The sequence below is a fragment of the Nesoenas mayeri genome, assembly GCF_963082525.1.
Source record: "Nesoenas mayeri genome assembly, chromosome: 6".
Lineage (NCBI taxonomy): Eukaryota > Metazoa > Chordata > Aves > Columbiformes > Columbidae > Nesoenas > Nesoenas mayeri.
Genome location: NC_137545.1, coordinates 37,360,376 through 37,504,554, shown reverse-complemented (window position 1 = coordinate 37,504,554; position 144,179 = coordinate 37,360,376). Strand labels below are relative to the sequence as shown.

At 39.1% G+C, this 144,179-nt stretch overlaps 5 protein-coding genes and 1 long non-coding RNA gene across 13 annotated transcripts in view; 4 read left to right on the top strand and 2 right to left on the bottom strand.

The window, feature by feature from the left end:
* DARS1 (aspartyl-tRNA synthetase 1) overlaps window positions 1-35,168 on the top strand; it is a 40,200-nt gene extending 5,032 nt beyond the window's left edge. Inside the window, exons 3-16 of the mRNA XM_080346670.1 lie at window positions 1,867-1,959; window positions 6,947-7,049; window positions 15,419-15,521; window positions 16,752-16,832; window positions 17,280-17,339; window positions 24,899-25,010; window positions 26,939-27,073; window positions 28,219-28,366; window positions 29,314-29,460; window positions 30,462-30,504; window positions 31,103-31,183; window positions 31,790-31,901; window positions 32,844-32,915; window positions 34,605-35,168. Coding sequence (XP_080202796.1) covers window positions 1,867-1,959; window positions 6,947-7,049; window positions 15,419-15,521; window positions 16,752-16,832; window positions 17,280-17,339; window positions 24,899-25,010; window positions 26,939-27,073; window positions 28,219-28,366; window positions 29,314-29,460; window positions 30,462-30,504; window positions 31,103-31,183; window positions 31,790-31,901; window positions 32,844-32,915; window positions 34,605-34,696 — 1,382 coding nt within the window. The 3' untranslated portion in view covers window positions 34,697-35,168. The remainder of the gene's footprint in view (window positions 1-1,866; window positions 1,960-6,946; window positions 7,050-15,418; window positions 15,522-16,751; window positions 16,833-17,279; window positions 17,340-24,898; window positions 25,011-26,938; window positions 27,074-28,218; window positions 28,367-29,313; window positions 29,461-30,461; window positions 30,505-31,102; window positions 31,184-31,789; window positions 31,902-32,843; window positions 32,916-34,604) is intronic.
* A 3,760-nt stretch (window positions 35,169-38,928) lies between these two features.
* Window positions 38,929-52,384, top strand: MCM6 (minichromosome maintenance complex component 6; the record flags this gene model as incomplete). Its single annotated transcript, XM_080347213.1, has 17 exons — window positions 38,929-39,038; window positions 39,851-39,997; window positions 40,591-40,701; window positions 41,184-41,433; window positions 42,627-42,792; window positions 42,871-43,016; window positions 43,898-44,048; window positions 44,537-44,678; window positions 45,634-45,775; window positions 45,921-46,028; window positions 46,584-46,739; window positions 47,792-47,920; window positions 48,949-49,110; window positions 50,211-50,346; window positions 50,617-50,784; window positions 50,987-51,126; window positions 51,749-52,384. The coding sequence occupies 17 exons, from the start codon at window positions 38,929-38,931 to the stop codon at window positions 51,860-51,862; spliced, it is 2,478 nt and encodes an 825-aa protein (XP_080203339.1). The 3' UTR covers window positions 51,863-52,384.
* Window positions 52,385-54,318: 1,934 nt separating this feature from the next.
* On the top strand, window positions 54,319-72,409 carry LCT (lactase; the record flags this gene model as incomplete). Its single annotated transcript, XM_080347151.1, has 17 exons — window positions 54,319-54,982; window positions 56,049-56,128; window positions 57,384-57,467; window positions 58,426-58,528; window positions 58,885-58,963; window positions 59,725-60,412; window positions 60,793-61,438; window positions 62,408-63,967; window positions 64,271-64,539; window positions 64,984-65,274; window positions 65,599-65,797; window positions 66,463-66,665; window positions 67,057-67,166; window positions 69,049-69,183; window positions 70,112-70,335; window positions 71,234-71,470; window positions 72,201-72,409. 17 exons carry the CDS (start codon window positions 54,319-54,321, stop codon window positions 72,407-72,409), a joined length of 5,781 nt encoding a protein of 1,926 aa, XP_080203277.1.
* A 1,265-nt stretch (window positions 72,410-73,674) lies between these two features.
* Window positions 73,675-88,952, bottom strand: UBXN4 (UBX domain protein 4). The gene is made up of 13 exons (XM_080347027.1): window positions 88,821-88,952; window positions 82,629-82,731; window positions 81,740-81,768; window positions 80,784-80,902; window positions 80,021-80,189; window positions 79,456-79,558; window positions 77,850-77,904; window positions 77,530-77,694; window positions 76,640-76,767; window positions 75,524-75,626; window positions 75,043-75,174; window positions 74,529-74,737; window positions 73,675-73,832 (listed from the first exon to the last, which is right to left on the bottom strand). The coding sequence occupies exons 1-13, from the start codon at window positions 88,900-88,902 to the stop codon at window positions 73,694-73,696; spliced, it is 1,536 nt and encodes a 511-aa protein (XP_080203153.1). The 5' UTR covers window positions 88,903-88,952; the 3' UTR covers window positions 73,675-73,693.
* Window positions 88,953-89,100: 148 nt separating this feature from the next.
* Window positions 89,101-122,709, top strand: LOC308042163. Of its 3 annotated transcripts, XR_013922317.1 has the most exons (4): window positions 89,101-89,315; window positions 101,640-101,821; window positions 112,197-112,391; window positions 122,483-122,709. It is a non-coding gene; the product is annotated as an uncharacterized lncRNA (long non-coding RNA). The 3 variants fall into 3 exon arrangements; XR_013922318.1 differs by lacking the exons at window positions 112,197-112,391; window positions 122,483-122,709 and adding an exon at window positions 102,301-102,435; XR_013922319.1 differs by lacking the exons at window positions 112,197-112,391; window positions 122,483-122,709 and adding an exon at window positions 102,072-102,238.
* R3HDM1 (R3H domain containing 1) lies at window positions 96,482-143,839 on the bottom strand. 6 transcript variants are annotated; one of them, XM_080347322.1, is made up of 26 exons: window positions 143,719-143,839; window positions 142,624-142,834; window positions 135,375-135,416; window positions 134,838-134,927; window positions 129,373-129,487; window positions 128,633-128,711; window positions 126,589-126,648; window positions 126,366-126,506; window positions 123,730-123,838; window positions 123,538-123,633; window positions 122,176-122,213; window positions 122,043-122,093; window positions 121,691-121,917; window positions 118,748-119,002; window positions 115,222-115,376; window positions 111,276-111,533; window positions 110,678-110,798; window positions 106,075-106,229; window positions 105,378-105,526; window positions 103,359-103,462; window positions 102,591-102,758; window positions 100,890-101,059; window positions 100,518-100,668; window positions 99,156-99,238; window positions 98,288-98,372; window positions 96,482-97,344 (listed from the first exon to the last, which is right to left on the bottom strand). In XM_080347322.1, the coding sequence occupies exons 2-26, from the start codon at window positions 142,792-142,794 to the stop codon at window positions 96,977-96,979; spliced, it is 3,441 nt and encodes a 1,146-aa protein (XP_080203448.1). In that variant the 5' UTR covers window positions 142,795-142,834; window positions 143,719-143,839; the 3' UTR covers window positions 96,482-96,976. The 6 variants fall into 6 exon arrangements, with proteins under 6 accessions (XP_080203448.1, XP_080203443.1, XP_080203444.1 ...); XM_080347317.1 differs by lacking the exon at window positions 118,748-119,002; XM_080347318.1 differs by lacking the exon at window positions 118,748-119,002 and having other exon boundaries at window positions 100,890-101,056.
* Window positions 143,840-144,179: the final 340 nt, after the last annotated feature.

Genomic DNA, 144,179 nt, shown 5'->3' with positions numbered 1-144,179 from the left:
TTAGTCTTGATGAAACATGAACCATTATGTATCCAAAAGATTTTTTAAAGTATTTATCTAAGGCAGATGGTTCTTGTAACACTAAGGATTCATAAAAAGAGTAACACCTCATTGTATCTTTATGCTTGTGCCTGGAAAATATTTTAAGTTTCTAACAACACAATTTTAAGTTGACTGAGGTAATTTTAACTATGTGAATATCAAACTCTTAGAAATACTAGTGCTTATGGGTTGTTCTGGTTGCATGATCCTTATAGTACTATACTGGTAAAGTTTGAATGTCAGAAGTTCCTGGCAAATAATAACATTCTCTATTCCCCTTTCTCTCTTTCCCAGTCCACGTGTGCACACACACGCACATTATTAATATATTTGAGCCTATTTCCTATCATATTTCTCTGTGCATTTTCATTCTGTTCTGGTTTTGATGGGTATCTGTGAGGAAAAAACTTCATTGCCCTGAGCATAAGCTAATAAACATTTTCAACCCCCCTGGAATTCCCAGTGCAGAATAATAGGCTTGCAGGGCAAGCTGTGACTGGTATTCAGAGACAGAGGGAAGGAGGCCAGAACAGCAGATGGTAACCTGGGGTAGGCAAAACTTTGGAAAAGTTCTGGCGGGAAAAGTCTAGAGTGGAAGTGTTTTAGAAAATTAATGTTAGTTTGAAACCATATCTGTGATGAAAGGCAGGGAGAGAGAACTAGCTTGTGTAATAGATTTTATAGGATAACTCGAGTTGGAAGAGACCCATAAGGATAAATATTTCCCTTGAAGATTTTTTTTTTGGCCTAATAAGCAGTCTTTTTAACCACATACAAACTGTAAATAAGTAAGTGTAGCTGTTAGAATTGTTTGGGTTCTATGCAGTGCTATGTATATCCTCTAACTGATTTGTAGATACTATACGACATAAGTGTTGGAGACCATGCAACAATACATTTGGCCAACAATCTATGGCAAAATACAGTGAAGCAAGTACGTTTCAAGCAATAGTGGCATGCAGCCAGCATCTTGGCAGCTTATGATTGTATCAAATTGTTAAAGTCCTGTTTTATTTAAAAATATTTCCCTGGATAATTTTCATTTTTCCTTTGCTATCCAAAATCTGCCTTTTCCAAACTATGCATTCCTATTGTTATTCAGCTTTCTTGAGTACATGGAATTTGAAGGGTTCTTTCTGATGAATCCTGGCTCTTACAATGATAGCAATGCTTCATCAGGTTGTCAAAGAGATTGTCTCTTAGAATAAATTTTACTGGTTTTACACAATAATACTGTTGTTCCAAAATGCTGTTGTGTTTATTGAAATCTTCTTTTAATTTTCAGTGCACATTTATTTGTGGTTTCCTTTTAGTCTTCATTTTAAATAACAATTATTTTACAGTTTTATTTGCCTTACATAGATACCGAGAACACTCATGTCACCTCTGAGCCTTTGTTTTGCTGTGTTCAACATGCCAACTGCCATGTTGCAGAGTTGCAGGGCAGACATCCCTTAGCTAGCAGAAATCCAGACTAATAAGTGCAACACGGGGAAGTCCTATCAAAAATAGTGTAGTCATGCTGGGTTCTGCCATCTGTGGACTCCAGTAAGTCTTGCTTTTGTTTTAGTGCAGTTTCACCCTCCTATATAAGTCAAACAATAAGCATGAACCAATTTAAAACTACATGATCAAGTAAAATTCACTGAGAAAGGAAATGGGATCTTGTGTTTCCAATACACCTATCATGCTGTAAATACAAAAAATAATGATTTAGATTTATTGTAAATTATAGCGAATATGTATTTGGAGTTTAAAGTGAAAAATGTTTTGCTTCAAAAAAAACAAAACCATTTTAAAACGTGTTGTTTTTCTGTAATTCAGATAGAGTTTTGGTTCGAATAAAAGACTTGACAGTGGAGAAGGCTGATGAAGTGGTTTGGGTTCGTGGCAGAATTCATACAAGCAGAGCTAAAGGTGAGATGTCTCCAGGGTTTTTATTTTTCTTTCCTCATATTGTTGGTATAACCTGAATGTTATATTTTGGGTTCATCACCTGCTAGTTATGTCTTGCATACAAGAAAACTTTGCCACCTGATTAGTCAGTGTTCACTTGGTGTTCAGTTTAACTGGTTATTTTAACTTTTTTCCACCTCTCTTTTCCCAACAGGGTAAAAGGAAATTTTACTTTCAGCTGAGTGGAAATTGGGTATTACTTTTCCATTGTAGTAAAAGTGAATTTTGGTTTTTAACATATTCCTAAGTAATGTACAGACAATTATAAATAATAGGAACTTAAAAATATTATAGCAATTTTCCTTTGGGTGTTACAAGCTTCCACTGTAAAGCATGATTTATTATAATTGTATCAGTTGTCAAACAGGCCATATGTATTCTGCTGCTTATGAATATTTTCACTATACCTTTTCTTCAACAAGAAATAAAAATTTGTGTTGAAATTGCAGAATTTTTACTTTCGGTTACCAGTGTCTGATGATGTCAATTTGAACTTAAAATGAGAAACATCATCTTTCATTAACAAGACAAAGGGAAAATCCTTTCATAGGTTCTCAGTAGTGTGGGCTGTCCTGCTTGGCTGTCTGGCAGCCAAATTTCTTCCTTGGAACCCAAAATTCTCTCTGGAGATCCGTTTGCCATATGCAAACTTAAATAGGCTTTGGCCTTTTCAGTTGACATTAGATGCTGACAACTGTTATACTGGTTTCAGTTGTGTTTGGCAGCTCTGTGGTGAGATATAAATACCTTGTCTTCCCAAGAGTTGAAAGAAAGGAGTGTAAAAAAATTATATTCACGAATGAAATTTAACAGTAGTTTTAGGATTGGGAATAATACAAATTAGGGGCAAGAATACAATACAGAATATTGTCACAGATACCAGATTAATTTCTCTTTTTGAGTCTTCATTTTCCTAAAAAATGTCCCTTTTAATGAGCATCTGTACTGCAGTCAGTTAAAATAAGTAACTGCATGTAAATATATACAAATAATGCTCATTTTATTTTTTATTAGACTCTTTCAGTTTAGAGAGTCCTCTGTGACTTCCTAAATCCTAAAGTTCTGTGGTATGGTCTTACACAGAAGTCTCTCTTTGCTATGTATAGAAAATGTGAACCCTCCCTGAAGCTGTGAAAACCTTGGTCACTACAACTTGAAGTAGTTCAAGCAGTAGACACTATCCTATTTAAATGTTGCTATCAGTATACAAATAAGAGTATCTTTGTGGCTTTTTCTTTTGCCAATTGTAGGAAGAGTTCAGACTATTAACAGAATTTTATATATTAAAGTGTCTCTGCAGACCTTTAAAACGACATAAGGTTCAATGGTTGTTTATTACTGTCTCTGTATTGCATTTATATACAGTATTTTGCATGATGTATGCATTTACTTTAATCAGAGTAACATTTATGTAACATGGCAATATTAACTCACGAGAAGCTGTTTGTCATCCTTTGCCTTTGACCTCAGGAAAGACTTGTTTTTCATTAATTAAAAGTGCTTCTTTTCAAAGCTCTTTAACACAACCTGAAGAATTAAAGCAAAATGAGTTGATTATGGGCATGAAATGTTCTTAATTTATTGATTGTGCTTCTTGTTCCCTCTTGGTCTGACAACACAGAGCAATTCGGACATTCAGGGAGTACCACATGTTTGTTTACTTAAGCTTTAGGGGAAAGAATCTTACCAGAAAAGCAAATGTTAAAGAGTAAAAAGTAATGTTAGACTTTCCCACACACATCGTGCCGCTATTCCTACCATTATGGAAAGTCTTGCAGGAAACAGGAAAGTCTTACAGAAAAATAGCTTTAGTTTTTCTCAGAAGCTCAAATTTGACTCCTAAATAACCAGCGTATCCTTTATTTAACCCTGTCTTGTTCTGACCAATAAACAAAAAAAAAGAATGTGAACAACTGCAGAATCCAGCTGTCTCATATAGCAAGCCACTCATGAAGCCTGATGGAAATTAAATGAAGGGTGTGTGAGGAATGGGGTGTTGGGAATTTCTGTGGTTTATACTAAAATTGAAATGGTTGGGGCCCTGTGGTTTTTGTCATAGATTGACTAAATGTTATTTCTGGCCTTATTTTCAAGCCAGCGTAAGCTACTGATCACGTTTATCATTGAAAAGCAGTTGGGAAATCTGTCTGAGCTCTGCCAGGCAGCTGGGACTTGTGCAGTATGTTAGACCTGAACTTGGTTTTGGTTTATGAGTGCAAAGGTTTATAAAATATCAAAATAGTATGTTTGAAAATAAGAATATCACCAAGAGCATTTTAAATACTGGACCCAATTTACAATAAACCACATGAAGTTTTCTCTTTGCTGGCAGATTTCTGTAATTAGGAATGTATTAATTTGTATGACCAAACTTTTTTTATTCTTTATGCAAATTCCTTCCTCACACCCTTTTCTCTCACAAGGTCTGTTGTCATTTGGTACTTCAATCCAAGAAAGGAAATGGATTAATGTTTGGTTTTATGTGCTTACTTTTGATGGGATTCTCTGTGGTGTCCTCTCTTATTTGTTCAGTGACTAGAAGTTCATTGCATTAGACTGTGTCAGACCTTTTTAACCAAATTTCTTTTAAAGATTTCATGTTTATAGACATTTCTGTGGGACAATGTATTGTTTTGTTTTATAGAAACTTAGAGTAGCTTACTGTTGAATCTGATCAAGTTGGTCTTATACTTTTCAATTGAATACCATGTAAATGTTTTGAAACATATGGAGAACAACCCATAATCCAGATTTTTTTCTCACTCTGATGTTTCCTTTTTTTCATCTCTTGATTTGGAAAGGCATCTAATCATTAAGTAGATTTGATTAGAGCTTGTCTTTTTGATACTTTATTTTGTATGCATTAGGCTCTTTTGGGAAAAGTTCTGTTTCCTCTTATAATCTGTGTAACTGTGATGTTTTAACTATTCCTATCAGTGAGGTTTTTTTGATCACTTATCTTCTGTGTGATTAGAAGTGGTTATATTCCACAAGACTTCCTCTTTCCTCATGAAAACAACTACTGTTACTCATGACAGAAAGATCTGAGTCCTTTTGAAAATGCAGATATTCATCAGACTTCTAGTGTTTGGGATTAAGTACAACTGCCAAACTTTTGCTTCTGATCAGTATGATAGCAGCTCCCTCCATATATTTACTAGCTGAATGACATTGTAGCTGTCTTCAGTTGTGTTTTTTGTTTGAACACCTGATATAGCATTGTTGAAACCTGGATCATATTTTGCTAAATTATTTGTCACTGTAATCATGGAGACAAACACTGTTTTCTAGGAAATACTGCATCAAACCACATTGTAAGTAAGAAGTATTGAGATGTCAAAGGCGTGAGATACACCTAGCTTATCTAAACAAACTTAGCATATTGTGACCTATGGAAAAATTGTACTTCATTTGTTGACTTGCTGGATCTAAAACCAAGGCATGTGTACTGCTGAAGGCTCTATTTAATTTCTGAAGACTGTACTTCTCTAATTTAAATCTGTGGCTTAATATTTGCCTGCAAGAAATACATACATCTGTACCATATTAGCTTCTTTCCTTAGTTATGGCAGCCTCAGGAATACAGAAATAGTTGTACTCTGTTTTCTGAAATTACAGAATTAATTTTGTTGCGTTTCTGAAATCACAATCATAGGACAACGTTAGGTATTTCCAGAATTATAATTTTAATTTTTAATAATGTTTTGTACTAGTTTTATATGTTTGCTTGGATTTCCATCACATTGTATGTCAAATGTTCTGCGTTTATCTTCTGATACTATTTAGATTTTCTGCAGCTATGTGTCAGGAATGGTAATCTACATAATTGCAAATGAAAACTGCAAAAGGCTTTTTGGTGTCAGTGTTCAAGTTAGATGTATGTTGATTTTAATGTTTTATAGTCTAGGTCAACAATAACTGGGAAACAGCTATCTTTAACAAATCTTCTGGCTTCATCCTATTCTCACCATTTTAGTGGCAATGTTATAATGTTATGAGTCAGAACTCAGAACTAAAATTATATTGATGCATTTTATCAAATGCTGGTACAACAATGAAGTGTTTGCTGTTAATTTCTCTCTCTGAGGAAGAAGCATATAAAATCACCATATTTCCTTGAGTCTAAGTTAAGGAGTAAATGTTTATTAGAGGTGTGAGGAGAAATATGAAATTATTGTAACTGTCAGCTAAACAGATTAGAAAGAATTTGTTGACTTGAGAAATATCCATTTTAAAAGTCAACAAAGTGCACTGTGTTCTTTGTAAATTATTATTAATGCCTATTAATTTCTTTTTCCCTAAGCTGTTAATGAATAAATTGCTCCTCCAGGAATTTTTACTGGGCTCTTTTAGGTTCTTGTCATTCACCAGAATCAATACTCCTTTTGTTCCCCTTCATCCTGAATGTGTGGGGTATCATAGAATGAACATTGTTGGTTTAGTCCCTGTGGTGCAAAATCAAGCCTATTTGTCTCAGAGCAGCTTTGTGAAATGAACTTTACAGCTTTAATTTGAGAAGATGAGAAAAAACTTGTTTTAAAAGAATGTAGAGCTGGAAGTAGTTGTGAGCAAAGCAACAAGGAAAAGTATGATTTACTTCTTGCAGTTGAAGAACAATAGGTATTTTAAAAGTTATGAGTTCTAATTTTTGTTTTGTCTAGATGTTATTTGTCTTGGAAGGCTTATTATTATTACTTTTAGAAAATGCCCATTCATGTGTTTGTAGATGTAAGGCAGAATTATTTGATTTATCTCAATGCCTGGTGTCTGTACATGCAGACTAGTTTGATGTTGCTATTTGGGGTGGGACGGGTGGCAAGGGAGAGAGACTCACACTCCTCTCTTAAAAGCTCAGTTGAGTTTTAAAGTAGTAAAGCATTTTTCTCATTCACAAAGCCCTCAAGTAACTTGTCCTTAATACACCTGTGTTGTTTTCCTTTGTATTCAGGCAAGCAGTGTTTCTTAGTCCTGCGTCAGCAGCAGTTTAATATCCAGGCTCTGGTGGCTGTGGGACAGCATGCGAGCAAGCAGATGGTAAAGTTTGCTGCCAAGTAAGTAAGCAATTATATCCTGTTGTCAGAGTAAACAATGGTGGGAACCAGGGCTCCCAGGGGCTGGGACCATTTTCACACATTAACATCAATGCTTCGTTTGTTTTAAAATGTAGTTATTTAAATTGTCAGTTCACTTTTGCGTTGAATACATTACACTGACAAAAGATAAAATAGAGAACAGGCTTGAAATTCATTCTGAACTGCTGAAGCAGCATTCTCTCGCCACAGACAACCTACATTTACTTTCAAGCTGCCTAACAAAAAGTCTGGCAAGCTGAGCTTAGCGGGACACTTCATTTTGTGTGCTATTTGTGTGTGTCTGCACATGTGCAGGGTTTTTCTTCTACAAGATGTGCAGTGTAGTGATACGTTTTATAGCTAGAACTGATGTGAAGAAGCTCCATGTTGCAAGTGGTTTACTGAGTTGAAGAAATTAAGAGTGGCTTCTGTGCACTGAGTTAATCTTATTTACAATTTATTTTTGGCACTAGAATTTTTAATGAGGGATTTAAGTTACTTTTAAAAATATTTTAGGGGTTAATGGCAAGACTTGCCAATTAAACAGATGTTTGTTGCAGCAATTTAAATTCAGTTGTTTGGTTTGTTTCATTCTTAAAGATAAAAAAATGGCACTTTGGGTTGTCCAGTATACTTGCATGACAAAGGTGTTTTTATAGTAGAGCTTTTAGTCGTGTATATCTACTTGTTCGCAAATAAAAATGTGGATCAATTCAGTGCAATAATATGTTGAACATGTGGCACTTGAGTTGCTTCTGTTTGGTTCTTGGCACTACTCTCATGCCTGGGAAAGGAGCCCCTACTAATTAGCTCCAAAAGTGCCCCAGCCTTCAACCTTCAATATGCCAGGGAGAGGAGGGATTCATTATAGCACAGATTTCCAGAAGCCAAGTTAAGAAGGTTGGGATAATGCTTGTGCTGAGAAGGTTTGAGGTTCAAGGCAACAAGAAAACAGAACCAGCAGTGTTTGCTATTTGGCAGTGCTGAGTGTTGGCAGTGCCAGGGTGAAACATGCTGTTTACAGGTGTTTATGAGCCAAAGTGGAGTGTTCTGTTTCTTCATGAAATAGTTTGCTCTCTCCAGCGCTTAGGAGCTTTGAAAAGAATTAAGAATATAATGTACTTGTTCCCCAGTTCATCTTCCTCTAACCTACCAACAGTCTGTACTTGCACTAAAGAACCTGCACTAGGGAACAGTGAAATAACTCTTGTGATGCTCAATTTCCTATTCTTCAGTTCTCTCCATCTTTCTTTTTCAGTTTTCTTCGTGGTTCTTTCCTTCGCAACTGAATTTCTTACATTTCATAGGTGGCCAGAGCTCAGTGGTTAGGAGCTTATGAGAGGGAAGTTGATCATTACTCTTTTCTTTCATTTGCTGACTCTGCTATTTGTAAGCCTTCCATGACTCTCTTTTTTTAATTCACTGATCTTTTTTTACTGAGTTAGTTTTCTGTCAGTTTAGTGATTTAAACCAGGTCATGGAGGTCCAGAGCTAAAAAGGAGTGGTAAGTGGTGGAAAAGGGTATTTGGAAAGAGTAGAAAGCGAAGCTCCTTTCTCTTCTGGCAGCAGTGAGCTGTTCAGTCAGATGGAACCTCATCCTTAGGTTCTTTCCAGTTCCCAGTCATGTCCCTGCTTTTACTGATGTGACAGACCTGAGCAGCCCAACTCATATTTGTACTGTGTTTTAACTTTTCATCCTGCTCCTTTTTGTGATAGCTTTTTCCAGCTTAAACCCCGATGCTTCAGCCTCTCCAATTTATAGCATGTGTATGTTACTCATTATTTGTGGTTCTGAAATGTTTCCTTGCTTATTGTCATGTGCTTTGAATAGCAGAACTTTCTCTGCTGCAGCATTCTGTGTTTTCTTTTAGGGCTTTGCTTCTGTTTTTTTAACACCGTTAGTGCAATCATCTTCTCATTCCTTCTCACCAACAAACCTATTTTATGAATATCCTGACAGGCTCTCTCACTTTTTCTAGTGTTTTATCTCCTACAATTTTACCTGATACCACCATTGCAGCTGCCACTTGTCCTCAGAACCTGCGGTTGTTCCCTGACTTCTGGGTGCACTTGTGGTCAGTATGACCTGAAGCGCAGCAGCAGCACCTGCCTTGTTTTCAGGCGCTCTCCTCCTAGTTCTCACCTGCTGGGGAATGATGCCATTATTACCAGCAGATCAGGCTGGTCTTAGGTGTCTAAAAATAACTATACTGTTTCTCTACCTTTCTCAGTGTCTTTTTTTGTCGCCTCCTCTTGTTTCCTACACATTAAATGAAAAAAATACACATTTATTGAAGAAAACATTTAGCTTCAATACCTCACATTTCAACTAAATTTTTAAACTGAACTGTTCCACTGGTAGTACATAAACTTTATTTTTCATGTGCTGCTTTCTTATATTTTGATACTGGGTCCAAAACTTCCTTTAGAATAGTCTGTGAAATTGTGGATCTTGAATTTTTAATGAGAACTGATTAAATCATGAGCAATTTTTTACAAATTTTCATAAATAACAAACGAGTTCCTCTTTTAGATATTGGCACATGGAAACCAAGAACTTTCATAACCTTCTGTGGTCTAGCAACATGCATATACTAGTTATCTCTTATCACAAGAATTTGAGTTCTTTTTGGTGAAAGGTACTTAATACTGGTTTAACTCAGTTTTACAAAGAAATATCTGTGAATTTAGCTACGAAAGGTTTCTAGTTGAACTTTCAAAAAATACATAGCCAACAATATAGAGCCAGTCAAGATAGTGGCTTGACAGCTGTGACGTTCTTCCATCAGAAAGAATAATTCAGCCTAGTCCTGCAAGGGATGCTGCATAAGAGAAAGAATTGTGTCTTTCAGCCAGCAGAGCTGCCAGGTGGTGCCATTAGTAATTTATCAACCTGCTTTTTTTTCCATAAAGTATTGGATGTGGCCAATTTTGGTTTTGTTTCTATTTGTTTTGTTGATATCAGCATTGAGCCTTCCACCCCACCACCACCATAGCCATGTGATATGATAGAGCAGTGAGAGAGGTGGTTAACACATTCTAGTTTAGCTGCCCAAACAATGTGCTCAGGAAATACCTTGATGCATCTTTATAGTCAGCTGGAGAATGAAAATCCATGAAAAGAGGTTAAAAATGGAGGGAAAAAAAAGGTTAAACCTGCATGAAAATACTTCACAATGTAGAAAATTATACATAAGTTTATCAGCTAGCTGAACTGGTAGTACTGTGAAAACTGCTGGTTATTGCAGAAATATTTTCTTTATCCATTTCTGTTTAATTTTTGTATTGGTGATCTGGAACAAAATGTCAAATCACTGTTGTTAAGTTTGTTGATGACAGATACTGGCATGGTAAACTAGGGGCTAAGAATACATAGTAATGAGGGCTCATTTAGAATAACCACTTCGATGCGCTTCAGTGTGAATTTGTACCTTTCTGGTCATTAGTTTGGATTTTGTTCAGGATTGGTATGTAGGAAAGTCAGTGATGAGAAATGTGAGATCATGATAAATAACAGACTTCACAGGAGTCCATGCAGTTCTCTTACCCGCTATGCTAGGAGATCTCTTGAGTTTTGAAAAAGAGCAATAAAATGCCATTAATTTAATATATGCCAGTCATTAGACCCTTTCTGGAATATTTTGTCCACTTTTATTGTCTTTGTGTCTGAATATAAGCCAAATTGGAAACAGTTGATGGTGAAGCTGCAAGATGGAATGATATATGGTCAGGCAAATCTGCCTTCCTGTGAGACTAAAGAAAACTCTCTGTTCTATCCAAGAGAAATTAGTAATTTAAATCCCGCTCTGATGGTACCTATGCAAGATTTACTGCCAATGGAGCGTTCTTTACTTTACAGATACAAAGGTATGACAAGATGCAATGAACAGATAGTGAAGCTAGGTAGATTTCGAAGGGAAATCAAGTGATTTTTTTTTTTTTTCCTGTGAAAATGATTTAAAACATGTAGTGGATTTTGTTACTTAAAAACTTTAGAAGAATAAGTTGTTTTGGTTTTTATTTCCAAGAAGATATCCAGGTTCATCCAGGTGTTAGAATGTTGGTGCAAGAAACAGGTTGCTACATTTGTAGAATGAAGAGAATGACAATAAATGTTAACCTGGCCTTCATATATACAATGTCAGTTAACTCCTCTTGCAGAGGGCTTAGTGGATACTTACTGTGTTTGTGCAGACAGTATTACAGTTGCTCTTATTGAGTTGAGTATCAACTATTTATGCTTTCAACTATTTACAAACAGAACTCATTTTTTTTTAGCATAAGCTCTATTGCCTTCATCTTTCGCTGACATTCAGATAAAATATTATTTCTTAATTACAATTATTTAGTATTTTTAGATTTAATAATATTTTATTTTTAGATTTAATAATATTTTGTGTAGTCTGATTACACAAAAGTGTCAAAGAAAAAAAAAAGTCTGAACAAGTATAGATGTTTCCATCAAGTAAAACATTTTCTATTGAAATTCTAGAAATAATGAAGTTTCTTCCAGTTCTTCAGACTTTTGATCAAGAAAATGCTGATTGCGATTCACTTAGGGAGGCCTGCATGGGGTTCAGCTTGCAACATGAAGCTGTTGATGAAAGATGTTGTCACACAGACGGCAATAATGCAATCCTGTGGTTAAAAGAGAAAGTCTTGGCTAATAGACATGCAGATAATTAAGAGGGACATAAGGCATCTAGTGGACACTTTAGTAATTATAGTCTTGATTTTTTTTGGAAGGAACATTAGGTTTAAAGAAGCGGTTTGCTCTGCAGAGGAACTTTTTAGCGTTGAACTTCATGAATCTATAACTAAAATGGCTTCTTTAATAATTAAACAATATCAAGATGTCCTCTGTTTTAATGCATCTTAATTTAGTTTCTAGTCCTTTGTAATATTAGTTACAGATAGAAATATGATTGTCTTTAATGGAAATGGTGATGGCTTTGGCATGCTTTTCTGCTACTTGTTCACTTTTTTTGTTTGTTTGGGATTTTTTTTGTCACCCAGTGGAACTTTATCAAAAAATCACCTAGATGACTTAGTGCTGCTGCTGTGGAGAACACTGCTGTAGTTGCTGGCATTTCATTAAAGCAGATTGTTTCTTGTAACTTGAACCGGTTGCCATTTCAGTAACAGTCTTGGAATTACCTGTTGGAATTGAAGCTGCACCTTCTAGGTTTCTGTTGTTTCCATTTGATGCACCATGTTTGGGACTTCAGCTTTTTCCAGCACTGGGTCTTGCCGAGCACAGTTCAAACAGAACTCAAAACATGAGCTTTTACTTCCATACCAGGTTAGATACATAGTCTGAAGGAGCAAAAGCGTATTTTCCAATATCAAATGAAAGTTTAGAGTAGATGATGAACGTTTGTAAATACAAGGACAGTCATATGCAGTAGAAAACTTGGTAATGCTTTTGTGTGCCCAGGCAGTTATACACATGTATGGATACAGGGGTCAGGTAGGATCTGAGTTTAAATACATCTTAAAATTGTAACAAATTTAATGACCAAGGGATGTTACAGTTTTAAAGTGCGTTCCAAATGAAAAAAAGATTAATTGCAACTCCAATTTAGAGAGGAAAAAACCACATTTTATCACAAGTGCAAGGTTTTAAAGTTCTGTTGTTGTGCAAGTTCACAAAGCAATATTGCAGTTACAATTATGTAAAAACCAGTTCTTCCTGTATTTTAAAACTGATACCATTGTGCATATCTTGAATCCTGTGCATGGTCTGATCAAAGCTTTATAACGACTTCACTAACAGCAGTTCTCAGCCATGGGATCAGTAATCTGACAATGAATCCCTCATACAACACATTAACATTTAAATATTCTTTTCTTTTGCATAGTGCAGAGAATTTGCTTCAGTGAGTTTAAAACATTGTTTTTCTTTGCAATTATTAGTGAGAGGGCTTTTATTCAGCAGATTAGAAAGGTATGTTTTCAGTGAAGACACTGCTATTTGTGTCATTAGTAGCATTTTCTGGGCATTCGCCAAAATGTTGACATGAAAAAGGAAGCATGAAAAACAGAGGAGAGCTGTTTAGGGGGAAAAATAAGTTAGGACAAGAGTAAAACTTTTGTTCTTTTAGACATTCACTTATTTGAAAAGCAAAGAGAATATATAGTGACACCTAATACTATTTTAGCATGATATATTCTCTGTGCATTTCTTATCATCCCATTCTATTTAATCCAAAGCATTGTCATTTCTGCCTCAGTCTTTTTAAGGAGTTTTAAAGAGACTAACTTGTAAGAGGGTGTACTTGTGAGTACTTAGTGTCATTTCTCCTTATCTGTCTTGTATTTCATGCCTTTGCTTAAATAATGGAGATGAAGCTCACCCTTAACTAAATGAAATTCTGATTTAAGGCCTGCTATCTACCTCTGCTTTGTACAAGTTCAGTCATTTGTTCGTGATTTGAGCAACTGTAGCTCTTTTAAGTGTAAATGTAGCAGAAAAACCTACTATTCACAAATTTTATCTAGTACGTGGAATTATCTAATGGTTAAGCAAGTCAAGCATATGGAGCACTATGGTCTCCATAACTTTCAGAGCAGCTGCAAATGAGTTCTATCACCTGAACTTATTACCATCAAAGAAGTAGTGTAATCAACTAAAATGCTCGAATTTGGCTTTTTTTAGTTATGTGTAATTTACTTACAGTGATGCTGTTACATTTGGAGAATTTTGATGCTTGAATTTTCCACTGTTACTTTAATATCATCAGATTTTTTTCAAAACCAACAAGTTTTATTAAAAAATTTGGTTGGATAACTTAAATGTGAACTGAACTTTATAACATTAAAAAGTTTGTCCCAGGTTAGATGGAAGATTCACATAGGTTTTCTTGGGGCTGATATGGATGCTCCAGGAACAGCAGAAAGCAGAGCAAGCAAGCAGTCGCAGTTGGCAACACTTGGTGATTTGTATCTCAGCTGTTTCTGGGTCATACCACTCAGGCTTTGAAAGCTAAATTCCCTTCATCAGCTAAAAAGAGAAACTGAACTGTTTAGCTGGGTAAATCCTACTTTAAAATTGTGAGAGAATGACTAACTCCAAACATAAGTATTTCTAAAGAGAAACTTCTCAATTCTAAAAAGTTTCTTATGTGGTTTTACTGTAGAGCTAAAATACCTCGGCTTTGTTCACAGCCTTAGACTGACATACTGCGGGTGGTACTAGAAAAAACAAAGCAGATGCCAATGATCAGGACTGTGGTTGCCATCAGTAGTAGCTTGTACCTGCTTCTACTCTGTCCTCACCCCCTTTAACTGGGGGTTACTGCACCTCGGCAACACCTTTTGTGCACAGAAGTATTTATCTCACCACCCCCCAGCTTAGCTCTATGAGGTTTGTGTGTTGGGTTTTTTGGGGCATGGGGTCTTAATAAAAAAGAATTCAACCTTGTAAACTTGATTATTAATTGCTCTTTGCTTTATTGAGTTCAGTAGTGGGCAGCTTGTCTGGTGACAACCTCGCTCATCTCTTATGATTTGCAGTTAAATTGTGGGCCTGCTGCTTCCCTGCTTTTTCATAAAAAGGAAAGAAATATTTTCTGATATTTGGCCTTTTGTAAGCAGGCTAGCAAAGAGACAGAGTGAAAACATATTTCCAGTGGGGGTGATATTCTCTGCAGAATACTACTGGTTTAAAGTCCAGTACCTTAAATACCTAAATAAAAACAGGCCGTACAAATGATTTTCTCACCTATGACTCCTGAGGATTTTGTTATTGTTTGTTTGTAGCACGCATACTTTATACCGCATTTTTGGAAGACTTTCAAGATGTTGCATGGTGTTTTAACGTACTGTTAGTGGAGAGCAATTAAGATGTCTCCTGTCGTAGAGAAATGACTTAAAAGCATCTTGCATCTTTCAGTAACAAGTCATGTAGTTTAAACAAGCTCAATCAGTTTTGATTTTCCCCTCCGCATCAGAACTTCCTTTCGGTTCGTTGTTCTGCTGGTTAAGACACGTCTTTCAGATAATTGCATCAGCTGGCACATACAAGAGTGTATGTGGCCCAGAACAAGAAAGATGCAACTTGTCACTTTATGTATACACACAAAGAACGAGTGAGCACTAAGCTTAATTACAATTCTTTCCCTCCCAAGTCTTCCATCCCAGTTTGAATTTCTTGTGGCTGGGAATATTTAGCCAAGTCCTTCATTACTCAGTTATTATATATATATGTAATTAACTTTACCTAAATCCTTAACTCTGTTTTGTTGTTCCAGCAATCCATACAGTACATGGAAGTCCTAGTGCTCAGTAGAGTCTGGTGCTGTAAGTGATGAAATTTAGTAACCCTCCTATCCTATCTTTATTGACAGCATCAACAAAGAGAGCATTGTGGATGTAGAAGGCGTTGTGAGGAAAGCATATCAGAAAATTGGAGGTTGTACTCAGCAAGATGTTGAGCTTCATGTTCAAAGGGTAATTTTTTGAGCAAATCTAGCATTGGTTAATTGTTTGAGAGATTACCTATCTCAGCTGTCTGTCTGTCTACGTGTATGAACTTTGTCAATACGCAGTCACCAGAGAAATAAACTGCTTTGAACTACAAATTTCAGTATATCATATGTAAACATGAAACATTTCTGGTTTAAGAGATTTGATTTTTTTGAATTCCTTCTTTTTATCTGCCATTTGAATTACAGTACCAAGTAAAATAAAGTATCTCATGAGAACAATTTGGCTGGGAATGCTTGTAATTCTAGTTTTTGATTCCTAACCGCAGCAGATACTGTAATAAAATACTGCTTTTTTCAGAAGTTTCTTCTTTATCAGAAAGTTACAATCTTCCCCTTAGTACAATGGAATGGAATATGTAACTCTCAGCAAAAGCAAAGCACTGGCTTAACAGTATAGCAGCTCTTGAAGTCTAAAATTCCTGTAGCTTGTGCTATAGGGCTGGAGGAAGTGCAACTTTATAGTTTCTTTAAATAGAAAGCATATTTAAACCTTTGTGTAATATCCTTTCCTTCTAAAGGTTTTCAACCAAACTGCATGCCTACAATAGGGCTGAAATGCAGTCACCTCAGGAGTACAGTACAATGGCTATTATAGCAGTAAGAAAAATCTTAGCTAACAGCATTGGGAAAAATCTGCAGATTTGGAAAATGTTTTAATAAATGTGCAGATTATGATATGCTTGATTTTTGTGAAAGAATATAAAATTTACTGCACCTATGACTAGACTGAGGCAAGACAAGGTGTTTTTCATTCTCTGATTATATTTTAGGTACCTCATCTGAAATGGCTTTTCAGGTATAATCAGATGATAAGTAAAATAATACGTTAACCACAAGAAGAACAGGATGATTTTGCTAGAATCAGAACCTAAAACTCTGAAATCTAGTAGTTTCAGACCTGACATTCACACCAATAGTTTCATCCCTTAGACAGTTTGTACTTGGTCAGCTCAATGCTTCCCAGAAGCAAAAAGGATATTTTTAATCTTTCAAAAGGAAAATAGAAGCATGCACTTCCAGTATTGTCATGAGAACGCACCCATGTGTCTCAAGTATTTGAATAAAATCACAGTCTTCCAGCTAGCAGCGTATGCAAACTCTGTTTCAAGTCTATGTCAGAAATACCCTTTGGTAAATCACACCTCCTTTTGAGCTGAGTCTCATGCTATTTCTGTTCCTGTCTCAATTTCAGATCTATGTGATCAGTTTAGCTGAACCCCGGCTGCCCTTACAGCTGGATGATGCTGTTCGACCAGAAGTGGAAGGAGAGGAGGTGAAAGCTTTGCATCCTCAGATACTTCGTATTGTCTTTTTAATGGAACAAAAGCATGAAAGCGATGCAACTTCCTTAATGCAGTGATTTGGGGATTCATTAGGCTTGCATTTTGCTTCTTGTATGTTATCCAGAATGGTGTTAGACATCTCTATAGCTTTGATCTCTGCTGAACTGCAGTAGAAGGTCAAAACCAGAGGATTTGCCATCATTTGTGTGCGTCTTCTGGATCCTCATAGGTGGGTTCTGCATGGGAACTCTGGGAGAAGTTACACCTTAAGCTTTGCTATGCTGTCAATTTGCTGTATGTTCTTTCTAGAATAATCTAAAAATTGTACTGAACTTAGAAGTAGGTCTTGGCTTTTAGCCAAAGATATTTTTTTTGTCTCTTTTTTTTTTTTTTTTTAGGTGTATGTATTCATTATGTATTTTTGCATAACTGTTTAGGATGGAAGAGCTACTGTAAACCAAGATACAAGACTGGACAACAGAGTCATTGATCTGAGGGTAAGGAACATGCTGCATTGCATGATTGCCTGCAAGTGTTTATTGTTTACATTTCTTATCCATGAAGCAATAAAAGTTGTGGATTTGGTGCAAGTGTATTGTTGGCCAAAGGAAAAATAAACAACATATTTTTCTATTGGTGAGTGACACTATGAAAACACAGGGTTTTTTTATCCTAAATGTTCACCTTTCCTGACATTATTGAAAGAACCGTTTTAGTAGTTTAAAGGTGACTGTTTAGGATTTGGCATGTGGCCATGTAAATCTGACACGTTGACACGTGTCAAAGGTGACTAAATAGAGACAATTTAGAGACAGCGTTTCTTCTCAAATGTAATCTTTGATACTCTAAAACTGTAGTAAGAGCTCAGTTTTGAAGTATAAGGTGGAAGTTTTGAATTTAATGTCTAATTGAGATGCTATAATGCATGTCTCGCAAGTGAAATTGTACTAGGCCACAATACCAATCTCATTCTCTTTGGTTTTTCCACAGCATTCATATCGTTTTTCTTCTTTCTTTTTTTTTACTGAAACACCTTTTTTCATCCAGGTTATAGAGATAAAGCCTTCTGTGAATTCATATACCTCAAAAATATTTTCTCTTTCTGATCAGCAGCAAAAAACTATCTAGTAAATCATTCATATCACTTTTTCTTAACGAAACAGCACTAACACTAAGCGTGTAAGTCACTAACCATTCATATTGACATGAGGCTTTCTGGTCTTTTCCCATATTTGGCTCTCCAGGATAAAATTGTAATTAACTTTTCACTGAAGGAAGAGTGGCTTAGCTCATTTTTATGGTGTATCTAGTACTGCCTTCGAAGTTCTGATAATAGCAATTTCTCAGTAAATCAGTCTATGGACCTGGGAAATAAAACATAAAAGTTAGTTATTTACTGGAAGATTTGGAAAAGTTCTGGCACTGAGATGCTCAAAGCACTTGAACATCTGATCCCCTTATTTCAGCACATAAAACTACTTGTGAAAATTGTTTTACTTGGACCAAAATTAATTGCTTTTCTCTTGACCTTATGTATAATACTGAGCAACTTCAATTTGTGATTACTTTTCAGGATTCTTAGTATCTCATCATATTGGTCTCTTCATCTGTGTCTTAAATTAAGCCTTTGATGAAAAGAATTCTATACTAATGGTTGAAAGTGAAAATAATTTAAAGGATCATCGGCTTATGGTAGTGGTCAGGCAGTGGCAATTTCTCCCCTAAACTGAGGGGAGAAATCTGGGATGCTTGAAGTGCAAGCTTTACTTTAACTTCTGGTAATGAAGAAAAATACTCAACAGCACTCCAGAGAAACTTAAGAAAATCCATTACATTAATGAAATACCTGTATAATAAACTGGAAAGAACCGTGAACCCCAAAGAGAACAGAGAAATAATACAGAGGGAAATAACGGTTAAAAATACTAGCCAGAAATAATGGCATAAAAGTATCCTTGGCTGTAATTCAGATGGGGGCATCTGCAGAGTAAAACCTAAGAAGATATATAGTAATGGAAGAAGAAAGACAGTAATGCCAGAGTAAACACAGGAGATGGAAAGGAAAGGGGTGGGCTAAGTGGATGTTGCTATAACCTTGTCTAACTTATGTGTCCCAGCCATTGTGGTACACCATTTATTCAGCAATGTTTGGCACCTTGTTTTGAGGTCTGAACTTTACCGCTGACTTCTGCAGAAGCTGTTTTTCTCCTTTGCTCCAACAGCTGCTGCAGTGTGGTTCTGAACAGCTTCTTCATGCTGAACAGGAATTTGGTGTAACTTTTTACAAAATTGATGGAAGGATGAAATGTCAAATCTCAGTACTTCAGTGCCTTAAGTCTTGTTCTCTGCATGCGCCTGTGGCTGGATGTAAGCTGGCCATGGTTTTCCTTTGATTAGGCTGAAGTATCTATCTTGCCTTCCTCCTATGGACAGGAAGAGCTTCTGTCTTTGACTGTGTCACATTTCTGTGTGTTTTTTCTGTTGCACATTTCATTATTTGTTTCCAAACAAAAGCAAATTATTTTGGAACACTAGGCTCATGCCTATTCATAAGTTTGCTTTGTTTGTTCTACAGGAGCTTTGCTTATGTGAAAGAAGATTCTAAATAATCACGTGTTACTTTGACCTGTTGTTTTAAAGGGAAAGCTGAATAAACAGAAAAGGTATTTAATGGAGAAAGGGAAAATCCCAGTGAGAATACAGGTACTTATATACAGTAGAAGACATGATGAGGTAAAAACTTGGAGGGATATCTGAAACCATAGTTGGCCATTGCTCTCCCATACCTCTTCCTCCAGGAAAACCAAATCATGGGCAGCAGAGAAGAACTGTTAACAAGAATATTTCTAACAGAGATGCTGTGATGATCTGTTCCTACAAGTGTGAGAGGAAGTCCAACCACAGATACAGGTGCATGTAGTTCTGGTTTCCTTCGTGCCCCAGTTTTTTAAGGAACAAGGAGGTCATCAAACATCAAAAATAGAGATACTATTTTTTGGAGAAATATTTAAGAAACTAAATGCATAGATCTTGGCTAGACTCAGACTATTAAAAAGTCCTTAGTATGGAACTAAAATTGGTTTTTTTTTCATTTCAGTACAGTCTTTTAAGTAGTGATTAACCAATGAGGTCATTGGATAGGGCCAAATTGTGATAAAGTGGAGCTGTGAAACTCAGTTATTGCATGAATGAAAGTGACTGGATTTCCCAAACTAGCATTATTCCATGCAGCTCTGATGTGTGCCAAGGAGAGTTTGATTATGATGCAGTAGAAGGAATGCAAAGAGTAATAAGGAAATTACATTAGTGGAGATGTAATATGCTAAGTATCCTATAAAGATTGCAAGACATCCATTCTTGTGTCCATGTGAAAACAGACTGAATAGTGTACTGCATTTTTAACAGTCTTGCATTTTGGTTGCTGACAAAGATCTTCTAGAGGGGTCTGGTAGGTTTTTTGATGTTAGGGATGGGAAGTACTTAAATGTCAAGATTCCAGGGTATTGCTGTAGTTGCTATTCTGATGTATGGAGGGAAGATGGTGATTATTAATATTTAGGCTGCAGGTGTTTTAAAAATCCTCTCCAAGGAATGATGACTGAGGAAGAATGAATCTGTTCCTGATGGTTTCACTCATAAAATACAGATCACGTGCTGGGGGAGTGGAAAGATTGTGAGTGCAGAGACAAGAGCTTGATAAGACCTTGTATAGACCAGATATTCTTTCACATAACCACAGGTGACCATGAGGAAACCACTGTTAACCTGTTTTTCATGATAGCTTAATGAAAGTCGAAACAGTTGATTCTAGAGATGTTTGATTTACCATTCCTTTATCAGAACAATTAAAAAAGGCAAATTGGAGCACTGATTGGGTTTTTAAATCTTCGCTTTTCTGAAGTTTAACTGAAGTATTGTGATGAATAGACTTCCCATGTCTGCAAAAACACCTACAGAAACCATATTTCATGAAGATCTGTGGTAGATGAAAAACAATGAAGACCACAAGTGAAATACTGAGTTTTGGGTTTTGCTTCCTAGTATGTCTTCCTCTGAAGAAAAAAATCCATTCGGGTTCATCAAGTTTTAACAATGGACCTGACTGATGTCCTTGCTCTGGCTTATATTTGATGTCCAGCAGGGTTTTTATCTTAAAATTTAACTTGTCCAAATTTAACTTGAATTATATGCAGTTTGCAGTCCTGATGCTATAATTGTGTCTGCTAATGCACAGCTTGTGGAGGCCAAAGCATAGACTGTTCAGGATCAATATTACCCTGTTCAAACTGCTCAGGGTAGAGCATAGAAGTTAAACTGTATCTTTAGTAGTTTATGGATGTCAGACCATGTTATGTGATAGTTCAACTGTGCACTGATCTCAGTGCAGTTTTTTTCATAATACTTGATTACTTCAAGCTTGATTTCATTGTGTTGAGTTCAGTTTGCTCATTGCAAAAGCTGTATTTTTCCTAACTGAATTCAAGCTGTAATGAACAAGCAGATGTACAGTTTGTTTTATTGTGGGTAGTGATTTTGTAGTGAAGACATAACACAGTGCCAGTCATTTAGACAATGAACTTCATGTTCATATCTTCTACTTGTACCGTCAGTAATATTGAAATTTGAACACAAGTTGACTTCTGTCACGTTGGTGTTAAAAGTTATTGAACATAAACCCTATTTTCTAGTAAAACCTTCATTTCTCATGTATATAGCAGAGGCACTGCAAAATCATTCAGTTTCTTTAAAATAATGTATATTACTTGAAATACTATAGACTATATTATTTTCCCTTTAGCCTCCTTTATGTATTTAGTGGTTGTTTATGGTGGAAGATAGGTGTTTACAGCAGGCGAACAGAAAAGCAAAACTGAGGTGAGAGTGGAACAAATTCTACAGCTGACGTGAGTAAAAAGAAGAGTTCTTAACTTTGCACATCTGTGCTGCAGTCGCACCTCTGAGATATGATCACATAAGGTGATAACTGCCCTCAGTTCTGTTGAAACACACTTGTTGGCCTCTGGCATCTTAAGTGGCTGTGATTATTTTAACACTGCAGCTTGTGCTGAATAAAACGTCATAATTGTTTTTTATGATATTGCTTATAGTGTTAAAATACACTCTGTTCTATTATTATTAATATTTTCCTTTGTGGCACTTAAATAATAAACACGTGGGTGAAATGAGAGTGAGGTTGTGACTGAAACTGGTATTTCAGATTGTTAGCTAAACATTTTTTCTGCTGCCACTATCAAAGGTGATTATTAATGAGTTTTCCTGTGAAATCAACTCCACAGACCAAGTTAAAACATTAACACTGTTGACTGCAACAGCATTTATGTGGCATAAGTTTGTTTCTGCTTAACTCTTGAAGGAATATTTACTGTCTTTGCCATAGTCTCAGTTAATACGTGAATATATATGTGGAAGGGTTTGTATTAGAGTAAGCACTAAAGGAAAAGAATGCTGTGGCAGAATCTTTCATGAGGCAAAGGTAAAAATCAATTCATTTTGACAGCTGTCTCTGCCTTTAGTTTGCTGTGTTGTACCTAAGTGTGGTAGCTCAAAAGGTGTTAACTACCATTGTACCAAACACGGTAATATACATACCAGGGTCTGATTTAAAGACAGGATAACAGCTTGCTTGAATGATTTTCTTCAGAAAAATTCACTCTGTTTTTGTCTTAAACATCATACCAGTGCAAAAGATGTAATTAAATGTGAAAAATTTTGCTCCACATGTAGAGACAGAATCATATTTAAAATATTTTGAAAGATCTAGTGGCACATAGAGCTTTTGAGGTCATCCCTTTGACTCGACTGCACGTTGGCAGTTGCAGTTCTTTAGGCTTATCTCAAGTATCTTGTTGGTCTGTTAAATTCTTACGAGGTGACTGCAGTGTCACAAATTCTGAACAGTTATCCTTGTTGGCAGTCTCTGAATGAATGGGCACTGAAACTCAGTGACCTTTGCTAGAAAGAAGAGTGGTCTTGTCAGATGTAATTTGAGGTATGGGGAATTGCTGCTTGTTCTTTCCTTGGTCTGTAGTTAAATAAAAGCTTCAGTGTCCAGGTCTATGAATTTGGCTGCTTTCATAACTATTTTTTAAACATAATTTATCATTGTAGATGGGATTAGGAGGACAGAGTCATTGCATCTTCACTGAAGCCAGGACAAGTTACTACCTGACGCGCTGTTGTTAGTGGAGCAGTGTGTTAGTTATTGACTGCCTGTGTTTCTCTGCACACTTTCAGGTCAGACCAAGTAATTGCTTTCAGATTGGGCTTAGCAACCATTTCTCTCTTTACTCGGACTGTACGACTTAGGGCTGCATTCTTACCTGCTCTGGCATGAAACGGATGTTGGTTCATCTGAAGGGTAGAGGAGGAAACGTCACTATCCCTCTTTAAAGAGATGTTACACATTTTTGTCTCTCTACATCTTTAGAAAATTTGTCTACCTTATCAAATACTGTATTGGTAAACCCAGATGTGACTGTTTCAGTTGTGACCTCCTGGAAAATATCTTTTACCTCTTAAATAGGAGATGATTAAGAAAAAAAAAGAATGTCTTTGAATCACCCCGGTGCTTTGATATAACACTGCCAAATTATAGGCAGAACTCAGCCAAAGTCTTAACAAGTGTCTGATTCGGAGAGACCCATGTGAAAAAGGTGAAAAAGTTTGAGGGTACTTTTGTAACTGTTGCTCAAAACCTCATTTCCTTCATTTTGAAAGTAGTGGGAGTAGTGGCTGTGGTTAATGCTATCAGACAGCGAGAGCTGCTAGCCATTATTTCATAGTCTCGACCACTTATACTCCTGAGATATTTTATCGGTCAGCTAAAACTACATATCACTCCAAATTACTACAGATCTGCAGTATTATTGCAGATTTCTCTTTTATCTTGCAGAGGTGGTAGCTGTAGCTTTATTTCATCATACCTACTGGCTGACTGTCTAAATTTAGGTGCTTGTATCATTTGTTTTGGTTGGGGGTTTTTTGTTTTGTGGTTTGGTAGGAGTCATGTGAAAAAGCCCACAAGGCTGCTCTTACCCTAACTGAAAAGCCGGGTACCTTTCAGAAAGCAGAAGTAAACAGCGCTGTGACGCAGATTGTCGCGAAGAACCGGTCTCTTAGTTGTTTGCAAGGATTCGTTGGGTTTTATATGCGCTTCTGAGTTGCTCACTGGCAGGTCTTGAACTCTGCAAGCACAAAATCAGATATGGGTTCGGTGCTGACGTACTGCAGTGTTTTCACCCTTCACTAAGGGTGGGTTTTTTTCTTCACCCTGAAGCCCAAGAGTGTTGCAGGAACATTTAGCGTAGGTATTTGCTAACCAGATAAGTAGCTTAACTGTGTCACGTACGTAAACAAAAAGATGATGATGATCCTTCTGGCTAAATCTACTTCTGTTTTCAGCTGGATGTACTTCTCGAGTACATTTTGAAAAGACAGAAGAACTGCAGATTGTGTCATCACGTGTTACATGGACAGGTTTAAATGCTGGGAGTTTAAACCTTGTTTTCAGGATGTTTTTGTGGCAGTGTTATATATAGTTAACATGTGGCTGTGGTTTTACATGAAAAACATTGCATTTGGTAGCCTCTAACAGACACAAACATTTCTACCTTATGTAAGTTATTGAGGGCTTTGCTTTTATCATGCACTGTGTAATACTGCAGCCGTTTAGTTCAGTGTGCTGAAAGCTTTTTAATAGGTTTAGTGGTTTTATTCCATTTCTTACTATAAAACCTTTATTTGCAGAAGCACATCTCATAGATCGGTAATTCTTTAAATGTAGAGTTGATTTAAATGTAGAATTGCCTCCTTTATAACTGAATATGCCATAAATTGAAATTAGGAGTTTCTCTTGTTTCCTTTCCTGTTTCTTTTTGTGTAATAAACAATTACTGATTTGCACTTTTCTCTGTTTAGGCAAATACAACAATCAGGTGTTCCTAAGAGAAGAGATTCATCCTTCCAGCTGTCCAGAAAAAGTAATAGAGTCAGGAAAAACTAATTTAGGATTCATTATTTTATCTTCTTCTTATAGACCTCCACTAGTCAGGCAATCTTCTGCCTTCAGTCTGGTATTTGTCAGCTTTTCCGAGAAACTCTTATTCGCAAGGGATTTGTGGAAATTCAGACTCCCAAAATCATTTCAGGTACTGTATATGTGATCCAGCAGCTACAGGTCTGCTTCTTTTACTGTTGCTCAGCATACCATTCTGCCAAAAATTTACTAAGTTTTGATTTTAAAAAGATAAAGTTCTATTTCTGATTTAGATGCAACATAGCAGAATTCTAACAGGTATGAAAGTTGTTCTTTACTTTTCTCTGACTTTGGATGTTAAAAGAATGACAAGGCAAATATTATATATATCTCATCTATATGCAGTGCATTTAAAATTTTTATTTGGTTAAATACAAATGTCTGATCATATGTATTGTTCTTCAGATGAGTGTTTTCAATGGTAAGCACTGCCAGTTCCATTCCCAGTATCAAAAAAACCCCACACTAATTTAGATTAAAAGCCGTTTCCATCATAAAGAAGTTACAACAAACATCTCATGGTATGAAAGATGATGCTGTTATATACAATACGTCACTTCTTTAGCAATGAGCATATGGCTGCATAGAAGGTGGCTAAATCATTTTTCTGAAAGTGTGACATAGCAGCTTCAGCCCGACTAAAAGTCTAGAACTGTAGATTTTCCTTCTAGTTCTGTTGTTGATCTGTTGTGTTGTTTTCCAAAGTGAAATTAATTGATTTACTGATGGATGTTTTTATTGGTGTTCTTTGAGGTTTTGTTGATGCTGCTAAGACATGGCATGGAAAATGCAGGGCAGAATATTTGTTGTATTCTCATTGTATGTGCATTCATTACATACATGCATTTTGCCTACTCAGTGTTATATTTCTGTATTTATATTTTTGAAGGCAGCTCCTGATTGAGATAAAAAGGGCTTTTAAACAAAATACATGTAAACAACTGTTCTTTCACATTGAAAATATCCTTGATATATAAGATGAGATAAATTTTTTCCTGTAGGGACAGTTGAAACAGCATGAACTACTAAAGACTCCCAAGCAGTTTACTTCTGCAGGACCATTGAGGAAGTGTGTTATTCTTACTGTGCAGCGTACCATGGAAATCAAGCAAGCAAGCATCCTATTGTTTAAATGAGATAATATTTTGTAAAAATAACTAAGTCGATGCAATCCGTACTGAACTTCAAATTTAAATATCGTAGCTGTTCTAAGATTTGAGATTTTAAAAGTTACCCGTATTCAAAATAACAGTAAATATCCACTGAAACTATTTCAGTGGGTAATGAAATGCAGTGGTAATGAAAGAAAAGATCAATCTCAGTGGAATCGTTAGTAATAATAATAGTTAGTACTTTATACCTAAGGTTATCTTAACATTTGAACTTTCAAAGGTCATTAACTAATCTTTTACTCTGGCATGCTTTTGTTAGCAAGTTAGGCAACCGAACTCTCATCACACACTGGGAAATGGGAAGGTGAAGTGTCTCAGCTGGTGGTTCTGGTAGGCAGTTTGCACTGAGGGATTCAAATGCATCTTGGTTCCTGTTCTCTCAAGGGAACCTTCTATGAAAACTGCCTCAAACTGAGAAGCAGCTTTATACCTTTGGCAGGTGTCCTCTGGTAAATGTAATTTTGGCTCTGGGAGATATTTATGCCTTCAGTTAGAGAGGATGGTCCTGGCCAAACAGGGTCTTGCATCTCGGCCTCTGCAGTTAACCCCTGGAAACCTGTGTCACTGATGGAGATTGGTTTCCACAGAAATGCTGGGCTGCAGGTAGGCATGGTGGTACAAGCATTGGTTCTCTGCTCTTCTCGCCCTAAGGCAAAGGTCGGCTGGGAATAGTAACAATTTAAACTACCTCAACTAAATTTGCAGATTTGAAAGCCAGTGTTTGACAGAGCCGCTTCCCTTCGCATTAGTGGATGCAAATATATCTTTTTCCTCTAATATGCTTCGAAGAACAATCTTCTGCTCTCTAAATGTCAGGCCAATAGTCCATCATTCTACTTCTGATTTATTTTTCACATTTGTTTTTCAGCTGCCAGTGAAGGAGGAGCCAATGTGTTTACTGTATCATACTTCAAAAGCAGTGCCTACCTGGCTCAGTCCCCACAGCTGTACAAGCAGATGTGTATATGTGCTGACTTTGAAAAGGTTTTTTGCGTTGGGCCAGGTAAGGAAAGTTTCGTTTTCCGAAGTGTGAAGTGATTGCTTTTAGCAGCTGTGGTATAAATCAGATAATACGCACACTGAAAGCTCAGAGTGGTTTCACTTAATATAGTTTCACTTAGCAAATATTAATACAAATTTCAGTTGGGGCAACTGATGAGAGTTAAGTTGACAGAGAAGTTGCTAGAACAAAACTAAAATGCTGAAATCAGGGTGGAGTCCTCTTCCCCAGGGCCTGCTGCTCTGTGGGGAGGAAAGGTTGCCTTGGAAATTGGTAATATGATGAAGTTAGTAAAACATGGAACGACACTGTGGTTACTGAAGCCATAGTTTCCTCTTAACCATGCCCAGTAGGTGCCTAATTGCCTTTAGTTGCCCAGTAGTAAGCAGTTAAAATAGGCAAGCTGGGTTTTATGTACTTCAGATTGCACATTAACATGTACTTATCCCTTGCTTTTGTTTGTGTACCAAACAAATTCTGTTAGACAACTCATACTTTTAACTGGACTGTCACTAAATAATAAAATATAATTTCCAGTCTCATGTACTCTCCTTCTCAAAAGCTGGTAGGACGTGGTCTCTTTAGGTGTTAATACAGCATCTTTTTCTAAGACCTCAAAGACAGGTATAAAGATACATAAGCTGGAAATGCTGGAAAGCTAATCAATAGCAGCTTATAAAATTTAAAAAAAAAAGAAGGGGAAATAGTTTAAAAGATTTTAAATTTCTTGTTAATTATTAACAAATGAGTCATGGCTTATAGGAGGTTGTGTTTATATTAGAATCGTATATCTGAAAAAAACCCCACAGAACACACACACGTGCACACATCTATTTCCTCTGAAAAGGCACTTTACAAACCTGAAAGCTGCATGTGCCTGAAAGCTTGTCTGTTTTTTACACTTCTGTCTGTTGGTCTAACAAGTACGAATTCTGTCTGCTTTGTGTCCTTTGAGCACCACAGCTACAATAACGCTGTCACTGGTGGTATAAATGATGCTCTGAGGCAGCAGTTCTCGTTCTGTTTTTCAGTGAGAATTGTCATATGTGCCTGATCCAACTGCTGATGTGATTGATTGTCAGTGTTATTTTTCAAAATGGAATGATAATCTCAGGTCAGTTAGAATTTCTGTTGTTTAATTTTTACAGTATTTAGAGCTGAGGACTCCAATACACACAGACACCTGACTGAGTTTGTTGGTCTGGATATTGAAATGGCTTTTAACTATCACTATCATGAAGTGGTAGATGAGATTGCAGATACCTTGGTGCAGATATTCAAGGGACTTCAGGAAAGGTAATGAGAGCTTTTTCCATTTCATGAGCAACTTCATTTGAGATCACTTGCATCTCTTGTATGAAATGGGTGAATGTTTTATCCTCAGCTTTTCCAATAATCATTAGTAATCTGATTTACAGCAGAACTTAAACAGGTTTGCTTTGCTCTTAACTATTTCTTTGTGCCTGACTTTTAAGTTCACTCAAGCCATAGGCCAGTAAACTGTCTATTTTTAGCCTGAGTTGCATCTCCTGGAGTACACTAGCTTGCATTAAGGAAACTTGATTATTGTTGAATGGACTTCCTAACAGAAGTGACCCATCATTAATTTAAAACATCCTTCTCTTTGTGCCCCCCTACAGGTAGAATGGTTGTCCTATTTTGAAATTAATCTTAATATTTAGTTTTTAAGTAACAGCCTGCATCTCTGCCATGAAAGCAGCAAAGATTATTTTCCATTGTTCACACTCTAACTCATTAAAAAGCTAGGCCAGACGTTTAGGAAGTGGTTTTCATTTGCTTTCAGATTAGACTATCTTGCCAGTAGAAATGCAAATCTTTTCATCTGTCTAGAAGGAAATTTCTCTTTTGTATTTGAAATAGGATATTACTCAAATCAAAGAAGCAGCCAAGTAAATAGTACAAATCAAAGGGACGATTTCTCGATGTTTTTACTGCAAAAATTTGACCTAGTCAATTATTTCTTACAAAAAGAATAAAACAGAAGTAATAGTAAAATATTAACAAGTGTATCATTGAAGTAGATGCATTAACTTACATGAAATATTTCATTAGGATTATATAGAATTTCTCCAGAAGTGACTTCAAAATAGTCTTTTGATGTTACAATAGGGACCTCTTGTGGCAAAATTGTATTGCTGTTGCAAAATCATTGTTAGGTACAATAAGAGGACGTTTCTTGATTGTTTTGTATTTTGCTTCTGTTCTTGTTTTCTCCTCTATAGATTCCAAACTGAAATTCAGACAGTGAGCAAACAGTTCCCTTGTGAGCCGTTCAAGTTTTTGGAGCCAACTCTGAGGCTGGAATACCGTGAAGCTGTGGCCATGCTCAGAGAAGCTGGTATTGAGATGGGCGATGAAGAAGATCTGAGGTACCTTGGCAGCACACAAATGTGTCAGAGTCCTGTGAAAGGGACAGTGAAGTGTCAGTTTTATACTGTGCAACTGACAGTTCTCAGAAGGGAACCACAAGCCTTTAGAGGAATAAAAAGTACTCATGTCCACATCTCTTGACCAATAACTTAATATGAAAATAGTCCTTTTACCATAGACTATACATACAGACTGAAATCCAAAAGAAAACACCCTACAATGTAAAGTGAGAGTAACTTGAACCTTCTAAGGATAAGCATTTGTTTTTACTAACAATTGCAGTTCTTCCTGTGAATTGTCACATCTTAGAATAGGATTTTTTAAAAAGATTCTTCAGTCTTAAGGTCTTTCTTTTCATTAACACCTTCCCATTTCTTCTTTATGCTTCTGAGGAAAATGATTAAGCAATCTTGATTGCATTCCCATTGATTTACTAAAAGAAGGGTTTAATTAACTGATTATATGTAAACTTTTCTTAAGACAATAAATGAAAACGTTTCTGTTTTTTTCCCATTATATATCCAATACCATTTGGATAATGTGTGATTTTACAGTTAAATGATCTGTGCGTTAAAGAAGATTCAATTTTAAGAGTTTCATAGAGCAAAATAGTTTCCTCAGCAACTGCTTGTGGTGTTTCTCAGTTATGGTGCTGAAGAAGAAATGGCTGCACAAGGTATATGACAATAGAAGACATGCAGTTCTTCAGTAATCAGAATATGGTGACTAGGAAGTAGTTATATCAAGAGCAAGAATATCTTTGGGTATCAGTTAATTTAAGGGATTTCTAGGACCAATACAAAATATTGAGGAACAGGAATAAGTGTACTTTATTTTTGAAATTTCTGTCTGCACAATCTAAAACATCCAGAAACAAGTAGCAGATTTTCTAAAGTGTGTGGTGCGACAGATCTGTAGCTTGTAATCATTTTAGCTTTATGAAGTATATAATCAGTACAAGTTTAAATCTTTTAATTTTAATAGTGATGATATTTTTCAGCACACCTAATGAAAAGCTCCTGGGACGCCTGGTAAAGGAAAAGGTAACAATTATTTTAGAGTAAATAAGTTTGTCATTGATTCTGAAATGTGATGTCATGGAGTTGTTGGGTTGGTATAAATGCCTGCTTCATGTAAAACAACTTTTTACACTCTGATTGGGATTCCAGTGTCTTAGAACATGCAGAAGTTCTAAGGAATTTGTGATTAGCATAAGCATTTTTAATTGTCTCATTGCATTCCCATTTTGCTGCTGCTTATTTGATCTACTGACAGTATTGTCTTTATCATTATTAAGCTGTGTCATACTATTTTTAATCTTTTATATTTATTTCTACCACCTGTTCTATTGAGTACACCAAACAGGGTGGTATGTTCCAAAACAAAACCACCACGATTCTTACTAAAGCTAAACATACTTAAGTTTACAGTAGAAGTGGTATTGGAAAGCTGAAAGATAATACATGACTTTTATTGAATAAAACTATTTTTTTCTAAGATAATACCATCACATTTGTGGAAGGTGGTTGGGAGATCGTTTTTTATTTTATTTCAAAGATTCATTGGTTGTGTCTTCCTCTTGTATTTTGTTTTTTACATCGTTTTTTCTCTTGTACTAACTATTAAATTATCTTCTTTCAGTATGACACAGACTTCTATATTCTTGACAAATATCCCCTTGCTGTGAGGCCTTTTTATACAATGCCAGATCCAGTAAACCCTGTAAGTAAAATTCTTGTTGTCCATGTGGGGGTTTTTTGTAGTTGAAGTTAATCTGTGTAGGGATAACTTGACGAAATAGATAAAAATGTGTATAATAGCTGTTATAATTAAAATTCTGATAACAGGAGTAGGTCAATGTTACATGACTTGTAAAATGTTTACATTTACTCTTCACTGTTGAAAACACACAAGAAAGAAACAATCTAGCTAAACCTGGGAGAGCTTTGTACAGAGATCTCCATGGTCAGCACTGCTGCCATCCCTGGAAAGAGGCAAAAACATTCTTCCAAGGCAACAGACCCTTTAACGCTTTTTTACATTGTTAGAAATTCCCTGGTTTATTTCTAAATCCAGGGTAAACGTCTTTAGAGCTTCCTTTGCTGGGACAACTACATTCAAGTATAATAATAGTTTTTCAAAGGGTGTGTGGATGAACTTCAGTTTTTTAAACCAACTCCAGTGTAAATAGGAGCCAAGGGGCTGTAAATCCCAGGCAGACTCCAAATACATTGCACTTGCTGTACAACTTTGGATATTGTAAGTGAAGTTATTGAGAGGCGCATGTTTGCCACCTAAGGATAAATAAATTCATCTTTATCTTTCCAGAAAAACTCTAACTCTTATGATATGTTCATGAGAGGGGAGGAGATTTTGTCTGGAGCTCAGAGAATTCACGATCCTCAGCTGCTGACAGAGAGAGCCCAGCATCACGGCATCGGTAACAAGTCAAATAACATGAAGCTGAATTTAAAATAATATAAATCATGACTGGGTTTGTTTCCTTTAGAGGAGGAATTTGGGGCAGAATTCGTTATATGGCAGTAGTGCTAAAGTCACAGTACTTTGTGACTTTATGTGAGTCATGCTTAGTATTAATCCATCTAATTCTGTTTAACCATTTTAATCTAGAATGGTGGTATTAAGAAACCAGTTAGTTTCCCAGCAACATCTTGATGAAAAGGAATTGTTTCTGAGCACTTTAAAGAGAATGTAATGCAGGAAATACCTTTGACAGAAGGAGGGTGGGCAAACAAGTCTCCTTCAGTCCTGCCTCTCTGTACTCTCGCAAACTTCTTATCGAGTACTCCAGCAGAGTCTTGTGGGCTTCGCGGCCCTTTTAAATCTTGAACTGAGAGCAAATAAGTAAGAAGTGTCTATTGGTTAAGTTTTTTTTTTTTAAAAAAGGACTCAACAGGGACAAGGCTGGCTAATAATAGAAGGGTAAAAGAGTACATTAGGTGGGGAGTTATTAATGTTATGCTTTCATTGAATGGCAAAGGGAAGTGGCAGGTAGGCAGTGGCAAAAAGAAGTGTAGCTCCTGCTGTAGCAAGATGGAAAAGTAGTTGCTACATCTCTGCTTTGTCACTGCAGTTTATTCAAGTTGCCATTTTCCATAAGTTGCAATGAATGGTTGGGCCTAGCTTTTACCGAGTTCTAGAGTTCCGTCCCTGATTAAGTTTTTAACAAAATTATACAACAAAACTGTTATAGTTGCAATTTCTAGATAGTTCTGGATAATTTATATGTTTAATGAGTAAAACTCCGCTGTTTGTGAGATAAATTGGTAATCTTTTTGTTGCACTTGCAGTCATCTAGTCACTTCAATGTTTGACTTGGGGATCATTAACCAGGTGGGAAACGTATCTTTTTCCTTTCTAGATCTGGAGAAAATAAAGGCTTATATCGATTCCTTTCGTTTTGGTGCACCTCCACACGCAGGGGGTGGAATAGGCAAGTATCTGTATTGTATTTTGTTCTGTCTTAGCCGGAGCTTAATTTAAACTGCTCAGTCTCAACCAGGGTTCAATATAAAATTCAGAATAGTAGCCTTCTTAGGTAAATCTATGACACTGTTTATCCTGGAGAATTTAAGGATAGAAGCTAAAATGTAAGTATCATAATAAAATAAATAGGTAAAATATTAACAGCACAGTCTGGCAAGTTTAAAAAGTAGGTGATCACAAGAAAAAATGCCAATTTATTAGCCAGGTACATCACTTTCAAACTTGACCAGTGAAGAAAACATAAGGAAACAAGAAAATACTGTATTAGGTATGGATTTATCATAGCCTACTGATACCAGAAGCCACCAGTCTCTTGGTGCATTTGATGAAGCTGTGTTGCAGTGAGAAGAAGTACAGGATTGCTTCTGTCTTATTCAGTGATTTGATTTTCACTGATCATTTTGGCTCTTGCTAATTGTTTCAGCAAATGTACTGAGACTTCCCGTCTTGGGTGTGAGTATTTACATATTAAAATGAAAACAGGTAGGTTATAGTGATCTTAATGATAACAATTTACAGTTAAGTACATTAATTTCATTAGCAGGATGAAATCTGTTCATGCATATGGAAATAGGACACTTTGTAGTTCCCGATCAATAAACACAATGATTTCTTTGGTTCAGTCTTTCTGCGTTTGCCTTACTTTTGTAAAGTATATTTAGTACATTTTTGGCATGTTCTCAGAATAGCTTTCTAAATATGCCTTCAGAAACTGCATTAGATCTGCAATAAGCTATTGAGACAACTGTTTAGGAATACCTGTGAGGTGTAAGCGTCCATGATCACGCAGTACTTGTGAGCAGAGGAGATGCCACATTTGCAGATGATCCACTTAGGCCAGTCAGAACTGACATCAAGGACACTGAAACTAAATCAGTAAATGCTCCTCATGGCACATCCCAGAGGTCAGGCCAATTATCTGGCAAACAGGAGATTCTGTGAGGGTGAGCACTGTTTTCTGGCTGTTTCAGATGGAAACCTTAGCACAGGAGAGCAGTGGGGGAAAACTAGGAGGCATCGGTGTTTCATCTCAGCATTGCGGGGGTGCACGTGTAGCCCCATGGATTAGGAAGTCTTTCTATGTTCCACAGTACACACATAACCTCTAATATTTCAGGAAGAAAGAACACAATGACCAGTGAAATATTGATTATCATAAAGATATCAGCAGATAGTTACATGGGTACATATTGATGAATCTACATTTTTGTACTGCAGAGGGTTTGGGATAAACTTTCCCAGCTATAGGTTTTTACTGTAGTTGCCAGTGGCCTTTAATGTCTCTTGCTCTGAAGCTGTTAAGACTGGTTGGACTGTACTTTGTGTGTTCAAGATACAGCTTTCCCAAGTACCCATTTCAGTTTTCTACACCATCTTTCTTGGAAGTCCAAAGTGATTCAGAGGAGGATTGAGTAGTACCATTGCATATTGATACCTGTTTCAAATGAAGCCTGGATGGTGGCAGAAGGCACTGTGTGTAAAATCCATAGGTTTTGGAATTTTTGGTTCTAGCTCCTTTCTGTAGTGAGACGTGCTGATGCAAACATTTCAGTCTTTGGTTACACTGCTGTGTGTTATTAAGAGTTTTCAAACAAAAGACTGACTATCCTGCTCTTTGATTTTTCATTTGTTATAGGGCTGGAAAGGGTAACCATGCTGTACCTAGGGCTGCACAACGTTCGTCAGACCTCCATGTTCCCACGAGACCCCAAACGACTGACACCTTGACAGGAGCAGCTTTGCAAAGTTTGAGATGATTTGCCTGGCAAATGAGATACGATTGCAAGTACATCCCCTGCTACTGATGAACCTGCATTGATTTGAGCATTATAATACGCAAACAAACAAACAAACCATCTTGTTTACTGAAGTGCCATAATATTTTTTTTTTATCCTTAGTTGTTTATTTAAAAGAAAATATTTTGACAGATCAAGACTCTTTGTATTGGCAACTGTGCACATTTTAAATGAAAATATGGTACTTGAAGTTAGTGTTCTAGTGCCACATTAAAATGTACCATCTTTCTAAACATTTTAATAAATTATGCAATAAAAAAATCTGGATTTTTAACTTATGTCAGAAAGATTGAATATTCTGAAGTACAGAATTGGCTAAAAGCTAAAGTAACTGGATGCTTGCTATTTAAAAATTAGGAGGAAACCAGCCAATTGTTAATTAACATGAGTGTCAGGTAGAGAAGCAGGTGAGAAGAAGAACATTCTTAACAAAAGGTCTTCATACAAAATTGTGGAAGTAGATTGCAATAAATGTCTCAAAGTAAATTAGATACAATATCTGTAGTTCTGGTTTTTGCTTTATATCTTCACAAGATAATCATGACTCAATAAGGATTGGGTTCTTTTTTGGTTTTTTTGGGAAGTTGCCCATTCTCTATTTGTTACTATTTGAGAATGAATAGAACGTTACATACATACATACTCATGGAATACACAAGGGATATATAATATTCTCAGAAAATAAATGGACAGTGAGTTTGATAGCAGGTGATGTGGTTTCCTGCCTAACCCAGCCTCTAGGATAACAAACAAAACGAATGACCAAGGATTTCATTTATCTGTATGCCAACCTATTTCAGGGTTTATTTTCACTTATAAATGCTGTGAGCAGCCCAACTGTTGGACATTTAGAGGAACAGGGTGTTTCTCTAAGTCGGAGTACTTATCAAATTCTTTCTAGACATCCCTTTTCTCAAATGAGTCACCTACTTGAACCTCCTCAATTTGCAGTGATGTGCAAAGATACTTCTCTTCCTCCTCTGCCCAGCCCAAGGTATGTCCCCTGCGTTTGGCCAGGAACCGATAGATTTGAAACTTCCTTTTGTGGACTGCATCTGATAGTTGTTTTTCAAATTTAGTTTCTTTTTTTTAAGCGCGGATGCCAAAGAGCAAAGGATTAAATTCCTTACTTGAGCACTGTAATAGAGTTACTCTAATATTCATACAAATTTGTAATTCCTGACTTAATTTTTGCTTAACATTTTACTTGATAAAGAGCTTTCAGTAGGATGTACGGTTTAGACATTCTGTGCTATTGTTGCTACCTTGATTTTTAAATGTCAGAGAAATCACATATTGCTTACGCTACAAAAAGGTCAGTGAGGCTGTGTGTAAATTGTGTAGAATCTCACAAAAGGGCATATCATCTTCTGCAGCTGCCATTGAACAAGACTTAATGTTTTGTGACGAGAGCTCTCCATTAGAAAACAATCATACTAAAGGTCAGTTAGGCAAAGTACTGGAAATGTAAAAACTGAAGTTTGTTTAGAAGTCACACAATTCAAGGAGTAACATAACTTTGCAGCTTTGCTTATGAGTCTGTTGTAATAAATTTACCATGCAATCTTCCCCAAATTATTAACTTTAAAATCTCTCAGTGTACCCAGTTCTACTGTACAAGGTGAAGGGGATTAGAAAAACAGCTTATGGTCACAGACTTGTTACTGATGAATCCAAGTTTCAAAACAGTTTATTCAGCTGAGCCAACTGGAATGAATTTAATTTAATTCTTTTTGTTCATGTGGAGCCAGTAATATATTCCACATTGGAAGTGCTTCCTTCTAATAAGACTGACTTATATTTCATGCCAACAAAACATATTCTGAGAACTAAGCTTCTTGCTCTAGATCTGGCAGCAAGTTCTGTGCGTACACTCCTGTTAAACCGTGCTTATCCCAATTGTGTTAAGAGTCATTTGAGCTCATGTTGGAGTTTGATTTATTCACAGTAGCTGCACAAGGAGGAGAATTTGGATGGAGATGCCGATTCCTTTGTGTGCAGAATCCTTTCATGCAGTTTTTCTTAGCTAACTGAAAATAATTATGATCATAAATCAAAATGCAAAATGCATTTGTCCTGGATGTCATCTTAATAGGATACTTTAGCAGGAGCTGCACATTGTTAGAACTTAGCTTGAAACCCTGGAAACAGTAATTTCAGAGCTTTATGTTGTTTTGATAGGTAGTGACTCTGGTTTGATAGTTCTGGAAAACTAAAACCTGTACAGTCCTTTACTTCCAGTAACTTGCAGGAGTTTAGGGTTTTACATGGAGTCCACATTGCTGCTGCTTTTCCACCAGTTAAAATGTGGGTTGGTTTTGGTTTTTGTTTCTGTTTGCCTCACTCAACTTGTGCTTGTGCACATTTTTGCTTGTAGGTTCTCACAAAATATGGAATTTATTCACTGCAAGGTTTTAAAAAGCTATCAAGTTAATTCTCCATTTGCTTCTTTTCTTTGTATTTAGAACAACATGTAAGTACATGATAACTGTAAACAGTTGGACAGGTTTTCTTCTAGTTAGCAACCTCTTTAACCCTTAGCCATATTCAACGAGAAAAACAACAACAACAAACCTTCACAAGGCTATAATTATGTACCAAAGCACAACGATCTGCATTAAAATCATAGCAACTTTCAAAAAAGACTTAACCCATCTAGAACCTCTGCTCTGACCTCTGCAGTGAAAAGCGAGTGAACCGTGCAAAGTTGAATCTTATTACATCTGAAAAAAAAAAGAGCCAGACAACTATTTTGCAATGAATCCAGGTCTCTGTTCATGATATGGCATAACATGCAATAGCAGTGGTGCAGGCAGCTTGTGCTGCTAGTGCTTTTTGAAGGGTTTCAGAACTGAAAAAAAGTGAGCCCTTAGTTGCCTTAATTACAACAAATCCCCACCTTAGACAGAGATTAATGACTTTGCAGGTGGCAGGCTGACTCTAAGCAATTTTTCATAGATGTTGAAATGGTTCCTGCTGGCAGGTGGCATGTGCCACCAGCTGCCATCCAGTACTGCCTGTCAGCTGTGGCACCACTTGGCAAACCTTACCTTATACCATCCCACAGTAAGTGCAATGTCACAAACATGGAGCCAAGTGTCCAAGCTGAGGCCTAACTGTCCCCTGATTTAATATGCACCCTTTTCACCCAAGGCCAGTCCTTCAGAAGCAGGAAGCGCAGCCTACCTAGTTGGTCATAGAATGTCCTGAGTTGGAAGGAACCCACAAGGATCATCAAGTCCAACGCCTGTCCCTGCACAGGACAACCCCACAGCTCACACCGTGTGTCTGAGGACATTGTCCAGTCTCTTCTTGAACACTGTCAGGCCTGAGGTTGTGACACCTCCCTGGGGAGCCTGTTCCAGTGTCCAGCACCCTCTGGGTGAAGAACCTTTTCCTCATGTCCAACCTGACCCTCTCCAGCAGATCTTCCTGACATTCCCTCGGGTTCTGTCATTGGTCATTGAAGAGAAGTGCCAACCCTTCCTCCTCCCCTTGTGAGGAAGTTGTAACCACAATGAGGGTTGGTCACAGAATCACAGAATGTCAGGGACTGGAAGGGACCTCAAAAGCTCATCCAGTCCAATCCCCCATGGAGCAGGAACACCCAGATGAGGTTACACAGGAAGGTGTCCAGGTGGGTTTTGAATGCCTCCAGAGTAGGAGACTCCACACCCACCCCGGGCAGCCTGTTCCAGGCTCTGTCACCCTCACTCTGAAGAAGTTTCTTCTCATATTTAAGTGGAACCTTCTGTTTTCCAGTTTTTACCCTTGTCCTATCATTGGTTGTCACCGAGAAGACCCTGGCTCCGTCTTCCTGACACTCACTCTTTACATATTCATGACCATTAATGAGGTCGCCCTGCCCCCCTCAGAGCCGCTCCGCTCGGAGTCCCGCCGCGGCCGGGAAGTGCCACTCCACACTTTCCCCTCCCCGGAGCGGGAACCCGCCTCCTCCGCCTCCCGTCCCAGCCCCGGGAGCGCCCCTCACGTTTGGCGCGAAAATGTCGGTGCGGGAAGGGGGCGGAGCGGCGGCGGGGCGGGGCTCTGCGGACCGCGGCCGCCGATTGGCCGGCGCGGCGGTGCGTCGGCGCACGTGGGGTACGCTGTGGCGCGAACCGCCGCGGGGCCGGGCCGGGAGAGCAGCAGCAGCGGCGGACGGGATGGATCTGGCGGTGGCGGCGGGGGCCGCGGGGGGCACGCAGCAGCACCAGCAGCTCCGCGATGAGGTGGCCGAGAAGTGCCAGAAGTTGTTCCAGGACTTCTTAGAGGAGTGAGTGAGAGGGGCCGGGCCCGGCGGCGGGCGGGCAGGCCCGCCAGAGGCGGTGGGCCGCGGGAGGGCGCCTCACGGAGGGGCCGCCATTTGGCGAGGCCCAGATCCTGTCAGGGGCTGTCTCTCTGATCTCCCGTTTCTGTCAGGAAAGCTCTCGTCGTCTGGGCCCGCCGCTGGGGCACTGCTCTGCCCTGAGGGAGCGCCGTGCAAAATCCTCCCCAGAGAGCTTCGGACGGGACTTTTTTAGCTGCATTTTGTCCCTTTTAACAAAGTTTTGTGACGACCGCGTTAAGAATCCGTTTTGCGCCTTGGTTGTTAGACCTTAATGCTTCTGACTCCCTACGTTTTGTCTCCCGAGGGACCTTTCTGTGGCAAGAGGGAAACAACATGGCCCTGAGGAGCGCAAAACAAAACCCGTTTTGCTGGTGCAGTTATTGTTAAACCATAAGTAAAACCCTGTGTGAAATGCAGATCCAGTGAGCCAGGGCTGGGCTGTTTATAGAACGCGTGTAACATGGGGATGGAGGGAGAGCTGTTGTTGGAAAAGACGTTTGCAAGGGACTGTGGGTCACTGTCATTCTCTTGCACACTCCTTAACATGTGCCATCCTTTGTTTCTCCTCTACTGAGTTCCAAACTGTTCAGTTGCTGCCTGATATAGAATCATTTCAGTTGAGAGAGACCCTCAGGATCATCGAGTCCAACCATAACCTAACTCTGGCACTAAACCATGTCCCTAAGAACCTTGTCTAAATGCCTTTTAAACGCCTCCAGTGATGGTGACTGTGAAACGTTTCCCTGAATCACTTTCAGGTTCCAGAACAGCGACGGGGAGGTCAAATATTTGCGTGATGCTGAAGAACTGATTCGGCCGGAGCGGAACACGTTGATTGTCAGCTTTGCGGATTTGGAGCAGTTCAATCAGCAGCTCTCTACCACTATTCAGGAGGAATTTTACAGGTAAAACGTAGAGATTACCTGAGAGCCGTGCAACGCTGCGGTCTCAGGCCCTCAGTCTCCTTGACCAGAGAGAAGTTTATGTGCTTTCTGTGTCCCCAAACCACTTACATTTAAGAAGTTGGTTTGGTTTGGTTTGGTTTGGTTGGTTTTTTTCCTAGATCAAAACATATCTCTCTAAACTATTCATAATTACTCGTTTTGCCTGTCTGGAAATCATGAGTTAACTAAGCAATTGTATTTGTTCCAGTAAAGAAGGAGATGGTTGGTACAGTAATACAGAATAAACTCTAGAACTTCTTGCTCTGAAAATATTTTATTGAGCCAGTAGCTTATTTTTAGTGTCCACTTCTTAATATAAGGATAAAATTGTCATATGAGACTTTAAAAAGTATGTTGAAAAAATCCAGACAATAAAGCAAATGGTATTATTATGCAGTAATCTCATATTTAGATTAAGTTTTGTGTGTTCTTATCTAATTTGCCAGCATAAAACACAACCTGGAAATGTATGATACAAGCCTTTGACGTAGTCTAAAGCAAAGAAGGCATTTTGATAGCTTCTATAACATTTGAACTTGTTTTCTGTATTTCAGGGTTTACCCTTACCTCTGCCGGGCAGTAAAGACATTTGCTAGAGACCATGGAAATGTTCCTTCAAACAAGGACTTTTATGTTGCGTTCCAAGATCTGCCTACCAGACACAAGTAAGATGATTATTAATTCCAGAAACTTGCGCATTTTTACTACTGGAAAAAAGCATCAAAGCATACTGAAAATGTCTCAGTTATACAGCATGAAATGTACAGTTTAACCTATCAATTGTAAAGAAGTTGCCCAATCTTGTGCTGGGTGTTTTCTGAAATAGTTTTTCATTTGTGAATCATGCTCAGATACTTACTTTTGTTTGTGGAATATGATGAAGGTAACTTCTCTAATTTAAAAAAATATTGAGAGCTTTTGAAGTATCAGTGAAGTAACTTTTGCACCTTTGATATTAATCAAAAAGTTTATGGAAAATCAAATGTGAAAATATTCTAGTAACATTGTTTCTTTGTCTGTTACAACTGTTCTTTAGTCACAGACTGAATGAAACTATGTTGCATCGTAGTACTTGGGCAGCACCCTGGGCCTAAAAGTATCAACTCAATTTCAGAATTTAATCCATATGAATTTCTGTTTTAAACAGGATTCGAGAGCTGACATCAGCAAAAATTGGGTCATTGATGCGTATCAGTGGGCAGGTGGTACGTACCCACCCTGTCCATCCCGAGCTTGTGAGTGGAACCTTCCTGTGCCTCGACTGCCAAACCGTGATTAAAGATGTGGAACAGCAATTTAAATACACACAGCCGAACATCTGCAGGAACCCAGTCTGTGCTAATAGAAGGAGATTCCTGCTGGACACAAACAAATCAAGATTTGTTGATTTCCAAAAGGTACAGTGGGGAGGTTGGGGGATGGTGACAAACCATGATGGTCCTATTGTAGTTGAAGGGTGTTGTTTGTACTGATACACGTTGAAGACGCTTAATTTTGGTTCTGCCAACATCAAGAAAAGGTGCTGGAATTTCTGCAAATATTTTATTTCAATGGATGTCTTTTGTTTAAGCATGGAAAATTATTAATAGTATCAAAGCAGTTTTGTTGCATGAGATTTATTGTCTAAAAAGCCACTGAAAACCCACATATTTGGGCCATCGTTAGTCTTGTGTTGCAGGTACATCATGCATAGTTGTTCTATATGAGTATGAAAAGAGGTGTCTTTAGTATCTACAGCATTTTGCTCTTCCAGATTGATTTACTCTGCCAAATCCCCAGCACTTCACATCCTGCAATAATATTTTGTGTCAGTCACATTAACTGGACTTTTCAAGTTGCTTTTCCTAGCCCTCAGAATTGTCATTGCGACCCCTGTGAATCCTCTTAAGTTTCTCCTAGACTCCTCTGAGATACTGATTAGTAAAGGGATTTTTGGTTATATGCCTTATTGTAAGAGGAATTTCATGACTGACACAGATGGCAGCAACCAAATGCTACTTCCTATATTTATTAGGAGCTTACGTTAAGCTCTGCTCTGCACTGGTGCAGCCTCACCTGGAGCACTGTGTGCAGTTCTGGGCGCCATGGGATAACAAAGATACTAAGCTGCTAGAGAGTGTCCAGAAGAGGGCTATGAAGTTGGTGAAAGGTTTGGAGGGGAAGCCATATGAGGAGCGGCTGAAGTCACTTGGTTTGTTCAGCCTGGAGGAGGCTGAGGGGGAGAGCTCATGGTGGTTACAGCTTCCTCACAGGAGGAGGAGCAGGTGCCAAATTCTTCTCTTTAGAGACTGATGACAGGTCACAGGATGGTCAGTTGGACATTAGGAAAAGGTTCTTTACCCAGAGGGTACTGGAGCACTGGAACAGGCTCCCCAGGGAGGTGTCACAACCCCAACCTGACAGTGTTCAAGAAGAGACTGGACAACACCCTCAGACACACTTGGTGACCTGTGGGGTTGTCACATGCAGGGACAGTAGTTGGACTCGATGATCCTTGTGGGTCCCTTCCAATTGAAAACCCTCTGTGATTCTATGAAGCAATTTCAAATTTGGTGACATCCGCTAAGCGCTAAACATTCTCTCCCCCCAGGTCCGCATTCAGGAGACGCAGGCTGAGCTGCCGCGCGGCAGCATCCCTCGCAGCGTGGAAGTCGTCTTGCGCGCAGAAGCGGTGGAGTCTGCGCAGGCAGGCGACAAATGCGACTTCACGGGGTCGCTGATTGTCGTGCCCGACGTGTCCCAGCTCTCAACACCAGGTTTGTTGCTGTGACCCAAACGATGCGTCCCTCCTGCTTGCCGTGGGACCTGCTGTTCTGACTGTGGGTCTGATGCAGGGGTGCGCGCAGAAACCGGCTCGCGGGTGAGCGGCACAGAGGGCTACGAAACCGAAGGCATCCGAGGACTTCGTGCCCTGGGAGTCAGAGAGCTGTCATATAAGCTGGTCTTTCTAGCATGTTACGTCGCGCCAACAAATCCACGGGTGAGTTTGGAGAGAAGGTAGATTTGAAGGTGTTGATGATTTCTGCTCTGTGTGGTTTTACCTCAAATTAGGGAGCAAGAATGGGTAAAGGTTTAAATCTGTATATGTACCACCTCCCTGTGCATTTGACTCTCTGTATATTCTGATTGCATTTATACAGCAAGTTTTTTCCTTGTCTTTATTGTTCATAGCACTTTTTGCAGATGTGGTTATTTAACAATGTTATAAATTTATTCTAAAGAGCTAAACGGTCCATTTATTTCCATTCAGCTTTCATCTATTTCTCCAGCATTTCTTTTTCCTCCAGGAAATCCTGTTGCTTCATTTTGTCACGGGGAAAACAGTGATCCTTCTTGTTCCCTCTGGTTTATCACATAACATTTGGGATTTCACTACAACATAAGAAGTCATACTGAATATGGTGGGGTTTTAGCATAGTACAATATTTTAATCCATAATTCTGCTATCAGCTTCACTGTCACGTAGGATAAAAATAGTGTCTGTTATTTTCTGTGTGTAGAAATTTCCTGCCTCATTCCAGAGCAATAAAATACCTTGTGAATTCCAGTTAATGAAGAATTCTTACAAGTTTTAGCCAAATTAAGCCATACTCTTTTTTATCTCTGGACAAGCATCTCTCCTGGGTTTTTCTCACTAACTGAAGTTAGATTCCATTGATTTGTTTTTATTTTTTTCCCCTCTAGGAATTTGTCTATTGGTTTTTAAAGGATAATGTGCTGAGCTCCCATAGCCTACAGTCAGCTTTTCTGAATGTGTTCCTCCCACTCAGCTTGCAGAGCAAGTTTGTGCAACCTCCTGTCTGCAGTACTCACATTCACCAGTGGCCACATTCTTACTTTTGTTTAATTTCCTTTGTTTAGTTTGGTGGAAAAGAGCTCCGAGATGAAGAACAAACTGCGGAAAGCATTAAAAACCAAATGTCTGTGAAAGAGTGGGAAAAGGTGTTTGAAATGAGCCAAGATAAGAACCTTTACCATAATCTGTGTACCAGCCTCTTCCCCACTATCCATGGTAAGAGTCCAGTTGTTGCCTCAGAGAAGGAAGATTTATCTTGTTTGCTATTGGGTGATCTGCTGCTAAACCCTACATTTGATGGTTGGATATAAGCTTTATTTTTTATGGGTGTCCTTCAAAAGATTTAAGGGTTCCAACCATTTGTATGCTGTTGTGTATGTGTGTGTCTATATGTTGCAGTTGTTTCTGGCTCAGAGGTGGTTTCAGGACTTACGTTGGTTATGTCTGAAAAGTTTTATGAGGTGAATTTGCTCCATATTCTGAGCCAATAGAGAGCATAAAGGAATTTGGCCACTTTCTGAGTCATTGTTCCCTGAAACTGTATTGAGCACATAAAAGCAATTTTAGTGGATGTTTAGCAAATAGGTAAATTCTGAACGGACGTGCCCAAATGCTCCAAAATTCTAGTGGGCTGAAGTTTTTTTAAAAAAGGAAAAATGTGGTGTTTTCTTTGGATTTTTAGTCGAGTGTCTTTTCTGGGGCAGGTAATGACGAAGTGAAACGTGGGGTCCTGCTGATGCTTTTTGGAGGAGTCCCTAAGACCACTTCAGAAGGCACTTCCTTGCGTGGAGACATCAACGTTTGTGTTGTTGGTGATCCAAGTACAGCCAAGAGTCAATTTCTAAAGTAAGCATCTCTTTAAAATTCAATATTTAAATATTGTCCAGTGTGACTAGAGTTAGAAATGTGTACTCTGCCTTTTCTACATTAAACAGAGGAGAGGAGAGTAACATTTTTGAGCACATTTTCCAGGAATTGTTTGGATGTGGTTGAATTATTTGAATAGGGCCAAAGTAAACTCAACAGGCCCCCGTGGTTATAACAAAGAATGAATTAAGTCTTTTTTTGTTGGTTAGGTAGTTATGAAAGTGTGCGTTTCCAAATATTTTCAAAAGACATTGATTATTAAAAATACAAGAGTTACTGCACAGAGATATATTAAATATTTCTTTTTCTATTTTTAGCTTAGTCTGAATTGGTAGGTCGCAACATTTTGAAGAAATATTCACTCTGGAAAATAATTATTAAGTAATTATGGTTTATGCTACATCCTAATGCTTTTCTATTTGAAATTCTGTTGAATGTGGTTTTATTTTATTATGCTGCATTGTTCATTATGAAGCTGAGGTCCTTGCAGCATACACCACAACTCAGCAATGCAAAGGGACCCTAAAAGCTACCTGAGGCTGCTGGTCGCCAGTCCCGCTGCTCCCTGCTATGAAGCCATTTGTTCCCTCGTGCTGACATTTACCTGACCCACGAGAAGCTGTGTCAGCTCGTTGGGTCAGCAGAAAACTCATGGGAGGAAATCTGGGCTGTTTTTTCTGCTGGTGTAGCCATGAGTGAATAACACCCCTGTGACAGACAGCAGTTAGACAAGGATTCATTTCCAAGTCTTGCTCAAACGTCAATAGAGGTGGCAGGGCCTGCCTAAATGTTAATTACTTCCCCAAGGAAGGGACAATTCCTGGCCTGAGAGGCGGAAAGCAGCACTGCGTTACAGTTACCTGCTTTCTGCGGGTTTTAATCTGACTTTTTAAGTTTGTGCGACACAATTCCTCATGGTTATTTCTCTCCGTAGGCACGTGGATGAGTTCAGTCCTCGTGCTGTGTACACCAGCGGCAAAGCCTCCAGCGCTGCTGGCCTGACAGCTGCTGTGGTAAAAGATGAAGAGTCCCATGAATTTGTCATTGAAGCTGGAGCACTGATGCTGGCGGACAATGTGAGTCCAGGAACTAGAGATTCCTGCATCCCCGAAATGATTTTGATTAATGACCAAGACCCCCAAATTGCTTTAATGATGCTTTTTTTTTTTCCAAAAGCGATTGAATTTGGGTAACTTATTACCTTTTATTGTTCCACTGCAGGGGGTTTGTTGCATTGATGAGTTTGACAAGATGGATGTGCGGGATCAAGTAGCCATTCATGAAGCGATGGAGCAGCAGACTATATCCATTACGAAGGCAGGAGTAAAGGTAGCTCACGCGTTCCTCTGGCTCTGTAGTCTCTGTTGTCACCTGTTTGTTGCATGTACTGATCCAGCATCAGCTGAAGAATTTTCCTGTCTGTGGCAGGAGAGAGAACAGTTCTTGTGCCACATACCCAGAAAGGATTAGAAATTATACTGAAGTGAAAAAAGACATACTAGTGGGTAGGAAACAGAAAACGGGAAAACCCTAACCTTTAAGTAACCCCCAAAAGAGGATACAGATTTATGTGTATTTGTAGAAGTAAACTGTGTATATGCCCTGTTAAAAACAGGGTGTTATGAAAAGCTGTTTCAAGGGCTTGTTTCAGAATTGTTGGCAAGAGTGTGGCAACGTTAAAATTATTGATTCATCAAACTGGTTTTTGGGGACAGATACCTGGTTGGAAAGGACTGGTTAGAAGCATTTGTGCCCTCTTGAGGAGTGATTGTTTTAATACCTCAATTGAAACTCCATCTAAAAGATGTTATACTGACCCGTTTGAATTGCATGAGTTGGTGTAGCAAGTGGTCAGTGATATAACTTTTATTTTTTTGATTTTAGGCTACTCTGAATGCCAGGACCTCCATTTTGGCTGCAGCAAACCCAGTTGGTGGGCGCTATGACAGATCCAAGTCCCTGAAACAGAATATAAACCTGTCAGCTCCCATCATGTCTCGCTTTGATCTCTTCTTCATACTTGTGGATGAATGTAATGAGGTAATTTTAAGGAATTATAGAATAATTTATGTCAAAAAAGACCTCTGGAAGTCTCTCGTCTAACCTCACTCAAAGCATATGATTGAGAACAGGTCGTGAAGACCTTGACCTGGTGAGTTTTGAATATTTCCAAGGGTGAAGATTCTGCAGCAGCCGCTCTAGGCCGCTACCGCAATGTTTGTCAACTCTTATGTGTTTAGAAAAAATATTAACTTTCATATCTAATCAGAATTTCTCATGATTCAGTTTGCGTACATCACCTCTTTTCTTGTCAGTCTGTACTTCTAAGAACAATCTGGCTCCATCACACCTGTACTCACCAGTGAGGCAGTTGCTTTCTTTTCATGCCGAACAGACCCAGCTCTTTCAGCCTCTGCTTTTGCCCTCTGACCATCTTGGTGACCCTCTGAAAATTTAGGTGAAGCTAATCTCATAAGAGTGTGTTGCTTCTGCTTTTCTTCTCTGTCTGCGAAGTTAAAAGCTGGCAGTACAAATTCGAACGCGCTCTGCTGAATACAAGGACACCTTTTCATCTTGTAGTGATTTGACCTGCGGACTTAACACCATTAGTCATTTTTACAAATGGCCGGTCACTAAGGCTGAGACTGCTACCACCTGTCTGTGTGCCGTTTGCCTTGGGAACACACGAGATACAGAGATTAATCTTGGTTCGGGGATGTTCTCTCCGCTGTTTTGCTCAGAGTGATTATCTGTTTGAGAAGGGACTGATGACAGAGACAGAGTAGGCTGAAAAGGAGGAAAGCAGTTCCCACACTGTCAAGTGCTGTTCTCTGCCTGTTCTGTTGCTAACTTGTAACCTCGGAGAGTTGCGAGGGGTTATAAATCCTAAAACTGCCTTTTATCCCTTTTCTGCTATGTTCCCTTGTGTTAAAAACCTCCTGGGCGCTCTCCTGGATCTTCTGGCAGAGTGTTTGGCTTCTGGAAAGACTTTTTCTGCCACGAAGAATAAAAGGGATGGGAAGGAAGAACGTAGCTGTTGTTTTAATATTTGGCTGGTGTGAAAGGGGTCTGACAGAGCAATTATATCCCAGGTTACAGATTATGCCATTGCCAGACGCATTGTGGATCTGCATTCCAGAATAGAAGAATCTGTTGACCGTGTCTATTCATTAGATGATATCAGAAGGTATCTGCTGTTTGCAAGACAGTTTAAACCAAAGGTAATTCTACTTTATTGTCCAAGTTGTTCTGCATGAGGAGGTTTTTTCTGGCAAATGCAAAGACACTTAATGTAGTGTTGTCTCAAGAAAGGAGCTGTAAATTCAATTATTATCTAGAAATATAGCATATTTTGGAGCCATGTACTCTTTTTTTGAACTCCAGAACCCCAACCAGCCCAGCTGAGACTATATTATAATCCATAGTCTTAACTGCTTTGATGACACTTCGTAACCTCTGTCTAGGGCAAACGAGGGGTCGTTTCATAGCTTTCTCATACCTCAAGGGCATGGGTTGTCCAGCAGGACTGCTGCAGAGATTTCTGTATTTTATTGACTTACTGCTTAATCAAATTGTTTGTTTGTCTTTATTTTAAAAGTGTATTGTTCCTCAATATATTTTTGCTTGGTTTTGCTCTAAGTACAAATTCTTGTTGTCTATGCAGTTTGGATGGACTGTGTATAAGATTTTTGAGAAGGTCTTCTAACATAGTTCTTCTCAAATGGAAGGAGAGAACACCCTCCTTCACAAACTTTTGGAAACTCCCATTTCCATGTGGTGGGGAGATTGCTCTCCTGGTTGTATCTGTATATGTGCAGATAGACTCAGGTTAAAAAGCACATACACAGAGGTGTACTTGGTGTTACTATGTCGAGTGTACGCTTGTGTGTGTTTGCATGCAGATTGAAAGGTAAATAAGCGTAGAATGATCTAGTAGAGACAGACATGAATTATGCCCAGAAGCAAGTCAGTGGAACAGAAAAACAGAAATTATCAAAAATCTGCTGTAAAATAATAGATGCATCAGCGTACTTATTGTAATATCATTCTTACTGTAATCATTATTACAGTATCATTTTAGCATAAAATGATTGTCATTGTATTGATGCGTAGTATGTTTAGAGCATAGAATATTTCAGACAAAAGCAGTAGCCAGTGCAGAAGAGTTTGGGAACTGCCAATCTAATGCAAGAAACTAAAACTTTTATACTTTAACATGGCAAACTGTTGTACTGTCTGTGTCACAAAGATATCTAAAGAGTCTGAGGACTTCATAGTGGAGCAGTATAAACGACTACGGCAGCGTGATGGCTCTGGAGTGACAAAGTCGTCCTGGAGAATCACGGTGCGACAGTTGGAAAGCATGATCCGGCTGTCAGAAGCCATGGCCCGGATGCACTGCTGTGATGAGGTATCAGGTTTTTGATAAAAGTTTGTATAGATGTTAATATAAATGTTGTGGGAGTTCTGGCTTTGCTATTTGACTATGGTATTGTACATATTTAAACCCTGGGGGTGAGGAGGAGAGTGTGGATCACATTTTCACCTCTGATGTGGTCGTACGCAGTTTGAATTTGTATGCCAGAAATACTGTTTTTAAGGCATGTCTTGTAAACTGAGACAGCTGGTCCAAACTGAGAACATGCATGTTTTTGCATTACAATTGCGTCAGCACTCTGAGCTTGTTACCTGTTAAATTGTGACAAACAGGAAGAACAATCATCTATTGGTATCAGCCATGCTCTCCTCGTCTGGCGTAGTTTGTAATTTCTCACAGCTCTCTTCATCTGCAGTCTAAAAAGCCAAAGTTCATCAAAGTATCTGAACCTCTCTAATAGTACTTGTATTTGCGATCTGAACTCCTCCTCACATCAACCAGTGTTGAAATCTATATTGAATACGAACTACAGTATGACTATTAGCCGTCTAGTCCCTGCTTTAAAACTCAGCAGGCTTCTTGATGTGTTGTCTAGGGATTATGTGACACATGCAGTGATAGAAAGTTGCTCAGTGGCTGAGTAAGAAGGGCACCCATTGGGTTTTTTTTAATTAAACTCAGCTTGTAAAGAAACAAATAGCTTTTAGCTTATGGCTCAGGTAGAGGTGATTTTTCCAGTTTTTGCTTTTCAGTTCTGGAGGAGACTCTTCATTAATTAACTAATTTTTTTTTCATATTGTTTCTGTTCAGACCCAGTTCTTTCATGTTTCTTGCTCCTCCACTGATCTGTCTTCAAAATGTTCTTGGCTTAAGTCAAAATTATATCAACTTCACATGATCACTAAAGCCTGAAAGATTCATCAGGCTGCTAATTCCCCCTGTAACCTGGTGTGAAGTCAAAGTACTTGTAGCGGGATATAATTTGATCATTTTAGGATTAATCAGGTGGGATTGGTAGAAAGACCCTTTGTCAGAGTCGGGGGTGAGTTTCTGGCGCTTTAGGGAGAAAAGCTTTTAACACTAGAAGAGCCACCGTGCATATTTAATACGTGTATTTCCCAAATCTTCCCCAGGTTCACCCAAAACATGTGAAGGAAGCTTTCAGGCTTTTAAATAAATCTATCATTAGAGTCGAGACTCTCGACATTAATTTAGACCAAGAGGATGAACAGCAAATGGAGGATCAAGAGGACCAAGATGGAGCCAATGGTGAATTAATTGTAGAGAATTTTTTCAAATGGGAAAGTACTTCCCTCCTTTAGAGCTTACCTTGTTGGGCATATGCTTCTCCTCAGTTTCTCCATTATTTCTCATCTAATGAGGTCTAGGAGTCTTGACTCCTGTTCTTAACTCTCTTACTTCTTCAGCCTCCTTGTGGGTTCACTCACCTGGTTGGCCAATACAAAACTTTTCAGTCACTCAAAGTACGAAACAGTTAAAAGATGTTGCAGATTTAAACCTGGGCGTGTGTCTGAACAGGTGAGGCAGCAGCTCCAGCTGGGGTCAATGGTCTTGTGAATGGGATCAACGGCCATCCCGAGGACATGAACAAGGATGCTGCCCCCAAAGCGTCTCTTAGACTGGGCTTCTCTGAGTACCGACGGATTTCTAATCTCCTGGTGCTGCACCTCAGGAAAGCAGAAGAAGGTGAGAATTTGTTTATTAAAAGGATGGGAGACCCTGTGTTGTGTTGCCAGAAAACATGCTGATTTAAGAAACGGAAGAAAGTCTGATGGGATCTTGCACATTTCTCTCTTCAGCATAATAAATGTTAACATGGAAATCCCTTTCTCTTACAGTTTGAATGGTATTTTACTGCTGCTGTTCATACAAATAATTTTCTTTGCAGAAGAGGATGATTCAGCATTAAAGAAGAGCGAACTTATTAATTGGTATCTGAAGGAAATTGAATCTGAAATAGAATCTGAAGAAGAACTAATAAATAAAAAGAAGATCATAGAGAGAGTCATTCACCGACTTACACATTATGTATGTATAGACGTGTGGATAGTGAAAAAGTATTTTAACTTATGTAGTGCAATGGTTCATTTTTAATAGAATGCACTGCTAATTTGAGAAATGTGTTTTGTGCTTCCATGTTACTGGCTGGTGCAGTATAAATCCCTTCTCTGTTTAATATCTGTTAAAAATAATTATAGAGAAAACAGTGAAATAAATTAGAGATGTGTATAAGTAAAACATCAAAGTGCCATATTATGTCCCTATGGAAGTGTAAGTGGTATTTTTCCGTAGTTCTGTAGTGTTATGTTACATATTAGGATATAGAAATGCAAACAACACCTTAGTGCCCCTGTGACTTAAAGCTATCTATGTAGAACAGTTTGGAGGAAAAAATACAGAAATTTGAAAAACTTCTCATTGTTAAAGGTACAAAACCACTAGACTGAAGTGTTCCCTGAAAGCGTACACTGTGTAAGAGATTTCCACTGAATGCAGCTGTTAAGATTAGGGACCTGTTAGAGTTCACAGTGAAAGAGGTTGAATAATTCATCAGTAAGAGGTGCTACCAGTTTAAACAGGAGATGCCTTTCAAAAAGTACAAACAAACCTCTCTTATTCTTGTTTGAATAGCAATTTTTGTCTGTTGCAGGACCACATCCTGATAGAACTGTCCCAGTCAGGACTGAGAGGATCCAGAGAAGAGGAGACTTTTGATGAAGATCCATACCTGGTTGTCAACCCAAACTATCTGCTGGAAGACTAAGGGCCGAGAGAGAACTGGGTTGTAGAACTGTCTGGTTACATGTTGGAAAATTCTTTTCTGCGTTGTTGCAATGGTTGCTGTATAGCTAACATCTTCAATTCATGTGAATGCTTTACTGTGGAATGCGCCAATGCGCAGTTAGGAGTATACGATTGCTCGCTTACACTGAGCATACCTGGCAAGTTTTTAAAGAAATGACATGCCTATATATCAGTTTTGTTATTCTGGGTTTCATTGCTGTCGTCCAGATGCAGAGAGTCACTCAATAGGTCTTTTCAGCATCAAGATGTGTAGATGCTTCTGTTTCAAATGAGAGGAATTTCGTGTTGGTTTATTATATTCAGTAGACTTTTTATGCTACTTACTGTTTTCTTATTAACGTAAATAAAAGTTTATTAACTGTCTGGAGATGTCTGGGGGTGGATTTGTTGTCACTCATATGTGGGATTGCTATTTTCTATGCCTGTGCTTTGAGGCTGAAAATATAGTGATCTAAATGCTTAATGTCTTAAGAAAGATTAAATCTCCTGGAAGACAGATGCTGTTTTTTAATAAGTGTTGGTTTTCTTTAACTTCCAGTATTGGATAATGAGAAACTCTGATTGCTTCTCTTTCTTTTTAGATGGACTAAAGATGTGTATGCTCCTGTTGCATATGTAAGATAGAAAATTGAAAATAGGCAAACCCAAAGCAAGGCTTAAAGTCAGGAGGTCAGAAACCCCCATGTTGATGAGTGTCTCGACTTGTAAGTGAATTGAAAACTGCCGTCATTTGTGAGGGATTTTTAAGAGTATATTTGTGAACTTGTTTGTAGATTTTTCTATAAGAAAATGTTACTTAAATTTCTCTTGCTTTCAACTATTTGCTGTACGCTATGGGATTATTAAATAATCGATGAAGAATTAAAAATACATGAATATTTGTTCTGTCAACCTGACACCCAGCACCTACGAAACATTTGTAATACTGCCCTATTGCTGGGCACTAACTTTAGCTGCAGTAACTTCTCTCCACTAATTTCTTTGATAAACTGCAACTGGCAAATGCTACATTTAGTTAAAAATTGCCACTCACCTGTAACAACAGTTTCATTTTATTCTATATTGTTCATAATTTCTATATAATATTCTATATTGTTCATAATTTACTTTCAAAATTTACTTTCAGGAAGGTGTTTGTACTTCCTTCTGTGTTTCCCTCACCCTCCCCTCCAGTTTTTTCTGCTGCTCTTTCACCCAGTTTTAAATGCTTCATATGGTAGGAGGGGTATTTGCTTTCTGAGATAACAGTGCTCTACTGAAAAGTAAGCAGCAGGTGGTGCTGTAAAGTTCCTGTTAGGTAGTTCAGGGAGAAAAGTAAACAGAGAAAAGAAAAGGAAAAAGAAAAGAGGGTACTTAGTTGTTCAGAACAGCAAGCACAATGTTCCAGCAAGCTTTTCAAGGATTAACCAAAAAAAAATACCCACCTGGGAATCAAACAGGGTCAAAGTGCACAAATGACAGTCCCTGTATACACTGTAAGATTGGCTGTGTGAGCAACAGCAAATATTGAGAGACATTTTCTACTGTAACTTAACATTTAATGTTGCTTGACAGAGCAGTAAGGTGCCCAGATAATTCCAGGTGCGCTTTACACAAAAAGCTGGTTATTAAAGGCATAGAGTGGAAGATGGGACTTTTCAATATAGCTATATAGAATTTTGTATTTAGTTGATTTGAACATGTTGGGTATTTGGGCAGCAAACGTTCTCAGCTCTTCAGTTTTGGTTTATTTGAATGCAGAAAAGTTGTGTTCTCTCTTCCCTGAAGCGGTTCAGGTAGCGGATCGGCACGTGTCCACCCTGCTGAGAGAGCATGTGTTCTCAAGGCTGACAGGAAGAGTACTTTGGAAAGCAATAAAATTATGTTCAAATTCCTTGATATTATCAGGCATGAGGACTTTACCAAGTGAGTGAGACGGCACATCTCATTTGCTTTATGCACTAAAGAATTATAGCACAAACATGCCTCTAGCTTGCCTGCCCACCCTGAGCTGTGGGAGCACCCAGCCCCAGTAACTCTGCTTTTGTGTTCTACAGCCAGAGCTGTGCTGGAATTCCTCTTAAGCCAAGAAAAATAAACCAAAACACCAAGAGGAGATAAAAAGTGTTGTCTACTTATTTTCTCTTTCTCTAGAATGGAGGCAGTATCAGCAAATGTCAATTGATATTCAAGCATAAAGGGGAAGCTGAACATCTCAGAAAATGTTTCCACGTGGCCTTTCTGTAACGGTTTGACAGTTTTTTTTTGTTTTCGTCTATTTGTTTGTTCATCTATTGATTGAAAGTCCTGATCTGTAATCATTCTAGCGTCAGCTAGTTTTAGGAACGTTTATCTGTATAATAGATAATTTCAGTTAAATATTACTTCTACTGTAATATAAGTAGTGTGGAATAACTTTCTGAAGCAGGTCCAGAAATGGAGTTGATTTGTGAGACAATTGTCTTCTTTCTGTTAGCCTCTCCCAGCCTTGGGACAGGTGAGGAATTTGCTCAGAATTTTATCACCATTGCTGGACCACTACCCAGCGAGTTAGTCAATAGATTGTATCTGCAAAACCAAGTCCTACCCAAGGAAGATGATGGCCCTGCCGTGGCTGAAGCTGATGGTTACCTGTGCCAAAAAGATCTTGTGGCTCCTGCCCTGCCCCAGTACTTCTCCCAGCTCCATGAGCTCGGGGTGACACATTACAAACTCTTTCTGCCGTGGGCACGCATTCTGCCGACCGGGGATGCCAAGAAGCCGAATGAAGCTCAAGTGCAGTGCTACCGGGAGCTGCTCCAGACCCTGGTTGCCGCAGACCTCAGGCCGGTGGTGGTTCTGCATCACCAGCGTGTCCCTGGTGCTGTGGCTGCGCAGGTTGTGGGCGGGAAAGTCAACGCTTTTGCTGACCTTTTTGTGGAATATGCAGAGTTCAGCTTCCGTGTTTTTGGGGACCTGGTTGACGTGTGGCTCACCTTCAGCGACCTGCCGGGGGTCCTGCAAAGCCTGCCCCATGAGGACCCCCGGGGCCGAGCACAGGCGCTCGCCGCCGCTCATGGGAGAGCTTACACCAGCTACCACGAGAAATACTCGCCAGCAGGTAAGGAAAATGGGGAGAGGCATTTTTTGTATATGACTTTTTCACAAATATTTTGTGATGGAATCAAATGGCCACTGCTACATGCAGTTCCCTTCTGAATATGCTACCAGTGCTCTCAGAATTACATAGAAATCCCTGAGTAACAGGTTCCTTCAAATCCCTTATTTTGATAGTTTTATGATTTCGTTCTGATAGCATTTTACTTGAAATGACAGCCAAAATATTTGGGGGTAATACATATGTGTATGTGTGCATATTTATATTTTACCTTTTAAGCATCAGGGAAGTATTAAATAGCCTCTGGTTAATTTGAGCAGCAGAAACTAGTACTTCAAACATTATACTACTTCTGTCTGCTTTTTCCCTATGGCCTCTTGTCTCTGTGCTCTTGGTTTAAAGACCAGCAGATGCCCCTCATGAACTGTGGTCTCATACTGGCCAAATGCTTTCCACTGATGCCCAGCAACAAGTTATGGGGCAACGGGCACAAACAGAAACACGAGAAGTTCCATGTGAATTGGTTGTAGAAATACTTTGAGGGTTCCAGAGCCCTGGAAGTGGCACAGGAAGGACATGGACCTGTTGGAGAGGGCCCAGAGGAGCCACAGAAATGATCAGAGGGCTGGAACAGCTCTGCTAGGAGGACAGACTGAGAGAGCTGGGGTGTTCAGCTGGAGAAGAGAAGCTCTGGGGAGACCTTATTGCGGTCTTTCTGTACTTAAAAGAACGATGGGGACAGACTTTTTAGCAGGGCCTGTTGCAATAGGACAAGGGGTGATGGTTTTAAACTAAAAGATGAGAGATTCAGGCTAGACACAAGGAAGAAATTGTTCACAATGAGGGTGGTGAGAGCCTGGCCCAGGTTGGCCAGAGAGGTGGTGGATGAACCATCCCTGGAGACATCCCAGGCCAGGCTGGATGGGGCTCTGAGCAACCTGAGCTGGTGAAGATGTCCCTGCTCATGGCAGGGGAGGCACTGGGGCAGCTTGGAGGGGCCCTTCAACCCAAACTGTTCTATGGTTCTATGATTTGTGCTTACCAATAGACTCCCTCTTCTTGTTTCAAGGTGGAAAGGTGTCCATTGCTTTAGGACTGGGTCATATCTTGGATAGTGCTTCATCAGAATTTCTTTCAGTTTCTCTTCAGGTAACACCTTAATAGAAATTATTTCCAAAATTACATACATTTTATTTGATTTAACTTGATTTTTTTTGTACAGAATCGAATGACCTATTGCAAGTTATATTGAATTTTATCAAATCTACTGATTGACCGATTTGGTGAATTTTACTTCTGTGATTAGTTTTCTCCTGTCAAGGTCACCGATTTTAAAAATGACTTCAGCATCCTTTCTTGTCTAGCAAACATCGATTAAGCTATACAGAGAAATATTTGCTCTCATAATGGCAATTTTAGCAATATACATGCTTATATGAGAAGGCATCTGCAAAAATGTACTCGTTATTTTCTTTGGAAGTCTACTTAATGTACCGCCAAATATAAAAAGATACTTAATTTTAAATGATGACTATAAAAAAATTGCTTATTATATTAAAACACAGATGGAACTGTGCTAAAAGTGATGTGGCTGCATGGGGGTGACACAACACAAGGAGAACATCATCTCTAGAAAGATGTTGACCTCCCTTCTGGAAAGATCAAACCCTTTGTCAGTAGTTGTCTTCACCTGGGGGATGTTGATGTAGGATGTGGGGAACAAATAACAATGAAGGGTTTAGGCTTGTATTCACAAACCTTCAAAATCGAGTAATGGGGTAAGGAATGTTGTAGGCACGATATTTCCAGGATATAAGCAAGTTGTGGTGTGCAGGGAGAGGAAAGATCTTGTATTAGATGACCTGAATAAGCCAGAAGAAAACTTTGGGTGGAAAATAAACTGAAAGCTTACCAATTTTTTTCCAGCTTCACCAGCTGGTTTAATAAAAGAATGTTATCTATTCCTTTGAACTTTTGACGTCTAGTGGGATAACGCTTACGGTTTGGAATGCTTAAAGATTTCAGAAGTGGACTTTCCCCAAAGGATTGTTGATAAGGAACAACATAGTTGCAAAGGTTTCTCTATCTGATTAATCATGGATTTCTTCAATCTGACTAATAAAAAATCATCTGTAAATCGTAAATAGTAACTCATATTCATAAAACACTCCCAGAATTTAATTTAGCTGTTTAGATTTTACTTTGTTGAGAAGGAGAGACACAAAATCCCATGAATTATCCAGTTTGTGTTCATTATATTGTCAAGGGGTCCCATATAGCTGTATGACTTACTCCAGCGAATTATCTGTATAAAAGTTTTCAGAATTTTATATATATTTTAATGAAATACTTGCAAAAAATACATTTAAATCTAGGGTTATTCTTTTCCTTTCTGTGTTTCCAGGATTCAGTAGACTTTCTGTCTCTCAGCCTTCAGTACTATTGTGGAAATGAAACAGATTTCTACAAGAAGTTGAGTGAATTCCAGGTAACATTACTCACAGTGTTCAAATTATAGCAGCAGACAACAGACCATAAATAGAAGGGGAATTTCATGCTTCTTGATGCATGTCTAAACAGTTCTGATTTGCTGTGACAGCTCAGACAACAGCGACACTAGGGAACAGCTGCATACCGCTCACTTCTCTGTTGTTATTCTGACTTAAAAACAGGTATTCGAAAGTGCTGGAAAGGATCGTCTTGGTCAGTGCTCATTATTATGTATTAGTGCCTGGAATGGCACAGTTCTTTTGTCTGGGATTGAAAAACCTTCTTTCTCACACCTTAAGTGTTTGATAAGCTGTTGTCTGTACACTGAAAGACACTATTTTACTCTAGCGTGGGTTCTGCAGCTGTACTACCCAACTTCACAGCTCCTCACCAGCAGAGGCCGTGCTAGAAATGTCAGTAAATTTAGGATAGGATCACACAGCAGCAACAAGGCCAGTGATGTTATAGGCTGATACCTGGTATTAAACCCCTGGCAGTGAATTGCATTCTTAAAATCCCTGAGACGAGTCACCCAGCAATGGAGCAGCACAATAAGGAGCTACCCCAGTGACTGATTCTCCTCAGGATGCCACCATGCTGCAGTTGCTCAAGAAATCTGGAGTGGGCCGTTTATGGCAAAGGATCCTTACCAAGTAACCTTTCAAAAAAAGACTTAGTCCCCTGTGCCTTTCAAATGACGGGTGGAACACTGAAGGTTTCTGGGGTTTATGGTTTTATTTGCTTTGGGCTTTTTTTTTGGATCAGAGAAAAATAGTGGGTGGTATTAAATGCTTACTCTGTTGGCTTAATAATTGAACTTTGAAGAACTTTATCACCAGTTCTCAGTCTTCTGAGTATTTCCCATTCTATGTTAAAAGCACCAAATGCCAAGAGCATGGTTTTAGTAGCTGGCTGATGCTTCTTCTCACACAAATCTCTGTTTTCTGGTTTTGCAGAATGTTTGGAAGGATGTAGAGATCTTGCTTTTCAGTCTAAAGTTCCTTGGTTGTGGTTCCGTGGAGGAGAATCACTTCATACCAGTATCGGCCATTGTCATAGGTGAGTGACATATTTCAGGAGGGAGTAGAGTTTTTGGCAAATTATAGAGCAAATTTAAATTTTCCAGTCCAGATCACTGCTATTAGATGAAATAATTTTACAGTTTCTTTCGTAACCTTCTTGGAAAATGAGTGTTGAGGGAGTGGAAGGAGGAATTTTCCTCCAAATTTCTGATCATTTTTTAACATTAAATTGTAAATATCTAATAAAACCCCAACATATTGGATGTGAGAAAAATAGCTATTGGTTATGGAAAACACTTTGCTTCAAAAGGTGTAATTGTATGTACAGTAGTGTCATGCAGCCCACAGCATCTAAGTTATGACTAAGTCCATCACTTGTTTGTTTGTTTTCAGCTATTAATAAAGAAAAGACACGTACAATTGGATATGATGTTAATGAGTTCCTGGAGTTCTCATCATCTCATGTTTTAAGGTACAGTTTTTCTCCCTTAAATAAGGTACTATAATAAAACGTTGTCCTTTAGAAGCCTATGCGGAGGCAGACAGAAGGCAGTTTTAGTGGTAAAATTTGCTGTTAGTTCCTGGAAGGACTGGAGAATAATGCCTTTGTGCTGAGCCCCATCTCTTGCTATTACAGGCGATGGAATCTTCTCCCATCCTCTCATCCTTGGTTGCCCAGGTTGCACCTTCAAGCCAGTAGTAACAAGTACATATTCCAATGCTTCTGTTCTTCTCAAGAGCAAAACAGTTAAAAATAAATACATAAAATAAAATAGAGACTTTCCTAGGAGAAAAGCTAATTGTGCCTACAGAAATGTGAATGTCATTGTGCAGGGCGATGCTGAGGATTAGAGGAGCAGGACTGGTTAGTTTTAGCTTCTCCCATGAAAACTCATTGGAACAGTTGTAGCATGTGAAAATGCTACACACTGCACAGATTTGGTTTGCACCTCTGACCCAGCTGTAGTGATTTATGAGAATCTACCTGCAAAGAAATGCATTAGACATGTAGACACGTTGAACTGCTCTGCAGTTATCTCACTGCACTCCGCCTCCACCTGTGAGTTGGGTGGCAGTAGGTTGGACTGATCAGATGACGAAGGAATGGGACCCTACGTGCCTGATGTCAGCTGAATGGGAAGCAAATGTTTCATCTGTCCTCCATGTTCACAAGTTTTGTGGCACTGGCATCCACCTTGGAGTTTGTAACTTCTTTTTTTATTCTATTTGCAGCAAAACAAACACTCTGCAGGAGAACCCAGTTGCTGATTTTGCCCCTCATTCCTCCTATCAAACAGTCTGGGAAATGTTTGCCAAGCAGTCTGAATTGGAGAGGGATTCTTTTCTGCAAGGTGTTTTCCCAAGTGGTTTCCTCTGGGGCACATCCACAGGTGCCTTTAACGTTGAAGGAGCTTGGGCAGAGGATGGGAAAGGAGAGAGCATCTGGGACCATTTTGGGCATGCAGGTCATGTCTACATGAACCAAACAGCAGATGTGGCATGTGATAGCTACTATAAAACCAGCTATGACGTTTACCTACTTAGGGGTCTTAATCCCCAACTGTACAAATTTTCTGTATCCTGGCCTAGAATTTTCCCTGCTGGCACCAACGATACCATCAACTCCAAGGGTGTTGATTATTACAACCAATTAATTAACCGATTGCTGGACTCTAACATTGAGCCCATGGTGACTCTGTTCCACTGGGACCTCCCACAAGCTCTTCAGGTTCTTGGTGGCTGGCAGAATGACAGTATCATAGATGCTTTTGTAAATTACGCAGACTTCTGCTTTGCCACTTTTGGGGATCGAGTCAAGTTCTGGATTACTTTCCATGAGCCTTGGATGATTAGCTACGCTGGCTACGGCACCGGAGAGCATCCTCCAGGAATCGCTGACCCAGGGGTAGCATCTTATAAGGTAGGGATGCAGGAATAATGGGGATCCTGCAGCTGCCATGGTTGTATAATTTTCCTCTGATGGTTCTGTACTTCAGCTATGTTTAAGCCTAATGTGGCCTCTGAGACAACTACTTGCTTGTTGAATTTGTGATACTTGCAAAAAACTGGAGTAGTTAACGAATGTCTTTGTTTTATTTTTCTATTCTGAAAGCTGGTGCTGGTGAAAAGCCAGATTCTTCTGCTTAATCCAAAACCTGCTGCGGTCTGGCTATGATTATTTGTTTTGTCAAGGTTTCTTCTTCTAGGTGGAGATGACATTCTCACATGACAATAAGCTCGGTGCTTGACGGTTCTTGTGCAAAGCAGCGTGACACGCATTCTTCTGCTCTCTGCCCACAGGTGGCCCACATGATTCTCAAGGCTCACGCCAAGGTCTGGCACCTGTACAATGACAGATACCGCTCCCAGCAACTGGGAAAGGTGGGGCTGGTGCTGAACTCGGACTGGGCTGAACCCAAGAATCCAACCAGCTCTGAGGACCTGAGGGCATCAGAGAGGTACCTGCAGTTCATGCTTGGCTGGTTTGCTCACCCGATATTTGTTAATGGTGATTACCCAGATGTCCTGAAGGCTCAGATCCAGGAGGTAAACCAGCAGTGCTCCACAACAGTTGCACAGCTGCCGCTGTTTACAGAAGAGGAGAAGTCCTGGCTGAAAGGGACTGCAGACTTTTTTGGCCTTTCCCATTACACTTCCCGCTTGGTCAGTGCTGTGGCTAACGGGACCTGCACACCAGGCTACGAGAGCATCGGGAACTTCTCCGTGCATGTAGACCCTTCTTGGCCACAGGCTGCCTCTTCTTGGATCCACGTTGTCCCTTGGGGATTAAGGCGGCTGCTGAAGTTTGTGTCCCAGGAATATACAGGGGCAAAGATCCCAATTTTCATCGCAGGAAATGGTATGCCAACAGAGGACGTGGGGGATCTTATTAATGACACTCTACGAGTGGATTATTTCCGCCGGTACATCAATGAGGCTCTAAAAGGTATGGAGATGATTTTTTTTCTTAATAACAGCAACAAGTTATTGTATCACTTCTGCGGTGATTAGCTTTAAAACATCACCACTTGCGCAGTGATATGAGGTCAGCTGCCTGGTGTGTATGTAGGGTGAGCTCATGTACTTAAGCCTATCTGGTGTCCAGACATAGAACTCTCTGTTCTGTTTAGATGGGGGAATAGGTTTTCTGTATATACGGATGAATGTAGCCTGGATCCTAACGTTAGACCCTCTGTGAGAACAGTGTTTATATACATCAGCCCCCATGAACATGATTTGCTGGAGGCAGACTCTTACCTATAGAGATCTCACAGATCAGGACCGAATGATGGCTTTACTGATTAAGCAAATCTAACTAACAGTGTCCTGTGACATTTCAGGTTAGAATTTTTAGGGAGATGTTTATATTTTAGTCATTTTCTGCAAGGTTCAAGGTATGCTCTTATCTTTGTAAACTGCTTATCAATTGTTTTAAAAATAATATTAGTGCCTGAAGTTCTAGACAGGTATAGAGGTTTGAGAATTCAAATAGAGATTTGACTGTTCTGCTAAAAGAAACTCTCTTACGTTCGGGGAAGATAGGCAAGCACTAAATCCAGGTAATGTTTCAGTTCATCTATAGTGTCAAATCTAAAAAGATGCCATGTACGTAAATTGATGAATTCTGCTTGAAAATAAGAACACAGGGAAAGGGATACCAGTGACACAAATGCCCTGTACTCAAATATCTCTTGACTAATATTTGTTTTCTTATACATTTTAGCCACTAAGCATTTGACCAGTGCTGACTGCTTTTCTTGCCGGATACTCTAATTGTCTGGGGGGACGTGGTTTGCCTAAAAGACCATTTGTAGATGTTTGGCTTATCACACTGTTACCTCAGTTGTGGTGCTTATGTTGTGCTGTGCTGCATTCAGAAAATGAATAACAGTGTCTTCTACTGTTTCTGCAACAGCGGTAAAACTAGATGCAGTTGATGTTCGGTCATACATTGCTCGATCCCTCATTGATGGCTTTGAAGGCCCCCCGGGGTACAGCCTAAAATTCGGGCTACATCATGTGAATTTTGAAGATAGCAACAGACCAAGGACTCCCAAGGCATCTGCTTATTTCTATTCTGGTGTCATCGAAAATAATGGTTTCCCACCCGAAGTCTTGGAGAGGTTTTCTACACCGGTGGTATCTGACCTCCCCACGCCATCAAAGTTGCCAAATTTACCAGCATCAGAAGTTCCCTCCAAGGCAAAAGTTGTCTGGCAGAAGTTTTCATCTCAAACAGACTTTGAAAGGGACACGTACTTTTACGGGACGTTCCCCGAGGACTTTACATGGGGTGTGTCTTCTTCTGCCTACCAGGTAGAGGGAGGCTGGGATGCTGATGGCAAAGGACCCAGCATTTGGGATAACTTCACCCATGTCCCAGGGAATATAAAGAACGATGGCACTGGAGATATAGCTTGTGACAGCTACAACAAAGTGGAGGAAGATATTTACCTGCTGAGAGCCTTAGGGGTAAAGAACTATCATTTCTCTCTGTCCTGGTCTCGAATTTTCCCCAGTGGAAGGAATGATTCAATAAACAGCTATGGAGTTGACTACTATAACCGTCTCATTAATGGACTGGTTGCAAACAACATCACTCCAACCGTCACTCTGTACCACTGGGACCTGCCACAAGCTCTCCAGGACATTGGTGGCTGGGAGAACAGTGCACTCATCGACCTGTTTGATAGTTTTGCTGACTTCTGTTTCCAGACCTTTGGGGACAGGGTGAAGTTCTGGATCACGATCAATGAACCCCAAGTTGTCGCTTGGGTTGGCTATGGCACTGGGGCATTCCCACCCAACGTCAATGACCCTGGCACTGCTCCCTACAGGGTTGCCCACATCTTACTGAAAGCTCACGCCAGGGTCTACCACACGTACAATGACAAATACAGAGCGAGTCAGGGAGGTGTCATCGCTCTGCGTCCCAACATTGACTGGGTTGAGCCGGAGACACCAAGTGACCCCAGGGACATCGAAGCTGCAGACAGGTACCTGCAGTTTTTGGTGGGGTGGTTTACACACCCGATTTTCAAAAATGGGGACTACCCTGAGGTCATGAAGTGGAAAGTTGGGAACAGGAGTGAGCTACAGAACCTGCCATCATCGCGCCTTCCAGTTTTCACGGCAGAGGAGCGTGAATACATCAGGGGTACAGCAGATGTTTTCTGCTTCAACACCTACACTTCCAAAATTGTAACCCATGCAACGACCCGGTTGAGGCCCTTCTCTTATGAGTATGACCAGGAAGTTTCAACAAAGGTTGACAGCTCCTGGCCTTCCTCAGCTATTGCTGACCATCGTGCTGCGGCCTGGGGGCTGAGGAGGGTACTGAACTGGATCAAAGAAGAATACGGAAATCCCCCAATATACATCATGGAGAATGGGGTGGGGATAAAGACCACATCAGATGTTGATGACAATGCCAGGATATTTTACTACAAAACATACATTGATGAAGCTCTCAAAGGTACCAGTGTTTGTTCTGTTGGTGTTGTGTGTCTCCTCTCTAGATTTCTGGTTACTTTGAAGTAACCTTGTCTTTAAATAATCTGAACACAATATAAACATAGTGTTTCTTTCTATGATCTCCTTTGCATGGCCATTTGTGCTTTGTATCCTCCAACTATGAAGAGTCTCTTAATGATCTTAGTTGACCAGCGCCAGCTTTATGAAGTTAGAAATGTGTGTGTTCTTACATGTGAATTGCTTGTGGTTCATTTAATGTGTGATTACACAATTGATGCTGTTCCATTTCATTACGTTTTTTCAGCTTACAAGTTGGATGGTGTTAATCTGCGAGGATACAATGCTTGGTCTTTTATGGATAACTTTGAATGGCTGCATGGTTATGAGCCAAGATTTGGATTGCACCAGGTTGATTTTGACAATCCCAACAGGCCAAGAACTCCAAAACGCTCTGCTGTGTACTATGCAGAAATCATCCGCAATAATGGCATCCCGCTGCCAAAAGAAGATGAATTTTTATATGGAGAGTTTCCAAAAAACTTTTCGTGGAGTGTAGCAACTGCAGCATATCAGGTTAGAAAACTGAGACCAATTCGTTAAGTAACTGCAGACACTTAATTCATTTTGAATGAGATATCTACAGCTTTTGTAACATCAGGTTTTACTATTACTGAGAGATGGTGTAACAACCACAGTAAAAGGGAGGAACATGGAGATGTTTAAGGATATGATTACACCACAGGAACTGAGACAGCAGCATGGGCTTCACAAGAGCCAGCCAACATGGAGCAGCCAGAACAATGCCCGTTCTGTGACGTTGTACTTTGCTAATATGTCTTGAGGCCTAAGAAGTCTTAGTAGTTTGGTACAGCATAAACATTGCTATTTCTGGTCTTAAGCTGGTAAGTCAAAATATTGTGTGTGGTGCCGCAAAGACTAACAGGCTGAATTCTTTGCTAAGCCAAGACCTAAAATTGTTTACCAATTATTTCCCCTCTACCACATCTTCAATTACAGATTGAGGGAGGATGGAGAGCTGATGGAAAAGGACTCAGCATTTGGGACCAATTTGCTCACACTCCCTTGAAAATCAGCAATGACGACACTGGAGACGTAACTTGTGACAGCTACCACAAGATTGAGGAGGATGTGGAAATACTGAAAAACCTCAAGGTGTCTCACTATCGCTTTTCAATCTCCTGGTCCCGCATTCTCCCAGATGGGACCACCAGATACATCAATGAAATGGGACTGAACTACTATGAAAGGCTTATCGATGCTCTTCTGGCAGCTAACATTATGCCTCAGGTAACTAAACCCAGTAACTTTCAGGTAACTGGTGATGGTTTTTGGTAAAAGCTTCATTCTTTTGTTAAAAGCTTCATCTTCACCATCGGGCAGAGCTTAGAAGCAGGGTGATTCCCTCGTGTTCTAAAGACACAGAAACACTGGAAAAAAAGGTATTTTATTTGCGTGCATGAGTGATCACTACAAACGCACAGTTAGGAGCAAGTAGCTGCAGATCAAAGCACACTTTCTTTATGTTCATAAATAAGGCTGAGTTACTGTCCTTATTTCTGAAAGTGGAAAAGTGACTGATTGAGTCCCTTTTCTTGCTGTCTTTCCCCACAGGTAACTCTCTATCACTGGGACCTCCCACAGGCACTGCAGAACATTGGCGGGTGGGAGAATGATACTATAGTTCAGAGATTTAAGGAATATGCTGAGCTCCTCTTCCAGAGGCTGGGAGATAAAGTGAAATTTTGGATAACCCTCAATGAACCCTACAACACTGCATATTGTGGCTATGGCGTTGGCATAGCTGCTCCAGGTAAGACTCCTGGGAATAACCTCAGTGCCTTCACGCATGGTGGGCACAACTCCGGTTTGTGCTGCAGCAGAGGAGGTGCAAAGGTAGAGCAAGGAAGATGGTGTGGTGGGGATAAATGGGGTTTGGACTGATGTGGGGTGGTGAACAGGTCCTTCTTGATTTTACCTGACCCCTTCAAGACATCCTCCTTCTTCCCTCCTCTGCAACCTCTGGATTACGCTTGCTGCCTAGAGCAGACTGCATTTCCAGACCAGCTGCAGGGACTAGAGGGCTGAGCTCTGCTGTAGGGTAGGGGCAGAGGAAGGGAAGGGGAGGGATGTGAGCTGGCCTGAGCACACAGCTTTCTGCTCTCCATGCCGCCAGCAGCAGCCTGTTGCCAAGGCTGGCAGCCCTGCACAGGCAGAGAGAGCTGAGCCAGCCCCTGTCCCACCGCAGGGAGAGGAGGGGACGATGTGGGGTCCTGCCCACTGCAGCTGCACCTTCAGCTGTCTCTGCTGAAACAGTGATTGCAGCCCAGGCTGGGCCTGAAGGCACCAGCTGCTGCTGGTTTATTCATTTACCAGCGGGTAGTTCTGCATGTCCTGGGTGTTGTGTTAACCTGGGAAGAAGCCACTGAGAAACTGGGAACTGCTGCTCCACTGCCTGTGCTGTCCCTGTCTCTGCAGGCGTCTCTGTCCGGCCCGGCCGAGCCCCTTACGTGGTGGGACACAACTTAATAAAGGCCCATGCGGAAGCCTGGCACCTCTACAATGAGACCTACCGTGCAAGACAAGGAGGACTGATCTCCCTCACCATCAACTCTGAATGGGCAGAACCAAGGAACCCACACAACCAGGAGGATGTCGATTCTGCCAGACGATATTTGCAGGTACAGAGACACCTGGTCACAGCTCTCCCTGCTGCTCCAGGGTTTGTTCATGGTGACAGCCCCATCCTGGGTGCTGGAGATGCCCAAAACCTAGGTCAGCATCTTGCCACACCAGCATGAAAGGAAAGGGTGAGCCAGAAGCACCAGTGCAAGGAAATGTGTCACCCCCATCTGGTGGCTGATAAAGTATGCAATAGAAATCAGGCAAAGTACGATAGCAGTGCCAAAAGCTGGTTAAATTTGCTGCCGTTAAATGAGCATCCCTGCATATCTCCGTGTGCCTGTTCATTACAATTTCATGTGCTAGCTATAAAGCAGCGCATGAAAGAGAAATGGTTACATCCCTTGTTTTGATACATAATTTAGCTTTCTGTCTTATTTCCTGGCTTAGTTTTTGCTAGGTTGGTTTGCTCATCCCATTTTCAAAAATGGCGATTACAACGAAGAGATGAAAACGAGGATCCGGGAGCGCAGTCTGGCTCAGGGTCTGAGCCAGTCCCGGTAAGAGCCCAGGCGCATTTCTGCTTTGTTGTGCTTGCTGTGTTGAATCCTGCTCTTCTCAAAGTGCTTTCAATGATTCTGTTGCGATGTTTACTGTAAAAATCTTGTAGTATCCTCACACAAAAAGTCTAGTGTACGTTTTACCTGTTCCCTGTCTCTACCTCCCTTGCAAACTAAACTTAATACCCCAAAGATATGTTATATTACTAAGTTGGTGGCCTAGAATGACATAGTAAAAGATCTGCATTAGACACAGTGCTTTACCTGACTGTGGTATATTAAATGTGTTTTAACCGTTCTTGAAACAACATCCTGAACTCAGGCACTGAGAACTCATTGGTCCCTCTGAACTATGTTTCTTGTTTTCCATTCCCATTAATTATTCTTAACCCTGTTGTGCTAGCAGTGCTCCATCAGGAGTGTTCTCCCTTTTCTCACCCTTATTAGTTGCATATAAGGAAGGAACTTTTTTTCCCCTCTTCACTCAGCCATTTAATGGGACATAGTAAATCTGGGGCTATTCCTGATCATTCCGCACTGAAGATGTGAAAGACCGCTTGTTGGGAAGAGTCAGTGCGTGCTCTGCAGCAAAGGCAGGTCTCTTCAAAATTTAAGCTATGCTTTTATGTGTGCCTAAAGCCCTTGCATTCTTGAGAACTTCTTTCTGACACTGTTTTTTCTCTGGCAGTTGCAAATTTACTGTGTTGCTTTATGAGCTAACATGTCCAAGCATCTCCTGTCCTCGCTCCGAGACTGCAAACTCTCAAGCATCACCAAATCGCCTGCGTTTTCAGCAGGGGTTGCCTGTGGACCTAATTCCCAGAACAATTTTCTCCCACTTCTAGCTAAAAGTGACCCAAAACCTCACTGCTTACTTCACAGCACCCTGTGGATGTCCCCGAGTCCGTTTCTTACTCTGTGCAGGGCCGCACATCCCGAAGGGGGATGTTCTTCTCTAAGGAGACCTCCCTTTCGAAGGGGACCGCGCACTTTGGGATTCAATGGTGGAGTCCACAGACAGAGCCTAGTTCTCAGTTTCTCCTGGGTTTTCCCATGTTCCTCCAGAAGGCTCATGGTACCTCCCCAAGTGCTTGTGGTGCTGGTACCAGGGATACCAGTGTTACACTGAGTGTGTTCACAATGTCGATCTCAGGGAAAAAGCTCAGAAGTTTTATTGTGTCCTGTGTAGAAAATGGAGTTTGAGACACCCCTGTAGGTACTTCTGCTGTGACCTACCAAGTACTACTGCTGCCACAAAGAGAAGCGTTCCTCTTCCTTCTGTTTTCAAGGGCATGTAGTGATAGGACAAGGAGTAATGGCTTTAAACCAAAATAGCAGAGATTTAGATGAGATATAAGGAAGAAATTATTCCCCATGAGGATGGTGAAGCCCTGGCACAGGCTGCCCAGAGCAGCTGTGGACGCCCCATCCATGGAAGTGTCTAAGGCCGGTTGGATGGGGCTTTGAGTGACCTGGTCTGGCAGGGGGTGGAACTAGATGATGTTTCAGGTCCCTTCCAACCCAAACCATTGTATGACTCTCTTTGCAGCAGACACCTGCTCCCCTGCAGCTGTGAGCACACCTGGCACGGGTGGCTGCTGCACCTTCGGTTTCTGCAAGCAGGGGTACAGTGTTTTGAGGGGGCTCGTGACAGCTCCCACAGGAGCCCTGGATGTCCCTGGCACCATTTCATGCTTCCCTCTGCCATTGCTGGTCATGTTCTTGCAGGATGGTGGCCTGAGACAGGTCACTTGTCATTCTAGGAAGAGATTGCTTTAGTTTATACAACAGGACTGGGGAGGAGTTAGAAGCAAAAGAAGGGAAAATCCTGAGAAAATGTACATGTTGAGGGGTTTATGCTTTTCTCTGTTTTCTGTTGCAGGCTTCCAGAATTTACTGAAAGTGAAAAGCAAAGAATTAAAGGCACGTATGACTACTTTGGTCTAAACCATTATACTACAGTTTTAACGTACAACTTAAAGTTTCCTGCTGGCGTTCTGTCCTATGACTCTGACAGGTAAGAGATGAACGTAAATGATTGGTCAAGTAAAATATGCACACCTGGAACCTGGGCCAACTTTCTGGTGCTGTTACTTTCACAGAAGTCCAGCATCACCCCTTTTTTTACAGACCTGATGATAAATACAAATGTTTAAAAGAGAACAAAGAAAATTAGAGGATCTACTAAGGGAAGGAATCTGCACTTTCGGGTCTCCCAATGGTTTGGGACCAGCTGTAAACAGTATTTATTGTATTTCCTACACCTAATCTGCAGTTTGAACTGCTAGATTATCATGGTTTATGGATACTTCTCCATTTGCTGTTAAACAGTTGTTAGTTCCCTCACCACGGTGGGTAAATATATGTTCAAAGCCTAAATAACCAAATCACTTCATGGTTAAGTATACACAAGTCAAGATTTTTATTTAGACACCAATGTCTTCCACAGCTTCAGAATGTAAACAACAGGAGCTTACCAGTTTTTCTGATAAGAATCAAGGTAATGGTGGGACTGCACACAGGGGTGAACATTGGCTGTTTTCCAGAACAATTCCACAGAGAGTATCTGGAATGACTGTAACTTCCCTTTGCTGCTGCTCCCTGGCCGCTGTGGTTTTAGCCTGTAGGACACTTGGCTCAGTCTTGCATTCCTGGACATAGATATGAATGGCAATTTTGTGTCGCTCAGGCACTGCATTAAAAGGCAAACAGTAGAATTGATGGACAAGGATTAGGAGCTAACATTGGGTACTCACCCATAGTTGATTTAATATGATTGTGAAGTAAGAATCTGATTGTAGAGTATGAGAAGTGTTTTCTAGAGGCCTGTGAGCACCAGCACCACCTCTGCCCACTGTTCTTCCACCAGTTTGGCACAACATGACTGCTGTGGGCACTTGGGACTGGGCCCTTGAGCAATGTGTCCTCCTGTTCCTCCTCCGCAGGGGTGTAGCTTCAGTAGCCGACCGCAGCTGGCTGGACTCTGGTTCCGTCTGGCTGAAGGTGACACCCTTCGGTTTCCGAAAGATCCTGAGATGGATCAAGGAGGAGTACAACAACCCTCCGATCTACGTGACCGAAAATGGCATCTCGGAAAGGGGAGCCTTCAACTTCAATGACACTTGGCGAACGCATTACCATCGGAGCTACATTAATGAAGCACTGAAAGGTAGGAGTGATTTAAATCTAATCATCCGCATCGCTAGAGAGCAGCAGCGTCTCACCATAAAACTAACACGTAGAAAGCAAGTTGTGAAGAGCTAGAAGCGTGCAAGTCACACGTGCATGTGGGTTTACTCAGTGTCCAGTGCTGAGAACTTTGGGGTTTAGCAGAAACTGGCCTCAGACAGGCAGGACTTTGCAGGGAAAGGTGATCTAAAGGAAGAACAGGCCCTGGGTTTAGTGAGGTAACTGCAGTGTCCTTGTAGAGCTGCGTCTGGTAGGAGAAGGTTCTGCTGCTTGATGGGTTAACGGTTATGAACAGCTATTTTGACTTTAGTTTGACTATGGCTGTGTCTAAAGACTGCATCTTTAAAAAAGAGAAAAAAAACCCAAAAAAAACAAAGCACCCAAAACCAGAAACCCCCAACTCAAACTGGTTTCAATTACAGCAGTGGTCAAGCAGCATCAGTGAAGAGCACTTCCAGTTCGCTTCATTTTGGCTCAGTGCTCTTTTACTGCCTCTTAGCAGTGGAGCCCCACAAGCCTTTGTTGAAGCAATGGATGCATGTTGATGGTGTTTCTTCTCTGTTCCTAAACCTTTGTTTATTGGACAAAAGCTTTGATTTTTGGAGCAGAGACAAGGCCTTTCCAGCACTGGCAGGTTGACTGGTTGCTTGTTAGCTGTAGCTTGGCAGCTGAACTACCTCACAGCAGCTGAGCTGAAGCAACACGTGAGAGAACTGGGAATGGGGAGGTGGTGACACCAGTGAGGCCAAAGCAGCAATAACCACCCTGTGCTTAGACCCCGGTGCTGTGTAGTTCCCCAACATCTTTGTGCCACGGCTGGCATCATGGTGACACCTCTTGTTGCACAACTAACCCGTTCTCTCTGCTTCTGGTGACAGCTGTGGTGCTCGACGGGGTCGATTTAAGAGGCTACACTGCGTGGACGCTGATGGACAACTTAGAGTGGGCAGTGGGCTTTGACGAAAGGTTTGGGTTCTACCATGTGAACTTCACAGACCCCGAGCTGCCGCGGCGCCCTAAGGCCTCTGCCAGCTTTTACTCACAGATCATAAACTGCAATGGATTTCCAGACCCAGCGACGGGCCCACACCCCTGCCTGCAGCTGGAGCCTGAAGGTAAGCGGTGCAGCAGAAATCGCGCTTGTGGCTTTGTCTGATTCTAACCCCAAAAGATTTCCATAATCTGTGCTCTTTAAAGATACCACCATTTTCTGCAATATTCTTTTTGGGGTTTCCAGTAGTGCACTGACTAATTATCAATTTTTGTTATGACTGAAGACCTACCCATGGAATTATGTCAGTTCTGCATGCAAAAGCAGAACAACTTAAAATGTGTGTAATAGCACCCCAATACACGCCTGTCCCCAAAATACAGCAGAAGTTATTCTGCTTTTCTCTGATTAACAGAACTACACCCATTCCATTCCCACGATATTTTTTTTTTAATAATTCTGAATACTTTATACATCTCGGTGTTTTGAGTAAGCCTTTGGAAATATTCTTTTTGTCATTAACATTCTCTGAATGAACGAGAGGAGTAAAGTGAACAGCAACCATTGTTAGTGTGGGGGTTTTAAATAATCATTTTAATCAGCTTTTTGGGGTGACCATGGGTGGCAGAGAACACTCGCCTCTCCCCTAGGCTCAGGTGTTTTACTATTCCCTTCCTTTTTGAAGTCTTCTCCCCTCAGTTGTGCCTGTACCCTGAGCTAGAATTGTGTCAGTCACTGATCCTACAGAATTACAGCTGCTGCCAGAGTGTGGCGGCAGGACCCAGCACACGTGTGCACGACAATGTTCACCCAGGCTCTGCACTAACACTGCCTTATTGTTTGCCCACTGACAGTGACACCAACGGACAGGACCCCAGGACTGGCTGCCAGCACACAATTTTTTGGACTAGATTTAACATCACAAAGTGCAGAAATAGCACTCTATGTGCTTTTTGCCCTTTCTGCAGTTGGAGCACTGGGCTTGGCTCTTCTTGGCTATAAGTATGGAAAATTATCCAAAAGATCCCGTAAACGATCACACACAGAACTTAGTAGAATGTAGAGTTTCCACTTGGAATAGAACCCTACTGCTTGTGCTACTGCCACTTTGTGTCTTGCCTTCATTTCAATGCTTGCTTACCAACTTTAAAATACAAAGTAATTTTTTTTTCTAAGGGTCTCTTTTAAATCAATAATCACTGGGGACAAAAGTAAAATTGTTTGTTTCTATCCACGTAAAGATTCTGAACTTGAACTTTCATCTGTTCTTGTGTCATCCTCTCCCCCTGGATGATGTGGGTCTCTTCAAGGGATCTGAGCAGCCCCCAGCAGCTCTACTGGGTCTTAATGTTTTTAGGACAAGTCAATGTCTGTACTGCTGAGAACAGGTCTAGGAGAATGTACTGTTCTATTGTAGCTACTGTACAGATTGGGATCTTCCCTTTCCTTTATTTCATATATAGTCTTCTTTAGAATTATGTACCATAAACTATTAAAAATAAATAAAACAGAACGTATGCCTTCACATTTGAACAGAGTGCGATACTTAATTACATCTCCTTGAGCTTGGAAGCAGCACCGAACACCTGTAATATTTAGGTCTCTGAGATGCTCAATTACTTGGTGGGGCGAGGGAAGATCCTGCCTCCAAAATAAAATGGTGTAGCAGCCCCCTGCTAACAACATTTCCATTTTAGTGATAAAGACCCACCTTTTTTTCTTCCTATTTAAGATGTGGTTTACAGATTTTAGTACGAACTTCTCCTGCATTTAAACTAGAACAAAAAGGTTGTATGCTATATTTTAAATGTCAGTGGATGATGTTAACTGCTTGCTTCCTTGTGACACAAATACTTCAGAAGAACTTCACAAGAGAAGATAGGGGTTTTTTTCTGGAAAATAGTTTATTGAGTGCTTGGGGAATTAAAAACTACAAGGTTTTGCTTGCAGTTGCAGAAGCCAGAAAAAAGTTAAATTAGTTACCTGATTCGCTATGTATATAGTGCTTCTGAAACCCTCATTTTAATCAGTCATTGCCTACCATGACCTTTAAATTAATATCTGGCCCTTAAATTTATATATTTATAGATTAAAAAGTGCCTTTCTGTGGCAGTAGGTAATGATTATGAAAGCAGATGGAGATTTTCAATCTGTCTAGGCCTCAGCTACACCCACTTGATTTTTCTGTCCTAGGTGCCTTTATTCCGTACTCCGTGCAGGAGTAAGAATTAAGCAATTCAGTCAGTGTAAAATAAGCCCCACTTGTCCAGAAGCTTTAGTTGACTTAGATCAAATAAGAAAGAACAACAAAAAAAAGCCAGACAGTGATTATTGCAGTTAATCAAAACTACATTTGTTGTGTAGAATTTCCATTCCAAGTATTGTTTTCATCTTCTCCATCATCTTGAGTCCTCAGTCTATATATTTTGCCTTCTTTTTTGAAGTCTTCTCCCCGCTTCTCCACCACTCGTTTCCTGACCACTTGCCTAGGATACAAATGACAGTGAGCTTCGACAGTTTCCTTGGTAATAATTACACGAGAGAAGCAAATGCAATAAATGCAAATCATGCATCCTTCCTTCTTTTATCCCCAGTAAGAGTTTTCTTCAGCCCTTTGTTTCCTAGGAGGGAACACCCATCTTACCATTTGTCATTTAGCAGTCAGACAAACTGACTGAATGCCGTTCCCCCTGGGAAGCACCTGTCATTGCACCAACACGCGGCTGCTTCACGTGAAACAGCCTCACAGCTCCTGGTACAGCACATCTCTCATTCTCTGGGGAACACAAAACCTTAACTGCCAAGATCAGACCTCAGCTCCTCAAGTTTCTTGCACAACCATACCATAACATTTCAAAAGGTTTACCTTCCAAAGAGTAGCAGCCCAAGAGAAGCCCACGTTTGTAGCTACAGCTGAATTCCCTATTCATACATGTCTGCAAGACAATGCTTTTTCTACTTTGTAATTGGAAATTGAAGCAAATAAGAAGGATCTTGCTTAATCACACATGTAAAAAACCAAGAAATCCTAGTGAGAGCTGTCATGCAGTTTACCAGCCACCAGGTTATCCCTTTGAACCAGATGGAAGGGTGGTGGCCAGAAACTCCAAGGAGAAGGCAGCAGCTCCTTGCTACAAGACCAAAACAACCCAGCAAGCAGTGTGAGGAGTAGTTCTGATTACCTGCTTTGCTCAACGCCGCTGGATGCTGAAGGATTTGGATGGTCTTGCTGATGAGCTGGTCTCACATTAGACTGTGAAGGGGGTGGACTCGTGAAGAGGAAGTTGCTAATAAATCTCCAGACTGCTAAGAGGGGATACAGTATTGTGCCCAAGAACTTCCACAGGTCACCGCCTGAAGACTGAACAACAGAAGTAGCAGGTCTTCCCGCCTGGGCACCAACACACAAAGAAAACATGTCAGATATTAAAGTCAGGCTCTTGCAGACAGAGTATTTCATACATAAGTTAGAGGCAGCTCAGCAGACACAAGAGAACACCTTTGGTTACACATTAGACAAGTATCTATGCCACCCTTTATCAGTGCTGACAAAGTAATTTTGCAATCTGTCTTAGACACAGAAAAGACAAGAATTCAAGCCCAATATTATCAAGGCCAACCCACAGCAGATATACCACTACGGCACTGCTGTTTGCAAGGAAACAAAAGCAAAACAAACCAAAACCCAACACCTACCGGCAGCAACACAACTGAAGCACTGGGTGCTAACTCTAGCTCCAGTAATTTCTTCCCATAATCTTCTTTGGTAAACTCCCTTCGGGGAAACATTGTCGCCAAGGAAAAATTGCCATAAGCATTACCAACCGTCTGCAAAAATTTAAAGAAAACATTTTATTTATAACTGTCAGCTTTCAAACAACTGCAGATTGGCCAGTTGAGAATACCTCGCCATACTGACCCAAGAGTTCTATAACTAATTGTCCATCATCTTCATATAGAGAAATGAAGGATTTTTCACATCCTACTATCTCTAACTAATGTAGTATGTTAGTAGTACAAAGGCAGTTGGTGGCACTGGAGAAGGCTGCTAGCAAAACCCACATCAAATCGACAAAAAGAAAAGCAGTTGATGACAATTCCACCACAATTAACAACTAGTTGATGCTGCAGCAAGTCATAATCAGCACGTAGGTAAGAAAAGGAAACACCAGGTTACCTGTGCAGCAAACTGCCTTGCTTCTTCCAGCCGTGCGTCAGATGGGAACTGGTTAGTAAAGGAGGATCCATCCGGGAGGCGGAACTGAATCCTGGCTATTGCACTGCAGGACACGTACGGGGTCAGTCAGCACATGAACACTTACAGACAAACGCTCTCGGGGCTTTGGGTTGGCAGTACTGAAGAGAAGGACACTCATCCTACTTATGGCACTGCAGATGGGTTATAAGTTTGGATCCAGAGTTCATAACCATCTGCTTATATATCATAATCCATCTCCTCTGCTTTTTATCAAAGACTCATCACCATTCAAATAAGATACTTAAATTAAACATGTAAAAAATGAATACATGAAGGAAATATAAACCATATTTACTTTGTGTGTTCTGTATTACTTTTGTTCTTTTTTCAAGAGGTTGTACTATGAGGACACAGACATTTAAGCTAGTTTGACAAGTAATTCTATGTTCAGCTAACTATGGCCTAGCATTACTGTTTGAGTTTCAGCACCAGCACAGGCGGCTCCCCTGTACTCACCCTCCGCGAGGGGCAGAACCAGATGCACAGTGGCTCCACAACTCCACCCAAGGTCTCTAAAGGTTAGAGTATTTCTGAAAACAGCGGTGTTGGGCCCAGCAGGAGGCAGCTCTGACAGGATCGGCTGATGAGCCCCATCGCGCCTTGCTGAACCCAACAAATGGCACACACGGCCGAAAGGGTGGGCACCGTGCTCTCCCCAGCACAGTTCTGACATCAGCTAGTCATTATTTATCACATTTTCACCTTATCTATTTATCACATTCCCCACCTAGCCCCATTATACCTTGTATTTAAATCCAAGATGAGACAGAAAAAGCTCTTATCTAATTAAAATAACACACAAAAAAGGTGGTTAGCGTTTCATAATCAGGAATGTCAAAAGGATGAAAGTTAGAGAACACAGCGTTCATGTAAATAGCTACAAATAAAAGAGAAAGCCAGCTTTTTATGTCACTATTTAAACAGTTCAACATGGCATCAATTATTAGATGTATATTAAATCTCTTTAAAAGTGCACATAAAGTTTCTTTACTTCTCTCCCCCAAACTATTCACTTCTTCTTCGAGACCAACTCACCTTCGCTCCTTCTGAGCTGCTTCTTTTCTGGCCTCTATTTCAGCCTGTTTAGCCTGAAGAGCTGCAGCTTTCGCAGCTTCTGCTTCTTCCTTTGATTTTGCAAAGCGAGCTGCTCTCTCAGCACGATCCTGTGAAAGGACCAAACAGAAACCTTCATCTTTACCATAAATTATACTTAATATTTATTACAACAGCGAGCTATGCTCTGTGCTCAGCACCCAACTACACAGATATAAGCGGCCCAGATGGAGAAGAGACAGGAACACTGCAAAGAATTATTCACTGTCAAGCTGCACCATCTTGTGTCATTAGCCAAGATGACACACTTCTCAATGAGTCACTTCACGCAAATAATTGTTAATAGATATTCTTCACATGCAAGTTTAACACTCCAGTGAAGGCAAAGGGAAAAATCTTCTGACAAGTGAAACAATTACAGTTCTAATTGTTCCAGGCCAAAACGTAATGATAAGGAGGGATTTCAGTTGTTATGAACTGTTTACATCCATACATGTACGCACATATATACAACCGTGGAAAATAATCCTCACTACCATTTTGAGATCGGTGTTCTGCATGTTCCAAAATTAAATATTCCCTATGTTTCTGGTACAGAACTATGCTTAAATTGCAATTAATATTTATGTTTAAATGACAACTCTCCTCTGGACTCAAGCAACATGACAGAAAAGTCGGTGTGTTCACTCAGATAGAAAAGATCATCATGAATATGAAAGCAGAAGCTTAATTTTATACACAGGAAATGCTACATGAGCCCCAAACATGTAAATTGTTACAATAGAAAGCCACAGGACTACAAGGAGGAAAAGGGACAACCGGTGGCCCTTGGGAGAGAAGCAGCAAGCTGTCTTCCAAACCCAAAACCTTACCATTGCGATCTGTTGTCTTATCCGCTCTCGAGCGGCTCTCTCTTCTGCCTTTTCTCTGTTCCTTTCCTCTAACATACGTTTTGTCAATTCTTCTTCCTGTCGTCTTTTGTACTCCAACATTTCTTTACCAGTTTTTCTCCGTTCAATTTCTTTCTTAATTTCTCTCTGAATGAACAACAGAGATATAAAAGTTGGACCACAAAATTGCCTTGGGCAAGAGTAAGACAAGATTTTAGTACATTTTGTTTAAAAAGGAATTAAGCATTTACTCAAGAAAGATTATTAAAAATAACCTGCAAGCAGTTTTACATTTGTATTACCTGTTCTTCTTCTTTCCTTTTCTCTTCTCGTCTTTCTTCAAGCTTTTTTGTTACTCTGAATTTAAGAATGAAGTGAAAAGTCTTAAAAATGCAGTTATTATTAACATTTTAAAATTTTAATGAAGCATTTGCAAAATACAGGAGAATGGAACACATGAAAATGAACATGAACTGTAGCACCACACTAACACCTCGAGTAACACATGGGTGTATCATCCATAAAAAGATGAGGTGATGATTCACCACCATGTTTCCAACTTTTACTGGAGTTCTAACATATTCTTTCTGTCCTTTTCCACTCAGTAAATGAAAAATCTTCCATCTTCCTGTTGAGCCACCTTGTAAGACATACAATAAGCAATACTATTTATCATCTGCAGTAACAGAACACTGAATCTCAATCTCTTCTTAGCTAGTTAAGCCATCTGGTTTCTTCTGCGCATCACTTCCTAAAACGGAGAGCAAATAATACATAGCGCTGACATAGATGCACATGTGTCTGTCTCATTTATCCAGAAAGGCGCCTTAGAATAAGGACTGACTTAAAAAACCAGTCATTTACAACATATTTTAAGTCTGGGGAGAAGGCAGACATGAGCCAACAACACGAGAAGTTGTATAATCAGAAAAGTGTTGTTCATACAGTAGTGGTTTGTGGTAATTACTGTTTTCTTTTTAAAAAGCAGAGATTTGCCTCTTTTTCCCCTGAAGGGAATGCTGTAGATACAAGCAAATATGGTATCATTTAAGATTAATGCATCTTTTAAAAAATAACTTTGGTATTTACGGTAAAATATTGACTGCATTTTCTTATCGGTAGTACATAGACATTATACTAGTTGTCCAACATCTTTCAAAGAAAACTTTTAAATTAAATATGAAAAAATTCTAAAATATATTTTAGCAGTATAAATAATCGGACTTACTAAGTATGTGTTACTGGTTTTAGGTAGGACACTGCAAAGAGTATCAGTATTACAGATGCTAAAAAATGAGTTTATACACTCAGTCTTTTGTTTAAAAACAATCAATTTAATGAATGAACCATGTACTGAACCAGGTGCTTCTGGTTACCATACTTTAAAATACTAGAACTAGCATTGCTCAGACCTCATTACTGATCAAAACAGCCTAAGAATAGGATTCCTCTGGCTTTTTCAATACACCCACACTACAGTCATCAAATAGACAAGAAGAAAAAGAACTAGGATGGCATCTCTGTACAAAACCAAGGTTAGCGCTTTATTACCCCAGTTTCAAGTGCTTTCAGTTCAACGTTTTAACTCCTTCAAAATTTCTGCAAACATATTGTCTGTATTTGAGTTATATCAAAGGAGAACATTTTCAGTTTTCCAGATTACTCTTTTCTTTCAGAGTCCATGAAAAATGAGATGAATTTAAAAGCTGGTTTTGTATCGACTCTAGTATTGTCACAGACATCGAAACGAAAATAAGACCACATAAATGTTTGCCAAATGATAAATGAAAAAGCACCAAAAATCCTGCAATTAAGCCTGTTTGTTCAATAAAAAAACTCAACCCAAAACAACAAAACCACCTCCTGAGAAACAAATACAATACATTAGGAAGTCTGCAAAAGGTTTACCTTTCTACTCTGAGTGCAAGGTCATTCGCAGGCTGAGAATCACTCACTTGCTCATCTGAAGATTTAGTCACTTCTGGGTTTGCTGGACCTGAATTTGCTCCATCTTCAAGTGGTTTACAAAAAAGTAATGCATAAAAGAAAAAGAAAAGGTACACTTGTTAACACAGAAGATTATTATACTCCTTGTTAGCCATATTTTGCAGCAAATAACATATCTCAAAGAGATACAAGGCTCTGCTATTTAGACTCTCCAACGCAGACTCCCCCCCTTCCCATCTGGTTTCAGATCACTAACCCAAATGAGCGTTCTCAATTGAATCTTATTTCCAGAAAGCATACACAGGTTTTATTGTATTATAAACCACAGACTTCTCACTCATTAAAACTGAGCAGAATGACAGGTTATTCTTCCCTCTGGACTTGCAAGAAGCATTCTGGGATATCCAAATTTTTCATCAACAAGTCCACTCAATATATTGCCTTTTAGGTACCATCATATAACAACTTAAGAAAATGAAAACTATCTCAAAAGCAAATTAGCTAGCACTTGTGTAAAAATACTAACCATTACCAGCAGAAGGTCTTATTGTCTCTGTCGTAACAGACTCAGAAGAGTCACAAAACTCTACTGCTCTGGGTTGTGTATTTTCTGTAGCACCAGCAGATTGAGGAGAGGGACAGGGAGCAGATGATTGACTTCCATTTTCCAAAGGCTGCCCTTTTACTGTGTGCATCTAAGAAATTGGGGAAAAAAACCCAAGACTATGACACTTCAAATATTTTCCACAGGTTCAAAGGTCAAGACTAAGCTATTTTTGGAAAAATCAGTCCTATTTAAAATATAAAACGAAAATTATCGCATATTGTTGTGTGTGATGCCATCATATATTTAATATTTATTCCTAATTTTAGTTTTACACTTAAAATCAAAGTGATAAAACTATCTATATTTATATTATGTTCCACAGAGTAGTTTTATAAATCCACATCACAAAACAATATTATAAAACCATATATGAAGCGCAAGAGTAACCGGTATTTCATCTCAGTTTAGAGTTCTTGACATATTTTTCAATACTGTAGGTGTTACACAGACGATCTAAAACAATCTGTGAAATGAAAAAACAAAGTAGCACTCGCTTATAGTGCTTTCCAACCTGTTCAATTTGTGTACTGAATTTAAGTTTGCACATTTTGTTGTTGGAAGGATATAGAACCAGTAACTCAGTTCCCCAAGGCACCTGCTGAGGGCCGGGGACATCTCCTGTCTGGAGCTGGTGAGCACACGCAGCTCAACCTGAAAGCTCTGGCCTGTCAGCAAGAGTTACCTGTTTAACTTTATGGATTCTGGTAACAAGCTCTTCGACAGAAACGCTGCCAGCAATTACTTCCAAAGGGATTCCGTTGTCTCCTATAAAAAAACTGGATGGAACGCACACTACAGGATCTGCACAGCAACAGTTAAGGGCAACAAACAACAAAAGTTTGTAAAGTGACTTGAAAAGGAAAAGCAGAAGTCCTTCCTACAGAACCTTATAGCCCAAGATTCTATCTCCAGCTTGTCGCCAGTATTCAGTGCCAAGGGAGGAAGAAAAAAGACGCTAAAAAAATGCTGGAAAACATTACTTACAACTGGTTAGTATTTCTTCTTTTCTTTGAAATGGTTTAAGCCAAAAAATTTTTCTCCAACACACACATACCCAACAACCAACTACGCTTTGACTTGGAAGATTTTGATTTAGTGTGAGACAACATCTTACGCAGACAACAATGAATTCTTTCCAGCATTAAGAAAATCCAAGTGAGGTACTGAATTCTCTTTCTCAGCATCATACGGAATTCCTGAGCTATACGCAATGACCTACTTAAGGCAGGCAGACATTTACCTCACCTCACACCTGTGTGTCTGATAGAACCCAGTCCCCTACTTGTTCTTCTTCCTCTCTAACTCTGAGCTCCAGCTAATAATTCAAAGTACTGCTTGTTTTCTAATGCTGATTAGTAATAACAATGAGTTATTTTGTTTATATAAAGCTTTGGATAATTTTCTATTTGGAGAATTACAAAGGATTAACATTAAAAAAACCCAACTTTCTCTAAGAACTGACAGTAAGTTGAATACATGGATGTATCTTTTCAGTTTTCAGTTTATTGCATATCTTGTGCCATAAGAAGCATTTTTAATAACATTTTTTGAAAACATTTGTCTTAAGAACAGTATTAACACGTAAAGAGCAATTCTCTGTTACCATAATTTAGCATCTAAACTGATCTCAAAGGATACAAATTTGAGAAAACTGCAGGCATGCTTCACTGTTTAAAAGAAAAGATTCATTTAGGAGGAGCAATCACTTTGCAACAACTATAGATTAAGTCTTTCATCACAAAAATAACTGTCCTACTACCACACACAAAACTATTTTAATACTTGAGAGAACACTAAAAGCAGATTTGCACTGCATCTTCTCATTAACATTTTGCATAAGTGTTGACACGGTGACAATCTTTGCTTATCACAGCTGACTACCTAAGATTTAGGGAAACAGTGCTAAGAAGCAATTCAGGAAAAAGATATCTAGTCTATGGAGCGCAAATAATATAGTAAGTCTAATAAAATATCTATAAACCATTTCAAAATAATAGCACATCTGGAAATGTCAATGCACTTTCTGCACATGGACTGGAACACTTACACACACCAAAAACAGTTGAGTAATTTACCCAGGAACTTCAACACTTCCCTATTTTATGTATTGCAATAGAGGCAAACACATTTTCTCTAAGGCTTTACAGATTTTATCATTATCAATTCATGAGAGTTTTTAAATTTGTTATGTAACTTGGCAAATGAAGAACTGTCTCAAGAATACTTGCATTTGATTCCAGCTTTCTTATATAACTTTTGTTTCTTCCTGTTGAAAAAGTGCAACCTCAAGCATTCTTTTACTACTACTGAAATACAGTCTGAAATACACAATGAATATTCTGCAGAACACAACAGTAAATTTGGAATTTTCTCAGGCTCTAGTAGCTTCAGGAGTACTGAATTCACTCATGTTCTGGAACCTTGCGTTTAGACTACTTCAAAACCAGAGCAGGACTTCAAAAGCCTCTTACTGTCATCACCATCCATGAAAGATTGTATAAGAGACAGAATTAGGATAGGATCAAACCTTTTGGTGTCGATTTTGATAGCAACAAAGCCATCTGAGGCAGCTTCAGTCACCTTCTCATCTTCCCACCTTGCAGCCATCTCGGTGGACTGTTCATCCTCACCTGCAATACACAGCACACGTGTGAAGCTGAACACACCGCCAATTACTGTTTCTTGTCTCATTTGAGCATTGCTTCAATTGCTTGAAATCACCTTTGAAAGACACTCCTGTGATTATTTTCAAATTAGTTTATCATATTTTTGTAATCTGGAGACAATTCGCTCCAGATGATTCACTTTGCTAACATGCCAAAAACCTAATATACCAAAAATGCTTCCAACCCAGCAAGCATGTAGCTTTTGCACTGAGCCGCACGGTGAGCTGGTCCAAGCGAGCAGAAGGGACTGGACCACAGAGATGGAACAGAGACGGAGGAACTGGAGGTGATGGCGAGCCCAATGTTTGGCTTGATTGCATCATCTAATTGCACAATCAGTGAAGGGCCTCATTTTTATGTTACAGAGAATATGCTTATGCTTTAGTAGTGCTTATACTCTCATAATATGCAAGGAGATGCTGCAGCACAGTCAGAGTGAACCTTTGCTTCTCCCTAACATTAAGCTTTATCTCCTAACATGCTAAAACACTGCTTACTCTTCATTATAAATTTAATTACATATTGGTACACCAGCTGCTAATAGGTAAAGCTAAATTTTCTAGCCCTTGTAAATATGTACCTCAGCAGACAAGGTTTCACAGTTTGATGGTGTTAAAAAAACCCACAAACCAAAAAGCATTTATTTGCAGGATTATTTGTCATTTAGTTTTGTATTCCAGTTCCTGATATGAACAGTAACAGCAGGAGGGGAGGAAAAGGAGTGAGGAGTACAGAGGAACAAGAATAACAGTAAAGGATGAGCTACTTAAGCAAAGGAAACTGAAAATGTGTTCTGGGGCCACAGATTCAGAAGCATGATTTCAATCAGATGAAACCACATCAATCATCTTCCAAAGCACCGGTTTAGTGAGGATGTGGATTAATAAATAGATTCTGATTAATATTAACCATCTTTCAACAAGTAAACTGGCCTGCAACCATTTGTTTATCTTCAATCTGTATGACTTCCTAGCAGTTTGGAATCGACTGTTCTCTTGATGAAGAATTTGAGTCACAAGTACAGAAGTATAATAGTCCATTATTCAATTACAACAACAAATCATTTGTTTGTTTCATCCCAGTTGCCATTTCATGCAGTGTTTTTCACTTGTTAAAGATCAGGAGTTATATGTGCAGTCCCCAGATGAAGCATCGCTGCCTTAAGGCCATAACTGTCTGGCCACAATGCTTCTCAGAGAGACACGTATCCAAAATATACTGATTTTGGAAAAGCGTTTTCCAATCACATGTGTTGATTTTTCCCCGAGAGCATTAGAGCAAGTAAGAAAGTATTCATCTCTACTACTGTAATTGTATATAAACAGCATATTTGTGCAGAAACCTCTCCTATTCCTTTAACTGCAATGCTTCCAACTGTGGTCAACAGATGCAGCTGTTCTGCCAAGTGGTTCAGTGTCCTCCCCCATTCCCAGCTGCTCACAGACAGACAGCTGCTTCCCCACACACCCTCTTTCAAAAGGACACATGCTCATCCCATTAGGCTACTAAAAATATCTACATACTTGCCTAACACTAACTTTTCCATACAACCGACTGCTGTAGAAAAAGAATGCTGAAAGATACAAACGGGTCACAGACTGTTCACAGCAGAGTTGAGGCCCATGAATGGAAATGCTGATAACTCACATTTTATCAAGCTCTGTGCCACAAAGCATGGTTTAATATTGTGACTGCCCATAGAGTCATCACTTATTCTTGTACATATTTTTGTTTTGATAACCCTTTCTCCTCTGGGGGTTAAAGTTATTATATTACACTTTTGTAGTAATTATATCCTGAAATGAAAGCTGCCACATCACAGGAAAAGCATCAGGAAAGTCAAGAGGTCAAGCTGAACAGAACTTGACATATTCACAGTTCTGCTAAACACTGAACTATCACAACCACCTCAGAATTCTGGTTCCCAAGACTCTCGGATTACTTATTTCTCAACAAAAGCATCACTTTGATTCACTTCACAGCAATTAAAGACCTGTACATAACTCTCAGTTGCACTTATGAATCTCTTACGTTTAGTCAGGTAAATTGAGGTATCTACATAGGGAAAATTTATCCATCATTTCTCAAGTGATTCAGATAATTGGAAGAGAAACTTTCTGCAACAATTTACATCCTGTATAAGGAACTTATTCAAAACAACTGCAGGTTGTCAAAGGACACTAATTCCCCTGTTCCTCAGCACGGAGTCATCGGGGAAAAGTGTTTTCCTTTCAAGAAGAAGAGAGATAAGCCCAGCTGACTTCTCAATATCCAACATTTCATAACTACTCAGTAAAAGTAAGGATTGCCCATTCTGGAAATGACAGAAAATTGAGACATTAAGCTGTTCACCTCCTCTTCCTGTGCTTCATTTCAGATATTTAACTGGAGGAATGCTTTGATACAGCTTGGATATAAAACACTAACAAATGGCTCGATGACTTGAAATAAATGAAAGAAAAAATCCCAACCACAAACATAACCTAAAACCAACCAAACAAAACAAACATAATCTAAAAATAAAATTCTGAACAAAGTAAGGAGTGTTTCTACAAACGTTTTGAAAAAGAAACACATTTTAGTTTGAAGTTTCTCCCACCCCCTGCAGTCATTTCTCACTCTGAAAAGCACTTTTTATGAGTGGCCTGGAATTTTCATGATCAGAACATGTCAAATGTTTGGAAAGAATAATCTGAAATAGCTCAGTCAGAACAGAGGCTGCACCTGAGGAGGTTTCATATCAAATGAACAATACACTTTAGATTAAGAACTCAGATTGTGAAAGGAGCTTTCTAACTCTGCAGACTAGAAAACCATTGATGGAACAGCTGCCAGCAAGACTGCAGAGACATTCACCAGACATGTTCCAATTTCAGGAATACTTTTTCCCTGTGCAGTAGCAGAACCTACCAGCAATTATTTGGTGCCATAAAGTGACTTTTCTGCTCCTCAAACACAATTCCTTGCTTTGTGTGTATGTGTACAGAAGCCTTTAATTTAACACCTTGCCTTAATATTTGAAAATCAGTTTTGTAAGATGGACACACTTCATCTCATCCTCCCTTTTATTGCAACTTGCCAGTAATTTCAGGGGGTCTTTAACACGCTTACACAACTGCATCACCAGGAACTATGCTGTTGAGGGTTTTAAAAACGGCACTAAAAATGTTAGGATTATAGCTGCAAACAAAAATGTTAAAGAAAAAAGCTGGTTGAACAACATGTAATTGCAGTCACAAACACCACCTCATTGTTAAGATAAATGGCCACATTATTCCTTACTTAGCTGGAAAATATTCTAGAATCAGAAAGAATAATCTAGTTCTTCATTTCCTAGCACTTTTTTAGAGAGGTGTAGGGAAGAGAGAGAGAAGGAGACAGATGGTAGTAGAAACCAAACAGAGATGGACCTGCCAGAATTCAATAATTTGGGCCAAGGCTGTATCTAATACCTATCCTCCACAGTGCCCCCCCTAAAATGTCAGTTAATTTATATTTTCCATTTATGTCGCTAATTTGTTTCCTTTATTAATTTTTTGTCCACCTGTAAATTATTGGACAAAGTGTTCAAAAAAACCCCAGAAACACTGAACACTTCTGAACGCATGTCTTTCTGCTTAGAAAGCTGCTTTCAAATGTCTGTCTCCAATGTCTATGGGCAAGCGTGTAATGCGAAGTCTCAATATCACCACCAGCTGTGCGGTTTTAAAGAACACAAACAACAAACTGCTGCCATAAAACCAGACGATTCTTTCAGCACTTGGCATCCTTCGAACACACCGGCTGCCACACAGAGTGAGAAAGCACATTCTTGGGCTTCCCAATTCCTTTTCTCAGCTCTGTTGCAGGTCAGCTGCCCTGACCCCACTGTTCTTGGGGTAGATCAGAACCAGGCAGAACTCTCCAACACTTCCATTTCGGAGATATAGCCACCCAAAGTAACACTCTCCCTTTATCGGGACTCAGAACCAAACCAAACAAATCCTTACAGCATATTAAAATGTCAAAACTAGGTTACATTCCTGCAATCATAAATTTATCTCCACCCTATATATCTACATATTCCTACATCCCTCTAGTCAACATCAATGTCTAAAAGAAAAAGCTAGTTTTGTGTACAATTTTCGTTTCATTAAAAATACTGAAAATACGTTACAATGTGCGCTTCTCAAGCACCAATACATATGTACTCAGTTCAAAACACCCACAGGTAATGAATTATTACTAAAAAAAATCTTTGTGGTTGGTTAACTTTGGCTGGATGCCAGGTCCCCACCAAAGCAGCTCTATCACTCCCTTCCTCAAATGGATGTGGGACAGAAAACACAACAAATGGCTTGTCTGTTAGATAAGGACAGGGAAATCGCTCACCAATTACCACCATTGGCAAAAGAGACTCAGCTTTGGGAAATTAATTTAATTTATTGCCAATCAAAAGTCAGAGTAGGATCATGAGTAGCTCCTCCCCTTCCTTCTTCACTGACTTTGGTGTCTGCAGAGTTGTTTCTCTTACATCTTCTCACTCTTCTCTCCCAGCTGCTGCTGCACAGCAGATTTTTTCTCCCTTCTCATATGTGTTAACCAGAGGTGCTACCACTGTCACTGATGGGCTCAGCCTTGGCCAGCAGCTGGTCCATCTCGAAGCCACTGTCTTTGGCTCTATGGGACACGGGGGAAGCTTCTAGCAAGCCCTGCAGCCCCGCTGCTACCAAAACCTTGCCATGCAAACCCAATATAGAGCACTTGAAACATCCCAAATGTTTAGTAGAAAACTTCTGAGTCGGGACTGGGGGGATGATCAGCCTTTAACCAAGTCACAGCACATCATGTTCCACATGCAAAGATAACAAGTGTTGCAAAACACCCCTGTCAGAAGTTTCTTGTTTACCACCTGTCTTTCTATTTAATTTTATACAATGCACTATGGTCATCTCATTATTGACTATGAAGGCAGAGAGCTATCATGTAGGCACTGTAGGTAAATATACTAAGGTACGCTTATATTAAAAAAAAAAGGTCCAATGGTCTAAGGCTTTCACATCATAGCACCCACCTGCCATCACGATTCATGGGCTTTAAAATACTGCCTTAAAACCAGCACACACCACCCCATCGGAGAAGACCTTGTTTTCTAGCAATATGTTCACTATCCAACAGAAAATGCCGTTCTCTGAGTACAAGAAAAGTTGTGTCAACAAAAGAACTTAACCACACTTTCCTGTTCTGTTCACACACCCTTTGGGAGTGAACTTCTCCTTGAAGCAAAGTGAATCCCACAGTTCAATAATGTCCTAAGGGAACAACACTAGCCACACGTTTAGTGTAGTCGCTTTTTCATGAGGCAGCTGGAAAACTTCAAGCCACAAGCAATCACGGCAAAAGTAGAAACAAAAGAAACAACATGCGCACAGACGTAAAAACACAGGAAGAAAGCTTAAGAGCCTGTCTAATGTTTTTTTCCTTCAACCATTCCCATTTTTCCAGACAGGTAATGTACACAGACAATGTGAGCTTCTGTAGGTTTCAATTGCCATTCAGTTATATAATAAACACTATAGGTAACTCGAAAGAAAAAGGACACTGTATGCAAACAGCTAAGAAAGTTACAGAAAAGCCGAATGCAGCTTGTGCAAGGATGAAACGAAGGGAAACGCGAAACACGGAACAGCCGATTTCAGCGCCTAGGCCTGGGGCAGCCGGCCTGACACAGCAGAAATCGCGGCGCAGCGGGAGGGCAGGCGGGAAGCACCAGCTGCGAAGGCGCCGCGGAGCGCCGGCCGAGCTCCGCCCGGGGCTCACAGGCCCGCGGGCAGGCCGGGCCCGCCCGGCGCGGAGGGCTGCGGGGAGCAGGCCGGGAACTGCGCTGCACTCGGGCGCCGCCAGAGCCGGGGGCCGCCCCGGGCGGAGAGAGGGACGGCACGGCCGCCCAGGGCCCTGCCCGAGCGGCGGCTGCTCCCGGGACCCTCCAGACAGCAGGCGCTGTGTCAGCGCGGCGGGGCGGGCAGTCCCTGGCGCTCAGCACCGCGCCCCGCCCCGCCCCGCCCGGGCCGTACCTGACACGAACACGACGAAGACCGAGCTCCGCTGCTTGGCGGCGGCGATGGCGGCCCGAATGGACCCCCCGAACCACATCATGGTGCCGCCGGGCCCGGCCGCCGCGAGCCGCCGCCGCGCGCATGCGCCACCGCCCCTCGCACGCACCAACGGACGGCCGCGCGCGTGCGCCGGCCGCAGCCGCCCCACGCCGCCTTCTGATTGGCTGCCTGCCGCGCGCCGTGCGCCTGCCCGCGGGCACGCGCTGGGGCGGTGCGTTCGCCTCAGCCTGGCGCCATCTTGGCGGGGCCGCCCGGCGGCCTTGGGGCCCCGCCGGACGGGTGAGAGCGGCCGGTGCTGCAGCGGCTGAGGGAGCGCTGAGGCCAGCGCAGGGCAACGAAGATGATTAAGCGAGTGGAGCGTCTCCCGTATGAGGAAAGGCTGAGGGAGCTGGGGCTCTGGAGCTTGGAGGAGACTGAGGGGTGACCTCATTAATGTTTATATATTTGTAAAGGGTGAGTGTCACAAGGATGGAGCCAGGCTGTTCTCGGTGACAACTAGTGACAGGACAAGGGGCCCAAACTGGAGCACAAGAGGTTCCACTTATATATGAGAAGAAACTTCTCAGTGAGGGTGGCAGAGCCTGGCCCAGGCTGCCCAGGGGGGTTGTGGAGTCTCCTTCTCTGCAGACATTCCAACCCGCCTGGACACCTTCCTGTGTAACCTCATCTGGGTGTTCCTGCTCCATGGGGGGATTGCACTGGATGAGCTTTCAAGGTCACTTCCAATACTTACAACATTCTGTAATGCTGTGGGATGTGGAAAGGGGCCCGCACACCTGTGGTGTACCTCACACACCCCAGGGCCCATGGGTGTGAGCTGCAAGGTCAGTTAACCCTGACCCCAACATCCACCCTGGAGAAGCCAAGGTGTGACAGGAAAAATGATGGAGGAGGTGCCTGCTTGACCAAAATCCATGCTAAATATGTCAAAAATATAGTCGTGCGTGCACAGAGTGGCAAAAGGTGAGGCCAGGACACCCTCCGTGCTCCCTGGTGAGCCAGGAGGGACCCTACCTGGGATGGTGCAGTGTTTACAGTGCAGCCCTAGTGGGGACAAAACCAGCAAAGGCAGACGGGCTCTGAAATGGATGTTTCACAGTAATAAGGACAGGACAATTTTGCTCTGATTATAACTTTTTTTTTTTAATGCTGCACTTGGGATTTCTGAAACCCGATTAAGACTGTGACTATGTATTCTGGGTAACTGTTGCTGAGGCAGATACTGTCAAACATTTGAAGGCCAAAAAAAATACAGCCTGGAAAGCTTTTCACTGTTGTAGCCTGGATTTTAATTACAAAAGTCACTGGATAAATGACAACTAAAAACCCTACAAAGCTATTGTGAAAAGAGGCAAATCAATGTGAACAATATACAAAAATGAGCATATGGAAAAGGTGTCACAGTAATCCTGCTCACTGGGTAAGCTCTGTATACACATATTGCGCTTCTGCAAGTTTCCTAAAGAAGTAACTGTCAGAACATTGGGGTGTCTGCTGAGATGGTACTATTTTTTTGTATTTTCTTCATTGTACAAAATATATTTAAGAACAATGCTCAAGGTTGGATGGTATTAAGCTATACATTTTTCAGAGATGAACAAAAAGACATCTTTGTTCTGCGTGTGCATCTAGAGCAAGAGGTTAGGCTGTAATGTGTATTAGTATCTTAAACTCTATGAAGAATTTGGATGTGTTGCATTAATTCTCGTGACATTCCCAGCAGCTGTAGTTTGCATTTATTGCACTCATTTGAAACTCTTAAGTTGGAAGCCAAGTTGCACAAAGAAGGTGAGTGAAGTGGTCAACACCATATTTTTTTTTTTAAATCATTTTGCAAATGTGATTTTCAAAAATTTCTACACCACTTCAAGCAAGGAAGAAATTGTGTTTCAACATAAAAATGGAAGGGCTTACTAATGACTGTATAAATAATTTTGTGAGGGTGTACAATCTTTTACATCATTGGGAACTATTTAAATTATGTTTCAAATAATTACAGTTTTAGAAGTATAATTCTCTAACCGTAGGGTCACTAAGTTGCTGCTGTTGCATGTGCCTCTGCTGCTGTAATTGATCTGAGAGCCGCTAGAGCAGGTGTCTTTGGAAAACAGCAGAGTTTTTCAGTTGGTAGGCCTAGGAAAAGAGAAGGATAACTGGTAAATAGAGAGTTTTATTAGGAAAAAAGAAAGAAATAATTTCTTAGCTGAAGCATTACCTGTAATTCGCTTCCTTGGTGTGCTGCCAAGTCCCTGGCTGACCGGCAGATTTTGTGTGTGTGTTATTACGGTTGTTACTCTTGTGGAAATGTCAGCTAGTTTGTTAAAATGAATACACAAAACCAAATTCAGCAATCAGTATGGGAAACAAGGCAAACCAGTAATTTACATTTTAAGATATTATTTTTTTCCCCAAAAACCAGCACAGATGTACTTGGATTTAAAAGGAAAATATTTTTATTACTGATTTCCTTTTTTTTAATTGTACTGTTGCTTCACTCTAATAAGTGGTTCGTTAACAACTGGAACTATCAGTTTAAGCCCAGTAAAAAGGTGATAGATTTGAGTAAATGTGGAAACAAGCTCTGGTGTATTTCTTGGTATGTATAAATCAATGTGACAGACTATCATAGCACTCTTAATCATGTTGTTTCTTAGAGTAACTGACTTGGAAACCATAAGAAGGGCAAGGCTGTGCTGCATACCAATCTCTAATTAACCCTACACCCAACACAAAAAATATGAGAAGGAAGCAGAGTGTGTAATTCAAGTATGATGTGCAATATTGCTTTATTTTGTGTGTGTCCCCCCCCCCCCCTTTTGTTTTTTTTCTCCTAAGTTAGCTGTCAGGTAATTTTGGGAAATCAAATGTAAGAGATCCCTTAGGGCTGAAGCTAGTCCATAGTGCAGTCAGCTTGTAGCGTGCCTTCCCCTTCTGTTACACTTGCGTCTGAAAAATTTACTGTCAGCACAGTGTATTGTCATCAGTCCTCAGTCTAATTCAGATTCTCAGTTAGCTGGGGCATGGGAACTGAATTAAGAATGGTCAGACCTCACTGTTAAGCATTATCCACAGCAGCACAGTTTATTTTTATAATTTATACCATTTTTAAAAGTAGAACTATCAGCAACATACAGATTTTCCTATACAGCTCTTTGGTTTACAGCACTAGTCTCATCTGACGTTCAGATTTCTCTTCAGAAGTGCAGAAACAGTTCATTGCAGTTGCATGCATCCCATATCATGATTAGGTTCATGTGCTTTACCAGTAAGACTGAAAAACTATAAAAAAGCAGCAAACATTCAAGTGTTTGTGCCCTGGACCAAATTTTAATGCTTCTTGATAACCTTTTAAGCAAGATCCACTTACAACCTGACAAATACTGGCAAATGCCAAATATTGCAAAATGCCAAGCAGTTACAAGCAGGATAAAAGATAAACCTTCCTAATAAGGGTCTGTCAAACAGAGTCAGGTCCAAACTCCAGCCCTACAGCCTAAACACACAAGGTAGGCACTGAACTAAATGAACGCTCATACTTATTGTGATAAGAATGTTTGTCATCGTGATATGTTTTCAAGTTGGCCAAGAGGTACCTTCATTTACACTGGACCTTGCCTCTGAAGTTTTCAGATGTGAACAGTGACTTCGCTCTCAGGTTCCAGAATAAGAGAACTTACATTTAATTTTCAGAATGTTCTGGGAAATAGGCCCTTGTAAGGGTTTTGGTCTACTACCAAGAAATAAGGCTTCCAAAATGAAGTCACATCAACACTGTGCACCTTAAGTTTCTACTTGTTGCCAACAATAGCCAAAAATACCCAAACCTGAAACATTTTAAATGTGAGTAGGAGCAGGATATTGAATAGAGACAGCACATCAACCTTCATGAAGATTGAGCTGTAGGTGAAGGGATTGAAATAAGTCCTTTCTCAATATTTATTAAAAATTATAGCTACAGTAATTTTTCATGACCTGTAACATAAAAGTGGTTTGATCAGTTTTCTCCAAAGCTTCCTGTAAGCATTCTTTGCCTCAGGGCTAAATACAGGAAATTACAGCCCACACCAGTTTTCTAGGGAAAAAATATAAAATAGATATTTATAAAGGAAGTTAGTTGCATGTTGAATTCTGACTCCCTTTCAGGTATCCAAACAAGTTAGTACAAGATCAACTGAAAACAACAGACATGTCAAATTCAAAGTTTTAAGGCACAGCTGAGTGTCATAGCATGAGAATATAACTATTTATTCCACCTTAAGAGGGAAATGGTTTGCATTAGATAGGAAAAGGGTGTAGAGTTATTTGAATAGCGCAAGACAAAAAATGGTCTTGCCATGAAAGGTGTGTAACATATTGAGGCACCTTATTTGATTCATCAAGCAAAACAATTCTTCACATGCTTTGACAAATCTGAACTCTTGTCTGTGTATCACTGCCCTGTACCCTCTGAATCTTGAAACCTGGGTTCTATAAGAGGCTGGTAGGATTCGGGATGGTTGTGGGTCTGCAGTACACCATGGTCATGGTGCTAGATTTCTCTCTTTGTAGATGTTCCGCTACTTTTCCTTTTATGTCATTTATGTGTGAGGGAAAGAAAATGTTTTCTGATTGGAATAGGTGAAATTTGCCCAGGGAGGAGTCTCAGGTAAGATGCGAGATGCCTGTTACCAACAATTCACTTAATACCAATCCAGTCTCGCTGAAACTTGAGGCACAGTGAGGCTGGAGTTCAGCAGCCGTGTGGAGGCTGGGAATAGATTCTCAGGTGTGTTCTTCTGATCTACCTGAATCCAACCTCTTGCCCATGTGGATGTGAGTGTTCCCAGACTATGGAACTTAAGTTTGTTTTCTTAATTTTGAATTATAATTTTCACTGTAATATCACAAATAACCTTGAATCTATTCATAGTTCAGGGATGCATTTTACACAGTATTGTAATTGTATTAATTAAAAAGTAAAACCAATAGTAGCCTTTGGTGGAGTAGATAATAGCTAGATACGTTCAGGTTTTTGGTTATTCTTCCAGTGCCTTTTCCTCAGCTTTAAAAGTTGTGAGACATTTTCCGAACCAAAGAAATGTATTAAATTACTGCAATATAATTTAAGTCCCCACCTAATTTCCTTTGCCATATTTGCTATGAACCAGGCTTTAATGTTAAATGACAGGAAGGTTAAATATACTGGAGAACTAAACGATTTGTTGAGAATAATGGAGAATGCTAGTTTTATGTACAATGTCTATTTCATGTCCTAAAGTACATTTGTTTCCTTTCCAGAACATGATCCAAATCTATGGAACAAATCTAGTGCCAGGGTTTTTGTACACAGTCTAGAGCCTTGTGTGTTTTGAGGAACCAAAAGGGACAGAAGTATAAAATCCAGGAAGGTAGAAATGGTCTTGGTCAGATGAGTTTAAACCCTGCCCAGTTACCAGGGACAGTATGAAATAGCACAACATCAGGAATGAACCCGACTGTAAGAAATAGTGGAATTCTGGGCCCACTGTAGATGTCAGAGGCATTTGGCACTTCCAAAACCCTGTTAATTGTATCTGTGAGGCTCGTACCAGCACATCCCGACCAAAAAAATTCAGCTGCATTTGTTTAACACAAAGGAAGATATTCAGGGGTGAGCTGCCTGTAGTAATTGTAGTCAACTATTAGATTCAGGATTAGAATACAACTAGCTTTTTACACATTCTAATTTTTTCTTCTAGAGTAATTTGGACTCAGCTTTACAGCTGACTTGATAAGAATTAAATACATGCTGGGACTTGTTCCTAATCAGTGTATCCCTCCTCTCCTTTTGTTTGGCTTGCATTTGTTCTCAGTGCTTACCTCTTGTTGCATTTTCTTCTCTTTGGTTGTTGCAGGAAAAGTTTGCAGCATCCTTTTCAAGTGGTTTGACATCAGATTTAGTTCTTGAGCCTTTCAGAATAGATGGAAGCTCTCAGCTATTGACTACTCTTCAACACATATGAAAAATCTTGTCCTGGAACATGTTAGCCACAGGAGGCAGCTGCCTCTCAGCATTCTGACACCTGTCATTACAGACCTTTAATCTGTTAATTACTTTCCAGGATTAAAACCATGATTTAAACTAGCACTGGAAATGGGCAAGAGGCAGTGATGGAACCTGTGCATTAGTCATGTTATCTCCGTGCTATTCAGAGGAGGGGAATATTGTAACCTGTATAAGATGGGGCTCTTATCTTTGGGAGCCATAAACTACCAAAGATAATCCAACCTGGGGAGGAAAAAAATACATCCTCTCATTTAAATAGTTATTAATTCAAGTAGTAGCATAAAAGCTCAAATGACAAGAAGTACCATCCTTTCAGAAAAGAAGAGAGAGATAAGTAGATCTGTCTTTTGGCTAGGGGCTTAGAGCTGAACATTTTCCCCTCTGTTTCAAGAGAGCATCTGTGTGCAGGTTTACTTTTAGTCATGTAAATACCTGTAACTACAGCATTTTCCAGAACCAAGTCACATATATCTACTTAATTAGGCTACGCTTTTCCCAGACAGGGCAGTTTTCTTCCAAGAACTTTGATTCATCACAGGAAAGACACTTCACGTGTTTGGTTGTTGTTCTTCAGCGATGAGATCTTTTGCACGCAAGATGGAAAGTAATGCTGGTTTAGGCATCTAACTTGTTTACTTTTCCTCTGCAAAATGCATTTTTAAACATCATGTTTACCTTGAGCTTCCACTTAACGGCAGTTACAAATGTGTCTTTTACAAAGCAACAGGCTGAGGAACGGAACAAGTAGTTGCTCATCTACACAGCAAATCAGTGCCTGTGCCAAGAATAAAAACACAAGACCAGTCCCTTCTGGTCTGATATATTTGTCTTTTTTTTTTCACATTTAAAAATGGTGAAGGGCAGGATAACAAATAAATGCTTCAGGAAGAGGAACAGCAAATAGTGGTTCTTTGAGTTCTAATATTCAGTGTTATTTTTAAGTTATTTTCTCACATTTGAAGGGATCCAAACCATTAATATGTGGTCATCCAGGTTTTGGAAGACTCCTAGAATTTTAAACAAGTGCACTGAAAGTTTGTGTTTGTAAACATTTATTTTCTTGAACTGAAAAAGGCTTGCATCAGCACACATTGTACAGCCTTGCAAATTACACAAATTGAAAAAAGTTTGTTTCATTTATGTGCAATGAATCTTTAATGTCCAGTGAGCATCTGCAAATGATGAAAACTTAAACCATTAAAAAGGTTTCCAGCACTTATCAAACACAATTATCTTAGCGTGAAAAGGAAGAGAAAGAGATCCATACTGGTGGGAACACAATTAAAGTGCAAACATTTTGTCACTTGTGAAGATACATTTTAGTTTCTTCACACTTTTGCTAAAAAGAAGAAGAAATATTAAAATGTGATTCAGTGAACATTCTTTGTAACCTATTCATATTCCTCTTTAAATAATTACTAAACTTGCTGGATCAGAAGCAAATCCTTCAAGGGTACTACCTACTTGTAATTTCTTTTGACATTGCTTGAATGAATCTCAAAAGAAAATGACAATCTAAGGAGTTAGTTACTAAAATTACTTTTTTTTAACAAAAAAAAATAAAAAAAGAAAAACACAAGGAACAAAGAACAGGTTAACTTGAAGATGTGGGGTAGTTTATTAGAAAATGAGTGTAATTTCTTGAAAATGGTTCTCTTTTCCCCTCCACCAATCCTCAGGTTCCTGCCTTGGAATGGACAGCTGTGTGCTGGCTGTGAAAAGGGATTATAAAATACAAATCTGAATATGGATTTTTATGAACATTTGCTGTACAATAGAACTTTGGATCTGATACAAGAATTCAAAAATATAAAACAAAACTACTATAAAAGTAGGGGGCATTTCAACAGCATTCCTTGTAGAAAGCTGCCTGTCTCGAAGATGATTCCTTGCTATTGTCTGGGATTAACTCTATTCTTTTTTCTTCATCTTGCTGGATCACTGGGTTATTTTTTCTTCAATGGCTAATGTCATATGACAGAACATCCCAGGAGTCTCTATGAAGAGAACAGAAACCCCCTAACATCAAGCCAATCAAGGACAGGAGGACATGGAAGTAGTAAAGGCTGAGCGTCCACTGCTGTAACTGCTACTGAGAACTAGCCCTTTCCAGAACATGAAAGTCATAGTGCTTCTTGCTTGTTCTCAGCCTGAACTTGTTCACTGAGGTACTGCTTTGTTTCTTCAATGCATTCTGAGCAGCTGACATTGTAGGGAACGTAGCTAGAACCGTGTAAGTGGAAGCCAAGTCACTAGGTTTGGGTGGCTCAGTGTTCACGCTACTGTCGCCGCTGCCACAGTACCGACGATGGTGCTGCTGCTGTGTCTGCAGACACTGCGAATCCCTTAGCCACCGAATCTTGGCACCGACTTTTAAAAGTTCTCCAAAGAGTTTTTCTGCTTCCGTACGAGTTATGCCTTCTGGCAGTTCAGTAATTTCTAGAACTTTTCCCACAGCTGAAACAAGAAAAACATTCAATCAAAATTGGTCATTGTACAATGATATGACAAACACAATGGAAAAATGAGTTATTTCATACTTGTATCTCCAGTGAGTTGACATGAAATACATGGGCATTCCATTTCTGCTATTCTAAAGATCCTTTTGCTTTCACATTTAGTACTGCTTACAGCTACAAGCGTGCAAATAAAAGCTGAGAATACAAAGAGCACCCTCAAAAGAAAGAGGGAAAAAGAAAATAATCCACACCTAATTTTGCAGTAGGTTTGAGAACACACTATAACATCTGACTGGTTTTGCCTGTTAACTCTTTACACGTCACCGTGCTAAAAAACTGGTCCGTCTGCCCTCTCTCAAAAAATCCTCTCCAGTAAATTGTTAGAAAAAGCTGATCTATCTGTAACTTTCTGCAAAGAGTTGATAGTAGGTAACACTTGCAATGAAAATTACTTTCGGTAAAGATATGAAAATAGATGATGTCTGTTTTTATTTGGATGATATCTTTACCGGCCTCAAGGAGCTAACCTGTGGAAGCACAAACTAAGTTGTGGTTCATGTTTGATTTCACATTCCATACAAGTAAAAGGAAGCAGAGTTATGTATATTTAATATAGCAAGATTTAATGTAACAATATGATACAACTTATATCCAGTAAACTGAAAAACTTGCTTTTCCTTTTAGTACTGTCCAGTTCTGATCTTCTCTGGTCTTTTCTCTAGACTTCTCAACTAGACTTGTCTCATTTAACCTCCCTCTTCCCCTCTTGTCCTAATCAAGTCTCTCTTCTCCATCCTTATGTTTCCAGAGTTTGCCATCTCCATTTCTGTCCAATTACTCTTTTCATTCTGGCCCTTTTCTCACCTGTGCTTTTATTACATTCCCAGCCCATCACCATAACTGATTTTGTTGGAGGACTGTGTCAGTTGGCAATTCTATACCTGGTTCTCCTGCACAGAGATCTGCTGACGCAGCCTTCTTTGCTGGCTTCTTCCCCCTGTTGCCATGTCTGTTTCCAGGCTGACACTGGAACGATTGACAGAAATGATGTACTTTAATGACAGTGCACCAGCATTTTAACATTTCTAGGTTAGCTCAGTGAAAAGTGGTGTAGAGGAATGTCTCCATGCTACCATGGTATAGAAAAGATGTTCATGTACAATTTTAATCTTGGAGTTTAGCAATCCTGCAGTCATTCAATCCTTGGCTTCAGAAGAAATGAAGGAAATGATGAAAGAAAAATCACCTTAAATCTTCTTAGAAGAACATGATCCCTCTATCCAACCCCCCCCATCCATCACATCTTCTGTCTGATCTCGGGTAGAACTGAGCAAGGTAGAAGGTCTGGGTGTCTGTCCCCAAAATTAAACAGATCGCAAAACATTTTAGCTTTACTAACAGTAATGTTTTGGTTTTCTTCTAAGAAACAAACTCTGTTTAGAAATGCCCACATGTATTTTCTATTTTTTAAAAAATCGTTATCCAAATAAAAAAATCCTTTTAGCAAACATTCTTCCTGTGATTTTTGGAACTGTTAGCAAATTGCTTTTGAAAAAATAATCTATAATATACACTGCGCCAAAAGCTAAATTTCAGGAAAATATTTCTCACTTCGTTTGTGGTTTTTTTAATACAACAAACAAGAACAATGGGAAGTATCAACACAGAATAAAACTGTTACTGGAAAGCAAGCACCTTCCACTCAATTACTTTTCTAATGCCCTCACCCATTCCCCCATTCACACTGGTTTCAATAAGCAGTCCTGAATTGTTTCTTCAGTGCTGCCAGGAGATTGTTCTCTTTAATACCTGTTGGCTTGTTACTTGTCCACGTAACAAAGATGGTGGATTGTATTGCAGGGGTTGGCCAAGCAATGGGTATCTGGCATCTCCTTAAAGAGAAAGGTAATTAGAAGGGTTTTTCTGTTACATGGCATCTTCCTCCAAGTTCTTCTTACAATGTATATCTTCCACAGAGAAGAAAGCAGAATAACCATGCACAAAATGCTGCATTTGGCTAAGCTAACAAAATAACATTGGGCATGATTAAACAAATATAAGTCAGTCACGTCCTGATCACAAGGTGAAGAGGTGTAAGCTTTCTTGCATCTAAAGGACTACATTGAAAAATATGCAAGGTTTTTCTTCACTGCAGTCTTATCTAAATCCTCTCATTTCAAAATGAGCTTAAGGCTAAAGCTCTTCTCAGTGTACTACTGTAGTAATTTTCATGGTTATATCCCTCATTAGTGCCAGGTATGTCTTCTCATTCTTATTTGCTCCAAGGATCCACAAAGACAATGGAACAGAAGTTTTTAGCAATCACCGAAGATTAAGAAAGTTGAGAGGTGTACTACTTTACAACAAGCAACGTGGAATTTTTACAATAACATTGGAATACAAAGCAATGACAGATTATGCAGAAGACACCACAAAGACAAGAAAATAAGGTTTGCTTTTTCAATAAGGAAGACATACAGAATTTTCTTTGATTTTGCTGTAAAGTAAATCCTTCTGTAAAACAGACCCATTAATTCTGAGTTTGGTAACTACAATCACAAATGGTGTCTTTGCTCACTAACAAAGGCAGGTTTTGTCATTTGTTTTTTAAACACTACCAAGTATCACATCTCAGTGAAAATCCTCTATTTTCTGTTAACATGGCAGCAGAGGACTGAAATTCTACAATGAATTTTTTCTGTCTTTGGGTGGCTTCTATCTGAAATACAAATTAAAGTAGCAACTGTATTGGCTAGAGGCTCTAGTCCCATCATGCTACTTTTTCTCCAAAGGAATGAAGAATTCTCGCTGAGGCAGTGGTTTGATTCAGTGCATCACCAACTAATAAGTGCATTTGTCAGAACATTATTCTCAGCATCCCATTTCTGTATCCTTTCCCCCAAAACACATTATATGCCCAACTAATATATTAAGATCAGCTAGTCCCACGTTATTTATTGTATCTTTGTAGCTCTAAAATTATATCCATTGTGAGAGTGTGTGCCAAGTTCTTGATTTATGGTTAAAACTTGAAGCTATCAGTGGATAATTTTGATGATCCTGCTTCAACAGCGTTGTACTAAAGTGACCTACAGTTTGTCAGAAAATCCTCATATAACTTGTATTTTAAAACATTCAAATAAAAACCGTTGTAGGTAACTAAAAACATACCTTGTCCAGGGACAAAAGGTCTAGAAAACTGGGACACAATGGAAAGAGGTGTTAACGTGGGACGGATGTTCTTCATGTTCGATAGCTGAGCTGGTGCTGGTGATGGGGCTGGTGAGGCGACAGGACTACCTAGTTGAGGACTATGCTGCAACTGGAACAAACAACAAGTTAGTGGTTTAAAAGGGATCTAGTTGAACAAGCCAGACAACACCCACAGCATTCACAGATTTAAGTTAAAATAGCTATATTAACTACTAACAGCAGATTTTTATTCCCCAAAGAGAACTTTTGGAAAAAAAAAAACACACACATGCAAAGATGCAATTTATGCAAGTTAAAGTCATCCTGGAAAACAAAACAACAAACTCATACCTGTGCAGCACTGTCTAAAGTGCTAAGTTCTGTGGACTTCTGCCCCCTTTGATGATCACAGTAATATTTATTCTGTTTCCATTGTGGCGGTGAATGGTTCCGGGGCTGAGGACTGTTGGGTATATTTAGCTGCATCATCACTACTCCTCCACCTGGTGGTGGTGCTACTGCTACAAGAGAAGAAATCAGCAGGATACAGTTAGTTCAGCATCCATTTCAATTTTCACTTTAGCAGAAAAGGCATGAATATACAAACAAAACGCAACAACAACAAAAACCCATCCAAAACACACAAAAACACCCAAACAGGGAAATAACAAATGTTTTGCTAAACAACCTGCTGAATTCTAGAAAACTGGAGTAGTATCTTATGTACAATTATATTCCCAGTATCAGATACATTTGCAATAGTTAACTTCTAGAGGGCTTTCCAGAAGCAGAAAAGTGCATCACTGAAACTTATAATTATTTCTTTCAAAAATGTTATCAATATTTAAAAGTAGTTGAAAGTATTCAACATTCACTGTGGTTACTGTCAGAGCAATGCGCCAAAGAACACGGGATATTAAGCAACACTGTGCTTTATTTAAAACCAGAAGTTTCCTAGCTAGTTTTACATGATGTACAGCAATACAGACTCAAAATGTTTTCTCTGATATGACAGCACACGTCAGGAAGATGCAGAATCAATCTTGAGTCTGAGGCAAAATTATCCTCATGTAGACGTTTTATATATGAACATTTTTCTAGGTGGAGACTGCAGATTGATCCCCGCATCCTGTACCACTTATCCACCGTGGTGGCTACAGAAATGCCGAAGCCGGGGAGGACGCCTGAACAGCCAAGTTCCATAAGGTTTTGCATGAGGAGTTGTGCTGAGAGGCTGCCCGAGAGGGAAGCTGCCTTCCCCCTTTGGCCTGGCTCTGTCCCAGGTAATTTATATAATGTCCTGTTTACTTGCAAATGGTTGTTTGCAATTTCCTTCTCTGTGCTACCCACTGTTTCTACCATTTCTCAGAAACCACAATTAAAATACATGGTTTAAACATAATTTAATCATCCACCTTTAAAGGAGGAGTCTACAATCTTCTCGATTTACTACCTACGTCATCGCATCAGTTAGGAACAGTTGGATATAGATTATAAAATGCATTCAATTCATCTTGTTTTTTTTTAAAACAGGCTACTGTTTCACTACCCCTGGGCTCCACAAAAAACACCCAGACTCCTTCAGAAAACAAACAATGTAGATTAATTACCTCATAATATTAAACCTCTATTAGCTCTTGTAAACTGTGTTCTGAAATATTTACTATATTGGTATTTATAAAAATAAAGCTCACGTCTGTTTTCACAGGCCACTGAGGATGCTGTTTATACACCTTTTAAAAATTACCTAAATATTTTGCAGATTGAAACATTCTGAACCTAATTTAAGTGTGTCTGCTAAGCGACGCTCTTACCTGAAGACGGCTGCCTCAGAGCTGCCCTCGTGAATGTGGCTGCTGTTTCACTTATGTTCCACATCGTCATTTTTAAAGTTGCAATAATAGCAATTCAGGTGAAGGATTATGAAAAAACGTATTTGCAGAGATGGCCCTCATGTTGTTTTTTCTAGCAGTTAGCCATGAAATCAAACACGGTAATTTACAACAGATATCTAGACAGAATGGCTTAGATGGAAGTCCCAATAAAATATACCTTTTATTGGCTGCATGATGGAAAGACCAGTGGACAAACTTTTAGATGATGAGGGTGGAGACACTATGCTGTAGTGCACAATGGACGCAGCCTGTTGGGGCTTTGACTTTGATGAAGGTGGCAATAATGTAGGAGGTGATGGCTTCTGACTTGAATGGTTGCTATAAACTATGAAAGTAAAAGCAGTAAATAAGGCTACCATAAAAACAAAACAAAAATACCCCCACACAGCTCAGGAGTATTTCATTTAGGTTTTCAGCAGGTCAAAAAAATACCTCTCCTCTCTATCTAAACCCAGAATGCTCAGTTTTCACCCTCTTTTGTGGAACGCTTCAGAAAAATCACTGCTCCTTCTCCATTAAGTGAAGTCTAGAGTAGAAGAGCCAAGCAAAAACGTGTCTTGCTCTTGTTTGATCAAATGTAAACCCAGTTCTCAAATGTTTCAGACCCATGTAGCTTCTTCAGGAAAAGACAGAAGTCATTCTGCTGAAAATGTATGGTTCCCACGTCTGTCTCAACTCATAAGCAGACATGCAAGTCATTATGGTGTATTTTACTTATTCTAAGATAGTAACTTGAGAACTTTCAGTGATAAATTGAGATGTCAAGTTAACCTGCCTCCAATATAACTTCAAAAATGGAACAAAGAAGGAAATAAAACACAGCAGTTAATTCTAAATAAAAACCTTACTAGCAAATATCCAATCACCCAGCACAATAATAGCTAGACATTTTTGAGGTCTTTCAATAAAAACTTGATTCCCCAACCTGCACACTGCTGTCCTTGAAGCTGCTGTGAGTTGCATGGTGATGATGTTCTAGGAAACTGTATCTGCTCCGATCCAGGAGGCTGCAAATATCCGACTGATGAACTGTAATAATAAAAAAAAAGAACATGACTAACAGGCATTAATGCTACACTCATTTATTTAATCATGACTACTGTGTTTGCTGTCTACACATACTGCAAATCACTGAGACTGTTAATTTTAAAATCAATAATATTCCCACCTACCCTCAAGTCTACTCATTCTTCAGAAGACTGGAGTTTCACATCTCTTCTTTGGCAAAGACTTATGCCCTGCATACATTAAGCAGCTGTACTAATTCACCTGTTCTGATGTACTATTCTTGTGTCAATAGTGCTATGTCAGTATAAAGACGTGTATGAATAGAATAACAATAAAAAGACAATTTGTTGTCTTGCCCAATTAACCAGAATTAGGTCTCAGTTAAATGATCACCACAGAACCTTTCACGAGGATTTTGGATCCATCCCGTCAGCAGGAGGGCAGCCCCGTGCAGCTCAGCCGGCTTATTCAGCACACCAAACGAGCCAACTCTGCTTCAGCCACAAGTAACACAGCTTGGAGAGATTATTGCCTTTCCTTGGCTTTACCAAATAGGGTTGGACTTATCATTTTTACCTGTTGACACAAGTTTGTTCCATTCTTTGCCCCACAGTGCAGTTCTATAATTTTAAAAATTCCCTTTCATTAAGGCAGACAAAACTCATCAAAAATGAAACCAGATGGTTTTATATCTGTATGGGATGTGTGCTCTCACGCAGCTTCTCATCTGTCTACTGATTACAGTTTTCAATAGTGACCTGTAGGTTTGAGACGACTGAGTTCCTACAGAACAGCATTCTGCTTTCCTTGTCAAAGTACTGCAATGCAACGATTTTGATACAAGTAAGATGCTGTCATTAGTTGCTAGTCTGCTCTGAACTCCAAACAAACATTTCCCTGTTCAAAAGAGTGGGACACTCTAAATGACGCAAGAGATCAAGCAACAAAACTTACTTCAAAAAAAGTCTGGGATTATGTTTACCTATGGCTTCACTGAACCTCAAATATAACTACAGATGGAAAGGATAAAAAGAACCTTCAGACACAAAGAACAAGAACTCACGTTTAAATAGATGAAGCCATGCAGCAATGGCACAAATGCTATTTAAGTCACTGCGCTCACAGAAGGATGAATCAAGCATCATACTGTTGATGCTTGTTTAAAAGCTGCAAGCAAGCTATTTTTAAATGATGCACTTTTGTAAGTTCAAAAAACTGAAGAAAAATTTGTAACATGCATTAATCCTAATGAGTTCTTTTAGGTACCTGCCTATGTGTTCTCTCACACATACTGACATTGTGTCGGGGACGCAGCTGTATACACAGGGAGGTCTGTATATGTAGACCAATTTGCTGTTACCAAGGTAGATAAAAAGTTATTTATCAAACAAAAGCCAAGCATAGGAAAAAGTTCCTCGGCTTGTTTCATAGCCAGCTTTGCACCATCAGGCCTCCTTTCGCTATCTGGACAAAATGAGCTGTGCTCCTTCCACACAAAGCTCCAAAAAAGAATGTCAGTCTTTTTCTGGGATTCAAATTGTCTTTTCTCTATACCTTATAAAGCAGTGTCTGTGACAAAACCAGTGAATATGGATAGTCATCTTAAATGTTACTGCATAAAGGCCCTGCTAGAGAACACACTGGTGTTTCATGTGTAGAAAAGGAATGCTGAAATCTTAAGACTTGGGACTGTAGTACAGCATTGCTGAAAGTGATATAGAAACAGTGTTTTACAGTCTAATAAGTATGTCCCAATTAACACAGTACTGGGCTTTTTTGTTAATTCCAAAAAAAAGACCAAAAGAGATATTAAAGTGTCTGTCGGTCTGCCTTTAAAATACATTTTAATATATGCAATACTATAGCAGATCCTGTCAGTTATTACAAGACAATTAAGCCTAATTGCTGAGAAACCAAATAACTGAGTTCTACTCACCTTAAATTATTCTGCTGACCTGATGGAATGACACTGTAATAAACCGGCATTCCTGTTGTGGGCAACCCTTGATTTGACTGGCTGGGAATTATCACAGGCTGTTGATACGTCTGCTGGGGCACTGCTTGGGAACCTTGAGGCACCGAAACCTAAAATTGAGAACACGTTAAGATTTTCTTCTGCAGACAATATTTCTTTCTGCCTCTTGACCATCACCTAATTTATATAAGAATTTTTTAAAGAAACAGAAACGGAAAGATCTGCTGGAGGTCTCTAAATCCAGCAGACTAGTGACAGCAGTAGTTGAAATAATAGCGCTTTATTACAAAAACTTTTTATCTTACCCCCAAATGGAACCGTTGGTTCCAAGGGACTCCATAAATTAAGAAAAGAGATTTTTCTCTACAACAGAAAGCGGGCTGGTGGGCAGGGAATTCTAATGAGCTCTGTCTTTCCTTCCCATCCTTTGAATCACAGCACTTGGCATTCAACAGTAGAACTTGTACACTTGTGAAAGATTTTCTTCTCACTTTAATTGTGGTGGGGTTTTGTTTTGGTTTTGTTTCTTTAATTTCTGCCCCAAAGTCACCTTTGACACCTGCCTGCAGCTTTCTACCATTTACAGAGCAATGCACTTCAAAAATATATCACTCAAACACACAGAAGAGTGATTGGAAAGTTATGAATAAATACCCACCTGATAAGATGGCACTGAAGGATATGGAACAATCACACCTTGAATTTGATTCCCAATGTTGTTGTGTTGGCCACTGACTAGATTTTGATTCTGAGGCTGCTGAACTCCAACTAAACCTTGGTAGTTTTGCTGTTGATTTGGCAAAACCTGGTAACCTGAAATTATACATTTAAATCTTATTTTGAAATAATGAACACATTTTATACAGAGTTGCCTATGTGAAAATGTATGTGCAGCATTTTTCAATGGCTCTTTAAATCTGGCAACTTATCATGCATATAAAAAGAAGCCAACAGATTTATTCATTTGGATCCAGCACGAAATACTGTACATACTATTTGCAATTCTGCTCTCGCATGCTTGCAGTATTTCTTTACGCTCTAGTGAGCTGCATGCATTAACACCTTGATTCGATAGGTGAAAGCTGAAAGCATTTGAACAAAGCATGCTGGATAATACCAAAACCAATTAGTTATCCATTATTATGAACAAGCCCATTCTAAGTTCATCAGTTTTGAAATTCTAGTTATACTGAATTCTATTAGTACCTCAGGTGCCCTAGGGATTAGAATACCTTGACTATGTTTCAAAATTGAATTCTACTTCAAAAAGAATTGTGTAAGGCATGTGTGCAAATCTTTTTTAAAAGGGCAATTTGTACAGAAATCTGTAAAGCTAAAAAACTGGGTAATGAGAAAAATCTTCCAAATAAAAGCAACATTCATATCCAGTGGAAGGCATTTTGTATTCAGTTATCTTGGGGGAAAAACAAAAGATGTTCATATTGACCACTCTATAGTGCCTCTACAACAATTTATTATTGCTTAAACTGGTATCCTCTGCTATCTTTCAAAAAAGGCCTAAGATAACCCCAAACAAACAAATCCCAAGATCAAAGCACATATAGAACACAAGTTCTTTTTGTCATATTCTATTGTATAGGAATGTGCTACTTAGAACATCAGTAAAAGCCCATAACTATCAGAGTTTCTGAGACAGAGCCGGTTATCGCTCCAGGACAACAAAACTGGGCTTGTCAAGAAGCACTAATGGCAAAAAGAGCCTGTATTTAACTTGGACACGTTCACATCCTACTGACCGTGACCTTCCTCGCGCTCCCTACCTTGGTATGGAACTACAACAACGCAAATATAGCTGCAAAAACTCGCTTGGACGTCTTTTAAACTGTGTTTAAAAAATTGCATTGTGTATTTTGAGAATAATTAGTTAACACAAAAGCCTTTTTGTAAACAAACCCCTCCAGTGTTAATTGATTACATACATACAGGGCACAATGAACCTTGTGAATTAACAGTCTCAGCTGGCTGTCTCTAGAGAAATTGCCACAATGAAGACTAAAACAAGACTGTTAATATAATCAAATATTCCTTCAGAAAATTAAAGAGGTCTAAACCATGCGAGCTATTCATTTCAAACCCACACCACACTAAATATTGTCAGAGTACTATACAAACTTTGAACAAGGCATGCTGGAATCAGGATTAGTAATGAGAATTTTTCATAACCCTAAAGTTTGAACTGTGCACAAAAATCCATCTCATTTCTGTAATAAACAAAATTCTTAAATGTAATTTGTTACAAAATGATCTATAGCACCTAAAAAGCAGCAGAATGCAAAGCTGCAGTATGTGACAGATACAATCAATACAGCTGCAATCTAACCCCTTCATTTCTCAGAAATTGCAATGTAGCTGTGAATATTTTTCAGCTTTTTCTGGCACTTCCAGAGACAGGCATAATCAATTTTGCAAGCAGAGAGAACTGGAACAATATCAATTGACTGCCAAGAAGGTTCCCCGCAGCGTTCCACAGAATGCTCTATTTTTAGCTTCACAATTTCACCTCTGCATAGAGAGTGGTCTGAGAAATGCAGCACTCAGCAGAAAACCCACACCTGCTGTAGCAGATTGGCTCATTACACAGAAACACTCTGAAACAGCAGATAAGAAAAGAAGCACGCTTCTTAATATTTACGTAATTAAAAAGAAATCACTGTTAACATCAGAAAGGTTAACTTACGGAATATAGAAATGCATTTTCTAAATAACGCATTAAGAGGGAGGAGCAGCCTTTATTCAAGAGCAGGGTAACAAGCTATCAATCACTCGGGTAACAAGCTATGAGTATAGCTTGATTACTACTATTACAACTACAGCTATTAGTACAATGGAAGAGTTTTGTCACTGGCCAGTGTGAAGCAGAAGCTGGTCGAATTTCAGCTGATGTTCCTACTGTAACTGTAGTTCAAGTAAGATTTTTCCTCAACCAGGTCTCATGGTAACTGGGCCCTCGTTAGAATGGCAATGAGAAATGCCTTTTTCTTAGAGTTTTCTTCTCCCCAAAATCTATCAGACAACAGTATTTTTATTAAAAGTGACACCCCCGCAATATTTCACCTGAAACCCCTTGAGAAAGGAAGCCAGGAAGCAGCTGAAAAAGAGACCGGTTCACTGTGAGAAATGTAAACCTCTCAGACAGTGTTACGGCCCCGAATCCAACAGCTCATAAATAAAGTCGGGTTACTCCGTAATATTAAACCAAAAGTGGCTTCAGTTGCCGTGCTCTCAGCAGCTGTCAGCTTTTATCTGAATTTGTGCTTGGAAAGTTATTTCATAGTTAGTAACCACTTTATAAGATGAATAAAACCCAATACAAGATCTGTTAATTCTCATTATTGATGAGACACATTGCTGTATTATCCAAGTAACACGCTGCCTTTGTTCTCAAAACCAGTCATTGCTAATTAGCATCAACCATTTTGGATGTAGCTTTGTGTCAACTTACTACAAATACCTATGGTTTCAAATAAATCTACACGAGAGATAATTTCAAAATATGCCTTCTCACAAGCAGTTTACAGAACATACAACATAATGTGGAACCTTCCATCTCTAGAATGCTGATTTAAATTTGCCTATAAAGCAGTAAACAAGCACCAGCAATGGGTAGGTAGCAATTTGGAGATTTTGAGTTAAGGACTAATTATGCAGTTGCTAAAATATTAAAATACTTGTCTCTACCATTAGTGCTAGCAAACACCAAGTAACCAAACAGGATTGAAGGAAGTTATTGGCTGGACGACCCCTCACTACTTAAACACAATCCCTTGATGTCAGGGTTCCAGGTACAAGGCGCATTACAAAGCAATGAAGTAGCTGTCTGCACAGCTTGCTTATTGGATTTCTTTGAGGACACAGAGGCACAGTTTAGCTGCCGATGCTTTTTTCACCCTGCCCACATCACAGCCAGTGAAATTCAGTGACAACATAAAGAGCTAAAAACATACAAGAAACAAATTTACACAATAGCAACCCATTCCTCCCTTTGCATCTTGGTGCCGGTGTACCATCATCCCACCTGTTTCGTTTAGCTACACCCTCTGATTTAGTTTGTGTGCTATTCACAGAGGGTGTCCCTGTAAACGGGGAAGTAGCCCCAGCCAAGCCTCAGACTTTTTGCTGTTAAGTAGTCTCGGTATTAAAAATTCTGAGGTTGTATAATACAGTTGGATAACACATCTTTAACACCAGCGGATGGAAACAAGTTGCAAAACCAAGTAATTTGTTTTCCTTTGAAAAAACATCAATATACTTTCACTTCTGAAAAGTGGCAATCCATTTTGCAGTAAGCAGCCACTAACAGTATTTTAAAATAATCTGACAACCCTATGCGTGGGCATCACATCTTGATGCTGCTGCAATGAAATAATCCTGTGTACATTTGTGGACTGAACCCTGAATAACAACTTCAAGTGTTGCTGCTCTTGGAGCAATTCCTGGAAGAGCTGCACAAGAGAGAGCCCATCCCTTCTACAGGCTACTTCATAGAACAGCTATAAAACAATCCAGTTTATATTTGTAAAAGTTGATCTTTCATCCTATTTCTGTTGATCAACACATAGTTGGGGGCAGAGCGGAGGAATTAAAAAGTCCTTCTTCCTGAAGAAAACTCAAAAGGATGCTAAGTCACATATTCAACTAAAACATGGTATTAGAAGTCTGATTTTTAAGGATCTCTGCCACTAGTTCTGAAAGTTTTGACTGCGAGACAAGATATTGCTCAGAAGGAAATTTGTTTCAAGAATCCAAATCTTCTGGAAGAAGCTTTTAAGTACAGATTATTAAAATGATGACAGTTACAGTTACAAGTTGCAAGGAAAAGACAATAGGAAAGGAGACAGAAATACAGCTTGATAACATTCACAGAAAGGTAACTGAGAGACAGCTGAAAAGTCTTCACTAAAAACAGGAAGAGCAGAAAACTAATTCTAACCACTTAAGTCTCATTATATGTTCTATTCAATACCCAGATGCCTTTAATCCTAGGACAGAAAACCAAATTAAACCAGTATCACTGGTATCTTCTGCATAGCACTCTTCATGCCACAACATCTAAAATCAGTACCTTTTGTTTAGAAATTTCAGTCAATGGACATCTTTGCAATGTTACATCATTTAAAGGGACTAATTCACCTTACTTTACAAGTTACTAGAAGACTTTCAGCAAAATAAGTTAAAAAACAGCAAAACCAGGAGAAAATGCACACAAGGTGTTCTAATGAAATGCTGGAAGTTCAACCAACCTGTCTGCTGTCCGGGCTGTGCCAACGGCTGCGTTTGCTGGGTGTTGTAATGGACAGAAACAGGGCGGTATTGGGGACTGGAGTGCGGATACTGGTTGGGGGCACAATAACAAGGTGGCATCTGAAAACAAGCAACAAGTGAAGATTCACTACCTGTAAGTTTATAGGAGGCAGATATCTAAATGCAAAAAGAATCACGCAATGAAAGATGAATGCAAAACTTATTAAAAGGTGCAACTAATGTTAAGTGGTTTAGCAATTAAAAATACTTATACTACATAAATTCCCCCCTTTAACAGCCGATTTCTTCTACTTTTTCACTGTAGAAGTAACAATTCCCAATTTCTACAAACACTAGAAAACTATGCAGAACATGAGTTTTACCAGCTACAGGTAAACAGGAAAAGCTGGGTGATTATTCCTCCTCAAGTACACTGAAGTCTTCAATTTCAGAACACATAAGCCAGAAAAAAACCACCCAAGCCCAGAATAAATGCACACAGCAGCAATTTCACACCATAGAATAAGCTCATTAATAGAACAGCATGACCCGTTTTTAAATTTAGCTGTTGGGAGGATGGAAACAGAGCCGCTGTACCTGTGGTACAGGTTGCTGCATATATCCCTGCTGCTGGAGTACTTGCTGGTTGACAGGGTGGCCAGATGTGGAGTAGCCTGGAGCAGACACGGGCTGGCCCGAGGGCGCAGCTGGAGCAGCTGTGATGATGTAACCCGGCTGCTGTGGGGGCTGCAGGACCACAGTGGACTGGAACAGAGCACTGGGAGCTTCGGCTGGATCTGCGGGTGGCTGGCGGGCAAGACTCATATGGCTAAACTGCGATCCTAGGTTGTCTTGCTGTAATAGTTAAAAAAAAAAAGGGAAATTACATTCACAAATGCACATTCAAGAAAAAAAAAGCATAGCCAAATATCTCAGTAAGTTTCAGATATGCACATCTCAAATTACTGTGCATTAGCAACAGACAAAGAACAAGAGGAAAGAATGAGAGGGAACACAGTGGTAAATCATTTTCAGGGCTGACAGCAGGAGAAAACATCCCCACTGAGACATTTCACTGCAAATACTCAGTTTTTGGATTACATCTGCCTCTGTCTACCTATTGTAAGAGTTCAATTGTGAAAAATGAAGTGAGAATTTTGGTCACTAATATTTTCTGATTGGACTCCAAAGCTTGAGTGAAAACATCTAACCCCAGTTAAAACAGCAGAAGGCATTAGTATTGCTAAGTAATTTTTGGTTTTAAGAGTTTAAGTTAATAAGGCTGTAATCCTGAACAACAAGGTACATTCCTCTAACTTGGTACTAGACTAGATGCAAGGATTAATTTATTTTAGCCTGAAATCGAGTAACAGCTGCAAGTAACGTGCTCTAGTGGTTTCCTACTGTCTGTATTTTATTAACATCTGAAAATATGGTGCTGATTGCACTGGATACTGCAGGAGTCCTGCAAAATTTTCAGCTTCTATTACTGTAACCTCAAGCTCCTTTTCTTTACAGGCAACTTAGCATCAAATAATCAACATCCTGGATATCAGAAGTGATCACTAGTATTGTATTTTTTTGCTGAACAGAAGATTTGTTTCACTCTTCAAAAGTGGACTCGCCAAACATGGAAGAACATCGAAAATATTTTGAGACCACCTGATCTTCTCTTAGATCATCCTGAAGAACAGAGGAGTTAATCAAGAAAGAGTAAGAGCAAGCTGTCATTTACTGATTGGCTATGTTCAAATCTTATGGTGAATTTTTAGAGTTTCCAGGCTAAAGATATTCTTAGTTACCACTGGAAATATGAATTTGCATTTCAAACTTTATTTAGAATACTTCTGCAGCTTAAAAAAGCCTTATTTTCATTAGACCAACAATCTAACTTTGCCTTTGGCATTTCACTCTTTAATGATGCCTATTAACACAAATATAATGCTCTTCTATGTTGGATTTTACGTTCTGCTTCTCATAATACCCAGTTTAGAGATACCATCAGTCCTTTTCACTATGTTACCTAAGTTACCATCAGCAGGAATAAATTTTTGAAGCTGCCAGTCTACTTAGTATTTGAACCCATTTCCTGAATGTGAACCACTTTGAAATTACTATAAACCCAGAAGTTTTGTTTTCGACTTTTAACAACCATGTAGCTAATGACGATTGTCAATCATGGCATAGTGACACCTCAGCTAGCTGCTGCTAACAGCAATTTAGTCATATGCTAAACTTGCATAGGAAGCTCACACTGGTCGATTAACCATTCTCATTTCATTCCTAAGGAGGTAAGTTACAGTGACTGCAGGTCACAGGTATTCAAACAATAAAATAACATGAGAAACAACATCGCTAAAAAACCCACCACCCTCCACAAAGTGCAGTTCCTTTTAGAATTGTATACCTAAAGTACAAATAACAGTTACAATATAGTTTTAATTATATGCAAGCTATCAAATTCAGACCAATCTGTATCTATTATTAGAAGACATTTCTGACTAATGTTGAAAATAGTAACAAAATAAAAACCCTGAATACATATTAAAATAGCTGTTGTATAACATTGTGGTGGCTTAACCAGTGCCCACCAAGCTGCTCTATCACTTTCCCATCCATAGCAATATGGGAGAGAAAATGTATTATGGTTCAGTAGAAAAAAGAACAGACAAAGAAACAAGAAAGGATGGAAAGAGGTTAATCTAGAGACATAAAAAGGTACTGACTGGTTAACAAAACAATAGTACTGAAAAACTGTTCCTTTACAAAGGGAAATCATATATATCTAAATACCTAAATATAAAGATATATGGATATAGCCTCAACTGTATAAATTTCTGCTGAACTTGAAATAAACACGTTAAAATCTCAGGAACTATTTTCCCCCACTCAGGTAATACTTGACGGGGATTGAAAAGCTAGCCAGTCATGACACTGGTATCGCACACCACGTACAACCAACCAAGCAAAGGTCAGCACCCACTAAAGATTAACCCATGCAGAGAGGAGATGAACAGAAGATGTAATACCACAGAATATTGCTGTGTAGAGGAGACTGGCAGGAGCGGGGGTGGATAAGAGACTGCAGAGTACTGAACAGGCTGGGAAGAAGGCTGCAGAGGCCGCATAGGCTGAAGAAATAACAGGTTTATAAACATGGTTAACATCAGAGTAAGAGAAGCAAAACCAAAGTCAAAGTCTTGTAATAGGAAAAAAGGCAACTATGCCCTATTATCAGAAATAGAATGGATATTTTAAGCTAAAGACTGCCTAGAATTAAAATGAAAGTAATTTTCAATATCTCAGTCTCCTAGCAGAAATACATTTCCCTTATTTGTTATATTAGCTATAAGTCAGCAAATTGCTTCTATTAAACATTTAGTGTTTCTTTTAGAGGATTTTTTTGAAACTATAAACCAAAAACTTATGTGCATTTTAAAGTCAAGTTGTTTCAAAGCATCTAAACGCAGAGTGAATTTAGTACCAACCATAGCTTAAAACATATTACTTTCACTTATTCAACAACACTCAAATATTTTCTCTAGATTGTGCTTATTTGAACATCAGAGAGGTACCATGGCTGATAATAATTTTGGCAGGTTCAACTCCATTTTCCATGGAGAAGGCAAGCATAGAAGCGGTAAAGAATTTGTGACAAAAACTGCAAATACCACATGCAGACTTCTATACACTAGACAGGGAGAAGGGGTACAAAGGAGTCTTTTTCAAAAGAGGCCATCTCTGCTGTGGTATACGCAGGTATCCTCAACACAAGACTCAAGCCAGAGGAAACGAACAAAGATAAAGGTTTAGATTAAGTTCTATAAATAACTTGTTGATAAAATTTGAGAGCAATTTGAAAAACACTGCGGGAGACAATAACCAGTAGCTTGGTGCCTGAAATAGCTGCTGTAAAAAGAGGTAGAACCCTCACTTCTCCTGCCCATTCACACTCTTTGCTTTTCCTTTCTTCAAGGGCTGAGTTCATCTTTAATTTGGCCTATTTAACTAATTTCCTCTTATATCAGATGAAATGGATAAAATACATCCTGTTCTTCAGCGTGCAGTTTTGAGTAGAGTAAGCCAAAGTGCTACTGAAAGAGGTGTTTGTAATCTACCAGTCGTAAGCTACCTCTTTTGTGCCGTAACTACTGCTTGTGCAGTACAACCCAGGAATGCATCTGCCTAAAAAATAACCTCGAGACAAGGAAACAAAGATTTCAGTTGGATCCGCTCTCTTCCCAGGTTGCTGTGTGACTGTGAATGCCAGGGGTAACCACATGCTGTGACTCCTGAGAACCTCTTGATACACCAAAACACTTTCATACTAATGTTTTTTATATTTTTAAGAAAAGGCTGCCTACAATATTTGCTTATTAGTAGAACTGATAGTTCCGAGGACTGTGGGGAAAAAAAAAAATCCAGTTCCCCATATCTAGGCAGCTATTACTTATGCTTCAACAGAACAAACATCCTGATCCCTCATTATCAGACATCAACTTGACAGTGAGGGGTATAAGCACCACGTGTTTGACATGTGCACCTGTGAGAGGACGTGATTCGCTGCTGGCGGCTGTGGAGGCGGCGCGGGAAGAGGCGGCTGTTGCGCAGGTCCAGGCACTTGGGTCCTACCAGGTTGCTGAGGCATGGGAGGGTTGTACACGACTGGAGTGCCATCTGGGTTGAGGAACGGCTGACCTGAGAGGTGGGAAAAGAACACACGCAACCCAATGGCAATCAAGCTGCATCATCCAGCTTTGGGGAAAAGAACAACACGTGTTTACAGCAGGCAAAATAAAATTTGAAATTTAATCAAACTGGTTTATATGACAGATTTACGCCAAATACCCACGACTGTATTTATAATAGCAATGGCTACACAGGCACCATTTGACAAACTACAGGCAGTTAAAAAACAAAACAGTTAGACAAAACCACCCTGTCTTTACTTAATAAACACAGATATATATTGGCTGCATCCTGCCTATCTTGAAAACTCATTTTTAATAAAGTGGATTGAAAAAGGCAGGAATAATAAAGGAAAATCCTACTAAAATACTATTTTAAGGACCTTTTAGAAGGCAATTAAATGAATGTCCTTTAATCAGTTTGAACAACAACCAGAACACAGGAGAGCTTAAAGACAGATATTTTTTAAAATACATAAAAACCAATAGTTGTGATGGTACTCCCACAACTGCTAATGAGATCACTGTTAAGACTCTCTTCAGTTTATCTGGACCTATTCATAGATTAATTGGCTTTTAGCTTTCAAATGAAATAATGTAGTATTACTTTAATATTCAATAGTTTGCAACTTCAATATTACAGCAGTGGACTAATGAAAGACAATTAAAAAAAATAAACTACTTAAAAGCAAATTATAAAGAAACAGTGATTTATTTTGGTGCCTGGATTGGGAAAAACCAAAGCAAAGCAAAGGAACAACAGATGAGTTGGCAAGGACCTGAGTCTAGCTGCTTAATGACCAATGTTTTACATTGGCTTGTTTTGGTGCTTAAGGTCCAAATACTGATGTAAATTTGTATCTCTTCCTATATAAATATTTTATTGTCTGAGAATCTTTCCAGAAAGGTATAAAGTGACACTAAAGCCTTTGCACCCTAGCTGGGGTCCTGTCAAAATAGACTAATGCTCCTTCAGACTTCTTTGTCCCATCAGATTTAAGTGCAACTGGCCAACTTAAAAGCGTAAAAGTTACTGACAAGAGGACTGAGGCAATTAATGCACGAGAGAGACAAGAAGCATGAACAGACCTGCTATATTCAATTTAACTTAAAGGGTTTCTCCTTATTGCTCAAGAATTGGGAATGTTCCCATAAATAGGGAGTCAGATTTTCTTATTTCCTTCTGCCACTTTCTGGCAATCACTGGAGCTTAATTTGTTTCCTGTTGTGGCTCAATAAGAACTAATTACTGTCTTCAGGTACTGGGAGGAATGACTCTGCTGACCCAAGGTCAGCAGATCCTGTCAGAAATGCTGAAAAACCAACCTATGTTGGTTGTTCTTTTTTTTTTTTGAACTCAGGCTGTCATTTGGAACAATAAAGTCAGATGAACAGTTACAGAATATGATGATTCAAGTACGTTATAAGTTAAATTTTTTTCTGAACCTAGGTATTTCTTGTTCTGGAAGTGTACTTTATCTTCTGTTAGACACTCATTAGATATTAACATAATCTTCTGTTATGAAAGACCATTACTGACTGGTTTACCTACATGAAAAATGGATAAAACAGGAAGAATCACAATTGGAAATCAAGCCAATTTTAATGAATATGAAACACAGTCAAGTCTAAAATTTTGCTGCCTTATCTGAGGAAGGTGCAAGTACAAGATGCTTTCAGATGAAAAACTTTCACAATCACATTTATTTCTCTGCCCTTTCGTGTTGTGTGGAAGTGCCATCAGTAGAACAGGGAAAATGACCAACAGTACAGGAGGAAGAAAATGACACTAAGCATATGCCAAATGTTGACAGGCACATAACTGAAATGAAGATGACTCAAACCTGCTCTTTTTAAATGAAAAAACTGTGTCATGTTTTATATGAAATCAATTTGAAGCTGATGGTATCATTTCAGCACCTGCAATATCTGTTTTGCTGTGTAGTAACTCCAAAAATTTCAGTAGTTGTGCTACAAACTCGTAATATAAAAAAATGACAGCAAACATTCTTCTTATTTCAAGCAGAGTACAAAGTACTCTAGTGTGGGCAAACACTAAACCTGCTCATTTTTCTACTAAAACTTGTTCACTAATCATCATATTTGTCTTCACATGGTCAACACACACAATGGAAAATTCATGGAGAATACGAACAACTATCACAGTACAACTAGAAACTGTCAGTCAATAGTGCCCTTGTCCAGAACCCAGATCTAAGGTGGGAAATACAACCTCCTCCAAATCCAGCAGCTAGCTACTGGATGCTACAGCTACTCAGTTGTAACCAATTTTTTAGCAGGCTTGGCTTAAACTATTTCTTCATACAGTAAGGCATAAGAGAAACGTTAGGTAGCGTATCAATATACAGAATCATTAATTTTTAAAAAATACAACAATTTATGTGTATTAAGGAAAAAGAGAGACATGTATCTATTTCAGTGGTAAACCTTTTAGTAATAAAAGAGAAATAATTTTATAACTGATCATTTTAACAAGCCTAGCGGGAAAAATTTAGTTTAAAACATCATGTGCAGTTATATTCAAACATTAAAAAGCCCACCTACAGAAAGATGGGAAATATAACTTGGAAGTATTTCCTTTTCTACAAGGAAAATGAGTCTTTAAACTAAAATTAAAATATATCCATTTTTCAAACATTACAGTGTGTTGCATAAAAGGTAAATTAAAATTTTCAGCATTTCTTAACTTCCGCAATAAAGCAGAATTTTGCCCAGAGAGCGCTAACCAGTCATTTAATCCAGACAAGTCATTACATGTCCTGCATCTACATTATGAAATACCCATTTCCTACTACTTACTAAAAATACCAGTATTGACCAATTACTCCAACACTGATTTCATCCTGTTCTATCCTGACAAACAGAGTTTAGAAACAGCATGAAATCTCATGCTCATTTCTTTCAGTGTCATGAGTATAGAGATACAAAAATACGTTGTAACGAACAAAATGATGATAAATTCATTCAAGTCAATACGAATACTTCCTCAGGCTCTCCTCTCACTGAAACTGTTTTATAGTAGCACTAAGACTTTCCCTCACCCCAAAAAAAGCCAAAGTAATTAAGTTATTCTATGTTCTGGATAATAAATCATAAGATTTTCATGTTTTGTGCAAGTCACTCATCAGAATATTACAAAAGTTAAAATTCTAGAAAAGAAAATTGAATTTACTTATTGTTTTGATCCTAGAGCCATGCTTTCTTTTTAAATTAAGTGCACTGAACAAACACAACCACAGGAAAAAAAAAAAAAAAAGAGAAAAAGAAAGGACAATACTGACATTCAGCCTTATGTAAACACTCGTGCATTTTTCTCCAAGATCTCAATCATAAGGAAAACATCCACAAGCGCGTACCAACCTGTTTGCGGGTTGATCAGCACGCTGCCAGGCGGTATGCCTGCCGCTTCCAAGGGAAGCAAAAAGAAGCTAGTGCTAGGAGGTGCCACTTGCCCGCTTATGCCACCATCAAAGGAAAGAGAGTTACTAGAGCTGGCGGTGGGGTAGGCGGCCGGCGTGCCGTGAGAGGGCTGGCTTAGAGCTGGCACTGGAAGAGGCTGCTGGGTGTGAGAAAGAGAACCCGTGGATGACCCTACACTACTAGAAGACTCTGAACCTAGGAAAGGAGTAACGAGAAATTGTTTTTACCTCGAGACAGAAACATCACGATCGCTTAAAAAATATACTTGTAAATGCATACCCTTAAAGCTCAGTGTTAAGTACATTTTCAAACAGAGCCCTTTTCAATGAATTCCCCCTTCATCTCCCCTGGAATACCATTATGAGATCCTTCTGTGAACCAAGGGTCAGTTCAGCACTGCTTTGCACTGTCAAGTGAGGCTTTCATATCTAGCTCCAATTTTCTGGACCAAAAATACATTCCTGTACCTATGCACATGTGTGGATGTTCAGTTCATCCACAATTTAAGCACTCGGTCACTTACTCCAAAGCGGTGCATGCACATGTATCAATGGGATACAGCAGAGCAATTGCACACATGCAGGCCATGGGGTAGTGTAGGGGCAGTGGGCCGCATGTCCCTTCATGTACACTGGCTAAATGCACCTGCTCTGTAGACGTGGCCAGCATGCAAGTAATGATCTTGATAATTTTTTTTTCTCCACTAATAAATGTCAGATCTTCTCTGACTCACCTGCTGGACAAACTACAGAATACTAAAACAAAAAACCCAAACAAAACTGTGTTGTTTCATTTGGCTTTTTTCCCCCTCCGCTCACATTTTTCAGACTGAAATCACAAATACAGTTGCAAAAAGTGCTGGTAATATGGTAGCTTTAGCCTAGTTTTAGGCAACAATTTGAAGTTCAAACGGAATATGAAATAACTGCTTGAAAACAATAATCCTTGTACAGATATGAATGACTATAAACATTGCAAGGCAGTGGAGAACCAGACCCTGATCTTTCTGAAAGCCAAGGCATGCAGCTCAAAGCAATACTCCAAGAGTCTGTAGAACTGCCCTGTTCCTAGATCACTGTATACCTAGATCTCTAGGTAAACAGTTTATTAGACTTTTTTTAAGTCTTCGCTATGGCATTTGCAGTACTTGGAGACAGAATAAGGTTGTTTAATTTAAGAACTCTTCATCAGCAGGCTCTATACAATCCAGAAGAGAAAGTAAGACTCAAAAAGGGCTGTGATGAAATGTATCTACTGTTTGAAGTTACTCTGCAGCCCTTCATAAAAATTTCTAATTGCAACCCTTGTGTGTATGAAAAGACAGGACAGCTTGAAGCATTTGCTGATGCTGTTTCCAGATGAAGTACAAAGCTTATAATGGTAAACTGAGCAAAACAGCATAACCCAGAATAACTCTTAAAACAATCTCCCCCTGACCAGAGTTACTTTGATTAGATTTCTTTACAAGTATATCCACTTCTAGATTATGTAGAGAAATTAAGTTTAAGCCACCAGAATTAAAGCCAATTACATCCTTGGGCAAAATGAACAAGCAAATCCAATCTCAACACATGCAAAATCACCACAACCTGTAACCGAAGTGAAGCAACCACTTGACAATAGGTATTCCAGACTCTGAATGTTAACTCTCAGAATGCCAAAATAAAGTTTCCAGTGAAATGTTAAGAATGCATTTATGGATTTTTTTTTCAATTTAGAAAACAAGTATTTCTAAGAATGTATTTTATATATATGCTATTGTCAGGTTGTAGTTTCTTTCCAAGCTGTGCCAAATAGTGTTACTACATTGCTAAATGTGATGGCACAATTTTACAGCATATGCAGAAGTACCTTGGAATGTATTTTTTTTTAATACAAGTATACAACAGACAAACAGAATTGGTAATTGTTCTCCTACATCAAGATATAGAAGCGTGGTGATAACCTATAAGGAAGGCAGTGGTGCTTTAAGGGAAAGGAAAAATTTAAGCAGATCCTCAATTGAAAGAAGTTTTATAAGTAAGATGAAAGCCAAGCATAATATAGGCAAGCAATAATATTCTGCTTTTTTTACAGTTCTACTTCAAATTCTGAAGTAGTGCGTCCATGTACTACAAGCCTCAAGTTCTCCACAACCAAGATTATCTATTGGATCAAATTATGTTGGCATTTAGAATACAAATATGTACTAAATTTCATTTTTGACCCACAGAAGATTTACATCCATATTTTGAGATTCTGTTTTGACATTAACTACAAGTTAACACATCTTTGAAACCCAGACTCTTATGAGTATTTCCCCCCAACGTTTCTGAATCTTAAACAATAGGCTTTGTTCCACTGACCTGATTTTTGAGCAATTTAATAAGCGAGTACGCTTTTTTAGCCATATTAATTTCAATTTAACAAAGGCACTGAAAGATAACACAATAAATATAGCTAACAATTCATAGGCTTTAATGCTGTTTTTTCCTAGCTAGTAGGACAGCAGCACAAGGACTGCACAATGCAGCTTTGTCACACTGAAACTGGAGAGCTGAACTCTAAAGTTTTATTTTGCATAAAGCACTTATGTGGACTAATGTTTTCAAATCCTTTGAGGTGAAATGCATTTATAGATTAACGCCATGTATAATGCACTTTAAATCTCTGCTTCAAAGTCGGACTTCGTTTCATTTGCTATCTGAGTTCTAGCTCTCCAAGGCAGTTCTGCGCTATAGAGCCAGGTCTGTAGTCACCCCATGTCTGCAGCACCCAGAGGGAGCTGCACACACTGAGCACCTACACAACTGAGGCCCCTACCTACGTACACACCAGCAATACGCACCAAGCACCAAACCATCGCTGCTACGGAACTGTGTATTTGTACGGATGTTATTATACCTGTTTTGGACAGCCTGCCTGTGCTTTTGCTGCTTCCGGAGCTGTCTCCTCTCGTCAGCACGGATATCCCGCTGAAGCTGCTGGCTTTGGTCACTGCTGGCTTCAGGTTGCGGAGGGAGCTGTCAGAGTCCGTGCTGCTCCAGGGACGGGGTTCACAATACTTCAGCTCAGTCTCGGTACTGCTCTGATGGCTGTTGGCTGACCTCCCTGATGCTTCCTTATTGATTCTGTAAGTTATAAACTAAACTCTTAGCACAAGCATCAACTACAAAATAAGGAAAATTAAAAAAAAAAAAAAGCACATGCAAAATACTTCAGGATGTTATTTTGTTTTAAAGAAAGCATCAAATACCTAAGTATCTGTCGTCTTTGTTGTGTACTATTAGTTTCTTCTTCCTGGATTCTGTTGACATTTTAATAAGATAGCTTAATATTTATTAAGAAAATAGGAAAATGAAACAGAATTAGACTGCAAATTTTCTTACCTTTTATCAGTGAAATAATTCTCTTGGGAACACAGGGACTGAAGGGCAAAGAAGTGTAGAAATTAATATGAATGGCATCTAGAACCCCTACTACAGAGCAGTAACAAAATGTTGCAATTTGGAATCTTTTGTATTCTACATGGACTTTCACAGCATCCTCTTTGTATTAAACTGCCTGAAAACAACCTCTTTGGTGGATGATTTCCACAGTATGAAAAAAAGACAAGACAATACTAGAAGGCCCATCTGCAGGAAATAAAAGTTCACATTAGAACAGTTACAATGCCACCCATTTTGTTTCTATCAGGATTTTTCTGAAGTTACAATTCTTCCACTGGGCCTTCGCTGCCTTATGCAACTTCCAGCTGCTGTGCGACCTCACAAGTCCGTCACCACCACCTGAGTGGCCTTGTCTTCTGCTTGGAAGCGTGAAGTACAAGATGATGCTGCCTGCTGCAATAACTGTACTGAATTCTTTGGGTGTAAGTACAATATACAGTAAGAAAGGCTATTATTAACTTCAATTATGTTGTCCTTGACTGTGACTTCTGACATTTGGTACAATAAATTCTTTCAAGTCACGGTACATTCTCAGAGTACAATACATGGTAAATGAGCATGCAAAAGGAAAAGAGAATTTTAGATCCAAAAGGCCATTCTTTTTGTTCGTAACTACGGTGAACAAAAAAGAACAAAGGCTTTTAGAAAATATTGGGCTGTAGCAAATTAGCCTCTCGGAGCTCATTATTCTCTCTTCAGAAGAAGGATCTGGTTTTGGATGTGGAAGAGCTATGAATAGATGTCAGAAAAAGTGGATTATTAGAAGTAATGCATATTTCTGAAGACATATTTGTTCTGTTTCACTCAATATAATCGAGTATTATCACTCCTTGTGATTGAATTATAGTTTACACTGCAGTCCTGCTTGATAACTCCAATCAAGAGAGACTAAACTTCTGCATTTCTGACAGAAATTTCACATTTGGGAATGTAAATCACCTTATAGTGGTGACATAAGATGTGTTTGACATAGACACAAATGAGAAAAACCCAATGGTTTAGATTTGGTTTAAATTTCAGGATTTTTTTGCTGCCTTTTGTTTAAAAAAATAATTATTGCTCTGGGTAAGGTTGCTTGAATTTCATACAGCAGTGATTAGAGAAAACAGAAGATTTCTCATTAACTTCAATAGATTTAAAACTCACTCTGGCCACACTAATCATGTCTGTCTGCTCAGTCCCCTTCAGATTCTGTATAGAAAGTTTCCTGGGAAGAAGTATCTTTTAACAAAAACCACATGTGCGTGTATGTGTGTGAAGTATTCATACAAAAGATTTTCAAGGATTTTCTTTGATACATACATCTTGTGCAAATATTCTTTCTCTAGCTCTCTGATATTCTTCTTCACGTTCTTCTATGGATTTACTTCTTCTGTCATCTTTTAATCGTATTCTCATCTAAATTAAGTGATAGAGTGTCAACTTCTACAGGAAAACAGTATAAATACACAGTCAAATACACCAAGTGGAAGGAAATAATCCATACGTATTTACCTGGTTGTCATCTTTGTCTAAACTAGAGTTATCTCTTTTAAGGATATACCGCTTCTGGAAATCATCACTCTTCTCATCCTTTATATGCTCACAAAACTTTTGGTCAGGTCTATGAAAAGTCATTAGAAAGAAAAGATTTATGCTTCTGTAGAGATATATATATATATATATTCACACATATATACCATATGTACCATACACAGTGGAACAAACGGAAATATTCTCAAGATTAATGTTAAATATACTTAAAATTCTGATGGAAGTGATAGATTTTGGTTGTCCAGGCAATGCAAAAGGTACCAAAAATGCAAGATGATGTGTTCCCCTGACAAGTCCTGTTGGACAAGACATAACAAACCTGCTTTTAAAAATCTCTTCCTCTTTCAAAGCTTTTGCTTCCATTTTGAATTAAGGTGGCAAACAAACCGCATACCCTTGGGGAATGAGAAGTGCTCCTGAATCCAGACTGGTGCCATGCAATGGGTATTGGGCATGCATGGAGGTGAAGAGAGCTGCTTTCTGCTAGAGCTGTAATACCTCAGAACTCATTTCAAGGGAAAACAGAAGAGAAGGAGATAGAGGAGAAAGCATTGCAACTGACAAACTTCTAAAAGAAAATGAAGTAGAAATAAGCGAGAGAAGAACAGTACAATGCAGGCAAGCAAGAGCTTCACAAGATCACAGTGAGAGGATGAAGCAACAGATTATATATATTGTTTTGCTAATTTATCTACTTTGTGAAAGAAAATGAGATATTTTGCAAACTCTTGTTATTAAAAATAGATACCAAGTACCTAGACAATAAAACTACTACTATCATAAGAGAAGTTCTCAGACAATATTTGCCTAATAAAGGAGAAAATGTAGGTACTACTCTTCTCTATTTGTGTTTCTTTATTCAATACCCAGGACATCTCTTTCTATAAAGCAGCCAAGCCTAACTCTTAGTTACTGGATGCCCAAACATAATTAGCAGGCATTTCAGAGAACCTTTAGACTGTCTTACCTCTTTCTTTTAAAGGTCCCTGAATTTACTGCCCTGCAATCACCAACTTCCCACTCCATTGAGACGTCCCAGTATGCACTGGGTTGTCGATGTCAGTAACATCACTGATCAGCGATGGAGCCGGGAATCTGCCTATGAGGAAAAGGTAAGTTTGGTTTTATTCAACATGGAGCAGATCTCCAAGGTTTTCTTTCTAAATTCTTATTTTATATCCAAAGCGATTTAAAATAAGAATACTGAAAACATTAAGAATCTAAATGTCTGCAGGTTAGATGAAATGCCTGCTAATTAGTAACTACACCTATAGGGGGCTTCCAGAGGCCATAAGCTATTTAAATACAGTCTAGGGAAAAAAAAAAAAGGCATAAAAATTTAAAAAATAGCTCTTAATAGCTACTATTCCATACTTGAGTGGCTAGATTAAAGCTTCAGTCTAGAGATGCTGGTAAATGCAAAGGCAACAGATTTGAAATGTATGGCTTTATAAGTCAATCTAGATAGAGAATGTATAGCCAAAGCAAAACCACATACATGAATACCTAAGCTATTTAAAATATATTTAGGCTTTATATATGTTTCTAGACACTTTTGAGGAGGAAACTGTTTAATTAAGTGAAATTTGAGTGTGGTATATTATTTCAGTTCTACTGACTTTAAAATTAGGGTGGATAATTAGGGTTTTTTTTCTCCCAAAGCTATGGAGAGTATACATAGACACTGGGATTAGTATGCAGGAGCTGTGAACTCCTATTTGCATGTTTGAATCAGACAGTACTTAAAAACAAGTGTCAGACAAATGTTTAAAGTTAAAACTAGAAACTGAGTGGTATAACTAAACCAACACTTAGCCCTTCGACTTTCTGAGAGAGAATGAGGAAACAGAGCAAGTGCAGAGGACAGAGAGAACAGCCGGGTCCTTCAAATGAAAAGGCCAACTAACCATGGGGTTTGGAGCTGCTGTGGCCCCAATTCTACTTTTTTTGTCATATTGGATTTGCCATTGTGGTTTCTGCAAGAGCTCCCCAGCCCTCACAGTAAAGTAGCATTCCATGACTTGTTAACCTGGTTGACACTTCCACTGATGAGATGTTTTCCCTGCTACATTTATCTAGTAAGGCCATGTGAAACCTGTAAGCAACATTATTCCAACAAAACACTTTAATGCTTGAATTTCCCCAGCAGATTTTTTACAGTACAAAAGCCAAAGTTGTGCAAGTCTTGTCCCCTCCCTTCGCCAAATCAGATATGACCGTGTTCTAAGTTAAGGTCTGGTTCTGCTTTCCAAAAGCAACAAACCCCGTACTTTGCTGGTATAAATAAACAGGTAAATAGGTGACGTAAATTCATACTTCATGGAAACAAAGTTAGCAATGCATCTCTGTGAGAAAAGCAACAAAAATTCTTAACTTGAAGATAATATACTTTTTTCCTCAAAAAAGGTATAAGCATGAAACACATCACATTATTACATAGCACCGGAACACAAACAATAAAGATCTTCCAACTACCTCAACTTGATGCATGGCTCCCAATGAGCAGACAGATCCCTGCAGATGCACCATCATTGCACATTGTATCCCAGGTGTTAAATCTACACATCGAAAAGTTTTTTCAAGACTTTCACACTTACATTCTTGTATTGCTAGTTTTATTTACTATGACTGCCTTCCCACTCTGGTCCACGTTGTGCTCTAATCCAAAGTAAGCAGCTACCCTGTGCAACAGCATTCTATGGTAAGATGTCATTGGGGGAAACTTTTTTCTTGGAACTCTGGAAGAAAGGAATAGTAGCTTTATTAAATAAACAGGAACACTCTTGAATTCTTTTTTTCCTATGAGAGTACAGTACTTACTCATTATTACCAATGAAATCTAAAATTTCCTGTTCTAATTTCAGCAGCGTCATTCTGTCCCTGAAAATAAAAACAGAGCAACTCACATATGAGACACTCCAATAACTGCAGCTGTATTCATCTTAAGAATACACAGATAAGATCTGTGATCAAGGGATGATGGCAGACTGTAAATAGGACCACAAGGTGTCATATGGCAGTATTTTTAGGACAAGGTATTCATTTTTCACTAAGATATATCTTATTGAACCTGCTTAGCAAAACATGCTGTTCTCAGAAATCAGAATATAAGGATCCTCCAAGTAATCTCTGCCCAGTAGGCTCAAAGAAGAGTACAGTCACTAAGACAGTCTCAAGAAGAAGTGACAGGGTTGTTTCTTGTTGGTTAGCATGGGTAGTAAGAGGCCTGAAATGGCCATTGGTTATGAAGTACATCATGGGATCACTAAGACAGAGTGACAGATACTGGTAACAGGAGGCACAGCTGCAACACATCAACAACCAAGTGCTTAAAAGCTGGCACACATCGCAATCTGATGCGGTATTAAGAGAAGATGAAAAAGCTAAAATTCAAGTTGATAGAAACGAACGTTAGCTGAAACACCATAAACCAGAAGTTTTAAAAATTCTTAAGCCAGTTCCCATAAATCATTAACATGTAATGAGATTAACTGTCCCATAGTTCATAATTCATGCACATCAGGTAACTGAGCTTCCCGGTTACTGTGCCTGTCAATCCACAGTAGACCTTAACCTACAATTTCTTATTTTCATTGAGATGCTCTATGACTTCAATTAGGAACAAAGTGTGAGTCTAACAGAGGTCTGTGCTTTCTAATTTTACTCTATAGGACAAAATGGTGTTGGACCCTTATTACAGTTCATTTTACATGTTTTGCCAATAAAATGGAATCCCAATGCATTATCACATTGGAAATCGTAACTATAATATTAACAAATAAGAAGTGAATCCAAAGAAGGGCCATGAAGATGCTCAGAGGGCTGGAGCACCTCTGCTGTGAGGACAGGCTGAGAGAGTTGGGGTTGTTCTGTCTGGAGAAGAGAAGGCTCTGGGCAGACCTTCTAGCAGCCTTCCAGTACCTAAAGGGGACATACAAGAAATCTGGAGAGGGAGTTTTTACAGGGGCATGTAGTGATAGGACAAGAGGTAACGGCTTTAAACCAAAAGAGGGGAGATTTAGATGAGATACAAGAAAAAATTCTTCCCCATGAGGGTGCTGAGGCCTTGGCACAGGCTGCCTCACCCCTGGAAGTGTCCAAGGCTGGCTGGACGGAGCTTTGAGTGACCTGGTCTATTGGAAGGTGATGTTTCAGGTCCCTTCCAACCCAAACCATTCTATGATGCTATGAAATAGTAGTGGAATAGCTTTTGCAACAGCAGCGCAATTCCACCAAGTTAATTTCATGCTTTGTATGTATGGTCACAGACATAGTATGAAACTCCACTGAGGAAAAGAGCAAACAAGACAGACAGCAATGTGTGGCAAACCTCAGAGCAACAACCATGCCAACTCTGTTACTAACAAATGATGGACTTGAATTAGATCAGATTTGGTTTCTGATGTGCAGAGTGAAGATGTAAGTCTCTAAATATGGCTATATGATATAGCTTAATATAAAGTGCCTTTGTCTATAAATTCAGTGGAAGGCAGATTAAAGAGAAGGCAGTTCAGTCTCTAACAAGCAGACACCGAAGGAGTACAAGTTTTAGAGACAGAGTATGAGAGTCCCTTCAGGGATGGAACTGCACAGAGACGGAACTAATTAATTGCTTATTAAACATTAAAAGCTTTTAAAACATTTTGATGTCTTGAACCTCCATTCCATATAACACACAAATTACAGTGGATTGGTGCTTCAGATAGCCTGTGCAACACACACTCATCTGAAATAACCGGCATATGTTGTTAGACATGTAAGGTGGCAGTAAGGGGAATGGAAAGAAAACAAAAATCACAAACAGGTGGTGTTACATCTGAGGCAAAGATAAGAAAACCAGAAAAATTACATTACTGATGCTTACCTGGGATTGTTTTTTAATGTATTTACTAAAAATTCATGAAGATCTATACCAGTGGAATCTGTGTATTCTTGGCTGGAATCTAAGGGTGAGGTGGAAGAGAGAAAAATTACACTTTGAAAAAACTTTATATACAATTGTCTTACAATTATTGCTCAACATGGTATTTATGGTATGTATAACTACTTGGCATGTTACTCCCAAAATTATACACTTCCCTTTTCCAGGGAAAAAGAGTATTAAACTGAAACCCTAACACTTGTCATTTTTAATTGAGCAGTCCATCCTTGCTTCAAAACTTTAAAAAAATCTAGATGCTATCAAAAGTAAAACAGATGAACAAACGAGAACATTTTCTGATCTTTATGCAACAGAAGTCAAAGTAGTTGTCATTCTCACTTCAGTTTCACAAAACCTGTTACAAAGTCTAGGAATAAGATAATAACTTGTACTGACTAGTAAAGTCAGTTTTCCAAAGAACACTGGGACACAACTGAGACAACACAATTGCTCTTGTGCTGGTCTATGTAGTCAGATAGGCGAGAAAGGAAAAGCATTTGCTGAAGCCCTGAATGGACTATAACCCCTGGGACCAATTCCTTCTCCAGCCCAAAGATGTCTATTTGCTCCATTTGCTAAAATAAGTCATGTTTATGCAATGATGTCCTGGAAGCAAACTGCATTTTCTCCAAATATTCTTTATCTATACAGTACATTTAAAAGTATAATGACAGATAGCAAACCTCTTGATAACATTTTTCTGGACAGTTTATCACTGGATTTTTCCTTTTCTGTTTCATCTTTTGCAGGCTTTTCTTCTTTTTCAAAAGACTGTGACAACTGGATCTGAATTTTCTCCTGTCAAAAGTAAAATTCAGTCATTCATGGAAATCACTGCAACCAATACCTGCAGGAGAACTGTTTTGTACTATATTACCTGCAAAAATAAAGAAGTAAAAAGGAAAATAATTGCTTTCATATTCTTTCTGATCTCATATATACTTTTTGTGACCACAAAATGCAATTATTTACCAGCAAATCAAAAACTATAGAGAAGACATAGAAGGTGCCATTCACATTTTAGAATTTACATGCACTTCCAGGCCCTGAATGCTAATTCAAAATGAATTAGTATCTTATGTGATACAGATATGTAGATATTCCTGTTTTTCAGAGGTTTAAGTTGTATGCAGCCTCTAAATTTTTAAGTAATGCATCATCTACAATGCTTTTTTCCCCATTCTTCACAGTTCTTGACTATAAAGTTTGTTTCAAGTTTCAATTTGGTTTATATTAAGACAAAAAAAATAAAGCAAATGTTTCAATATAAGACAGACCAGCATTCCCAGATCCACAAAAAATGAAGTGTTTACAGTACAATATATCAAGGCAAAATTTGCAAACCGTACTGTCATTTAGGCTTAGATTCTTAACTGCCTGCCTCTTCTGACAGCAGCTTCATGTGCCATTGTCTCAAAATCTATGTTTTTACACAAGTAGGTGAACTGTTTCCCAAATACAGCAAAAAAGAGCTTCCCTTTGAAATGATAGTGACATAATGGTCCCCTAAATAGTGGAAGACTGTAATTTGGTTTTCGTGCTTCTTTAAGAAGCTTGTCAGTGAAGGACTAAAGCATTTCAGACAGCAAAATGAGGAGATATGGGGAACGGAGACACCACCTGTCTGAATAACCCCAAGAGAGGAAAGCAAGGCGCTGTGAGAGCAAGACTTCCCTATTCCCTTTATCCTGAACTCCCTCAAATGGCAATTTTGCTCCCCCGATGCCAACTGAGTTGGTGTCATCTCCCTGACTTGAGAACATCTGATCCTCCCCAGCCCAAAGAACCTGCTCCTCATCCATCCTCGCCTGTGGCTCTTCTGCCCCACACTTAAACCTTTCCCATGCATGTCCTCATTCTTCCCTTGAATGCATTCCTACCCATACCCGGGCACCTGCTCTAAGCTTCTCTTGTGTCATTCCACAGACCTGATCGCATTCATGTGAGCTGACCAGAGTTAAATATAGTCAGGATTCACCAAGACCATTTCACATGCAAACACACGCCTGCACAACCTGCAGGAACGTTCATCCCTGCCCTGGCACCCAGCCGCTCTCTCCCCCTTGCTTCCTTCAGGGCTGGGCTATGGAAACCCTGTACTAATGAGGTCATGGTAAAATCTAGGTTCAATAATGCATTTTTGGAGTAACAATTTTTTTCAAATGATAAAAAAAAAAAAAAAGCCAATTGTTTTATCAGCTCTCCCTCTCATAATGATTTTTCCCTCACAATAAATGCTCTAATTAAACTTATTAATTCATATACAACATGCAAAGCAGCATTACAACTGTGAAGATTTCTCAGCTTTTATGAGATTATCGACATCCAAGTCAAACACCATTACCAATCACTAATAATGAACTCCTTTGTATAATTCTTTCCTAGTCTAGAGAATTCACTTGGCTACAAGCCATTGTCAAGGTTTACTGTCCAAAACAAATCTTTGCATTCCTTACTTCATAAACTTGAACATAATTCAAATGAGACATTTATTTGTCAATATAAAGGACACTGCACCTACTGTTCACCTAGTAGCTGCATTAACAGTTATTTGAAAAAGAAACATAGTTTATGTGTTACTAAGAAATTATTTCTGACTTGCATCCACCAATATGTTATTCTCCATTTTACAATAATACTCTGCAAAATGATCAGTAAATTAAGGAAATTTTCATAGTCTGATTTTCCTTCTCTAGAAAATAGGTTGACTACATACTGTACACTTATCCAAAGTAAAAGCATCCAGCAATAGTCAAAGGATTTGAGCAAGCAATCATTTTCATACTTCTTTCCCCAACGAGAGCTAAAAAAGGAACAGCCATCTGAACAGCTAGTTCTATTATCACCAATTCTACTTCGAAGTGTGATACAACAGAACTGTTTACCAAAGGGCACTTGCTTGTGATTTCATGCTATAAAAACTGTAGCGTCTAATTAAATATGACCTACTTAGAAAAAAAAAATCTTTTAACTTTTATTCCCTACAGTTCTCTTAATCCCATGCTGTTTGTGGTGGGTCTCTGCTGGCACACTGATTTAACAGACTCGTTGCTGTAATTCAGATATCTATCTGGAGTCCTCTTTGTAGCAGAAGGAATTGTCATCAAATCCCAATTAAAGAAGAAAAAGCCAAATGAAAACCAAAACCCAATAAATTCATCCAGTGTAAAACACTTGAAAAAACATTAAGAGTCAGAAAACATTACAGAATATTATTCAAAGGCCCTACATCCTGGGGTCTTGGCTTTTTACCAGCAATCTCTAAAACCAACAATAACCTGAAATTACACCAGCCAGTATAAACTAACATTACAGACTCTGGTCTTCTCCCCCCACCCCCCTTCCTACAGGTTGTTTTATTTTACCAAGGAAGAAAAACTTCAATCTTTTGTAGGTTTATATACTTGCTAGTATAACAGTAAGCCATTCACATGACAACAGCCCTTCCTTAAAGAGGGCTGAAAGAGATCATCCTTTGCTATTGTTCCTGCTTCATATTCAAGCATACAGAATATGAACAACCTAATATTTAGACAAAGGACAGCAAAAGAATAAAGAGCTAGTGTATTTACAAAGATAGAAGATCACATAAAATAGTTACGTTCTTCCTCCTGCAATAAACTGATAGACTTGTACTTTCATAGGACCTTTTAGTAAAGGTTGCCAGTGCTTTATAAACAACTAAGGCTTAAAGGTTGGTGAGCTCTTACCTAGGTTTCTCAGTAAGAAACAGTATCTTTTTTCATGTTGCAACTGTTGAAGAATTTATAAACAAGTATACCAGAAAATAAATTGATCTGCTTAAGACAATTTGTCTGGTCTGTCAACCTCTTTCATTACAGCTTTCTGAGGAGAGGAAGCCAGCAGTGACTTGCTAAGTGACTTCTATACCTGCATGTGCCCTGGAGTTTACTAAGACCTTGCTACAGGCTGCTCTACACACTGATAAACAGTCACAGGCAGGACTAGAGAGTCATCCCAAAACTCACACCACTTCCTGGTTGAGTAACTATTTTTCTTCCTATCAAGGCTAATGCTTTCTAACCATTAAAAACTGTGATTCTTCAAGCATTATCAGCAACTTTATCCTGAGTTTATCATGGAGGTTATTTGTGCTGCCAGGGAGAGCTGTGCAAGACAGCCTCTCATTCACCCAGCCACGAGACCTGCCACTGCATACACATCATGCTCTAAACTGAGGGGCTTGAGGCAGCCAGCAGCCACCTGGTGCTGACAGAAGAACTCTTTCATGCCATTCCCAAAAATTCTTTGCCTAAGAAAGCAAAATGGGTGAAGAAATTGCCTGTACGAGTTGTTACAGAGGGTCATGGAAGACCTGTGCCCCATAGGATGTGCCCTCCTGCATCAGAACTTGCAACAAATTTCTACTCGTAACTCCTCTTCAACATGCATTTCTCTACTCTAAAGGGGAGAATTAAATCTGTTCTCTTAATCATTTGCATAGTTATTGGGATTCATAAGCCATTTTTTTCTAGATTACTGTTTCTAAGGAAAACTCACAGCTAGATATAATTTTGTTTCTTAATATGCAATCTGCTTTATGGTATTCCCTTTGTATAAACTCAGATTGTCACACAATTCAATTCATTCTGTAGAACCAATCTTTACATCTCTTGCGTTACTGCAATAACTCCTTTCAAACAGAACATTGCAGAACCCAGCTAAGGATCAGTTCCCAGAGGACACAGTAACAAGCGTCATCTGCAGAGAATGCTTGTTATAGAAGTCTGATTTTAAACCACTGAATATATGGTGTTGTAGAGTGCTGGGGGTTTTAAAAATCCTGATGTCTCACGTGTCTGAAATACACTGTGGATGAACAGCCCCTCAAATTAGGATTCTCTCCTCCTGTAATTAGATACAATGACTGAAAAAGTTAAACCCTACTGCTTCAGACTAAACAACTAAGCCTGAGCTAGATCTCAGAGTCAGTTTTGTTAATCTTATGCATAACATTACAACAGGATTGTAAATAATTGTAAATAGCATTAACTTTTCTGTTGTCTTCTAATCGCTTATCTGCAGCTTATACCAATAAGACTTGGTTTTTCATCAAATCAGCAGGCCTAGTGTGAAAATTTCTGTAGTCAACTGTTCAAATATTTGTATATTAACAAAGGACTATAAAAATACTGTTTTTCTCAGGTTTCCTAAGGGAGGAAAACAAAACAAAACCAAACTCACAACAACAACAACAAAAACCCACCACAAACAGAACAACACAAAACCAAACCTACCTACTTTGTGATTCAATTTTACAAAATTTTAATGAGTTCCACAAATACCAACATGAGTTCTGAACCTCCCTCCCTCCCCAAAGCTGAATTACAACTTGCCCAGCAAACCCCTCTCACACTCTGCTATTCATTGGTTCCTTCTACTTGTTAAGAAGAGTGAGACTTGTCACAAAAAGATAGATTAGAAGCTTTTCAAGTAACAGCAGAATAAGTCAACATGCTTTACGAGTAAACCACTAAGGAACATTTCAGTTTTGTTAGGAAGAAAAAAAGAGCAGCAAGAAAAGCATTTTGATGCCCCGCATTCAATACATAGAACTAAAACCAGTCATAGGATTTTGCTTTAAAAACACAGATTGGTATGAAGATTAAGTCGGAAAAGCTAGATTTTGTTTTAAATTCTCCAAAGTATTTTAGCATATTTTGTCCAGCATTTAGGAACTTCTTTAAGTGTGTTATATCATTTTAATAGATTAGTCTTCAGACATACCTCAAGCACATGTTAATAGAAATATGAGCAATTATTACTAACATGCAGGAATTCAGTTAAAACATCAGAACTTACAACTGCTTATACTAAGGATAAAAAGAAGATAAATTATGCTGCATATATTAATCATCATTTTCCTATTTTACTGATGGCAGGCAGCACTTAAGCAATTTAAGGCTGCCTCAAGTGCACTGTAAGACTAGAAAGTTAAAACTAACAAAACCCATCTTCCTGTGTCCCAGATATCAACCATTACAGTTCAGAAAACAAAGCAGCAAATTCTTCAGCTGATATTACCACCTCTGTCAAAGCTGCGTGTTTAAAGAGTACCCAAAAGATTTTCTTTCGAACAATAAGTTACTTCAAATTGTTTCAGAAACTTCAGTAATGTGATTTTTACCTGGAAGTCCTGTGATATTTCAGCTGTGGGAGGTGGTGGATATTCTTCACATACAGCAAGGCTCCGAACTAACTTTAACTTTGTGTTTGACTGAAGGAAAGTATGTAAAATTAAAAGCTATGGCTTATGAAAGATTATATAAATATACCATAAGCTGTTATTTTTCCATTCATTTTATGTAAAGCAAAATGGCTGAAAACAGCATTTTTAATATTTTCAATAGAATAAATAAGTTCCTTTAGGACAAAAATACCCAAGCAACTGCAGCTTTTGAAGGCACTGTCAGCACTATAGAGCACATCTAATGAAAAGTAAACAAAATCTTTGGGAAGGTGTTTCTCTCCATAACAATAAGAAGCCACCAAAAAATATAAAGGCAAACCACAAAAGCAGACAACTAGGCAAGACAAAAATCCAACAGAATAAAACAAAGCTTCAATGCCAAAAAATAAAACTAAAGGCACTTTTCACAAAGTAACAAAGCTTCATCAAGCATGAAGGGCCTCCTTAGCATGCCAGCACACACGTCTACCATACCTTCGACCTTTTTGCTGTCTGTCCAAAAGACTGCACTGGCCGCTGAATGATGGGCACAACAGAAAAGGTTTATATTAAACTTAATAGTACAGTTTTATTATTGCAAAAGTCTGTATAAAAGAAAGTTTTAACAGTTATTACTGGTCAAATCTGTGAAAGGAACAGCAGATGTTCTTGGCTGAAGGATTATAGGCTTTCCCAAATTCATCGTGCTTGTCCTTGATTTCTCTTCTCCATTTATCAACAACAGACATGACAGGAATTGAACAGGAAGCAAGCATTATTTTCGTTCAGTGAGATCCAAGCAGTTCACTCTCTCAGCCAGATCCTACATTTTAAATTATTGTGTCCTAATTGCCTTGGCAACATATGGCTTTATAAATTTTCTTCCTACTCCTGAAACCTACCTGGAAAAAATGGTGTGGAGGAGAAAAATAAACACCAAACAACACACCACAACCTCCTCCAACATCACCTCTACCAAAGGAACAGAAGATGACCTACCATAAGCAGGTTAAAATATGTTATTTTTCTTTCATCTTTGGACCTATGATAGTGAGCTTCAAAATGGGCTATGGTCAATTCTTTAAATTTAAATTAGTAACTTAACATTTATTAATATTAACTTTCTCCTCCCAGAGCCATTTTAGTAGCTTACTACACTCTAAGTTGTTCTTTCTCCTTTCTTCTATTACTATTGGTTCTTTTTTAAAAAAAAACAATTACCAGAATTTTACAACAGTATGCATGACTGAAAGGTACATTTGAATCAACAGTGTTTAACAATTTCTTATCTGCATAGTTAAAACTAACTCAAATGCCTGTGACAGTTACACAGGATTAGAAGCACGTACAGTAGCATAACAATTTAAGTATTGGTTTGATTATAGAACTTAAACTGATGAATAGACAAGCTTTTAAATAGAATTGGTTTTATTGAGCGCAGGTCTAGTATTTGTAAGGAAAAAGTAACATTGGCAACACAATTTCAAGTATTTTTTAATGGACAATATTTCATCTTTTATGAAAGCAGTCTCCTTTCAGAAGGAAATAAATAAAAAGCCCAGTTGAACACTACACGAGAACAGCCCTGCCCATCCTGGGGTCATAGGTGCAGATATACATCAAGTGCCTTAGCAGAACACCCAACCTACAGAAAAGGGCTCTACCATGTAAAGACAAAAAAACTCCACTATTTCTCTCATTTTCCCCAAGTCCCAAATGTCTTTTTTGGATGTTGCACCAGCTTAGCTGAAGAGCAGTAGAAGGGGAGCTCATTTAAGCTCATTTCACTATATAAGAGGATTTTAAATAGCAGCACTGAAAACAAACTGAACTCATCATCATGTTTTTAAAGGCAGCTTGCTGAGATTTTGAGCAGCAAAGACAGTTCAAATGTTCTCATACCTGGAACAACACAGAGACTGAGTTTTACTGTTACCAGCAAAATATTTTTCTTTCACCCATCTATTCTGAATGCATATATTGCATATTGAAAGCTGGCACTCTACATAACCCTGGAAAAGCTGCTATTACACCAAGCTACTAAACTTTCAAGAACTGGATGATTTCCCAGGCTTGTATCAATTAAACCAGCATCAATTGTCTTAGGTGAGTTTGAATCAAGTAATGTAACCTTCAGATCAGCACCGCCAACGGAGTCCTCAGTTTACTATCAAAACAACAGACAAAAGAATCTACATTTGGGCAAACAGTTTACCTTTTGCAAATTTTTGGAAGCTTTGAATCCAGTATAAAACTGAAAAGAATGTACAGAAGCAAACACCCCAGATCCACCATTTTGGGGGAGGGGGAAAGAGAGAAAACAATCCTTTATTAGGAGTGGATTCCTCGCTTTCCTGCATGACTTTAAGGATGTCAAAAGCTGAAATACAAGCCCTGCATCCCGCTGTAACCATGAGGATTAAGCACCACACACTTGACAGGTAAGAAGCACTGGAATGAATCTGGTACAGCCGATGCGAGAAAAGGTCAATGTAAGGACTGGCCTGGAAATACAAAACCAAAAGTGCTGTGATATCACCAGTAACTGTGCTCGCAAAACCTGAAGACAGCCAGGCTTATCTCTGTTCTGAGGCAAACCCACACCAACTGAGGATAACTATGTTTCCACTGAAATTCCAGGACAACAGGCAGTCAATGCATGTTACAGCTGTTAACTCGCATTTTCTCTCTTTTCAGGTCCATGAATTTTAATCCTGTCCTAATTTCTCTGCATTTACTAAGTTTTGCTCCTACAGAGCATCTTTATGTTCCCCATTTGTGAAAAACAATATAAAGCTACTTTAGAATACATAATCCTTGGTGAGTGCAAATTAAGCAATTTCTTCTCTATTTGCAGCTCTCAAAGACTTTTACTGACTTGAGAAAACACTGTGTTAATGAAAGCAAGATTAAAAATAAATTTATGCCCCATTTGAAGTCATTATGGGCATGATTTCAAGACAGTGTTTAAAAGCAAGTATTCCAAACAATTGCATAATGACAATGATTAGGTTTTGTCTTAAAAATAAAAATCACAGCAGCTTTTAAGACCAACTACTATGCTTCATTTCCAACTACAAAAAAAAGGGAATTAAGATAGAGTTTACCAAACATATATAATCACTTATATCCAGGCTTTCAGTAGCAGTATTTGCCTATTTTATTCTTCCCTTATTACTTCCACAGAGCACGTATTTTAGATACAAAGTCCAGACCTGGAGCTGTTGCACACCCTCCTCTATCATCACTATGCTGTCTAAACAGACAGGTCAGGCACAAGATGCAAACTTAGAAGTGTGAAAGGTTTTGTGAGAAGGTCCTACATCTATTAAGTTTCTGGAGTGCCATTTGGACATTTCAGAGGACAGGCAAGACATGACAGACTTGAACACAGTGTTTTAAGGACATTCAGTTTTTCACCTTTCCTTCTATTAGGTCTCCATTTTCAAGCCAGTTAAGGGCTGCAGCCCCAACAACCGCAGATACCGAGGAAAGAACAGCATGGTCTACGGTTACGTGCTGTCCTGTATTAGTCAGAAGGGAACAGCAATTTTCCATGACACAGCAGAGGATGAGTGATGGAAAACAGTTTCACCATTGGACACAAAGACATTCTCAACAGTTCAAAAGTAACTAAGCAGAATCTGCTCAATCATTTATCTTATGAAGTCACATTTTGGAGGCAAAGATGGGTAAATCCTGACAAGACCAAAGCAGCTGGTGGGAGGCAAAGGAATGTTTCAGAGAACTCGAGCTGGGGAACAGAATGAGAAAATGAAGGCTTGTGCTAGTATGGAGGGAAGAAACTTGTAGAGAGAGAGATGCCTAGTCATTAAGTAACAAAATTACTCAAATTCCTTCAAAGAATACGGCTAATTAGCTTAATTAGCATAAATCCATAGTAGAATTATACTCAATGCAACATTTGCCTTGTCTGTATCCTTTGGTGGATGCACACAACTCCTGCATTCATGTACCAGCCTCCATCCTTCTGTGAGGCTTTTTTTTGTTGGTGGTATTTTGGTTTTACTCTCCACAGCTTGCAAGTGCTTTTTCTGATATGTAGGGATATGCAGCTCTCAGTCTTCTACTGCCTTGGCAATCATCATCCAATCAAGGATCTTATCTCTACTTATTAATGGTTATTTTTCGATGCAAGGATGACAGTACTTAAGACTAACATTCTTCTCCCCGCCAAACCTCTGCAATGCATGAGTTGTAGAATAAGTACTACCCTCCTTTTCTGTATTATACATGAGCCGACGAGAATTTTTATGGAGATTAAAAAAAAAAAGTATCTTCCTAATAGTGAGTAAAAGGCATTACACTGTAAGATAGATACATGCTGTTTACTTTTTTTTTTGGCCAACATTTCTTGACATGTTAACTTTCTAACATCTGTCCTTAGAGTAGATGAAGTATTGCCCGCCCCACCACCCAGTGACAAAGGCCAACTTCAGACCCTGTATTGTAGGTAATTCAGAATTAGTACATTGTCACCTGAGCCAGGTAAGATTAACAACTGAGAGACAACTGTGACTTTTTGATCACAAAAACTACCATAGTGCTGACATGCACATGACTTCTGTAAAAGTATTTTTTCACGAGTGTTTCTTATTTCCAGTCCCATTTGAATGTTATTTGATGGTCACTTCAAAATAGGACAACTCAAAAATCTTTCCTAATATTCTCTATACCAATTATTCTACTCTCATAGTGCTTGAAGAAATTGGGCATGCTACCCATGTACTCTAACAAAATATTTTTCTCATTCACATTGTACCTCCAACAGTGTATGCAACAGCAAATAGGTTACTAGTGCACATCATCTCAAAATAATCTGGAATTTAGAACCAAAGTTATATTTCTAAATATAATCACCAGTTTCCAGAACCATGAAGATCCAGAAACACACCTGAATTCAAACCATGGTAGGTTCAGACAAAGATCATCAGCCTGTTTCTTACGTGGCTGTAAAGAAGTTAAACAGCAACTTAGAAAATCAAATGATAACTGTACTCAGGAATATTACTGCAGTTTGCCAATAGGTATAAAACCTCTTAAGCAAACAGCTACTATCTAAGAAAGTCAAAACCAAACCCCATAACTCCTGTCCTTTGATCTACTCAATTAGTAAGCAAAAGAACACAGCAGATTCCAATAAGCTTCTGATAATCTTCTCTAACGTTTCTCTGCAAATCCTTTGCTCATTTTCCTACCACTACAGTAACATTTAAACTGCCCTTAATGAAGAGCAGTGCATCCAGTGAAATTTCACTCATCAAACGACTTAATCATCTGTTAAAAACTTGCTGACTCCTCTATTGTTCCCAGAAGTTTGGTTTATTATGGACAGGCCAAAATTTTTGTTTTATACTTTAGCATAAAGCATGCTTTCAAAGAAAAAGCCTCAAACATATGACATACATAGTTGCACTAACAACTACTGCAGTACAAGTGACATTAACTTTTACTGACTTCAATTGTTGCAAAGGGCTTACACTAGCAAGGTTCCTCTTCATAACTGACCCCCTTCCTGTCACTCTGGAAATCAACGTCCTCAGCCTACAAACTCGGTTTTTAATTACACTACTCATGTAACAGTGACGTTCTGATTCTGGTGGAGACTCCCGAACACATCACTCACATCAACACTAAATGAAGATGACAGTAAAGTCATCTCTATCAAGCACCTTCATTACAGAGTTACTCAGTTCATCGTGTGTATACAAGATAATTATTTCAGCCACCGGCTACTACTGCTGTACAAGAACAAAACCAAACAACCAACCCCCTTGCCAAACCCCACAGCACTGACAGCACCAACAGATTCATTTTTCTAGGCTAGGCCTGAGAATACAGCAACACTTGCTAGCAGGAAGGTAGATTTGCTACTTGAGTCCCACAAAATTTTCCACAATAAAACTGGCTGAAAGAGAAAATGTGAATGAGATTTTTTTCCAAGTTACTGAATTATATGAAAATAAACTTTAGTTCAATGTTTAAGGCTCACTACTGGGATATTTCATTCATTAAAAAAAATCATAATAACAGCTCAGCTATAGCATCAGCTTTTCAGTACCAGTTACTTCTTATCCATTACAGAAGAAATGTTTCATTTTAAGAGTTTACATTTTCCATAAAATTATCAATTTACACTGATGCCAGTCTTAATAAAGCCAGCAGATATTAAAGTGTAAAACTGCATTGTTATTACAGTAGTCTACAAGATTTATTTGGAAGCAATTTAACATAGATGATACAGCCTACTTCATTCAGTGGAATATTGAATTGTTAGTCTTGAACAGAACTACTCCCCAAAGAAACTTTTACTCAATTCTCAATAACAAGAATCTAATAGGCTACTGTCCTGTTTCTGCAGTCCACAAGAGAATACTGCCATACCCCCTATCCCAAACAGGATTTCATCAGAAAATTCTTTATTATTAACCCACAGACACAAAATGCCTATAGAAAACTAGTGTTTGTCTAACACAAGTTGTGTTTTCTCTTATAAATTTGCCCTGTTTTCTATGTTGCGCCTGAAAAATTCAGTTGCTTTCCTTAATTCCTCGCCTCATATATGACATTTCTGGTGTTTGATGACCATGTGGGCAGCCTCAGCCAGGAGTTAGCTAGTTTGCCCCATGTGAGAGACCAATCCATCCTTCAGGACATCTGAGCACAAACTAACTGCACAACTCAACCTCAGAGGTATTAAATCTGCTGCCACAAATTCTTAACCCATCCTCATTGGTGTGTTCTCCGTTAACAGAAGATATTTTCATACTACTTCCCCTTTCTCATTTGAGATTTGATGCTGCAGTTTCTTTATAGGTCCATCTCCCACTTTTCAATGGCCATTCATTTACATGCTTCAGCTCTTCAGTGTGTTCATGAGGTCCCTAAGCTTTCCTACCTAACAAATCATATTAAAAATTGTGAAATAGTGCAGAATGGAGGAAAAGGGAATGTATGGGGATTACTGGCTAGCAGCTGAGATGGGACAGGAGCTCATCAGCTCACTGTGCCATTGATGTAGAGAGAAAGAGGCTGGACCTTCTGCTGATGGCTAGGGCAGGACCCAGACCTACTGGCCTCAGGAGCTCTGCTGACTTGATTCTTCCAGCACTTGGGGATTTGGATTACCTACATCTGATTACTGGAGCCTTATGCTGTACAGCTCTGATGTAAAAGTGACACCTGGACCACCTGTAAGCTGCACACAGCTCAAGAGCCTGAGATTGCTCACCTCTGCTGAGGGCAGAAAGCTGAGCTGTTCAACACTCTACATTTCAGTGGCTTGATCAAACCACACTGTTGCTATATTGTGTCTTCTTAACACAGCCTGGTCTCTGAAACTCAGTCAGGATTCCGCAAGAGCAAAAGACAGATTGAGTGCCAAGTTCTTCCCCTTGTTCTGCTACAATGAAAAGACTCAACTTTACATGTGTACTCAGGAAAACACAAATATGGACAAATTGTCTGGTCTCATGCAAACTGCTCATCTACTTAAAACAATTAAAAATTACTGACTCTCATATTTACATGAATAGAAACAGAGAAGTGAGGTGAAGGAGGAGAAAGGAAGCAATAAATCATTCTATTTGTCTCCCTAACACCAGTTGAGTTTTTCTGACCTGTACCAAATCAACACATAGCAGGATCATGAGAAAGGGAGAACAAGACACAGACTTATTCAACATGATACACTAGTAAAAAATAAAAGGGAAAAGTTTCTTACCGGCATATTGTTTTTGCTATCAGGACAATTTTCATCCTTTTCTGCTTGAATCTGCTCCTGACTTCCTGATTTTACAAGGTTTTCAACTGCGTCTGTATCTTTAAATTCAGCTTCTGAACCCTTCATTGCACCAGTTTCATCTTTTACAGTAAGAATATCAGACATCCTCATTAGAAAAGGTTATTTTAAAATTCTACAAGAAATATGGAACCTTTAGGACAAAAAAAAAAAAAAAATGTGGATCACTGAGTATCTTTAAATTACTTTTAAAAAACATTACATACCTAAACAGCTACCCCAAATAAACATGATTTTGCTGCAAAAAGGATTCCCTCTCCTGTTATGATACTTTTACTTTTCTTGAATTAGAGAAAGTGATCATTTTCTTTTTAACCACTTTTCTAAAAAGGCTTATAATAACAGACATCTATACAAACAAGAGCTAAGAGCTACACTATAGGATAACGTTTCCAGATTCTCCCTTCTATATTTTAAAATAAACACCTGAACATTCCAATTCTCCAAATCAAAGCAGTTTCTAACAGAAATAAGGAAAGCTTTTCTCATTTGAAAGGAAAAAATAATTACATATAGATTTATTTTAAATGGGTTGAAAGTAAATAGATGAATCATAATGCACTAAGTGTGCAAAGTTTCATACATTTCATTAATGCTTTTAAGTTGCCAGGTAAAAACCAGGCAAGTTCTGAATGCAGAAACTATCTTACCTACTAAATGTAACAAAACCAGCCTTAATAAAATTAAGCACTCTCTCAAAAGCAACAAAGAAACAAAGAGACAACTTTGGTAACCAGGATAATAACCACCATTATCAGTAATTACAATTTATAATAATAATTTTAAATACTATAGAGAGAACTTTAACGATTAAAGCTGTAGCAGAACCACCTCAATTTTCCCTAAAAAATAATACAATTTCTTGTCATTACTCAGCTACAGAGCAAGATGTAAAACCAAGAATTCTACATTTCTTAAAAGAAACAAAGACTAAGATATGAATGCTTAAATTCCTTCACAGAAAACAAATAACAATCAAATAACATTCTGGAAACGGCTAAGTATCTGATTTAGTACCTGATATGTCCTACAGTTTGGGGATTGTGGTCTCCCACAAAAATACAATAAAATAATCCAAAGTTCTTTTTCACAGTTGTCAACCAAGATGTCAGTTGTAATGAACCATCTGGAATCTGGCAGGAGGAGTCCCATGTCCTTATCCCCAGTGTAGAGTTCTGGACAGAACTATGTTGTCTTGAATCAGCAAGAACATCCCTTTCAAATGCCTAAAAAAATCAACAAAGGAAATACATGATACTTTTATTCAGGAGGGAACATGATGACACCCAAAATCTTACACAGTCATTTCAAGAAAAAAAAACAAAAGCACAGAAGAAATCAGTGTTTGTTACATCTATCCATTCTACTTGCTTTATCTAGCAGTGGTAATATTTTTTGTTAGACTTCCCAGACATTTCTGTATTACAGAGTTAACAAGTAGTCATAATAAACATTTTGTTGGCATTCCTAGTGAGAAA

Coding starts and splice junctions, on each gene's coding strand:
- R3HDM1 (XM_080347322.1), bottom strand. CDS start 142,794: ATGAGGATGTCTGATATTCTTACTGTAAAAGATGAAACTGGTGCAATG. Junction 106,230..110,677: donor ACAGCCCGGACAGCAGACAG/GTTGGTTGAACT, acceptor GTATAATTTCAG/GTTACCAGGTTTTGCCAAAT. Junction 102,759..103,358: donor TCAAGGACAGCAGTGTGCAG/GTTGGGGAATCA, acceptor TTACTTTCATAG/TTTATAGCAACCATTCAAGT.
- UBXN4 (XM_080347027.1), bottom strand. CDS start 88,902: ATGATGTGGTTCGGGGGGTCCATTCGGGCCGCCATCGCCGCCGCCAAG. Junction 77,905..79,455: donor CTTGCACTCAGAGTAGAAAG/GTAAACCTTTTG, acceptor TCTTAAATTCAG/AGTAACAAAAAAGCTTGAAG. Junction 75,175..75,523: donor CAAGGCAGTTTGCTGCACAG/GTAACCTGGTGT, acceptor AAATTTTTGCAG/ACGGTTGGTAATGCTTATGG.